Genomic DNA, 144,179 nt, shown 5'->3' on the forward strand with positions numbered 1-144,179 from the left:
TTGCCTTCTGCCTTTACAATAAAGCTTTATTTGAGATTGATCTGACTACAGGTACCCAATAATGCTTGTTTATTTTTTCCTCCCCTTTAGAAAAGACATTAAAACTAATATATTTGGGGATGCAAACCATAACAAATGGTCTAATAATTTATTTTTGTAGAATACTGTAATGATTTGTGTTATTGTACATAATCTGCATGTGTGTTGAAATGAATTAATTTATCCTTTAAAAAACACTTTTACTATGTTACTGTTTGTGACACAGGGACCCAAAGAGGACCAGGAGTCTGAGTCGGAACTAACTGTGACTCAACTGAAGGCACTGCGTAAGCAGCAGCAAGCAAAATTAGAAAAGACAATGTTGGGAGAGGACTCAGATGAGGAAGATGAAAAAGAGGAGAGAAGCGAGAAGAGTCAGAACACTGATATGAGCTGCTCATGGGGAATGGGTAAGTGATGATATATAAATCAGCTGATACACCTTGGAAGGTCTTTAAGCCAGTTTTCAGTGAACACTAGGATTGAAATTCCATTTGGATGCCAAGTGTCCCAATCCTGTGGAAGTTCTTGAGTACAAGTCAATACTTTTCCTTAAAAAAAAAAGAGTGCTGTGACAATGCAAGTTTCTATCTGGTGAGAAGTATGCTAGAGCTCATTTTAAAACCAAGAAGGTAATTTGCCTAAACCTATAAAGGACCATGAAATAGAGTTTAGGTTAATCCTATGTGTTTTGTTCCTGTCATGATGTCAACACTTTTGCCCAGGAACTGAAATTTAATTGCTTGAGACTTCTGTGCCGTATATCTGTCTTTAAATTTAAACAGGAAGTCCACATCTTAAAGCTAGATAAATTGTAAATTAATTAGCTTGTCAGTAAAAAATTTAGTTGTTTTTTTGAATGGAAATGTATAAGCACATAAACCTTTGAAAGTGCTGAAACTGCAGTGATGTTCATCTGCAAAACTGTATCTTGTGATGGAATAACTGATACCAAAAAAGAAACAGGATTGGTTTGGGATTTTTTTTTTATTAGATGCAGAAATATTATTCAAGTTAAGGGAAATTATTTTAGGATGATACAGCTGCTGCTTTTTATCTGATGAAAGTTGAAATATACTGTCATTCTCTTTCTGACATTTCACCATTTTTTTTGCACTTTTATGTCTTGTAGGGGAGGATGCTGAGGAGGATGAGGTTGAAGAAAACCCTATTGCTATTGATTTTCAGGATGTACAAGATGCCTTCTATATGAAAGATCCTAGGAAGGCCTTACAGGGCTTTTTTGACAGAGAAGGTACTTTTTTTTTTTTTTTCCTTTCTCTTTTTTTAATTAAATGTAATTTTTTCTGTTTAGCAAAGTGTGACATTTGTGCTCATGTTTTTTCCTTGGGAATTAAGGTCGGAGAGCTAACTTTTCTATTGCATTGTGGGTAAGGTTTTTTGTTTGGTCAGGTTTTGGGGGCAGCAAGGTCAGGGTTAGTGGTGGTTTGTATTTTTGTTTGGGTATTTTTTAAGTAAAACTTAGCTCACCATTGTATATCTGAGACTTAGTTACTAAGACCTAAACTGGAAATTGCAGAGAGCACCTTGTATTCCTCTGGAATGACACTCAAACCACATCCATGCTTTGAAGCTATGCTGAAAAATCCAAACCCATAAAATTCCAGACTGTTCTGTTTGGAGATAGCTCTAACTGTGAGATAGAATTTGAAAGTATTTAAAGACAAAAGGCGGTAATTAATTGGTCTAGAGTTTCAGTGGTTGCTAGCAAAACTTACAGATGACTTGCTTATTTGCTAAAGTGAAAAATAAATCTTCAAGATAAACAGTGTCTGTGAATCCAGTTTGCAAACTGTTGTTATTTCAGTGTCACTTACTTTAATACATATAGAGGCAAGATTATTTTTTCTTTGTACTATATATTCCTGAACAGGCCACTTAGATTTTTTTTTTTTTTTTTTTTTTTTTTTAAAACAACCAAATAAGCATAATATCAACTGAAAATCTCAGGGCTTAAAAAAAAAAAGGCTAATTCAGTCATTTAATATGTAACAGGGGCATTTTATCTCTTTTGGTTAACCATGACATTCTTCCCTTCTGTAAAGATTATTCCTGCTTATTTCAATTTTGGTTACCGTATCAACTTTCTTTTCCTCTCTAGGAGAAGAGTTAGAATATGAATATGATGATCGTGGGCACAACAGCTGGTTATGCAGGATCAAGTATGTATGTCTCCATTCACTTTTCTACACAGAAGCTGATTTTATTGAACTCACGAACAAAAGCTGAAGGAATTACTTGTTTTGTCACACTAGACAAGGAGGCCAGCTGGAATTGAACTGTATCACTATCAGGGCTTAGGTCCAAGGATCAGTGCTTAGCTTAGTGTCTGTCCTCCTTGCTGGTCTGGCAGCATTTGGCTTTTCTTAGAGATGAAAATCAGGAAAACAAGAGTCTAAGTTCTTTCAGTTCCCCTTGTTTTGAGAAATATATGGAATTGAGGGAAATTATTTTTCATTTCCTAATGGGAGAGGGAAAAAAAAAATAATTCTACTGTGTACCAAATTTCAGTTAATTTATGGTAGAAGACAATTTTTGATGGGTTCCTGCAAGAGGCCACTAATGTCATTCTTGTATAAGACAAGAGAAGAAGAGGTGGGAATTAAGTCAGCAGGATAGGTCTCAAATGGATAGGTACAACATTGCAGTGATTGTACTGCTTAAGTAAACCCTTGCTTCATCGTGGAAAATATTTGTAACCGGTGTTGCATAGATGCAAGATACTGGTGCTTGAAATTATTTGGGGATTGACATTTAATCTTTTAACTTGTTGTATTTCCAGTGGAATGAATATAGGAGTAATTATTGTTTGGACTAGTGAAATAAAAATTTAGTTGCATGCTTTAGGAAATTCATGCTTGTGTTTTGTTTGGTACTGTATGAAATGAAAAGTGAAAATATTTAACCTACAAAAAAAGACTAGAGTGAAATGGAAAGAACAATGCCAACGTGATAAAATATCTGAGTAGCATCCACGAAAAGCTGTGTTTGTATCTGAGCTTTTCTCTGATTCTTCAAACTGAACAGGTTGCCTGTGGATGATGCATCAGGGAAGCAGTTGGTGGCAGAGATTCTACATTCAGGAAAGAAGAAGGAAGCAATGATACAGTGCGCACTGGAAGCTTGCAGGCTACTCGATGCTCGGGGAGTACTGAGGCAAGAAGCAGGTGACTAACTAGTCAAATGTGATTGTTCTAATAGCCCTAAACTAGGGATTTGAGATTGCTATCTTGAATTTGTTTTTATTGCTCAGTGGTATGCCAACCATTTTGTTTCTTGCTTTCGCTCTTACCTTTCCCAGTATCGCGAAAAAGGAAATCAAAAAACTGGGAAGATGAGGATTTTTATGACAGTGATGATGACACCTTCCTTGACCGAACTGGTGCTGTAGAAAAGAAACGACTGAACAGAATGAAAAAGGCTGGTAAAATAGAAGAAAAACCAGAGACTTATGACTCCCTGGTAAGAAGAGTTATTATGACATGCCAGGCTTATTCTCTCATGCATGTATTATTACTAGGAAGGAAAATAAAAAATATTTCCTGATCTTTCTCTGTTAGCTTGAACTCTGATGTTATTTCAGACCTTTAGCTGTCAATTAGCCAAGTTAGCCTAAAATAGTGGGGTTTTTTATTTATTTGTGGACAATATCTATAAATATCTGAAAATACTGCTTACTTTATTCTAGGGGAAGCACACTACCTTACTTTTGCTTGTGTAGTATTGCCTTCTACTTTGTGGAACATTGCAGTGGGTGAATGACATACCAGAACACAATACTTTTAAAATACTTTTAAAGCATCAGAAAATAGTGACAGGCTTTTAAGTGCATGAGGCACATCCCAAAGAAGGATCTCGTTCTGCTGGACAGTCTGGACTAGTGGGCATATGACAACTAAAAGTCCTACACAGATAATGAGGTGGGGGGGAGCAGGCATAGGGAGGGTTGGAGTATCACAGTGGTGTTATAACATTACTGCAGAAGCATTAGACGTATTTTTGTGTTCCAGAAAGAAAATTTATTTGAACAGTATGTGAAAGGACTGATAAGTTGTTTAGGAACACTCTAGACTATAATTTTCAGCCTAGAAACCCCTGGTCAAAGATCAGAAGTAGAAAAATTGAGGTAATTTGGTAGGATATTTGAGTAACTCTTAAAAGGGATTTTAAGAAGATAAAAAGGTCTTCTAAGCATGTTGTTCCTTCATAGGTCACAAAGCTAAATGAAGCTGAAAATGAGCTTTCTGAGATAACAGAGAAGCTGAAGTCTTCAGGGAAAGGTAAGACATGAAGTTTATTTGATCGTAGTGCTTTCCATAAAGAACAATAAAGAGGTGAGAAAGTTGTCTTATGAATTTTTACCTTAAGTGCCTTTTTTTAGTGTCCACTTTTCACAAAGGAGTAGGGAGACTTGCAGGTCACTGAGTTAGCTGGAGAGGATACTTAGGCTCTTCATCTAATAGTTTATGTACTCTGTGTGTATAATCGCTTGCTAATGAATGTAACTATTTCCAAAGCAAGCAACATCTAAGTTAAGGTAAGGAGGTGAGTGTACAAGAGGGTGAGCTTTATTACTGTCTATCTGCCTGTGTTAGTGAAACTGACCCAGCTTGAGGAACAATTTTTTCCACTCCCTCCAAAACCATTTATAAAGGAAGAGCAAACGACAGAAACGACAGTATCTTTTATTTCACTTTTCTCATTCTGAATGCACCTGAAAAAGGAAAGGTGGGAAAACAGAAATGTTGAGTCAAAGCAGTTCACATTTAGCCCATATGTTCAGCGAACTTGCTAGCTTGTGAGGGTCCCACTCAGATTCTAGGATTATGCCTTTGTGTACGAAGACAGAGCCTTTCTGAAGCGGTGATTGTATCTGGTATTGAGGTAGATTTAAAAGCATACTATACAAATAGCTGCACTTTGCTTCCTCTGCTGGTGCTGTCTTGTGGAATAAAAGGAAGGCATGAAGGAAAGGTGTTTAGGATGGTTCTTCATAGAGAAACCTTTTTAAACAGAGTTGGCGTTAATCCAAGTTGCAGCATCAGTTTGTCAGAATTTACAACATCAGTTTGTCAGAATTGTTTCTCTCCAAGAAGCCTAGCAGCAATCTGGCTGGGCTATATTTTGTGCATTATGTGGGTATGTTTCCTTATAGTAATTCACCAAAACTCATTTGTATCAAGATATTTGTTGGTGATTGATTATACCCGATCACTGTTCAGAAAACAGTACTGTTCCACTGAGCGTTCTAACTGATGGGTTGGTTCAGCATGTTTGAAGGAATTGTTTTAAGCATGACTGTTCGGATAAGTAGTTAATGATTGACTAGGAAGAGAAGCTAATGCCTCATATTGTCTCAGACATGTAATTCCAAGCTTTCATATGTTATGATGCCTTTGTTTCTGCTGATACCGTTTCTTAACAAGACTGTTAAATCATATTGTAGTAGATGATGGGAGAAGGAAGAATCAGTTCATTTATAGGCTTCTACTAACACCATATAATTCTGATATGTTATCATGGTTTGGTAAATTGTAAGTAGTTACACAGCTAGTTTAGAGCATCGGAGAAACTGCAGTCTCAGTGTTTATTGCAATACAGAGTGATTCAGTATTGTATGGGAACTTTCTAGAACTAGATCAGGACAAAACATAGCAAATATTGCATCATCAGTTAGTGTGTGTGTGTGTGTGTGTTCTAGATACTTGTGTTTTCTCTTATTTGTTTGGATGCTTCAGGTTAATCACAGGTGTTGAGTACAGGTGTAAGCCATGAGCATGCATATTAAACATGAACCTCTGTCATGAGCTGTCTGGCACAGCTGCTGCATTACATACACTTATGAAACCTTAATGCACTTTTGCTTGCTCTAAATGATTTTGTAGCCTAAGGGCAAGAGTGTAGAGACCAGTAAGCGAATGACAGGCTAAATTGAACTTACCAAGCACTTGGAGAAAAAAAAAAAAAAAAAATTGTTTGTTGGAGTTATTCAGAACTAATTACTGACGGACTGACTTGGTATCTCTCATTCACTGATGCAGCTGAATGAAAATCAAATGTCTAGAGCTATTCAGTCCCATTTTTGGTTGCCTATACAGAAGAAAATCATCAATAAGTTGATGGTGCAGTAAATAGCCCTAGAGCGTTTTTCACTGGCATCTAAAGTGTAATAGCCATGACTGATTCACCTCCTAGCAATGTCAAATTTTACTTCAATAGTGTAGAAAACTGCTGCAACAGATACTGAATGCAAACAGTAACCCTGTAAGCTGAACTACCTGATCTTGGACACTGTTGGTAGAATCGGTGAGAGAATCCGCTTTGCAGGAAGGGGTGATCTGACTCGCTGAAGATTACTCACTGCCTGAAGCACATACACTGTCCTGCAGTGAAAGAAGAGAGCTTTAATTTAATTGTTCTGAATTACCTGTCTAGAGACTAAACCGTATCTTTGAAATTTAGTGTTTAAATTAAATTATCGTTCTGCTCTGCTCCTGCTTGCTAGGAGTTTCAGACTGTTTGTTAACAGTACCTTTTCATTGCCATTTTTTATCTTAGCTCATATAAATAGTTATGAGGAAAAAGAAGAGTATTTCCATCTGAATTTCTTTTATGACATGTTTTGTCATCATTTATATCTGTGTGGAGGTGAATGCTACAACTGTTTCTTATCTTTTGAAGCCTCTTAATTCTGTATATCTTGGAACAGTTACTGTTGTGGCTTTCATATATCTGCAAATTGTAAATTGTATTTTGTTCTGGAACAGAAATATACTCTTCAATTGAGTCCATTTATAAACATGAGTCTTACTAGACTTTTCTCTAAATATTTAAGTCATGTAAAACTGCTTGAATGTATACTCTTTGCAATAACATACTATTTTATTTGTACACATTTAAAATTTCAAGTGCTACTTAATTAGCTCAAGCTGAACTGAAAGTAACTCATTGGTCACATAATTATGCTTGGGCATATATGCGTAAATGCTTATAGTGCAGAAAATAAATACCGGCTTTACACTTTTCATATAATATTAAGAGGCAGAAGACTGTCTGGAAAAAGGCTTTTAAAAATTCTAGCAACAACATTATTCTTTGTTTGCCTCCAGGTTCTTGTTGAACACCATATAAAAACTTCTGAAGTATTGTTCAAGCCTAAGAAGGGAGTTTTCCTGGGTTTTTTAGTTTTGGTTATTTGAAATCCATGTGTCAGAACTCTGTATTTATTTTTCTTAGCCATTAGAGCTTCAGGTTTTTCTCCTGAGTTTTAATTAGTCAAATATGCATAGAATTATTAATAGTTGAAATCAGGTAGAGTAGAAAGACTGTTGTTACTATTTCTCAAGTACAGAGCAGTGTTTTCTTAGAAAATCCAGTCAAACATAAATTTTGTGTGATTGACCTAACAGATGAAACTATTCCTGTATGCACTCAGTCATCCAGAGGTAGTAGGCAGCATTATGTGTTGATTCATTTCAAGCTTTGCAAATGTTACTATATAAACATTCCAGGAAACCCAAAATGGGATTCCCCATGCAGTGGTGTGGGATTCTTTGTAGCTGTGTTTATTTTAGTCTGTGACTACGAAAACAACCCATAAGCCACTTTTTTTAGGGACAGCAGATCTTGAAGTGAGATGAGCAACCTAGAATAGGGACACTTATTCATAAAGAAACATACATTTTTGAGAGAGGCTTTGTTATGTATATGGATTAAAGTTTACTGTCAGGCTTTTGTTAGGAGAAATGCTTTCATCTTTCCAGGGATAACAACCTCAGTTATTTCATCATTCAACAGAAACTTGCGCAGACTATAGTTGTTCCTATATACCTTATTTCTCTAAAGGTAGGACTTAAATGAGTACAGCTCTCATCTCCCCACCAGTAACAATATGTATTTTCTCTTTATCTTGCCTAGTCCCATCCCAGCCAGCAGCTCAAGATTCCTTGGATGAATTCATGACTGAAATGAAATCAGGAAGTACTTTAGACAGTGTGGCACGAAAGAAGCTTCACTTGCGGTCCTTTGAACTGAAGAAAGAACAACAGAGACTGAAGGGGTTAATAAAGCTTGTCAAGCCTGCAGAACTGCCTGAGCTGAAGCCCCAGTAAGTCTTGGCTAAAGTGTAAAACTATTACTTCTATCACAGTTGTTATCCATGGACAGTTGTGCAAGCACAGTAAATAGACAGCTTTCCAAACACAGAAGCAGGACAGTCTTCCCCTCCAAACTGCCTGGTTCACCTCATTAAAGAGCCGCGGTGCCTTTTGGCTCTTGTAGCATCTCCACACCACTGGAGTGCATCTGTCATAAGATAAGCCCACGCTGGGAGGATGGGAGGATGTGAAGAGGAAGGGATTGGAAGCATAGTGTCAGCTTTTAAAATTTTTTTCCCCAACCTGCATCTAGAAGGAACTGAAGAATTTTACAGGTATTATGTACAACATGTAAACTGCTTTCACTCTGAGATGTACTTGGAAGTCAAGTGTAGTGGCTGTTCAACTACTGCCTAGCAGCACTACTGCAATTCAAGAGGGCGTGTGCTGGGTTCATCATTTGCTAGTGTCAGCTTGATTAGAGTTTTAATTACTTAATTAATTTACTTAAATTGACGTTTAGCCTCTGAGTGTGTTTTTATATATGTATTATATACAAATGCAAGTATGTGTGTGCAATTGAATTTGAGGAGTCTGTGTGATATACTGGGTTTTCTTTTCTTTTCTTTTTTTTTTTTTTTTTTTTTTTCTTCCTGTTACACCAAGGGTCTGAATTCTACAATATGTATGTAAGATGGAGGACTGCAGCTTCCTCCTTGGATGCTGCAAGTGAAAGAGAAATTAAAGGAATTTTATATATCCACTTCTAACTTGCAGATATTTTTTGCATTTCTAAATATAAGATTTTTTTGATACAGTATACACTGTTTTCCTTTGTATCTAATTTTTATTAGGAGTGGGAGTTACAGTCTGGAAGCAGAGAGCAAGCCTAAAAAGATTACCCTGCCTCTCTTTGGTGCAATGAAAGGGGGGAGCAAATTCAAGCTGAAAACTGGGAGCCTAGGGGTAAGTTGGACTCATAAGTGCTGCAAGTCAGAGGCTATTTCTGACACCTTCTCAAGCTGTGGAGACTGTAAGTAGTAACCATGTCTTCTCACAGGCATGGAAACAGCACGGAGGCACAAGCCTGCAGCTGTGGAGGGTGCACAGGGGAGCAAGCAGTGGCTACTGGATGTTGTTTGTTGCCAGCAGTTGCCATTCTGTGCCCCTGTACAGTCAGGCTCCTGGGGCACAGCTGTGGTCAAAAGGCAGTGGATCAAGTAGAGGCAATCTGGGGATATCAAGCTGAACCACTGCTGTACCTCAGCAGCTGGTCCTTGACTTTCTTTTGCTTTTCTTGATCTTAGAGCTAAGATCATATCCAAGATTGATTCAGTTGCCAGTGTCCCTCTTACAGAAACATAGCACTCCTTGTCTGTGAGCTGGACATATCTCTTTATCTTCCATCTCTACTAATAACTTTTCCTTAAAACCTAACTATTCTTCATCCTGAGAGTGTTTCCTTACCAGCTGTCTCTGACAGTAATGTGTGTGCTTTTTCCTGCAATGAATCTGCAACCTCTACCTACATTTACCTTGGCACTGATGCACAAGTCTTTCTCCTGCAGAAGTTGCCTGTTAAGCGTCCAGACATCCCTGAAAGCTTGTTAAAAATGAAAGATGATGGACCAGAGGAGGAGGAGGAAGAAGAAGAAGAGGAAGAAATGGAGGAGGAGCAAGTAGTAGATGCAATAAACAGCAGACCATCAAACCTGGAAATGGAAATTACAACACAGGAAGAAACAGGAAAAGAATCTAATGCTCTTGATGATTCTCCTTGCAATAACAGGAATCTGGAATACCTTCAGGATGGTAAACCATTGGTTTGGGTTTTTCCAGTAATGCAGCTGAGTCCGTTAATGCTGAATTTTTCAGAGCTATGTGAATCTCATAAGACTTGAGTCACAGGTTCTACAGCAGATTTGTTTTCCATAGATTTTTGCCATGAATCCAGAGTCTGTGTGCCAGCAGTTTTCACATGATTCCAGTTGAAACTCTCCTTGGCGATCAGTTTTTCATGCTTTTGGTGAAACAGAAAAAATCTGGACTCAAGAAAGGTCCTATTTTGATAAGCTCTTTTATAAGCTTTCATTAGATTGGGTGTCCATATGAGAACAACTACAATGTGTTGTAATGAGTAACTTAATAAGAAAACAGATTTCTGTGTAAAGCTTTAGATTGGTTTGTAAGGAGGAAAAATAATTTTAGAAGTGGTAATAGAGAGGTATCTTCCTTGTATCCATGTGGCTTATATCCAGTCCCTCCATTTCTATATCATCTTGATGCATTTGAGAAGTCAGTAATGATGTTTCTCAGTAAAGGATGTTTTTGATGACAACTGATCACAAGGGTTTTTTTTAATATTGTATTGTGATGGACTTGGTGGATGAAATAATTTGGAGGACTTCTGAGAGAAGAGTTCTTCCTGAGACAAATGTAGCAAAGAGTTCCCTTATGTACTTTGTCTCAGGGATGCTACCATTCTACTTGTCAGCATTACTGCAGAGTGCTCACTTAGCTCTTTCATTTTTCTTTTACAGGGATTCATTTTCTGCCAGAGCCAAAGGTATTGAGGAATAAATCTCAGATGGGACCCTCACAAGAGAAATCTCAAGGTAAGCAGTTCAATTCAGACTCTGTTGTACAGTGGCATGTGGGTTTAGAAACTGTCTAAAGGACTTACTGTCTTCTGGCAGTAGAAGGAAACTAAGACTAATCTAGAGCCTAAAGAATCTAGAATTGAAATGAAGGATTGTGTTTTGGTTGGGAAGTAGTAAGTGTATTGTGAAGACAGATCACTTCAACTGTATTTCAATTCTCCTTGCTTTTCATAGTCATTAAGAGATCCTTTGTTTTAAAGAAATAGCAAGCAAAGAGAAGAAAAACTATTTTAATTTAGGAGCATAAACATAATGCGCTTTTTTTCTCCCTAATCTCTTGCAGTAGCTCTTAATACTACAGAAGGAGTAGGAAAAAAAGAGCTTTCTTTTATAAAGTGACAACTACTACGTAACATTAGCTAACAATCTGTTAATGATGCAGATGACCCCTCTACTTGTACACACACACAAAAAAAAAAAAAGATTCTCAAAATGAAGACTGTTGGGTGTACTGAACATGGAGAACATATGTATTAATCTCCTATTTTTTTCATAACTCACACTTAAGAATGTTGTTCCTGTCCTCCTTGTCTCATCCATAGACTTAAGCAACAAGAGTCTCAATATTTCACAGATTGTGACAGAAAAACAAGGCATACTTCTATTTCTTCTGTATTCTTCTTTCCTATGTTACTGTAAATTTGGGGGTTTTTTTAAAAAAAGAGCAAGTTGGTCCTGCACATTTCCTACTGTTTCCTTCTAAATCAATTGCTGCGGTGATTACAGATAGAGAATATCTTCTAGAAAATAAACATTGCCATTAACTAAAGGGTGTTACAGAATCCCAAATAGATGACCTTATTAAAGTGCATTCAGGTAGGTGACTGACAGTGTATTAAATGTAAGTTAATAAATCTATGAAAAGCAAAAAGATGTTCAGCAGTCTTAAGTATGAATTTTGTTGCAGGGACCTGTCTTGGATGTCCTTTTGGATGTATCCATTTTTGTGTGAAATTCCTATAAGCTTATTTCTGACAGAATTGGGAATTTGTGATGTGTCATAAAACAAATGTTCTTTCTTCCCAGCATCTGAGGCAGTATATAAGGAACCTGAAGAGACATCTGAGAACGTTAAGAAAATCAATAGCTCAAGCAAGGTCAGTTATCAAATCATAGAACGGGTTGGGTTGGGAGAGATCTTCAAGATCATGTAGTTCCACCCCCCCTGCCATGGGCAGGGACACCTTCCACTAGCCCAGGTTGCTCAAAGCCCCGTCCAACCTGGCCTTGAACGCTGCCAGGGAGGGGGCAGCCACAACCTCTCTGGGCAACCTGTTCCAGTGCCTCATCACCCCCACAGTAAAGAATTTCTTCCTTAAATCTAATTTAAATCTGCCCTCTTTCAGTTTAAAACTGTTAACCCTTGTCCTATCACTACAGTCCCTGATAGAGTCCCTCCCCATCTCTCCTATAGCCCCCTTTAAGTACTGGAAGGCCGCTATAAGGTCTCCCTGGAGCTTTCTCTAGGCTGAAAAACCCCAACTGTCTTGGCCTGAGAGCGTTAGGACACCATGACTCCTGCAGCTTAAGAGCTTCAGGAAATCATTTAGTAGGCTCTTATTTTAGTGAAGTAGTAACAATTTGATTGAGTATGACTTGGTGCTTAGTGCTTTTCTGCTAAGACCCAAATGTAGAACTACACACTGTCATTGGACACAGATTTTGGAGTCTCCAATCAAAAGGTAAAGCACAGCATTTCAAGCATGATAAAGACTCTCTATTCAATCACTTTTTTTCCCCCCCACCTTTTCATTTGGAAGTTAGCCTCTGCTAATTGCTGTTTCTCCCATATCACACATGTTATAGAACATAGGCATTCTCTGGGCTTTGGAATGGCATTGCAAAACTTCCCTTGGAGCTGATGCAGAACACACTGTACTAAAATTGTGGCTAGTCTGTATTGCCATTATCAAACCTTATCCTTTACTGTAAGATGTGGAAATTAATGAGTCTGTGACTTTTGTCTTTTGCAACAAAATTATTACTAAATTTGAGCGGCTGTACCAGATAATGTTCTTCCCATGCATAAGACTTGTATTAAAATGTAAAGTATATGAGTTTTTCATGTTTTGGGGCAATTGTTGCCTTCCTGGAGCTGGAAGCAAACTTCTCTGACAGCACGCTCTTAGCCTAATGATTATTGTGAGGTTCTGCCCTTTAGAGTGCGTCCCGCCCTTTTGCAGACTGCCATCAAAGAAAATTACTGTACTTGGTAAGCCATGAGGTCTGACCATTATGACAATTTCTTTGTGGTGGCCATCTAATTTTAGCCCTGCACCACTTACTTAAAGAAACTTAACTCCCTGCAGCCTGTGTGTGCTAACTGCTGCCTTGTTAGTCCTGGCAAAGGACCTAAGGATTGGGTAGGCATAGCCCTTAGAGTTGTCCTTTGTTGCTGGCCTATAAAGAATGTTGATAAAGAAAGCAAGGGTAAATTTATACTTTTAAAGCTCAAGTTATACCATTTGAGTGAATATGGAAGAAGGCAGCTTCTCATGCCGAGGCAGTCAAGTCATCACCTCTCAGCAGCACAGAGCAGTCTAACACTGAGCATTCTCCAAATGCCAGATGGCTTAGCTGTATTCTCTCTCTCCCATCACAAATCACTTTTTCCACATGCTGTCTCTGCCTTTGGGCTCAGATCTTGCATGGAAAATATCAACCAGAAGTCAGCTCTTTTTTTTAATTCTCTTTTAATATTTGAGGAATAACTTTGAATCATATAAAACTAGAAAAACAATTTTGAAGTGACTCTTTGCAAGCCGTATTTAAAAACTGTTCAGCTCTGCCGTGTAATGTTTTGAAAAACATTAGTCTTCCAAAGTAACTGTTTTAGAGGTTAATTTGGTGAAGTTTGAGGGAATGAGAAATTGCTTCAACTGCATAATTTAAGGCTCTGTCATGATACTACATAGTAATACAAATCAGTGCTGAGTAACTTGGCTACATTTTGAGCTCTTAAGTCTTGCACTCTAGAGTTGTATGAATTTTTTTGGTAGCTACCTGCAGTTGTTGAAAACAAAAGTTGTTGAGAAAATTACGCTGAAGTGGTAAAACTTACCAAAAAAAAAAAAAATGGGGACAAAACCCCATAGCTGTAACAACATTTGAATTGCAAGTGAGAAGTTTTGGTTTGCTTTAAGCATCTTGGTGATGCCAGTGAGACCTGAAAAAATTGTTTTTTTTTTTTCTTTTGAAAATCTAAATTATATAACAGTTGAACTTTTATATACTCCAGTTTGAAAGTCACCTTAAATCTGAAGTTTTCAGTGGGATTGTGCATTAAAATCCTTATTGAAAATCCTACTCTAAAGCTTTTCCTTGCGTAAAGAAATTCTGTGTCAAATGACACTACCAAACATTAGGATGATAAGATTAAACTGTCTGGAAGTGGAGAGTTGGCAGTGGTTCTGTTCTGAGGGGGAGATTGGACTGGATGACCTCCAGAGTCCCATCTCACCAGCATTTATTTCTATTATTCTGTGACTTTTACTGGGAATAAACTGGATTTATCTGAGGTGTTTATATTTCTTCTTTCCTCTGTATTATTGTTTCCATCTCTGACTCTTGTAGAAATAACCCTCACCTTTCAGTATTTGTCTCTGAATTAATTAGAGATTCAGTACCTGTGACACATTGCTGGAGGGGTGCAGCACCTTAGAAATCTTTTCTCCTTTTGCAGGTCCAACAACCTTTTTTCTCCTCACAGTATCCAGATGACGACCCAGACTACTGCATATGGATTCCTCCTGCAGGTATCAACCATTTCCTTACTGGTTTTAGTCTTTATAAGTCAAGAATCTACCTAATAAGTAGTCAGGGTGTCCTTGTAACTTCTTGAGGAAGAAAGTAATTCAGGAACACTTTACCCAGAACATGATGATTTCTGACATGTTATGCCCCATATTTTTTGGTATGGTCATGCAAGTCTTGCAGTGAGATACAGACCATATCTGTAGTAGTTTCTTCTCAATGGAGACGTACACCTGAAGCTTGTTTTTCAGTTTTGTAACACCTGAGAGAGCAAACTCCATTCACACATAGTGATAGATGGTCTAGTTGAAAGACAAGCTCAGACCTTCACTAGGGATAAATTATTCACAGTTTTCATAGAACTCTGTGAAATCTGAAAATCTTTGCAGACTTTTGCAAAAATCATTGGAATACAAACTTTGGTTCATGTGTTTTGGAGAGAAGTCTTGGTAACACTTTGCTGAAGGCACTGTATAATTGATGCACGATGTGTTAAAGTTGAACTTTTTTTTTTTACTTTAGCTCCAGAGTGTTTTTAGCTAAGTGAAGTTAAACAGTGTAATGCATTTTCAGTTTCTCTAAAATGGAAAATTCATGCATTGAAGTTTTCATAGTAAGTTCAAAGGTTAGCTTTCATTTGGTAGATTCATTACAATGATTTTTATAAGGCTGTTGCAGGCTTATAATATAGATAGGCTCCAAAGTGAAAAAGAAAAATGAGAATAAATTTAACTGAAGAAAACTATAATCTGGTGAATCATCTTTCAGTGAAAAGAGCAGTTCTCTGGCATATGAATCCAGTGGAACAAAATACCCAATTGAGTAACTCTCAGAGGTCTGATCTGGGATAGCCAAGTAAGCTCTGTCCATAAGAGGGAGCATCTTTTTCCGTCTCTGCCTTCTAATAATCAGACTTACCTTCTAAACTGGCATCACAAGAACACCAGAAAAAAAACAAACAACAAAAAAAACCACCCCAGGAATATATGATGTAATCTTGACACTGTTAGCAAGGTCAAAAGGAATTATGTGGATAAATCAAAATATTATTTGAATTGTAATATCCAGTCTTGACTTTTCATCCTCTTTGTGCTTGTCTGACTGGTGACTTGGGTACATATTTATCTTGCATGGGGGGTGGGGGCGGAAATAATGCAACTCTTCCTGTTTGTCCATTAGGTCAAAGTGGTGATGGCAAGACTCATCTCAATGAAAAATACGGCTACTGAACTTCAGACACCCCAGAGTACGTTTGAAGGACTGCTCTATTTTGAAAGGAGTCTTTCACCACACATTAAGTGAGGGCCTTAACTTAAAGAGTTGATTTTTCAAACACTGTTCCAAATTCAAGGGCATCAGCAGCCACTCTGGATGTTAGCTCTCCCTTTGTGTTCTCTGTCTGTCTTCCAGATACTTTTTTTAAAAGGAAAAGCCCACACATTCTTCTGCTGCTTCTTCTACTTTTAGCCTTGTCTGTTTTATCTGGCTTGAAACTGTAAGTTCAATTTTCCTTTTGTAAATAAAAATATACAAAAAGTGTTTAAAAAAAAAAAACCCACAACCTCTGTATACTTACAGACTTGATAAAATTTATTCATGTTGGTTTTATGCAATTAAAATGAGAAACAGTACTGGTTTGCTTCTGTGACTGTTGTTTGAAAATACTGTCATGGTAAACACAGCCTAAAACTTGAGGGTGGGTTGGTTTTCTTCTTTCCTATGGAGAAGAACTATTTTGAAAAGAAAACTGTGTTCACTTCTCCCTCATGCAGTTGCTGGAATACTTGGTACAGAGCAAACTGGAAAGGGTGAGCATGCAATGTTATAGAGGTGTAAAAACACCAAAGAACTGGAAGGCTGGCACTGCTTATCTTGAATTAGAGAGTAGCAGTAGAAACGATAAAAGGATATCCTCGGAAAGCTTACAATGAAGCCTGTTCTCTTGTCAATACAAGAGCAAAGTGCCATCTTAATACAATTTAAGGTGTGCCTACTCTTAATATAGCTTTGAATATCTATATAATTAGGCTATGAACTTCTTTGCCATCAAAGGTTGTTAGAGCTACCAATAAAGTAAGGCTCAAAGAGCAAACAGGCATCTTTTTAAAGAGGTGACAGTTTGTGCTGCAAATGTTTATTGGAAGGACCTGATGTCCCCCGTGGTACATCAGTGCAGGAAGCCCCCTGCTGCTACAGCAATGGGTAGCCTTCTTATAGCACAGGATCAGTCCCCACCTGTTTTCATACTGCTCAGTGATTGGCTGCTTCCCATTTTATTTCTGAGATTGTCCTATTCGTGTGATCTTAGGACACCCCCTGATTAGCTGCCTGTTTCCTTTGGACCCGGAAGGGCTCAAGTATAACAATACAGGCTTTTCTGTCTCATATGAATATATTTATTTGTGGATCCACTTCCTCTATTTATATATGTGCCTGGTTAGTGTGTATATGCTATATATGAAAAAAATTATGATTTAAATATATATCCATAAAAAGGCAGGTATAAATTCGATAAACACTCTTTCATAAGAGCTAGTGATGTGAATAACAGAAGCTTAAATGTGAATAGAAGTAATTAAACAAAGGCAGAGGGCAGGTTCATGCCCCCTACTTTCCAAGGCTGCAGACCCGAGCCCCTTTTGGAGTGTGGGGGAAGTTAAAGAAGGCTGGGGGGTGTTATTAGGTTGGAGCGTGCACCAAGATTTGGACCCCTCCAAGGAGGCCACCAAGGGCCTGCCAGGGCCCTGGGGCACTGCTAGGCCTGCCTGTCCCTGCCCAGCCCCCCAGGCTCTTAGAGAAAAATGGATCTTTTCCTGTTTGTTGCACGTGGAGTCAAACATTTAACTTTTAAGTAGTGCTTTCCTCCAAACTGCAAGTAGTGGTAGGATTTGGGACCTGAATACCCCAACTTGGTAGCATGGTCAGCTCACCTAAATAGTCACCAACTGGGGGGATCCAGTCCCCTGGATGATTCACGGTTGTCCCAGAGCCTGTGTTGTGGTAAAAGCAAGTGTCATGCAGGACATCTGCAGGATTGTTAAGCTCTAGACACAAGCATACAGTGGCAAGAAAAGCTGTGGAAAGGGCAGTGTTGCACTCCAGGGTCACACATCCTTTGGCGTGCTTCTGCTGAACAGTGGCCACCTCATCATGGATAAATCACAGGGGGGCGTGTCAGAAGCTGAGGGGAAGGGATAACCGTCCAACTCCTCTGGTTCTTGCAATGGTAGTGGAGCTCACTCCAATTTTACCCCTCAGAGAATGCAGAACAGTTTGGCAGCTTGGCATTTTGTAGGGTTTTACTCATATGCTCAAGCTGCAAAACAGCATCTTCTTTCTGCCTGTAATCTTCAACATACTTAGGTTTTGGGTTTGTTTTTTTTTTTTGTCAGCATCTGTGCACCAGGCTGGGCAGCCTGAAGCTTCCTGCTTCTGGCAGAGGCATATCTTTATATAATGCCCGGATAGGCTGTTACCCCTCCATTAAAAATGCCAGACCTCATAGGTTTCACAGACCCCGTAGCCCTTCTCCAGAGTCTTGTTCAGGTCCAGAGTGCACCGGGCATCTGCAAGGGACTTCTGTTCATCACCGTGGGTGCAGAGGGCCAGGCAGATTTCAGACAAAGTTCAGCGCAAGGGAAACAATAGTTTGCCATTTATGCTTGTGAGAAGCACAGGGAAAAAGAACCCATGAAGTGGGTACACCCTTAATTTGACCATCCTAAAATAGGTGAGCATTGTGTCAAAATGCTCAAAAAAAAGGACTTCTGGGTTCCCAAGACGGTATTTTTAAATTTTGCTGACGAAAGGAGAGAGGCTAGCAAAATCATAGTGATATATCTTTTCATCAGGGTCTGCTTTGTAGTACAGACAAATGGTACTTGTCCTACTGCGAAAGAACACATCTCTGGGGATCAGGGACTGGACAGTTTGGTCCTGCCTAAGACCATGAGCTTCCCATCTGTTTCTTTACATAGCAGCTCACTTGTGCTCCCATACAGACCCGATGGTAAAACCCGCTCTCCAAGCAGTCCATCTTGTGTTGCATTGTGTTATATGAATACCCAAAGGTGGTCCTTGTCCGATGGTTCCAGACATTTTCATGGTAGCATTCAATACAACCGTGGAAAAAGCACCCATTATATTTGAAAGTTGTTGTCATCCCATCAATGCAGCAATGATCACTTAGCCATCCCAGAAGTGGGTTCCCACTCACAGCCATGTAACACATGACAAGTTTGAATATTTTACTTTTTGGCCAGATACATATGTCATTAGTCAAATATATCTTTTTCCTCAATGATAGCCATAAACCATTGTGGACATGCAAGTAGAGGCCACCTTATTATACAGAAAGGGACCTACACAGCAATAAACCTTCACATTTTTATCTCTCTCATTTGCTGTGTAATGGGCCATCACCATAATCTTATTTCTGTATGATCTGCAGGCCTCTCAAAATTTTTACCCCTTGCTGGCAACGGTAACTCAGTTCTCATTGCAAGTCAAAGATCTCCTGTCGGTCTGTGTACATGTCAATAATTGCTTTTTTTCCCTTAAGCACCATGCTGTGCACCTGGTCATAATCCCATCGTGGAAGAGGGACGACATAACTTTGATTTTCAGCAGCACTGAAAAAATAGGGAAGACTGCTTAGTTTCATGAGTACAAAATTTAAAGAGTCTCTGAAAACGAAAACTAGCTGCACAACAGTTTAGCACCCTGGGTGATTAATTACCCATTTTTTCTTTCAGAAGCTGTCTGACAACTGAGCAGCCATCGTGGCCTTTGGTGTTAGAGAAGCGCAGCCCTGAAACTTCGTGTCATTAAGCAGCTGACTAAAGTCCGCATCTCCCCTTAAACTCCTGTTCTCCATCAGTTTTCCTTTCCACTCCTTCTTCATACCATGGGGCATCTGGCACTAACTCCATGGCAAAAATGTAATCTGGGCTGTGTGCCCAGTTTCCTGCATGTGTCCCATCTTGTAGAGAAGAGAGCCCTGCCCTGCATCTGGGGTTTTGACCACAGGCATGGAGCACTGCCTCTGGCTTACGTTACAGGTCTGCTCATGGCACAGACCGCACTTCCAGCCTCTATGTTTGAGATGCTTTTTCACATAGATCTTGCACTTTTTCATCAAGAGCCAAACAGTCTGGGTTCCACAGACCTCTGCAGCAGTCTGAAACAGGGGCACCTTCTTATGACAGTGTTAAGTGCACAATCACATAACAAGCACAGCCAGCAATAATATTTACAGCTGTGGGTGTGATTATAGCATGTATGGCAAAGCTCACACAGGTTTCTCACCCCAGATAACCTTTCCTGACCTCCTTAACACCCTAATGTTGTTCACTGTGTCAGAGGAGAAAAGGGGTCTTGGGATATCTAGGACTGCTGCTTGGCTTAAGAATCCCCCAGCATTTTTTTCTGCTTGGGAGGACAATGACTATATCACAGTGCAGCAGCTTCTTGAACAAGGGGATCCTGCTCAGCCCAACCTTCCTGTGCACCAACCACTCTGGTTTTTGGTGGAGCGCTCTTGCTCTGCTCCACAGTTCTGCATCAGTCAGACCCCTTGCTGCTGTAAGTGCTGAGAGATCTCCAGCAAAACAAAGAAAACCATCCCTGGTGGGTTTTAGCTCAATCATACAGCACCACCTTTTGTCTGCAACATTAGAACAGAGGATGGGCTGCAGGGTCCTGCATACCCCACTCCCAACAGCTTTTACTGTAAGAGTAGCCAGGCATAAAGTCTGATCACATCTCAGCTCACTGACTTTGTATGAGTGTACTGACCCAGTCTGTAACTTTCTGAATTTGTAGTGCTTCAATTATCAGTAGAAGACTAGATGAAGTTGTGCAAGCAGACAGCTTCAGGACAGAGCCGAACAAAATCACTAGGATTGAACATCTAAGTCATCAGAAACTTGCTCTACACCCCAAACAAGCACTTTGTGAGCTTCATGCAGCAATACCTCATCCAAATTAACAAACCCATACTTTTCCGTGTACTTCCTAGCCCTGAACCTCTGGAATGGCCATTCCCACTGCTGTGTGCGCTCTGTGGAAGCCACGGGTTGGGCTGACACCTCCATGACCCCCCTTACATTTAAGGGTGGGGATAGAGACAGACTTCCAAATACACACCCTTGGGACTTGGGAGTGCCGCTGCTTCTGCCATAAGCAGTCTAACAGGGCAGTCTTGACTGTCTGATGGATTTTCTGCCTCTTCTTTGCTACATTGACCAATGGATAAAAAAGCACACAGCAAAGGCTGCATCTTGGGTGTAGCTGTAAGGTCCCACACACCATGGGCAAATGGAGCTCATCCCACCACCTGCCATTCTCCCTGTGACACCTCCACACCAGCCAACTTTACTGGTTTGCAAGGACATTTTTTTCCCGATGCCCCTGGGGCTTGGTGATTTTGACCCGTCACTGTTGCATTTTCTCTCTACTTCTTTGAAAACCACAGATCAGAGCAACCTCCAGATGGAGCTCATGATGCACAGACCTCACCGTACCTTAGGTCTTCTCAACCACAAGGAGGGAATCCCGGCTGATCTGTGGGGATGCTTCCTCTTTCTCATCTAAGGAAAACTTAAGCTACGTGTAACACTCCACTTTCTGGAATAGAAAGAAGCATTCATAAGGTCCTTCAAAGCATTCAAGGAGCATAACACCTATTTGGTTACCTACTTGTCGAACTGGGTTTACAGCACTGTAAAAAGCTACAGGATGCAAAGAGATGTCGTTAACAAGTAGACCATCCTGTAGCCAGCTCACAGGCCTTGCTCCAGCATTCAAGAAGCGATTGTTTAAAGCTGCTATTTCCTGCACAGAGCACACGATTAGCTGGTATTTTCTTTGCAACATGTGTTTACCTCATCATCATACTTACTTTCCACTGCTACAAAACTTCCAGTTCTGTATTCACCTAATAAATACTCTTAAATTTATGGGGCATCAATGCCCTAAGGCCCATGAGCACCTAATATTTGGGCAGCTGGCTGCAAGATATTTTGGTTTGCAGTTCTATACATAAAGCGATATGTATTTTGATACCTGTATAGCAACACATTCTGCTGTTCTGGGGCACAGAATTATATATACACACTCAGCATAGCTGTAGACATGATGGGGGGGTGGGGGGTTAGGTTTATTTTTTACATTCTGAAAATTAAGTGGTGTCTTAGGAGCTCGCAGTTTCATTTTCAAAGTGAATGTGAGGTAAGATGTGAAAACCGTTCTTCAAGTTAAAGGAAAGGTCTATATATCAGCCTGATTTGCTTAATTATGCTTTTAAATTGTGGAAGTGTTTTGTTGATTGTGCAGCTGTGTGGATGTATATGCAGGTGTATGCACACTTTCGACCATGAATATATTGCTTTGTTTCTCTGCTTTGACCTGTTAAAGCACTTGAAACTCAAGTTTGTGCTTTTGCTGGATGCAGTCTGCTGAAACTGCAGTCTTAGGGCATTTTGAGTGACTCGCCTGAAGCTGAGTACCTGTTTCAAATCCAGTTTCTTGTAACACCTAGAAATGAGATATGCAGGCTAAAAATAGCATATGATATGAATCCACCTGCAGGTGATTGCTCAAGGGAAGTCTAATTGAGATTAGGCTCGTGAACAGCAGATCAAATCTCACCTGTGCTGGCCCAAGCAATGCGGGCACTTGGACGCACCCTAGAAGGCTCACCAGCTCCCCCAGACTTGAGGCAAAGGCATTGAGCCTCCCTTCTCGTAGGGATCATCTTTATACCCCTGAATATACAGATATACATCTTGACCATATGGTCAGCATGCAATGCGTGCAGTACTTTGATTTAAATGCAACAAATGGACTCTTGACAAAAAAATCAGTGTTCACGTGAACTGCAAAAATCTTCATACGTAAGGAAATTTTTAAGAGCTGTATGTAATACAAGCAGAGCAGAGGCTGCTCCAAAAAGGCAGTTACAAAAGGGAAAAATTTACCCAACAGCTTCTTACACTTTCTTCTGTTTGGCAATCGATTATTTTCTTTTCATGCAGAAGCCAGGGACTAGCAGACACCTTTTGAAGTCATCCCTTGACAATAGCTTTTCCTGATTTAATGTGATCTTGTATCTTTTCTCCTATCAGACTTGGTTGGGTCTGTTTTGTTGCTGCTGGCACTCCTCTATTCTGCCACTGCTTCTCCTGTACAATGAGTCCAGTCCAAGTTTCATTGTTCCCAGTGGGGCAGAAACATGTTGTGCTGAGCTACTTCCTTTGTTCATCTTCACTCTCAAGCCCACCTTCACCTTACCCATGCCCCAAAACATCCCCTTCATACTTTTGTCCCACTCCTGAGTTGCACAAGTGGTTTCGTTGGGAGTTGAATTTAACCAGAAACCAACCTGAACCACGATTTTCTCCCTCCCCCCAAGCAGAAACTGAATCTGAATTTCAACATTTTGAGTGGGACCTCCAGTCCCAACGGAACCTAAACCAAATATTTTTTGCTGAATCCCTGTCTCCCAGCTACCCCTTTTCTTTGGGGGTCCAACCGGTGCAGAACAAAATGGGCAGTATATCTGGCTGAACCCGGAGTTGCCTGGTTTACCTCCAGCCCCAGCCTGAGTCTGTTAGGCTGTGTGCTCACCTGTGCCAGGCGTGAACCAAAGGGTTGGCTCCCATACTGACAGCTGTCCTGGGCAGGAGGTATGTTCACCATTCGAGCAGAGCTGAGCAGGCTGCTCAGTTATGAGCTGGCAGTATGAAGCAGCACAACACAAGGCAGCCAGATAGACAGAGCTCCCCCCTCTTGTCCTCCCTAATCAGAGTGGAGTCAGGGAAGGTCTGAGATTTACTCTTAGAAATTTCTTGAGGAGGGGATATGGCAGAGCTGTCAGCTTGTGATAGGGTGGGATCACATTTCTTTACAAAAAGCCACAGGAATACTGCTGTGAAATCTCATAACCTACTCATTCATCTCCTTATTTCCCAACCATAAATAACCACCCGATTCCCATTCCACTTCAAGAAACAGCAATCCAGACTGCTTCATAACAGCAAGGCAGTAACATCCTAATTGCTCTTACATGCTAGAGTAATTATAACAGGGTCTGTGGTGGAAAAATGATTTATTTCCCGGTGTTGAAAGCACAGCTGTAAGTACACAGACCTTCTCTGTGCTTCCTCTTGAAACAGCTCTCTTGGCTTCTCAGGTGTCTCACTGCAAAACAGATGAAACCATTTTCTCTCCCCAAATTAGCAGATTTGCCTGAGAACTGTCATCTGCCCTTGTGAGGCAGTCAGACAAGGAGACATGCCATGAAGTGCTCATGCTCTGCAGATTTTCGTCTGCTGCTCAAAACACATAGACAGGTATTAAACACTTTAGGCTCAGAGCCCAGCAGAATCAACTACTGAGATTGCAATCCTGACTCACTCCCAACCTCTGACTTTCCTGTGGCATTTACCTCCTGCTGCCCAATGTGCCCAGCAGTAAAATGTGGCAAATCTCACAGAAGAGCATAGGTACCCAATGACTGGAACCCTCATCTGCCTGAAATACGCTGGCGCTAGGTTGAGGACTTTTGTGAAGAGCTTTGTTAGCTGGGATTGAAAGGTGACATCAGGTGTCTCCTCCCTCTGAAGCTGGGGGTGGTGTTGGGGGTGTGAGGGAGACAGGGGAGGATGAGAGGATCTCTCTTGTGTAGGAAAAGGCAGAATTCAAGTTATGCTTGAAATGACTAGAGAAAAGCTTTCTAAATACTTGGATGGGCCGCTGAGAGATAGCAAATGGGCAGAAGGTAGATACAATTTTATTATGCTAAAAAAATTACCCTGGTTAGCTGTTGGGGCACCTGGGTAATTAAAATCCTGTCTCAGATTAGGCCCAGGTTGTTCCCCAAAGACAAATGTGAAGATGTGCTCTTTTTAGAGTACAAAGTAATGGTTGGAGATTACAGCTCTGACTGTATGATTACTTTCATCTTATAAAAAGAGAAAAGCATGAATGAAAAAAAACATCCATTACAGAGAGAATTGTCTGAGTGGTCCGCAGGTACAGATAGTTTAATCTCTCTTATTCTCTATCAGAAATAGATTCCGTGCCTGTGAGCACTGGCCATATATTTCTCTCTAATCATCCTTTCACAGGGTTGATCACACCAGCTATGGCCTGTTCAGGGACAGAATGACTATGAAATCTGGAGTGGCTTCCCCAGCTTTACAATCAAGCAGCTTCCTCATTTTTGCTGCTGTGCTGGGAGATAATTTGGGCTCATTCTTCATATGGCTGTAAGCCCAAGATATATGCAGCTGTGCCCAAGGAAGTTCTGTATCCAGCAGCATTTTACGATGGCTCTTCCCCAGTCCCGTAGAGCTGATCTGTGGTGGCTATGTACAGCAAGAGATGCGGAGTATCTAGAAACAATACTGTCATCTTGTTTAAAACCAGTACAAAATCTACAGCAAATCAGATTTCATTGCTATATCCTGCCCCCCCTCTATTTGGAATTCGCTGAAATGTGTCATGACTGTAGGGTTAACTCAAACCAGTTAAACTCTTTTAATAATGACTTGTCTTTGTCTCTACTAGCTACAAAGACTTGCTTAATGTTCTGTTGTGTTTTTTAACAAGCATCCAGTGTCAGTGGGACTTCATTAGAAGAGGTTTTTTTAACTACAGTTCTTGCTCCAATTTGTATTTTGTAATAATCGTGTTTAAAGAGGAAAGAAATGTCATGTCCCAAGCCATGAGGGGGGCGTGTGTCTAAATAGTACAAAGGAACTGGAGCTGTGCAACAGCAGGAGAAGGAACAAAGTGCCAGATCCTCTCCGCAGCTGCTTGGAGTTTACTAGAAATAGGAGTAGCTGCACTGGTCCAGACCAAGGATCTGCTTAGCTTGTTATCTCTTGGATGCACAGAGGAAGAACCATAAGGAACCGTGTGTGTGTGTATGCTTATATGCCTATATATGTGTGTATGTATGTATGTACACATACATGTATATGTCAGACTGTCATCAGAGGTACACAGTGGTAGGACAGAGGCAACAGTCACAAACTGCAGGAAAGAAAATTGCAAATATATATTAGGAAAAATTCTTCACTCCTTGGGAGGGCTCAGCATTCAACTGGACAGTGGCCTGAGAAATCTGATCTAGATTGGGCTGGTTTTCTGGGGATTAAATATGATCATCTCCAGAGGTGTTTTCCAGCCTGAATTATTCTAATTTATATATACTTATGTACATACACATGCCCATACACATATACATTTTAAAAATATATGAAGATACATATATGTATGTATGTATGTGGTACACTCCATATTCTGTATGGAAAAGGGTGACAACCTGTTGCACTGTTGGCCAGCCTTTTTAGTGAAAAGAGGAAAGACCTTTTGGACATGGTCCTTCAGACACACTTGTTCAGAAGTGTTACTCATGCAAATTTAAATTAAGAGATCATTCCTCTTTGTCATGGTGAGTAGGGTTCCTAACATGGGCCATTCTCATGAGAGAATTTGCAAAATCTGACCTTGAACTATAATTTAAAGTCAAACTAGAGAAAGCATCCTAAGAAACAGATTTCCATGACCAAGTAAAGTGTTGGATCTTTCTTTTGTGAGTCTCAGTAAGTGTTTGGCCAACAGATGAGGATGATTGTTATGGAACTGGAAGGTCAGATATTGGGGAAAATTATGCCCTTTCTTCTGTAAGGAATGGTAGTGTGAAATGAGTACTGTGCACAAGGGAGCAAACAGACTGTTGCCTCTTAAAGTCTGGTTTTAGTTCTTGCTTTGGATCCTATTACCTTTTGCACAGAAACTTAGTTTATTTCTACATCCCCTTCAGCCTAAAGCAATTTATAGCTCTTGTTCTTCCCCTTGTGAGTGGGTGGGAAGCTCTTATTTCAGAATCCTTTAAATAACCAGTCTCAATTTCACCCTCATAAATTTGATCTCCAACACACATCCCCTTACTAAATAAGCAAATATTTTTCCTAAAACCAGTTTGGCTTATTCCTAGGCTGACCTTTTGTCAACAGAACATGAAGATATTATCGTGATTGGAAACACTTCTCTCAGGCCCATAAACCAGGCAAACAAAAAGGGGACAGAGGAGGGGAGAAAGGCTGGGACTTAAAAAACCTCATTTTGGAAATGTCAACTGGGCAACCAAACAGCATGAATCATAAAAAACAGTGAAAGAGGCAGAGAAACAATGTGTGAACAGTTATTGCAGTGAAAGAGCTGGTAATTCATTGTATACATAACAAATCTGTCTGTTAAATTGGGAAGCAGTATTTCAGTTAGTCCCATGGCACAGCCAGGGGTTTTCCACGCGTCAGGCTGGGTTCAGATGGCACAGCCTCCTTGGGTGAGCTGGGGCGGAGGGAAGCTGCCAGGGTGCCTTGCAGAGGTCCTCAGCTCATGCACCACCACAAACAGCTCGTGCCAGCTTTGTCAGGAGGGACACGAGGGATGCACAGGGTCCCTCCTCCAACCCAGCTGTGGTTGCCAGCCTGGTGGATACTCTTCACATCCCACAGGTGAGGGAGCTTTTCCAAGGTACCTGTCACCTTCCTTTGCCAGTGAAATTAAAGGTAAGGGATGTATTCATTCCTCTGACAGTAATTATCCTGGCCAGGGATGCCAGTGCCTCTTCCAGAGGTCCTCCAGAGCTCTTCTGCCTCTGCTGGTCCCCAGAAGTCCAAGCACATGGGTTTGACCCATGCAGTGGCAGGATGCCCCAAAGTAACCAAGTGTAGTTGGCAGGCACAAGCTGATCTCTGTTTTTCCTCTCCCAGCCTGAGCCCAAGCAGGTGTCAAGTGAGATTAGTGTTTAAGCACAGCCTGTTCAAAGTGTTTCATAAACCTAAGAAAAGACCTTTCCAGAAGCTGGGAAACACAGTTCCCATGACTGACAGTTTTAGTGTCATTAAGAGGAAAGGCCTGGGGTAAACTCAAGAGAAATGGCTCAGTAAACTCTAAAGTGTCATAATTCCTGCTAGGGAAATCTTGTTACTCATCGTACAGGTCTTCAGTAGCAGTGGGAAGGGATGGCCTATCTCAGTGACCTCTCTTGGATGTGTTCTTTCAGAGATTATTCAAACCCCTCTCATCACAGCATCACTGCTGAGCCAAGAGGCAATGTGGATTACTAACTCTGTGGTGCTGGGGAACCAGGAAAGGCATTATCCACCACCAAAGACTGGGAGACAGTTGGACACTGATAGACCTTTTCCTCACCAACTGCCGACACACCAACCTTCCGGATCAACCAGCAGCTATTGAACCCTCCTTTTTCCTGTGATACTGACTGCGTTGAGTAAACCAAACAAGGTTTGGTAAAGAGGAGAACCCAGTCTGGGCTGTGACTTACTGGAGCAGTCTGGATGTCACATCTGTTCAGGGAACCATCTTCTCCTGACATTTGCCATGACTTGTGCCCTCCATTCGGGTGGCACATGCTTGCTCTGAAATATGCACTCATGAGGCATGATTGGCCAGAGCACAGCAAGTGAAGGAGAAGGAATGTGCTGAAGTCCATTGTTGAGTCAGGTTCGGTCTTCTCCACCAGCAGAAGTTGCTCACTTGTAGCAGATCATCACAAGGAAGAGGCAGCTGGGCAGCCACAGGGGCAGGCAGACCAGCAGCTGTTTGAGCTGAGCAGTCACGTAGCTACTCTGTCCTGCTCCCATCTTTTCGTCCTTGCCTTACACAAGCTGCATCCTGGGCTAGCCCCTGTGTACCTCCACCAGTGCTGTCATCAACTCCAAAATGTCATAAACGAGTTGGGGGACAAACCAAATGGTGAGTGTACAATGCTGCACTAGAGGATCAAGATATCACAAAAAATATACCCAGGATCAGGCACAGGGCAGATAATGCCCATTATCTGCCATGGTGAGTGGGGTGACGGGGGTCTGTCTCTGATTTGGTGTCCATATTACAGCTTGCTATGTTTTTACTGCATGTCTCCCTGCCCTCACAGAGGGTAGAGAGGAGGGGGAGATGAAAACACAGTTCTTAACAGATTTAGAGAAAGGCTGAAGCTGTAAATCAAGATCTTCAATGCATTTCATCTCCTTCCCTTTCAGTATTTAGCAAGAAAACAAATGCATACACAGGAAATAAGGAACAGATGCACAAGCACATCTTGGGACAAATAAATTAACATGCAAGTAAGCAGACAGGCAAGAGTAGCAATAAAGGGTAATTAGACCACACAGGCACCATCAACATGGGACTATATCTCCAAATATTGCCAACACCCAAGAGGGCCACAGCAAAGTGTACTCTTCCATTTTTAGCAGTGATGGTTGCAAGCCAGGACTTTGGCTATGAGTACCAGCTGCTTTGATGACTGGATGGATAGTGGTGCTCCCCAAGAATAAACATTCACTGAAGGATATGGAAGAGAACCAGAGAGACCCCCCCAGTTCCCTCCTTTTGGGGCAAATTCCCTTTCCACAGCAACTAAGCAAACCAGATGCTAGAACTTAGGGCAGGGATTGAAAAGTCATCATAGCCTGTAGCTGCTCTTGGGTTTGAATGTGGGCAGTCCCTTTCGTCTCCCACTCTGTATACAGAAAGGTATTTTTTTTCTACTAGATCTATTGAGGTTGAGACATTCTTCCCTTGCCCCCAGTGCCCCATGGATCCTTACACAGCAGTGTCCCAGGGTACCAGCCTGCAATGCAGAGCACGATCCTGCAGCACCCACAGAAATGCAGTACAGCCTTGATGAACTCCTCAGAGGCCAACAGCAGCCCTTAGGCACTGTAAAGTCTTAGATGGCAGGGCAGGGTTTGGCTCTGAGCGCCTCAGGACCACATGATTACCATGCTCCCACATTGCTCTCCTAGTTTCTGCCTTGTGTACATTAGACCAGCATTTCTGCATGTGTTTTACTCAAAGGTCTGCCCAGCCTTTTCCGAGTAAACTGAAGGCATCACATGGCACGATGTCCGAGTAAAAATTAACTCAGCTTTGAGTGTCTGTTTATTCCTTTGCATTCCCCCCAGTTTTTATTGCATGCAAGGGACTGCGAATGCAGGAAGGTTATGGTTTGCACTGTGTTTTTCAGCATTCACTAAGCACCTTTGGATGCTTTGAGAACTGCATGGACTGCAGTACTGGCAAGTACTGTGCTACATGAGAGGAAACATGAGTACCCTGCCATAAGGACACCTCAGAAGGTGCTACAGCTGTCAGAAAAAAGGGAAAAGCGGTGACACAAACACAACAGTACCTGCGTGGCACTTGTATGCCCAGTTGTTGGAAGGGCAGCTCGGCTTAACAAGTGCTGTGGAAGAGCGGTCCCTCTCACACCACGGCTCCCAAAATGTCCTCACTGCTCCACCATCGGGTCACGCCCACCCCTCCACACACAGCCCTGCTGGCAGCTCTTTTCCATCTGTGTTTGAGGACTGAGATGGCATTTCTTTATCCAGGTCCATTTGCGAAGTTTTCCCAAGGTGATGTTTGCCTGGGTCTTTCACTCAAGGCCTGGGATGTCCCTGCTTCTGCTCCCCACTGCCACCTGAGGTGCCTCTGGGGATTCAGGGAGGCCAAAGAGCAATGTCCCCTGAGCCCGGTGAGTTAGAGAACTAGCAAAAAATATTAATGTCATCCCTGTGACCAGCCCAACTTCTACTGCAGGAGGGAAGGGGGAGGTCTGTTCCTCCTGCCTCACTTGCTCCAGATAACTGAACTCTTCTTTCCAGCTAGACCAAAGCATTTGGTTAATATCTGAGTTAATTCCTATATTCCTCAGATAGGGCAAAGATCAGACACTTGGAATAAAATATCTGCACGAGGCCTCCCTCCCAAGTTACAAATGACAGAAGCATGCTCTTTCTTTCTTTTAATCCTTCCCTCCAACCATAACATATTGTTCCTCCTCTGTCTCCTTTATCTGTCATCTACCACCCCTGGACCTTGCTTTTTTTAAGTCCTGGCGGCATTGTCTTTTCTCCTTATCCTTTCTCGTCTCCTCTCTCACCATACATTGCACAGATCACTCAACCATGCACTTGACAGGAGCTGGGCTTCATTAGGTCTCTTTAGTTATCATGCTCTTTCACTAGCTGCCCAGAGACATGCCGGAAGACATTACAGGCTGTCTTTCTGTGGTCAAGAGCTTTGGTGGGGTGTTGGCATGAAGGTCTTCATGAATTAACAGGAGAAGTCCGAAAAATAAGTAGCACCAAAATCTGACCATCTTACTCACAGCTCAGTGTGCAGGGAGGAGGGAGGTAGTAATTTCTGTTGTCAGAAGAGCATTTTCCTCCATCTCTTCCAGCTTTTAGCTGGGAAAAGCATTTCTTTTCCCTCCATGTCTCCTGATCAAAAGGACTATGCCCCTTCCTGCCAAACAGACCGTCTTAATGAATATGCACATGGTCTCACAAGTCATTTCCCCACAACAAGCACCACTGAAGCTTTCTACTGCTGTATGAAGGATTCCCTGAGCAGCCTGCTCTGGTGAATCTCACTCTTTAATCACAGGACAACATGAGTGGAAGGGACCTGCTGGGCTGTATCTAGTCCTTTGCTATCACAGGCCACGAGGTCCTAAAATTCTCTGCACAGACCTATCCTTAGCTCCATGGAGCTATTGCAGGGAGTGTTTGGTGTAACAAGAGTAATATATATGTTAAGCATGAATGAGAATCAAACCTCAAGCACAGGTTTCAGTTCCGGTTTGGCATTTCCGGAGCCCAATCCCAACAGCATATGAAATCTCTAAAACTTCGGGTTTGCATTTCACACTCTATCTTACATGAGTGTGTGTCTCCAAAGAGGCTACCTTGGTATTCTGCAGTGTAGAAATAACAAGTTTGCATTTAACTGAAAGACCCTGCCCAGGACTCCCATGTAATGCCAACTGAGTGGGTCCCAAAGTGCCTGATAGGCTATGGAAAGGTTTCCAGAAACCACTTGGGGTCCTGCTGAGAAGCAGCCACCTCTGAACACATTGCAAATCTCTCTGAATACTTTCCAACAATGTGAGAGCTTCATTTGCGAGAGTCCTAAGGAAATTGCATCCAGTTGTCATTGCAAAAGAGGGAATTTAAGGCATGCACAATGTAATTATTCCCACTGGGAACTGCCAGAAACAACAAGGGTGGCACCCCATTGCTGTGAAGAAAAAAAAAAAAAAGCTGTAGAATATCTACTGCTGTGTGTGGCCAGGACTTTGATGTCCCATCTCTTCTGAGCACAGTCTTTCCCCACAGCTCATCCTTCACTAGCCTCCCAGGGCCTCCAAATGCCACAGGAAAGCACCAACCAGACTGGAGGCAGAAGCAAGCCCTGCCAAAAAGCCACAAGCTCTTTAGCTACCTGGTGTGGGAGAACAGATCTGTACTCTGTCAGAAAATGATGCCTCAGCGCTAGCCACCAGCTAAATGTTTCATGAAATCATAGAATGGTTTGTGTTGGAAGGGACCATAAAGACCATCTAGTTCCACCCCCCCTGCCATGGGCAGGGACACCTTCCACTAGCCCAGGTTGCTCAAAGCCCCGTCCAGCCTGGCCTTGAACACTTCCAGGGAGGGGGCAGCCACAGCTTCTCTGGGCAACATGCTCCAGTGCCTCACCACCCTCGCAGTGAAGAATTTCTTCCTTAAATCTAATGTAAATCTACCCTCTGTCAATCTAAAGTCATTACCCCTCATTCTATCACTATATGTCCTTGCAAAAAGTCCCTCTCCAGCTTTCCCCCTTTAACTACTGGAAGGCCACTATAAGGTCTCCCCAGAGGCTTCTCTTCTCCAGACTGAACAACCCCAACTCTCTCAGCCTGCCCTCATAAGGGAGCTGCTCCAGCCCCCTGATCATCTTTGTGACCTCCTCTAGACCTGCTCCAGCAGGTCCATGTCCTTCTTATGTTGGGGGCCCCAGAGCTGGACACAGCACTCCAGGGGGGGTCTCACAAGAGCAGAGTAGAGGGGGAGAATCCCCTTCCTCGACCTGCTGGCCACACTTCTCTTGATGTAGCCCAGGATACGGCTGGCTTTAAGGGCTGCGAGCACACATTGCTGGCTCATAGTCAGCCTTCTATCCACTACTCCTCCCAAGTCCTTCTCCGCAGGGCTGCTCTCAATCTACTCATTGCCCAGCCTGTGTTTGTGCTTGGGATCGCCCTGACCCACATGCAGGACCATGCACTTGGCCTTGTTGAACTTCATGAGGTTCACACAGGCCCACCTCTCCAGACTGTCCAGGTCCCTCTGCATGGCACATCCTTTCCCTCCAGTGTGTCAAACTCACCACACAGCTTGGTGTCACCGGCAAACTTGCTGAGGGTTCACTTTGGAAGGTCAAAATTTCATTTACAACATGTTATCAGCAAATCACTTTGATCTAGATAGGCACTGAGGTACTGAGTTCTCCTGGATTTAACTGGGAGTTTGATGTCTAAAAAATTTTGAGGCTCTGTCTGTAAAAGGAGGATAACAGCACCTCAATTTTTCACAGAGGGTTTGTGAGGAGACAGAAACTCCACCTGGTGTGGTGGGCAGCACTGGCAGACACACAAAGGTATGTCTTAGGGGCATTGCTCTTCTTCACCAGGAGCTCGAAGCCAGGACCAGAGCAGGAGGCTCAGTGCCACCACGCTGCTGCTGTCCTGCTGTCCCGAGGACTTCCCATCAATGCCCACAAGCCACACGGTTTCCTACTCAGCTAGCTCGTTGCTTTTGCAGAAATCTTGCTGCAGTTAAGCAAAGACAGCCATCACTGGGCTGGCAGGCTGGAAAGGCCAGGAAAATCATTCATATATAATGTCCCAGGCTTCCCCAGCACCTTCTGGGCTCTGAAGAATGTCTTCTGGTGTTGCCAGAGTTTGAAAAGACCTAGGAAGCAACACCTGGATCAGATCTAGGCCTCATTAATCTGCAAAATGTCCTCTTTTTTCTCTAACCGAGCTCTTCTTCTCCCAGCATACAAAGCAAAACATAGCAAATTGCTCTGGGGGAGGCTGGGCCTGGAAGAGGCTCAAAAGAACCTAATCTCATTCTGTGTATGTTTTTGCTTTGTATAGTCTTTTGTATATGCTTTTGCTCCAGATGTCAGCAGCAGAACTCAGCAGCCAAGCTGCGGGTGACAAGAGCAGCTGGAGAGGCGGTAGGGCTGTCACAAGAATGCTGGCCAGGCCAGGTGGGCATCCCACACAAAGGTGGCATCACCCTCACTCTCCCCCATGGCAGCACCTGGCATTTGCAAGGCTACTCCCAGCACTGACTCTGTCAATACAAAAGACAGCCCAGCCCCAGTTTTTAGGAGGCAATATGTCTCATCTGATCTCTCATGAGGAGGACAGCTCAAATGAAACCACTGGGTGGGTCAGACCCATGGCTGGGTGTCATGGGCATGGCATAGTCCTGCCAGCTGCCAAAACGCAGGGAGCGTCGCACTGATAGTTGTGCAGTGAAATGGCCAAAGCCCGCATTGCTTAATCTCCAGCATCAGCTCTAGATTTCAGTAGTTGTTTTGATCTGTGTGTTAAGTAATACCAGCGCCTTACTGAAAGTACATTTGCAGAGGTTTAACAGCAATTAAACTCATATGTATCCCTCACATGGGAGCTCAGCTTCAGTGAATATGATTTCAATAATCAAGTGGTATTTTGTTTACATGCCGTAATTATGACATTAAAATCTATATACAAACCTCACTGGAGACAACGATCTTTTAATATATGGCGGTCTTTGCAACTGACAGCAGGATGCAGAGGTAAAAGGTGACAAGATGGATGTGGTTTGAGCGCCCATAAGATTAACCCACACCACAAACACAGCTGAGTGGGGTCCCTGGTGTCTGGAAAGACATGCGCGGCTTCCAGCTCTTCAGCTGAAAGCTGCTAAATGGCTAGCTGAAATCCCTGAAAGATAAGCACTAGCAGGAAATCAGTTTGGGATGCTCCATCACCCAGCAGCGTCACAGCATGGAGGAAGAATTTATCCTCGTAGCTGTGGTTATAAGCTTCACACGGCTAGGGCTCACATTTAGCATGAAGATGATTCTCCCCTCAAGTAACAGGATATAGGATCCCAAACCTTAGCTATTTAAAATTGCCTAGGGCTGCCAGAAAGGGCTCAGATTTGCGCAGGGAAATTTACCTTGTGGAGCGAAGCTTTTTGTAGAACCAGAAAGAATTTCAGAGGACTGACAAAGGCAGTATGATTCATCACCAACTGTCATAAATCAAACATGAGTGGCTCAGTATCAGTTCTGGTTCAAAAGCCTCCAGCACCTCACTTTTCCTCTCTGGATTTGTATCTCCCACCTCGTGGCTGTCTTCTCCACCTGCAGTGTGAGCTTTTGGAGAAAGAAGCTCTGCTGATACTGAATGTTTGACCCAGAGATTTTGCCTGGCAAGTCATAGTCAGTGCCCCAGTGAGGACTTAGCCAGCACATTTAGCCTAGGAGATAATCAGCAAGAGGTGGTGAGGAGAATTATCTTGAGATCTTATGTCTTCCCTCAATTCTGAATGTTGACAACCCTGCTCCTTTCCAGGGCAAAGTCAGACTGCAATGGAATGAATAAACCCCTGTCTTTCCACTGGAACTGGGGGAAAGAGACCAATGCAGGAAAGTAAAAAAGTAATATTTTTGTGCTTTTCATCTCTCTATATCACAGTCCATGCTTTTCCCTGCCACCCCTATCATCATCCCAGCCACACTGCAGAAAGGAGTGACCAGAGACCGCCCGGTTAGGGTGTCCTCTTCCAGCCTCAGCCTAGGGTTTTGTTGGGGATGTCAGTGTACACAGTCTAAGTGAGGGCTGAAGCTCAGGCAAATGCCCTGCAAAACTCAGGCAGAGTGGGTGCAATGCTGTGCCTGCCCATGGGCACCATCACAGCCAGCACCTGAGGACATCCCACCAGGGACACGTCAACCTCGCCATGCCAGTCAGCTGGACACCACTGCTCAGGCTCTCTGGGCTGCATTGCATGGCCAGCTGAGCAGGATCCAAATGACTGCTCCTTATTAAAAACTGTGGCCACAACGGAGAGTTAATTTCTTTGTCATGTGCTGATTCAATGACTTTATTCCAAGTAGAGGAGCTATGGGGAGAAAAACAGTCAGGGGCTAAGATTAAACGGTACCTCCAGTAATAAAAGAAAAGCAGATTTGCCTGCAGTGAGTTTTCCTTTCTGAGAGCCATGCCTGGATAATCTCAGTTTCTACCTAAGAGATAGCAGAACTGTCAGGACATACTCCATGTGGCCACACAAGAAAACACAGACATGACCCTTTGGCTCTTAGGAAGGAACGTAAGGGGGAGGGGGGAAAAGCACTAGCAGAGGAAAAGAAAACAACAAAACCCAAATTCATACAGCAAATAAATGTGAGAGCTCCTATTCTCACTCAGTAATTTACATGCCTGGCCCTCTTCCTATTCCTTCCATTTTTAATCTACAATGAGTATCTCTGAACTGTTCTGAGATAATAAATTCAGGCCCCTTTGAAGACTTTGGGCGGCAGTGCAACAACAATACACTTTATAAACTCAACATTTTAGAGATTCATTTTCCCTTTGATCTGCAGCATGGTACCCCCACCGCATACGTATGTACACACCGACTCACATACACATCCTGCTGAACCCACCATGCTGAGGTCTATTGTTCCCCTGCCGCTGGCGATGGACATCAGAGAGGTCATCACTGGACATAATACACAATATACACCCTCGCAGAGACACACATGTGAGCAAAGCCTTTTTAGTAAAAAAACACCATAAAAGATGTGACCACTCCAAAACTGGTAAACAATAGAATTTAAGGTCACAGTGGAAGGATTAATTGTTCAGTGGTAGGGGCAGGAAGTGGTTGTAAGCAATTTTAGAGTTTGTTTATTTTTAAAGCACAGTGAGAGAAAAGGAAAGAAACTTTATTGCACGATATCTTTCTCATGCCCCCAGAGACCATCAGCAGGGTCACGTCCATGAGATCTACTATGCAGACTTCAGCCCCTGAACTAGTAGAGTAAGTGAGGGCAATAGCTATTTGTCATCCTTTGTGTAAGCCTGCTGTGGACACTGCCTGTGGGTTTCACAGACAATTGCTGACAGTGAAAAAAATAACAAGGCACCCATCACTTCATCACTCTAGTAGCTGTACATCTTAGTCCACGTGCCTCCCACAGACATCGAGCTGAAGGGATGCAGAGCATTTATGACCTGCACTTTACTCACTGGTGCATCACCCACCTACTTTCCAAATACAGTTCCAAATACAGGGCCAGTAACATGGCGGTAGATTAGCAAGCAAGCATGATCTCTAAGCACAGTAATTTGAGGCAAGAAGTAAAAAATCCACAGCTGAAAGAAAGTGAAATCTGGTGCAAGAGGAATGTGTGGCCTACTCTCATATTTCCTGGTCACAGTGGTGTGAAGTCCCTGTTTCATCAGATCTGTCTCGAGGAGTCAGTATTCATAGGGCCCTGTAGCAGTAGGCTAGGGTGATCAATTCTACTGAGCCAGAAAAGACATTGCCATGTCTGGTGACATCCTGGCCTCTCCTCTGAGGATTGTCAACCAAGAACTGACCTGGATCAAACCTCTTTGACTTACATGAACTGACAGGATCACAGTAGGAGTGAGGAGATCTGTGAGCATATCACCTAAGCTGCAAAGGGATCAGCTACAGCACTTGCTGTGTGATGTGTATGTTGGAGATCAAAGCATGGTGTTAAATCCTGGGAAACAGACAGAAGGTCATTGCCTCTCATTCTTATTCATTTTATTGATAATCCAGCCTCTTGTTATCCTGCCATGGTGTAAGCAATGATTCAAACTCCAGAATAGCAACTTCTACTGTAGGTGAAGAGTTCAGCTCTCGTGACTGTAGGAAATCACACTCCAAGTGTGAGATGAGGTTAATTAAAGCAAGTGTCCTCCTGAGTCTGAAGAGAGCCTGAAACAATGTCTCTGAGAGGTGGAAAAGCCTTTATTATACATTAAGTTCCCAATTCTGGGACAACAATTGGTTTAAGTATCGCTGTTTGTCTTACTAGCATTTTAGCAGAAATATCCAGCTTAGATGCCCATGCCAGGTCTTAAATAATCTCCCTACACTTTCCCTGATGCCATTTTGCCTTTCGTTCAATTGCTTGCTCATTGCCTTTTGCTCAGTAACAAGATCATCAGTTTCTTCTCTGCAATTTTAAATGGAGATATGGTTTGCTAGAGCATCAATCTGGTAGTGTGTCAAAGCATCAGTCCAGCCAAAAGGCTTGCAGGAGGCCAGACAGGAGAGAGAGAGGGGATGCCCAAACCTCATTCCAGATCAAGATGCTTTTTGGGCTCATTCCTGCCACCTATGTCCCAAAGGGTTGGGTTGTCAATCATCTGACACAAATTAATTTCCTGGAAAGACTGCAGAGAGCACACATGAGTGCACACATGCAGAGCCCAAACCCTGAAATCTGACCTGGCACAAGCTGCAGGGAGCAAGCCTGACACCGGGGGATCCCAAAAGCTATCCGTCCCTGTGGGAGAAGGATGCAAACAGTGCTGCCCCCTTGTTGGTTCTAGTCAGCAACTGAAGGGAAGCGCTGGTGTTTGGACAGATGCAGGTCTGTGTCACAGGCAGAAATACTGAACTAAACGCTGAGTCCCCCACTGCCCATTATGGGTCCCTCCATAATAATATTCTAGGTTCCTTTTAGCTATCTCAAAAGGGTTTGCTCTCCAGCTGCTTCTCCCGTCCCACTCACACTAGCCCTGTCCTGGTGTAACACAACAGATGTCAGCGAGGACACTCCTGGTGCCAGGGAGGACACCCACTAGATTGCCCTCTGATCCTTTAAAAAGGAGCTACAGACAGCAAAGTCTTAAAGAAATACATTTCAGGCTTTTCCATCTTTTTTTCAAGGTCCAGAGAAGTGACAGTCTTCAGGGCCCAAACACTGAATTTTGCATCCCAAGTGTACCCCAATAGCGAACGTACCCCTGAGAAACTGCAGAGAAAGTCCAGACTGTGATCTAGGTTTTTAATCATCAGTACTATCAAAGCCAAGCTTCAGGCAACTCTCCCAACCAAAATCAGAAGAACATTCCTAAAACGTGAGATTTTTTTTTTTAAAGGGTTGAGTTCCTTGTTTTGCTTTCTTGCTTTGAAGGCTTTCTTGCTTCCCTTCCCCCCAGGAGCCCTGTTATCACTGCTTTTCAGACATGAGAGATGAGAGCCCTGTGTAATCACAGTGATCCAAGAACTGGAGCTTCAAGAGTAAAGAGCAAACCCTGGAGGCTAGGAAAGGGGGGGTAAGTTTGGTTTTGGTGACTCAGGTCACATACTGGGGCTGGATGTGCCTGGGAGTGGTTGGTGGGAGTGGCCAGTACTATACCCCAAACAATTCTGCTTTCAGACAGTTGATGTGGAGAATAAGTATGGGACTAAACACTGGCTACATCCTCTGTGCAGCACAAAATTTAGGGTGATGTCACCTTTGACCCTCTCTGCTCACAGTTTGCCCCCAGATGTCACACAGCAAGGTTATAATGCCCATGAGCACAAAGCAGATGTCAAAGTATGGTGGGGCTCTGCCACTGAAAACACCTAAGGGCATTCCCAGGTCCCTGCTGTCACACTCCCTGTTGAGGATCAGAGGAGCTCAGAAATTAGGGCTGATAAAGACCTCAGAAAGTTGTTTAGTCCAACGCTGGTCCCAAGACAGTATCAGCTATTCCTACACTGCTCCTGACATGTGTTTGTCCAACCTCTTCTTTAAGACACCTCCACTAATGGATTTTCACCACTCCTTTATGTGATTCATTAGCAAGGATGACCTAGGTCATGCTTAACAGCTCGGGCAGGAAACAGAGAAAGTAAACACTGGAGCAATTTTATTTTCCAGGCTGACAGAAGTACATCAAACAGAAGTAAGGAGAAGGATGGGAAAGCTGAGAGAAGCAGCAAAAAAATCTGCAAAGGTTTTGATTTGTGTCTCCTTCAAACCTCCAAGAGCTACAAAAAGCCCTATCCTCCTCCCATCACATCTGGAGGCCCAAGAGGCTTCCAGATGGTCTACAAATGAAGAGTCAGAGCCATGTCAGCACTCCATGAGGTCACATCACCACTGGGAGGTGATGCGTGAGAGCGTGACTGTAAAACCTCAGTCTTTGTCACAACTCAGCACTGACCCCAGGAGTAAGATTGTGCTGGTGAAGATAGTCACTGGCATGTGGCATTGCTCCCTCTCATTAAAACATCCCCTTCAGGTTGTCAGATGTTGGTGGTGCCAATGCCAGGGGCTCAATGCCGCAGCAGCTCTCTAGCAGTTGGCTTGTTTCAGGCCAAGGCTTCCAAGCAGTTAGAGCTCTGACTCCTCTCAGTACACTTCGACATTACCACTACTGTTGATCTTGGCATATTATTTATCCATCTTCCCAGCCATAAATTTCCTTCCTGGACTCCGTGACTTGCTTTATAACCGCACTCTTTGCGCTGAGACTGCAAAGCCCTGAGGATGAGACCTTTGCCTCCGCACTTTCTATTTAGGACTATGCAGCTTTATGACACTAAAAGTAACTTCCCAGATGACTTTGCAGCCAGCGCAAAAGTTTTTTGAAATGCTACTTTTTGGCTACTTAGAAGGTCACCAATAAGAGCAGGGATAAATCTCTAGCCCAAGCTGCTACTACATGGGGAGGAGGAGATCCTGGTAGCTTGCTTGCAAATACAACGTACAACAAACCATAAAGTCTTTCCCCTGTTCTCCCAAACGGATCAGCATGAAAGCCCACCCCAGAGTCTCATTACTTGGCCTCTGTTTCCCAAGCTTAAAGCCTTGAAGGAGGTGAGTAGCCCCACCATATTATCACAGATCTTTGCTTTGGGAGCTCAGGCAAGGCCAGGGTTTGTGCTGCAGGCATTAACACCTGTCTCTCAGAGAGGCTCAGAGCTCGCCAGCCTTCTGGCTCACACCGATGACCTCAGAAGATATCTGATGACAGCACGGGCTTGTGCTCCAGTCCCCCTCCTGACGTCAGTCTTTCCTACCAGCCTTCTTGCTCTGGACCTCTGCGAGCAGTCTGCTGTGGGTCTCTTTTCATTGGGGTAAGTAAATTTGAACAATGCTTTCCATTCCTGCCTGCCTCGGCTCGGAGGGTTCCCTTGAGTGCACCATGAAAGGAGAGGCACATCTGGGCTGGATTACAGGGTGGTGCAGTGGCTTTTATAGCTACAGATTCCTGCATATGTTTCTGAGCAGGACATATATACTCATACATCAAAATGCAGAGAGCCCCCAGGGTTGAGAACCCTCATTTATATGAGTCGTTCTTGGTTGCCCCCTCTTTGGAGGGCTCAGCCCCGGATACTTTGGCAGGCTAGGGTTGGTGAGATGAGATGCTCTGGGATGCTGATAACCACCCCTCCCACTGGGCACAGAGAATTGCTTTCTTTTGAGAATAGAGGCCAAACGGAGGGAATCATTTACACCGTTGAAAAGTGGGTGTAACGCTGTGATTTACTGGCGTATTACAGCCACATAGGCACTGACTTCCCATGGATAAGGACAACTGTGAAGAAAACAAGGGAGGAGGCAATGAGACTCAGAGTAAATCCACAGAGATCAATAACATTGCATCAGATTTACGCCAGTTAGTAAACCAAAGGTTGCAGCCTGGTCTCCACAGTATTGGTTTATCACAGCTCCAGATTTTACACCACGGTCACTGAAACCAGGATCTGTCCCCTGAGGTTTTAGAAATAACCTCTTTCTCTCAAAAATCTCTTCTTTAGTTATCCATGGGTTGAGAAAAAGAGGCAATGATGTGTGGCCTGGAAAAGCAACAAAAAAGAACTAAATTAAAATTAAAACGCAGCAAGGCTCCAAAGAATTTACAGATGTCTCTCCTCTCCTTCCCCCCCTGCTTCTCCGTGGTCAGCTGTAAATATTTATCTGGCAGGCTGCAATGAAAGGCATGGCCCAAAACACTTAATCACAATTTCAGTGTGGCTGCCCTCCAGAGTGCCCCAAACTCGGGGGACGGTGCGTTTTTTCCTGCAGCTTTGTTAAAGGAAGGTACCTTCACCCTTATGCAGTCAAACAAGCACTTTCAAAAGCAATTCATAATTATTTCCAACATGGGCTGCTGGGTGCTTTGTTTTTCTTCTTTTTAGGATTTGTTTTCTCTCTAAACAGTCTGATTTTCTTTTTTAACCCCAAGTGAGGGAGGAGAGCAAGTCCTGCCACCCAACCACTAGCAGCCAGGGGATGATTGTCAGAAGTGGCAAAGGGGAAAACATGAAGTTGGACTGGATCAGTCAGGAGCTTTGGGAAATCTTCCCCAGAGGCAAAGGAATCATTATACTTTGATAATTTACCCCAAAGTGTTTCACATGTGTTGATGAGACATGACCCCATCTCCCCTGGCAAGGATGGCTGGCTGTATGGGGTGCTCAGCTCTGCCTGGCAGAAATTTGGGACAAATAGAAGCACTGCTAGAGACTGGCAATGGAAGGGTCTTCGGTTTTGAGGATGCCCAGCAAGGAACACCTTTGGCCATGGGTTCCTGTGCAACAATAGGCTGCCTGAAAAGTCAGGAGCAATTCCAGTGGGACCAGGGACCTGCACAACTTGCTCCCGGCTTTTAACTCCAGCGCTGAGCCTGGCCTTCTAGAACTCTGATCTCCTCGCAAGGATCTTGGGAAGATTTCCCCAACTTCAACTGCACCGTCCCTCCCTGCACATGACAAAGCATTCTTCAGACCCCTAAATGACATATATTTATATTTCTCTGTGTTGCTGCTCATGTTTGTTTCTGCCATGGCAATGGACTGCTGCAGAAATTTCCTCTCGCTGTTCTCTAGATGGATCCCGTGCTCCCCCAACCCCTCACATCCCCACAACATCACACTGCCAGTAGCCAAAGCTGAGGATTACTTTGCTTAGGGTCATGTTCAGAAACAAAGTCAAAATACTTCCAGCAAGTGCACTTAGCATGGCTCCGGCTGCCAAGAGCAGCTGCCTCCTCCTATGGTTGTGATTAAGGGGAAAAAAATGAACAGCTTCCTCTGAACCTCTCAGCAAACACTTGCGCGCTTGGACACTGAGATGCAACCCTGGAGAAGACAGGGACTGCAGGATCAGCTGGAGTCCCCTAACTTTGGACCTCCAGGGCTGGTGGTGTTTAGAGGCACCAACACAGGGCATGAATCACGGCCTTCAGCTAGCACCAACATGACATGCAGGCTGCTCCTATTTGGCCCCGTCCAAACTATTAATCCTTTTTCTCTTTTAAATTCTTCCTGCACCTTCCTCTCCATTCAATCCAGAGCAGTATCCAGGGCCCATAAATACCCAGCAAAATGCAACTCTTGAATTTCCTCAAAGAAGACATTGCGCTGAGCTTCACCCGATGGCTCACTCTCCACTTTGATATGGATGAGCTGGGAGAGGAGAAAGGACAGGACCCTAACATACAAAGCTGTGGACCCCGTGGGACTACCCTCAGGGTCTCCTTCTTGGTTTGCTCCAGTCCCACAGCAGCTCAGAGGCTGGAGCATGTGAAGAGCCAGCCAATGTTCACTTTGTGTCCTAGCTTCCAGTCTCCCCAGCGAATGTGTGTCACAGTCTTCCTCAGGAGAGAACTGAGATGTCCAACCAAGAGCTGTGTTGCTACTTGACCATAATGATTATTGCCTCAGTCTCTGGCTGAAGCACGAATGAATTTTGTTTTATAGTTCTTTGCAATTTTCTGCAGGGAGCGGCACACTTTGGCAAAGCAGAGCCATGCATGACATCATATTTTCTTATTGGCACTCATTGCACTGCAATTGCCTCACCACTTATTGCCAAGCAGTTGGTTCACCACCTGATTATTTATCAGTCTGCCTTTATGCCTTCCTGGGAAATGAGATTCATTTCATTTTTTTCCTCTTTGCCAATGCTTCCAGTGAAAATGATGCTTTGTCGGCACATCTGCAAACATGCAGCATTCCTTGAAAAGGAAAGTCCACTTGCAATGAGCTCATTTCAAGCAAGGTGATCAGTAACCACACACATAAATTAGTCTGAGGTTAATCTATTATTATCTTATCAGTGGCCCTTGCAATTTTTAACAGACTCTCAGAGACTAGAGAACTGTTAAAGCCTTCTCCCTGTAAATGTAAATATATGAGAATCTCATCTTCCTTCAAAAAATAAACAGCCCTGTCACTCCCTTTTCTGTAATCATTACTGTGAACTTGCAATTGCAATGCAAAGGGAAGCTGAAAATGTGGCCCAGCTCTACCCAAAAGTTTTAAAAACCCAAATAGAGGATAAGTAATCAGACTCCAAAGTGCAGGTTTGAATCTGTTTTTAGCCAGTGCTGTGAGATTCGAGGCCTTATTCAGGATTTTGAAATCTCTGGGGCTGGTAACACTGCAGTGGTTAACTGTGTGCACTGATACCGATTACAGTGTTATTACCTGGGGGCCATAGGATGCTCTGGGAGGAGCATCTCCTCTTACCGCAGGCTTTTCCAAAAGGCTTTGTTAGCTTTGAACAAAATGGGCTCCTGGCTTTTTCTGGCATGTAGGGCACCGTACTGTGAGTGATTTCCAGTATCCCTAGTCCTGCTGCCCTCTGAGCCCATTCCAGTGACTGCCCAGCATTGCACCCCAAAATCCCTGAAAAGAGTCAGGCCCACCTTCTCCCCTTGTAATGTAATAAATGGCGACAGGGACATGTGGGGAAAGGCTGCTTTTATGGCAGGGTGCCCAGTGCCTGGGAAAAGCCAGGGTGAAGTTGAGGGAAGGCTTTGCGTTATCACCCCACCAGTGCAATGTGGACAGCCCTGGCAGCGCCAGGCACCATCTTCAGGGAGGACAGAGCAGAGCTGGTCCTTTGTGTGCCCATGTGGCTGGGACCCCGCTTGCACCCCACAGGGTTAACATGGTGTTGAGAGTACCCAGCTGTAATTTCCATCATCTGGTCCGTTGTCATTCCCCATGTCCAGGCCAGCAGGCACTTGGGGGATCTGGCTCATCCATCAGTCCCTGGTCCATGGGGGCAGCCTTAATATCACCAAGGCAGACCATGGCAGGGGTGGGGAGGGCATGGAAGGGGGGGAGAAATATTTTTTATACTGTGACTGCTGCCGAGCTGACAGCAGCCAGCCAGAGACAAGTTTTCCCACGGTCCCTTCACCTTCCCGTCAGCAATGGGGGTGAGGTGCCAGTTTGGCCCCTGGCTGCTGGCCAGGTCTCAAGGGGTGGGGAGGTGGAAGGGGCTGCCCAGGCCCAGCTGGAGCTTCTCTGACCCAGACATCAAGTGTGATGCCATTTTGGCGATGCACTTTGTCCTCCTACTTTGCGAGCCAAGAGTTTTTAAACCCACAGGGAGAGGCGCCTCCTCTTCCTCCCAGCACTGCTGACCCTCATTTCAGCTGCAGGCGCTGCTTTGCAACAAGCCTCTGAGCTGCAAATGTGTCTCTGTCGCTCACTCTTCCCTCTTGTCTTATTAAAGGAAAAAAGGAAAGAGAAATCAAGCAGCTCTTTGGTGTTTGTTTTTTCTCTCCGGGAACTTATTACACAGTGGGAACAGCAGTTTGTTGCCCTGGCCAGTGCCATGCTCCTGCCCTCCCCTTTTTTGTCCCAGACTCAGCAATACAGCTTCTCCAGGGAAGTCCCTGAGGAGCAGGAGGTTCATGTAGGCACCACGGGGACCTGCCTGCATGGGGGCAGGGGGGGGGTCCACATGCTCTATACACCATCTTCAAGGGACATCCTGGGTTCAAGGCCACATCAGCTCAGGCACATCCCCATCTGCCTGCTGTTGGTTTCAGGGTCTTTCAGCCCTTCACAGACCCAGGGGCAAGTTTGGTGGCTGTGATAGGACTCCTGGACACAGACAGCATCAAGGAGAAGGATGGCATCTGTCCCTCTGTCCCCATCATGGGTACTGCCACATGTTCCCAACAGCCTGGACCAGCCAAGCTCATGACATGAAAGGATGACTTGAGCTACACACCATGTATTTCCATCTCTGCTTTTCCTGGCCCAAGCCCAGGAAGCCCAGATATTTACCCAGTACAGAGGGAGGCAACAGAGTGATTCAGAGATCAAGACACTTTTCCTTTTCCAGAGGGAAGAAATACTACCCCACTCTTTTGCAGTACATAAACTATTCAGCTGTGCCAGCAGCAAAACAAAATGTGTTGTTCCCTCAGGTTATGGAGGAGTGTGGAGGCCAGGCCACCAACGGGCTCTGCATAGGAGGCACAGCCATCAGCCAGAGGCAATACTGGCATCTCCAAAGCGTGATGGGGACTTCCAACCTGTACAAGTCTTAAAAAGATGGATTTCTGTGCAGCTATTGCAAAGTAAGGGTTAAACCTTTGCCAGGCAGCTGCAAGATGCCATAGGAAGGTGGGGTGAGGAGTTACCCAGTCTGTGGTACCCAGCCACAGGCAGCTATGAAGCAGGTGGCCACTGTTGAGAGGACTGAAGTCTATGGCATATGGCCAGTGCATTTCCCAGCATCCTGCAAAGAGCCCAAGAGCCTTGGTCAGCCTCACTTACACAAAGCAGCAGCATCGCTCATAGCGCAAAGGCCTGGTTGTGCAAGAAGCCCTTGGCAGCAACTCCAGCCCAGCACCAGGAGATGCCTTTGGTGCGCTACTCCAGAGTCCTGGGTCCCCTTGATTAGCCCAGATGGGAAGATTTGGATAGAGCAGGTCTTGTTCCCTGCTGGCCTATGTTCCAAGGTTTGTTCTCAGTCATGAGAGGGGATGGAGAGGTACAGAGGGACTCTCCGATCTCATCCTGTGCACCCTGGATGAGGCTGCAGTCCAGGCTCCTATAGCTCAACCCAGAGCTGGGCAAAGCCCTTCAACTGCCCCAGCTCCCTGCTCTGTAGAAGAGCAGCTATAACACATTTTGGCACGCAGACAAAGCTCCCTGAAGGAGCAGTGCAAAGTGTGAAGCCTGTCTAAATACCTTGTTCATAGCCATGCCCTCAGAAGGCACTGTCTGTGGGCAGGGTCACAGGGAGATTGGATTCCCATGACCCACAAATTACAGGATATGTTCTTCCTTTAACTGATGCTTCATATGATCCAAGTCACCTGGGATCAATCTGGGTGGTTAATCACTCTGCAGTACCTACCTCAAGCACCCCAGGTAGCGCAGACACTTCAACCACCCACTGCCCTTTTGATTTTAGCCACAGCTATAAAGCCCAAGTCAGCCTGGAGTCTCCTTGGCTTGGCCCCCTGCACCCCACATGCAGCCAGCACTGCAGCTCCTCAGGAAACATTCCTTTCAGGCATCAGGAGAAACGTGATTTCCTTTCCAGCCGTTCAAGAGCCTCGCTGCTGCACGCAGTCTGCAAGCAGCCACGGGGAGCACAGGGCAGCATCCACCTCTGAAAGAAAGTGATGCTCCTGGGGTGGGCAAGTGATGCGAGTCCTGCCCAGCACCTCCTGCCAGTGCTCTGCAGGGACCTTGTGTCAAGGTGAGCACCCGAGGTGCTCTGCAGCATGGGGAGGAGCAGTGCCACGGCATTGCCCAGGCAGGGGAGCAGCTTGGTGACAAGCAGGAGATGGCTAGGAAACGTGAGAGGGAACAGGGACTCTGGGCAAAACCCGCACAGAGTTAGACAGGGGTCGGCTGGCACGTTGCTGTGTCTGACCTGCTGGCTGAGCTGCGCCGCAGCCAAGCCTGGATGGTCAGAGCTGCCTTATGCCCAGCACGAAGGGAATCTGAGAGTTGGGAAATTTGGTAGACAATACCTTGTTTATGGACAAACAACCTTGGGAGTTAGGGAAATGCACCCTATGCCTCAGAGGGAAGATGTTCCTTGCAGTGAGACCATCAAGACAGACTCCAGAGATGCAGAGCAAAGTCTTCATGCAACCAAGGGTTTCTCTAAGGACCTAAATGATTTGCTTACTCTGCTCTGTGTTTCAGCTCCAAAAGGAGGATCTTTCCTCTGTGTGGTACCACTGCAGTTCAAAAATAGCAGGAAAATTCCATATTTTTGTGTGCACAAGAAGTAAAATCCTATTTACCTTGAACATTGTGCTGCCTTCCAGAGGCAATCGCAAGGTTACATTTCATAGAGCCCCACAATAATGAAAGCCCCAGAAATACCACTGGAGATAGAAAGGTTAGGTGATTTAATATGAACCATACATGCTGCTCAGAGTTTTCTGAGTAATACAGCTTCTGCATGTCCTTGTTGCATTACAGAAATGATGCACTATCTCCCCTTTTCTTGGCTTCATTACGGGGAATGAAATTCCCCTGAGACTCTAATTGCTTCAAATGCTCTCTGCTCTATTTATATTTGATTTTACTCAGTGGTTTCAAGCAATACTGATCCTGAATGACTGTTGATCTAGAGCTGTACCCTGGCTAACATCTGCTTTGAAGGAGCTGTGTGCAGGTCTGTTTGAATAACATTATACAGGGCAGAGAGGACTTGACTCTTCAACTAAAGGCTTTATAATGATCCAGTCAATACAGTGTTTTTCTTCACAGAGCCATGGGACCATGATGGTTTTCATAGCTGTGGATGCAATTTCAGGCTAACCTGTATCTTTCCACTATCTTTGTGTCGGGTCCTTGCCGTAGCCACTCCCTGCCTCAGTTTCCCCCTCAAATGGGCAGTAGCTCCCTTTGCTTGGGCCAGGGTGCAGCCAAAACCTTGATAAACCACTGTGCCCTACCTAAAAATGGATCTTTCCTTCCCTGCCTAGTGGAAATATCTGCAGCAGACACCACTTCTGGCAGCCCTGGCATGCAGAGGTCAGCAGAGAGGGGAGGCATCACTTGCTGTTTCTGTAAAGAGCAGCGGGAGGAACGTTTGTACCCTTCTCTGAGCACATGGAGACCTGCTTCATGGCCAGGGTGAAGCAATGCCTCCTCTCTCTGCTGTCGCAAGGACAGAGACATGGCTCGGTCTGCGCGGTGCTCCAGGGTGGGAGGCAGGAGGAACACGTAAAGCAGACAGATGGCTCCACAGTCAGCCCGGTTATTACAGGAATAAATTGGGTAAATCACAGGCTAAGCAGTTGCTCTCCCTGTGGTAGAAGAGGATCTGACACCGTGATTGAAAATTAGCAGCATCTCAGAGGCTGTCATGGCTGGGAAGCTTGCTGTGCTGGGAAGCTCCGCTCAACTGGGTGTTGCACTTGGACTATGTTATTACTGCACTTTAAACCACAAGAACAAAATGTTTGGGACATGCTAATGACACCAGGAGAAACAGAAGCATTTTGATTTGGTAGTAATTGTTGTAATTATTTGCTACCAGAGCAGACACGAACATAATATAATGGGTCTGATTATTTATCAGCATTCAACACAAGAAAGAAAACAATGCTGGTAAATATCAGAGGGTTTATTTTGGGGAACTGTTTAAAGCCAGGAAAGGACAAAACATCTCTTTTCAAAACAGAGCCTGTGGAGGCTCTGCACTGAAGATCTGACAAAGGCTTTCAGGATTCAGAAGAGCTGTATATGATCAAGATTTTGCCCTGATGTATTTGGTTTGGTCATACCGCCAAGGCCAGGCTTGCCAAGCAGCCTTTCTTTGGGCAAGACCCTTGCCAACATCTTGCCAAATGTCACCCATTGGCAATGAAATCATCCAGGATGAAACATTCTGGCTACACTTTTTGGAAAAAAATGGCAAAGATGCTTCAACTATTTCCAGGAGTGGCACATAGTTTTGTTTACTTTAAAACTTTCTTGCTGCTGAGACTGAAAGCTGAAATGAGGTGGCCAAGGCAGGAAATGAGGACAAGAAAAATTCTGAGGGAAAAGAAACTGCACAAAGACCCCAGCACCAAAGCCTCTGGGCTGGCTCACTGCACAGTCTTAGAGAAACTTGAAACCAGGAGAGGGGGTAAAGAAGCAGGGGAGGCCTGGAAAAAGGTACAGTCAGGCAGAGGAGAAATTCATGGAGGCCAAGGGGAAAGAGGATTCGGCCCAGGTGGACAAAAAGGAGAGCTGTGGGGACACAAGGACAGGTCTCACACCAGCAATACAGGGATCAAAGTCTCACCATCCCTCAGAGGGGAGAAGACACCTGTGAAACCCACAAGTATAGCATGCCAGTGTGCTCCAAGGCCACTGCACCAAGGACAGATGCTTGCTAGCCCACCTCGGGTTGTCTGCAGGACATACCAGGGTGAGGAGAGCAGAGCTCCCAGGGAACCCCTTGGCAGAAAGCAATTTTTTCCCTTTGCAGATGGTGACCACTTTCCTCGTCAAAGGGGCTTTGTTGTCTCTGCTTGTCTGCCCACTTGGCACCCTGCTCTTATGCCACTTTCAGTTCCTCCACTCATCTGACCTTGGAGCTACTGTGCTATGAATGTGTCAGATGGGAACATGGAATCAGTGCTGGCCAACCCACCAACAGACCGAGCTATTATTACAGCAGGCACTGATGTGAGCAGCCGCAAAAAAGAAAACAAATTTCTGGGCTCCTCATATGTCCAGAGCTATCTGCACATCCTGTGTCGGGTTAACTGAAAACATGTGGTCAAGTCCTGCCAGGCTGGCATGCGGCTACAGCCAGAGCTAGCTCTCAAAGCATCTACATCTCCTATTTCCTCACCCCCTTTCTTGAATAAGCCCACTAAAATCTAGCTCAGGAATTGGTGAGATAACCAACATGCTTAAATGTCCTCCTCATCACTGATGTTACTTCTGCAAAGCCTTACTGCTTCAGCTGCATCCTCTTTGGCTTGCTCGGTCCCATGTGAGGGTTACCAATCACTGCAGGACACCTGTCCTTGCTTTCCCAATGTGTTCCTACAGCCCAAAAGTATATTACATGTATAATATACATGTCATAAGCCTGAGACAGTGCTCAAACCAAACTCACTTTGTACCTGTGATACATGGGCACTGGCCTGACACCTGGTACAGGCCTGACCCACTTTGGAAACCTGAGCCTGAGCGACCAGCCTCTGCACATAGCGACCATGGACAGTTCAGGCTCAGCCTGGCTGTGGCGAGGGATGTGATGGATGGCAGGCAGCCCTGATGACCTGGGGTCCTCCTAGCAGGGCCCCAGCACCCAGACACCGAGAGCAGAGGGAATCTGTAGAATGCCCAGCTGGAGCCATGTAGATAGATCAGTGAGCGGCCCAGGTTTCAAGCTGCCCAGGTTTCAAGCTGCTCCCTGATGCCAGCAGTTCAGTGGATGCACCGGGTCACCCTCGACCTCACCATCAAAAACTTATATAAGAGCTGAGCCACCACTGAGGCCTCGTATCATGGAGGAAGTCTTGAAGGCGCAAAGGCAATGGGCACGCATGCAAGGACGTGCTGGCATGGCAGGGTGGCTGCTGCTGCATGTGCCTGTTTGGAGCCACTAACCCACCTTGAATGCTGGCAGGAGCAGACTCTGCCACAGAGAAGGGTGAAGCAAGGCTGGCATAGAGCAACCTACCCCAGAAAATCCTCCCACCTCACCACCTTCCTCAACCGGAGGTGGCATTTGTGCACGTAGTGTTTCCTGGGGAGTATTTTTTTTTCTCTTTCTTTTCAAATCTGCAGTCATGTGAATACCGAGCAGTCACAGCATCCTGTGGCTCAGGGTTCCCCAGTGCAACACCACACTCTGTGCAGATCTGCTTCCAGTTGTTTGCTTTGAACCTGCCACCTGCTACTTTTATGTGATGTCCCTAAAATTCTTGTCTAAGAATGAGCAGTGTACACAATCACTTTCTATTCTGTAATGAGGTCACTTTGTCTTGAGTCACTGTTGTCCAGGTGCCCACTTCTTTTTAATTCAATGGTAAAAGCTCCAAAGTGCCTCAAGGAGACAGATCAGGCGTTTGTAATTTTTTTCATTTTTCCTAAACATTACTGACACGATGCATTGCAAAAGTCTGCCATTTATTACCAGAAATGGCTGAGACTGCAAACAGCAAAGAAATACCACCATTGCCTAGGAACGTGTAACCTATTTGTACAACCTGCATGCATCACTATCTGCAGACACCTGCAAACACACGGCCTCATTCATGCCCCTCCACAGCACAAGCTCTTCTGCCCTCGCCCCAGATGCACGTCCACCAGCATCCATTCTGCCAGGCCCATGCCTGCTTGTGTGTGTGCCCATTGCCTTTGCTCCTCCCAAGACTTCCTTACACTTAAAATACAAATGACGTCATAAATGCCACAACCATATAAATGCCATTGTAAATGCACTCTGTGTCCATATGCCCACACTATCAGCATGTACCCCATCCAACCCTAACCTGATACACACCCTTGAATGAATTCTTCCACCCCACGCCTTGTCACGACATGCTATGCAGCTTCACAAAGAGCAAGGGAAAGCCCTATGTTGTTTGAAGGAGACGGTCTGTCCAGCTGGAAATTCTGCCTCTTAGTTGTTTCTGTGCCAAGCTGTGTTTCAGTGGCCTCCATCTAGCCTGGGGTGAGAACCCTGGACCTAGCAGAGCTGCTGATTTTGCCCATTTTCCTAGTCAATCTGGTAGTTAGAGAGATAGGTCGAAAGTCAGCACACAGCTGGAAACGGGGCAGTAGGTGTATTTTCCAAGCATCATCATGCTTTGTAGCACACAGATGGTGAGTGTGCCACAGGTGGGCTTTGAACCCTGTCAAACACAGACCCAGGTGAGCACAGGGTCCCCTGCTTGTGGGTGACTGTAGGAGTACAGAGATTTCTGCACAAATGAAACATACAGAGACATGAATATATACATCATGTGTGTGCATGTGTGTACATACATACATGTAAGACAATGTTTGGACAAGACAAGCCAACCTTGTGCGCTGGCTGCAAAGTGACTCACCGAGTCTCAGGGCACACATAGAACAACTCGCTTTGCTGCTGCTGTGAGCCTCTGTTATTTTTATAAGGCCATAGCATTAACCTAATTAATTTAATTTAATTAGAGAACAGTATTAGCCTAAACGGTCCCACTTAAATCACAGAGAAGCTGTGGCCAAGCTCTTCAAACAGCTGCCTGTCCCCATTCACCCTCCTGCAGATGGTGAATTCAGCACGCCCAGGCTGCACCTTGGCACAACAGTCCTCCTCTCTTCACAAGGTTTGTTTTCTGCTCTGAAGGGAAACACCTGCACATCTCCAAGTGAGATCAGCTCAGAGCAGAGAAAGATCTCAGCTTAGAAGTTATGGCTCCCCCACCGAGCCACGACCCAAACCTGGTGGGAAAACTAACTCTGGAGCCAGGAGCTCCAGCAAAACAGAGATCCTGAGGGACCTACACCAAGCTGACCACGCTTGCAAAGCGTTTCACTTGCGCCCCAGCCGGCGCATGTGCCTGCTCCAGTAGTGGAGGGGGAGTTTGCACAAGGTATTTTGAAAGCCCCAGAGGTGAGCTGTCCCACACTGATGTATGCCAGAGGCAGCAACAGAGTGCAGCAGCTACAGCAAGGAACAACAGCCTTCAGAAGACCACAGCTCAGCTCTCACTTCCCTGGTTTCTGCTGATGGCTTCTGCAGTGGTCTTGGGCAAATCCCTCCCCCATGCCAGGGTCTGCCATCCAAGCGAGGCCAATGTCCTTTAGCCTCTTTGACAGCTACACTGGTAACTATAGCTGAAAGGTACCCCATTAAGATTGTCGTGAATACCACTAAGCTGCTTTCTTTTCGCTTCAGAGTTGTCACCATACCAAGGTTTAGCATCATGTTTTAACACAAAAACTGCCCTGTTTTGTCATTAAGTCACAGACCCAGCCTGCAGGGAGAGAAGAGGGGTGGGCACAATTGAGCTTAACCCAAACTCATGCCAGGGACCCAGACTACAGCCCTGGGAGCAGCAGAAGCAGCCCTACACCTCAGCCAATTAGCTGACCACACAGAGAAAAGTTTTATGCCAGCCTTCTGCCATTCTGCCTGCTGTACTCTGGCTTCAGTGCAATAGGTGTCCATACCTCCAGCCCAGCCAATATAAGGTTGGCACATCCCTCTCTGTGCATTTATATACTTATAAACAAGCTTGACCTGGCAGAAGCCTACAGATGATCAGGCTTTGTGAAACCATAGCAGACACTGTGGTTTGAACAGCACGTAGTGCCCCAAAGGTGGGTGCACTGAGCAATCAGGCTGGTTTGGAAGAAATATCACAAAGAAAGGCAATTCTGTACAGGAGGTAAGAGAGTAAAGGGCTTGGGGGAGCCAGCAAGTCCACCTTACAATCCTTGTAAAATGGGCCAAGGCCAATTAACCATGAGCTGCAGCTGTCAGAGGGGAGGATTTCAAGATAAGAGAGATGGCAGGAAGCCTAGAGGAGATCAGAGCTTGGAAGGAAAAGTAGAAAAGGCCTCCTGGGAATGAGTCTATGTAGGACTGCTAAGGGAATTTAGGCTAGTATCTCTCAGGGGCCCTTGGAAAAGGGGACATAGGTAATAGCTCTGTGAGATGCTGGTTAAGATACAGAGCTAGGAGTGCAGGGGAAAGACAAGAATTAGCTCAAGGAGATAACAAGGGGTGGGGAAACACACACCACAAGTACCTGAGGTGGAGTTTTTAGAGTAAGATCCAGAGGAAGGAGTGAGCTACAGATATGCTACAGAGGAGCATGAGTGCTCTGGCTGTAAGCAAAAGGGCTGATGAGAATCTTAGGATAGAGATGTAAGACTTACAGAGGCTAAAATTATAAGAGAAAGACCAGCTGTGTGGTCCCCCACCCTCCTGTTCTGGGGGGTTAGAGACTTCCAGCCAGGTCACATTCAACACCCCCAGCAATAGGCAGGTCACTGAAAAGCCAAAGCACCTTCTTGGTGAGAGAAGCACCAATGAGGGCCAATATACCATATCAGGGCTAGTCAAAGGAAGCAGCTACCCAGGGAGCTCCTCTTACATGCAAAGAGTCCAGCATTCATTTTAGAAAAGTTCTTGCTATTTTATTTTCAAAACCATTCTCTTGCAGACATGGCCTAGGATTTGGGAGTGCCGTGTCACAGTTGGCTGTACTCCTGCCCCTTCTATATACCTGCCCATAACCACCCAGAAGATAGCAAACACAAGACCCAGTAGAGGTGTGAGTAGAGCAGCTGATACTTTATTTCACTGTTGTTGGTTTGTGGGGTTTTTGTGGTTTTTTTTGTTTGTTTTTTTAAATTCTTCCTTCTGATGGAAAAAAAAAAGACAGAAAAGTTACAAAAGTACTAAAAGGCAACAATACCGGCAGGACATTCCCGTTCCCCACTGCCACCCGGGGGAAAGGCAGCCTGCTGCACCCGTGGGCTGGCAGCAATGTGTCTCTGGGGCTAAGCACCTTGGCAGCTCTCACTGAGCAAAGCCTGGGGGCACAGGACCATGTGGGGGCTGCTGCCCCAGCCACCTGAATGGGGAATATGCCTCCTTCAGACAGGTACCAGGCTATGGCTGTCCCTTCTCCTGAGCACAGGGATTTGGTCCAAAGGGGCAATGGTTCCTGTCCTGCACTGGTCAGCTTGATCTGGCAGCAGTTAAAAAGCTGAGGTGTGCCATCAAAACAAGGTAAGTAGAGTCCCTACAGGGGCAGGAGGAAATCAGCCTCTGTTGGACGAAGGGACTTCTTGCAGGGAAACACAATGCTCTGCCAGAGGTACCTCACCAGAAAATACAAGTGACCCCTTGGAGGTGACGCAGGTGCAAGCCGTGGCCCTGCTGTGATGGTCTGGAGCCAAAGAGCAGGCAGAGCTGGGGCAGCATCAGGACAGATGTCCCCTCACCGCCTTGCCCAGCTGCTCTGCCTGCCTGAGTGAGAGGTGGTTGGGGAGGGAGGAGAGTAGGGGTGGGGGATTGAGGTCCCCAGACCTACACAGCCTCTGGGCTTTCATCCAAGGGTCTCAGTGAAGGGCTTGGAAAGCACCAGTGAAAGCTCGTTCACTGTGAGGCCTCCCCCTGGCAGCTGGACTGACCATTGGTCTTATCCAAAGAGTGGCATCAAAGACCTCCACACTGGAACAGATTTAAAAACAAGAATTATTTTATATTACTCACAGTTGCTCCTCTTGATCCAGACAAGAAGTAAACTACTCACTCCACCTTGCACTTAGTCAAATACAGGCTCAAGGTGGGGAACACCTAGACAAAGAGGTTACTCTCTCCAGCAGGTGCAGCAAGGGGAAATGCCTTGTTCCTCTGCCTCACCAAGAGGTGAGAGCTTGTTCTATTAGCTGTTGCCTTGTGACACAAAACACACACATGCTTTAAGGCCAGGTCCCAGTCAAACTTCAGTGGTCGCAAGGTTTAGCATGGTCATAACTGTCTTAGGACTATTTGTGGAGAAATGTCCCACAGTTTTACCCAAACTCCCCTCCTGTTTCTTCCACCAACAGGTGGCCAAAACTCAGAGACCTCTCATACTCCATGCTACATCTGGGAATATTGTTCCACTGGTACAAGAAGAGACCACTTGAATTTAACAGCCAGCATAACAGGAGAGTGGAAAGTTTGCTGGAGACAGATTTGACAGAGTTTGGCGATACCAGTTACCTTCAGCATCATGTTAGGGCAGCAGGTTTTGGGGACAACACTATGGAGAAGTGTTGCATATCCTAGAACACAGCCTCAGCAGAGAGGAGACCCAAGAGCACAGTCACCCTCAGGTACTTCTCTGATGATGCTGAGAGAACTGAGGGTGAGCTCTGTGCTTTCTTGGATGGCTCAAGACAGACATCCCATTCTAGATTTTTATTCTAACCACCAGTCTACACGTGGGAGGCTGATGCCTCCCATTTCAATCCCATTTTAGATGATATCACTGAGTTGCCAGCAGACCAGCTGGAACACAAATCTAGATGTGCCAGTTACCCCCTCCCACCCTCCTCTCCTAGGGTCTTCCACACAAGAGAAACTGAAGTGAATGCAATTACAACAATCTCAGAGAGGGATCTTCTTGCTTTGCAGCCAGCCCTGTATAGTCCCTGTCTCCAATCCTGAACTCAGTTCTGAGTAGGAGAAGGGTTGGGTCTATAGCAAAGCACTGTAGACCTAGGTACTCTTGGAAAAGTGACTGGACTTGGTTCACATCCTGATCACTTATCCCTGCTGCCATGTAGGCCATACCAGCCCCTGAACCCCTCAGGGATATCTTCAACTACCACCATACTTGTGTTTGACACTGCCTTGGTGGCTGCCCTTGCAGTTTGTGGACCTGACTGGTTTGTTCTGCCCTGAAAGACAAAAACTTCTCCCTTTGCCACTATTCAGATATGGCAATGGTATGAAAATGGGCACTGCTGCAAAGTAATATGCTTCCAGCTGCCAGAGAGGCTGTATTGCAAAGATGTGTCATTGTCCCATTCTCCCACCCATTCCCTTGGGTATCACCACCTCCCCTTCTCCCTGCCAGGCAGGTGGTTGGTTGATAGTTCCTGAGGTTTTTGGAGAAACTCCTTCAGTAGGCACATGACGGTTCTTCCACTGGAGCTATCGGGCTCAGTGGCTTCAAGGTGCTGAGGGAACGGAAGGCAAAGGTGGATGGATCATACACAAAGTGGGGCGGTGGGCGGCCTCCATTGATGCTCTGCAGGGGAATAAAAAGAGGGACAAAGTCAGCTCTCATACAAGCTGCAAACAGTGATGTTCTTGCTTCAAGTGCTTTGTCACATCCCTCTCTGGTAAAATTACCTCCTTGAATGGGTAGTCATGCTTATACTTGCAGCAAATAGCACTAACAAACAATGAAATGCTTTGCTCATGTCCTTGCTCCTACCCCTCAAGAAAAAAGCATGCACCGCACTGTCCTGCCCCTGCCTCCAGGACTGAAGCCCCAGGGACTCACGTGGCCAGGACCTATGGCACCTGTAGCCACTAAGTGAAGCGGGATATCCATGATACATTTAGAGTCCCAGAGTCAGAACAGCATCACTGCCATAAAGTATCACATGGAAAAGCTAAAATCAGATTCACTTGGCCTCAAAAGAGGACCTACTACACTTTTAAAGTACGGAAATAAACAAAGTCATCTCTGAAGACCCATTCTTCAGTCTTATTTTTCAACAGATCTCCAGTAAGGATTTACAAATCACCCTTTCTTAATCTATAAAGTTTCAGACACGCTGAAACTCTCCAGAGTTTTGGCTCCAGTCTCTATAGTTCAGGGAGGAATAACCAAGAGATGCTTGGAGGAAAAGATCCCACCTGAAATCCTTACAGCCTGGTTTGTACCACAGCCAAAGACCATTCTCTCCCCTTTTGCTCCCAATGTTCAGAGCATGGCCAGAGCAGATTTAGAGTTAGGAGGCCAGAAATACCCATGCACTCCCTGCACTGCGTGACAGGCCAGAAATGGTGTTCTCCACTAGGCTGTGCTGGGACCTGTGGATTCCAGATGGATTACCATGCCAAAGTGATTCCACTCTTAAACAGGAAGTGTTTTCCTTTCACTTCTTGGGAACTTTGTTGCATTTCTTTCCTTATGCAAGCATAAGCACCAGTGGGGCAGCTGCTTCACAGATACTCTTTGCCAGGAGTGGAGGTCTCACTGCTCTGTGGGCCAGCAGAGTATTTAATCGTGATCCTGCAGAGTTCATTCCCCAGGAATAGGTGTGATCTACTGAGGGTCACATGCTGGGAAGTTCAGCAGCTCAGAAACTCATGCAAATATCCCCTACCCTCATCTTACTTCCACCACTGCTGAGAAGGTCTTTTCTAACCTCCATGAAAACAATGATAAAACCCCAGTGAGAGGCAATCTGGCCTGAGCTCTGGTATTATATGCTGCTCTGCTGTCTCTTCTAGGCCTTTCCTAGCAAGACCCATGGTTTCCATTGCTCAGCCTATGCTAAGGGACTGTTCCTCAAAGAATCAGGCTTTTTAGAAACAATTACCAACTCTGCTGTCTCCTTTAAGACAGAGGTTTATTTTGGCACTTCAAAGTCAGGTCTGTCAGACAATGGCATGGCAAGGTGATGTTTTGACACTACCTACATCTGTCCCAGCTGGGTTTTAACTTGTCAAAGGACAAGCCCATGTAACTTTTCCCAGAAAGCTGCTCAAATGGTCAGGCTCACCCAAACAGTCATACCAAATTAGAGAGCACAATGGCAGTGTCCAAGCCCTGAAGCAGAATCTGAACCAAGATCCTGAAGCCTCTGCCTCCAGGATCTTGGTCCCAGCTCAGCTCCATGGGGCAGCGTTCATATCAGCAAAGGCCTCTTTAAAAGCCAGTGTGGGCAGCATGTTCCCTAGTTGGTACCTCCTCTGCAAATTAAGATGGGCACATGAGAACAGAAAATGCCAACATGGTGCTTGGCATCAGCTATGCCTGGAGTTTCAGCCAGCAATCATGCCCTGCTACATCCCCCTGACACCTTGGCCAGCAGCATAAGAAACAAGAGAGGCAGATTTAAGGGCCTTTACTCAATAGCCACCTGCTGTGGGGTTATATACGGTGTGTGCTCTGGCAAGCCTCAGAGCTGGAGGGTAACATAGCAACCCCTATTCAAAGCTAAGGGGCAGAATAAATCAGCACATTTGTCCTTCTCCAGAGCAGAGAAGGTCCCCTGCCAGTGCCAAGAGGGAATGGGAACAAAGAACCTGGCAGTCCCCTCCATTTTGAAATGCCAGACAGGATTAAGGAAGGCATCTGAATCAGTTCATTTCTGGCGTACGGCAGATGAAGAAAAGGCTGGGGAAAGACGGGTCCAGAGGACAGACAAAAGTCATCTGCAAAATTCACCAGGCTTTGGGTGGGAAAGTGCCCTGAGGTTTCTCTCTGGATCCTCTGCTGATGCCAATGTGTGGTGCACAGTGCCTTCCCAGGGCACTGTGAGGGAGATAAGCACAGAACAAGGGCTGAGGTGAAGGACAGGGACATGAAAAGGCATGAGAATGCACAGATTCACAGGTGGTCAGGCAGCTGCAAGTAAAGCTCAAAGTGCACCCAATCCTGCCTCTTCACTGTGACACCTCTTAAGTGGCCACAAGACAACGGCTAGCTTTCAACAGCACAGCCACCCTTCAGGGTGAGAAGGGCCCTGTGCCCAACTGCAGGCAGTAACAGGAGAGGCAATAATGCAACTGCCCTCATTCATGGCAACATGTTGACCGACCTGCAGTCATTTATAACCCTGAGTAGTGTGGGTCTGCCTTACACCTACCCCACAACTGACAGGGCAGCACCTCTGCTGGGGACCTTGCTGGAGGGAAGCACAAGCATCAGCATCAAATCATTCTTTTCTTACAAAAGAGCATGTTTCCTTCAGAGCTTGTATCCTGCTCTAGGGATGACCAGGCCGAATCTGGCTTAGTCCATGACACCATTTGGGATCACAGCATGTGGTGGTCTGGCTCTGATGAGTAGCACAAGGCAAAGCTCTATAGATGTATTCCCAGAAAGAGGACGGATAGGGCCAGCTGCCAGAGAAGAACATGTTCCTCCCACCCCAGCGCTTGGGCCAGCTGCCTCCCTGCAAACTGGGCAAGTGTCCTAGCCAGCCCGCTCTTCCTCTTAGGTGCCCAGCACCAGCCTGTGATGCCTGGGACATTGCTTTGACTACAGAAGGCTGTCAGAGTTGCTGCTGCAGCAGGCCTGGGGGAAGCTTGCCATAAACCTGCCTGACAGCCCCAGCTGAGCAACCCCAGGCCAGCTCCTGCAGAGGCTCCTCAGAGCACAAACACTCCACGCTTGACATTAAAGGCCAGTGCGTTCACTCTAATGGCATTCAGGCAGCTGGGTAACTAGCACAAAATGGAGCCTAATATGGGCCCTGCACTAATGGCAATCATTAACCAGAGCCCTCAATTTGTTAAGCAATGTATTTACACAGCTGGAGACCAGCCTGAGATACAAGCACTTGGCTGCCAGCAGGAGGGTGCACACACTCAGATGCACGCTTTGTCACACACACATGCTCACTTGCACACGCTCACCTGCCCTCACATGCCTCAGGTCCTTCCCAGTACCCATGCACTTCCCTGGGCACTTGTCCACATCCCTCTGTGCACACACCAGCCTCCTCCTAACTTGGAAATCACAAAGAGGTCTGTCCCCACTCATATAAATCTTGTCCGCTCACATTGTTTGAGACAAACAGCACCCGAACTCCACCAGCATCCAGGGGACAGTCTATGGGAGTACAGCTCATCACTTGCTTGTACAACTGCCTGGAGCAGAAGGTAGTTTCAGTATCTGCAGACATCCATGCTGCCTTATTGCATGCCTCATTTGAGTTAGATGAGCTCCTAAGGGAGCTAGCTTGTGTTACACATGTTTCAAGCAACTAGTAGATTGCCTCAGTCACACATGCTTGTCAGCCAGACACACACTTCTTCCCTCATATATGCATGCCTATGTATTCACTCTTGCAAACTGGGACTGTAGTCACCAATTGCATTATCACTATTAAATACAGGTGGTAAATAAGCAACCAGGCTTGAAACATACCTGAAGAACATAAAAGAAGCACACCTAAAGATGGTACAGACAGTGAGTGGATGCAAGTGTCTCAAAATGAGATTGAAATTCTGAATTTCTTGTGGTGTTTAATCATATTAGCAGCCCTTATAAAACAGAAATGGGCAACTGCTCCATAAATCCATCTGTAACATTATTATATGTTTTGGCAAGGAAAAAGTGCATAGGAAGAAGATAAACAGGTAAAGGATAAATCTGCTAATACAAACCCATATTCTTCCCAGAAACCTGTCTCTTATCCCTGTGAAGTCTGGGAAAATATTCCAAATGCAGATTGTGAAACAACTTAATTTTGGACTCATGATTCCACAGAAGTGCAGTTCTCTTCTTTGTACAAAACAAAAGCAAGCACAACTCTAAGCATGCTTTCAGCTGTGGGAATGACAATCCCTACAGGAGGGGCAAAATGAAGTTACCTAACACAACAATGTCTTATAAGGGAGTGGTGTGCTAGGGGTGATATGAAACTAAGCCTTGCTTAATACTCTTTGGTCCTCTTTCATAACAGCTCTAGCATCCTGTCGGGATTCAAAATCGGATAAACTTGTGCACTCTGCCAACCCGTCCCCTACTCAGGGCCAATCCAGCACAGGAATCCCTTCTTTCCTACCCTTGGGCCCTGGCGGTTGGGAAATGCCACTGAGCTCCATTTAAAGGATGCTGCCTTCCAGCTGTGGATGCCTCTCAGTGGTGGGTGAATGATCCCTTTGCAGTCTGTAGACTCACTTGTTAAAAGTCCTTTGGGATAAAAGGCACCATGTAATTGCAAGTTGTAAAGGCGCATCCGATTCCCACCACCACCCTGTGTGGAAAGGAATAAATCCCCAGAAGAGCCTTGGCAAGGATGGATGCCTGCCTGCAATGCTGCCTGTTTGTAAGACAGCTGCCTTGCCCAGAAGTGGACAGAGCCAGAGGTGGTAGATATTCAGGCAGGCAGAAAAAGTAAAGGCTGTCAGACTCCAGTGGAGCATTTACAGGTACACTGCTTTTAATTCCACTTTGTCCTACTTACTCTCACCTCTGCCAGGTGGCTATAAAAAAAACTGGTGACACTTCAACTTTGATGTGTGAAACCATCATCTGTGAGCAAGGGATGGGGACCCTCATGCCTGCTCCTTAGCTATATCCATAATACCAGACACAGTCACTTATCATCTGTGCCTCAGTTCTTCCCGTGCATAACACATACACCCTAGTCAGGCAGCCAAGATGAACTAATTAACATCTAGGTGTTGCGACCTTCTGATGAGAGGTGATTTCCTTTCCATTACAGTCTTGCTTCAGGCAGTTTTCAAGAAATAGTCTCTGACAAGCAGGACCAGCTCCTCCAGTGGAGCAGCAATTCACATTTAACTACGACTTCATTAACTCCAGTAGGGCCTCTGACAATTTATTCCAGTCACAGACCTGGAGCAGCTCAAAGAATAACTTTTCAAAGACACATCCCTTCCCTCCTGAAAGTCTCTCCTTCACCCCCAGGTTCATAAGCAGTTTAATTTCAGGGGATAGCTAAGAGATAGACCTTGACAGAACTTTTTAAAACTATTCTTCTCCCCTCTCTTCCAAGACAAGGAAAGGTCAACTCCAAACACTGTTCTGACAAGGAAAACAAGACTCTAGAGTTAGAACTTTTCTCCATTACCCTTCCCTAAAAGGCTGAAAAGCCTGCCTTCCCACACCAACACAAGGCTGCCTAACACCTACTTTCTTCTAAGCAACCACATTGCAAAGAGCGCTTCAATAATTTACAAACACACTACTGTTCCTCTTAAAAAGGAAAAAAAAAATTAAAAATCCATCAAACATTTGTAAATGTGTGCACAGAGTTGTCAGATGGCAACTACAAGACTACCAGAGAGGTGCCACCAGACAGACAAGACAGAACTTTTTTGGAAGGTACTTCAAAGGGCCTAGCAGATGCTTGTTGGTCACTTGCCCAAAAGCAGAAATAGGCCAGTTCCAGCTATGGGTCCTTGTTGGCACCAGCATGCTAAGCCTTTCTTCTCCTCTCTCACACATCTTTGAGATGTGTTTTTCAGAAGACTGACTGCAAGCTTTGATTTTGCCTGCCTAACAGCCTGAAGGAAGGAGGCTGCACAACAAAAAAGGACAGATGGGTCATTCAGAGGGGCAGGCTGTCAGTGCTCTCTGGCCAGCTTGGGGAACTCACTCCTCCAGGGTACCAGTGAAGATCATGCTCTGAAGGCCACACAAATCTCACAGGAACAAGTGAATGAACTCACATCCCTCTACTAGTGAGCTATGTCTTGTCCTCACTTTATCTCCTTCTGATATGAAATGGCCCGTGCTTCCCTGCACACACCTGCAGCAGTTCCTGCACACACTGCAGGCCTGTGTGTGTCTGCGCAGATGGAGGAGTGGAGACTAGAGGAGCTCCAAGCAAGCACAGGCAAGGCACAATCTGGCCCTAAATCTCTCAGCTATATCCAAGTAGAGTCCTTGGCAGTTTTGGTCTGTACACCCTGACACTACCTTGTCTTCTCCTTCCTCCCCACATTCCCCTTTCCAGTGCTCCCTGCGTGGCAGGAACATCCTCCCTCCAGGGGGATCGCAGCTAGCTGCCCTCGCCATCCTCCTCCCTTGGGGCCAGGAACCCCAGGTACCATGCCTCTCACAGAGCTGGCACGTGGTACGTTCTTGGGCCTGTGCAGCTTCCAGTTTGCATGAGCCCAGGGCAACCCGATTCCCTCTGGCCAGGCAGGCTGGCACCAAGCAGCATGCTGCTTTCAACTTAAAGGGAACCCAAATTAAAACTGCAAAGTGAGTATTAATTACCCTGGCATGAGCAGGCTGTGAACACATGCTGACACAGTGTGCTTGCCTCTGGACAAACCACCCCAGCCATGGAAGCCAAGAGCAGGAAGCGGGTGTATTATGGGAGAGGTGTGTGGGAAAAGAGGATTACAGCTCTGGGGACTGGGATTGGGAACGGGTGCCAGGTTCCCACAGCCATGCGAACAAAGGGGAGCAGGGAGCAACTGCAGTGGGCCTGAATGTGGTGGTAAAAGATGTGTCTGATCTGCCATCTTGGACTTGACACTCTGCCCAGCAAACAGTGGCAGAGCCGCTGTGATCCTCTGCCATCCCCTATCACTCCCTCTCTGCTCCATCACCCAGGTGTGACCCAGAAGTCACCAAACCTGTCCCTTTCTCTGGGAAACATGCCTTGTCACTTCCCAGCCCCCTGAACCACTGTACCACTAGCCACAGCCAACACAGGGCTGTCCCAGGAACAGCCAGTCACTGGGCTGCACCTCAGTCATAACATCCTTTCTACCCTTCCCCACATCTGCCATTCTTAAACTAGACCCACAAACCACATCGGACCACAAAGCAAGGACAGCACTGAAAACAGGTGTCAGCCTCCTGACTCATCAGCCACTCACTACTGGTGCTGTCTGGATTACTGAGTTCTTGGTTATTCCACACGGTCTACTCTGCAAGCACTTATACGATTTAACGGGTGCAAAGGCATACATGGCAGGAATTTATGAAAAGCAGGCAGCAATAAAAATTCTTTTAAGGAAGTAGAAGAGAGACATGACAGTCCCTCTTCTGGCTGCTATGGACAGGCTGAAGGCTGCTTAGTCTTTACCATGAAATCCAGTAAAAGCAATGCTAAACAAAACAATGTCTGGAGCCAGATGTTTGGGATAGTTTTTAAACAGAGGCATTCCCACCTCGGCTACACTGGATCCTTCCCCACAATGAGGAAACTCTGGACAAAGTCTTGCCAGGAATTATTCAGACCAAGGGCTGGAATTCTCCAGGCCCAGTTATCACAGCACAGAGATCTTCAGCAGGCAGTTTGGTGGCTGAGTTGGGAGGAGCTGGTTTCCCCAATAAGCAAATGGATACTTACGCTCTCACTTCGCAAAGTACTTTCTCCATTTTGCTCAGCAGAGATGTGTCTCTCAACAGGAGACAAGAGCTCGCCTAGGGAACTTGAGTGCTAAAATGTCCAAGAAGGGCCTCTGCCCAGCAAGTAACCCAAGGACGTGACTGGCCAGGCAGATGAGTCTCTCTTGTTGCTTCTAAAGGGCAGATTCAGGTTTAGACACTCAGTCATATACTAAAGACAAGCAGAAGGGTTTGGCAAACTGTTAGCAAGCTGCAGTTCAGGATCTCTGCTGCCTTAGATGTCAGAGCTGTTTAGACTGCATGATATGGTATGAATAAGGACACAGCTCAAGGAATGTGGTTTGAAAAAATCAAAGCCCAGACTTCAGTTCTCCTCACACTGTCTCTCTTCAGGCAAGTTACATTCTCTGCCAGTTTTTTAGTTTAACTCGCTCAGATACTGCGATCATGATATTTATCTGTCTCTGGGATGCTATGTTTAGCAATGCTTGCAAAGCACCTTGAGAGCCTATGATGGAAGGTGCAACATATGTGTGTCTGTGTATATTATGTATACACACACAAAGAGTCTTCTGATTTTTTTAAGAAATCCTTACTTCATGCTGTGCAGCCAGAACCAGAGGTTTGCACCAATACTGCTCTGTCACCTAGTATGCCTCACATCTGTGAATAGCTCAGACATCTGCCAAGAAGGCTCAGGCCAGCATATCTCCTGCTCAGCTCCAGGCTGAAAAGGTCCCTTGTTTTAGGAGAGGAAATGTTCCCGCAGTGGCCTTTTAGGATGCAGACGCAAGAGATAAGAGACAGGAAAGTCATTCGAGGGATCTGGCCCCTGTCCAAGCAGAGGGCGTTCTCAACATCGATAAGATCAAGGCAAGAGCACAAGAGGTTTATGTTCTGATTTAAAATTCTTATTTTATTTTTACATAGCAGAAAACATCTCTCTGATCAGCCAGGTTATCAGATTTGCCTTACTCCCTCTCTGCCTGCCCCAACATGAGTTCTTGATAACCAGGAGCTTGCCAGTTGTATCTTCTACCCACCTACTGCTGCTGAGATAAGCCCAGCTCCACCAATCCCACTCAGAGACTGCATGCAGGAGTTTGTGAATGAAGAACAAGAATAGGACTAGATGACAGACTTGCAACCCTCATTCCAAGAGGGCCTGGAGAACTGAAGATTTTTGGTATTAAAGACAAACTCTGGAAGATGGGTCTCCGCATTCAGAGCCAGCTAAAGCTGACCAAGCCTGGTCCAGGGCAGAGGCAGTTACACCCTGACAGCACATGCACATACAGTCATCCTCCTTCCAGCACTAAGGAAGTGTCTCCATTTAACACACGACTGCACCATGCAAGCATGCTTTGGATGCTAAAATACCCATGCACATGTGTGTACCCCTCACCCACACCAGTCCCTTACTTCCAGCTACAGATGTTACACTGGCTGACACTTTGGGGCTTCATTGACCAGGTATGCACATACACACACACACACACAATGCCCACCTCACTGCACAACACCCATGTAGCACCCACATCTAGCCCTCACCTTGTACAGACACATGCTATGCTACACTTATCTTATGTACAAATCTGCACTTGATACATACACTGTCACCTCCAGTTTATACCTGCTTGACTGCCCATAGGGGCTGATTCTACTGTTCCATTAACCTCTACTGGGAGGGGGACAGGACACCAGAAGAGATTTTTTTTTAAATACTATTTTCCCTTCAGTGTAGGCCCTGACCTCTCACAGCTGCTGTTCCTGAAAACATTTCAAACATGACCAAGCTGCTGCATATTTGGGAAGTTTATTAATCTCTCTAGGTTCTTAGACTGGTCACATCATTGTCCTATCATCCTGCTTAAGAACTGCTGAGCAAGCAGAAAGGCTGTAGCCTAACACCACTTGAGCTGGCCCATGGGAAGCTGAAGTACAGGGAACAAGGTGACACCTTATTGTTAAAAGGGCACACCAAGAAGCAAAACTTAGGTCATCTGCTTGAGAAAGACTCCCAAGGACTATGAACATTTCCAAGGGTTGAAACCGTGTTTCACTGCCAGAGGGCAAAGTCACTGCCGCTCCATCTCACCCTGCTTCAAACCCTGGCATAAACCATTAGGTAGCCTGCCTGCTCCTCGAATCAGTTCACTCACTGCATCTCCTTCCAGTTGTATGCTGTCTGGACGTCACTGCTCACCTCAGTTGAGAAAGACTGCATGTCCTTTACCTATGCTGAAACAGGAGCAGGTGTGCATCAGGGTTTCTCAGGGCTACAGTGACAGAAGCAAACTGGTTCACATGGTGATGTTTCCTGTCCAGACATGCAGACAGTTGCCTGGTTCCTCCTGTAACAGTTCATCAACACATGTGCTATGAGAGATCTGTCTTCATTTCTTCCACCCTCACCACAACGGCAAAGTCCAAACACTCAACCTGTGTCACAAGACCCTTAGTGACAGAGAACCAAGCCTCTCACCTTGCCTCCTGCTATCATCCTTTACAAAAGGCCTCAGAATAGCTCTCCCAAGGGAATTAAGGTTCCTAGTGTGCTCTGATTCCATTACCAAATGCTAGGCAAGAGCCAGAGACCACAGAATGGTTGAGGTTGGCAGGCACCTCTAGAGATAGTAGAGTTCACCCTCCCCTCTTCTGTCCAGGGTCAGCAAGAAGACATTGCCTAAGACCATGTCCTGGCATGCTTTGACTATCTCCATGGACAGACACTCCGCAATTCTCCGGGCAACCTGAATTTCCTGCATTTCAACTTGTGCCCATTACCTCTTGTCCTGCTGCTGGGCAACACTGAGAAGGAACCCTGTGTCAAGCATGTCTCACTAACTGGATTGATATTTCCCTTTATATGATGAGAGCACAGCACCATCCTTCCAGGAGGTATGGACCTCTCTCAGCTGCTTCCACAGCTGAGGTACCTCAGCATGGTATTTTTTCAAGGACCTGCTGCCTCCTTTCTAAGCTGGGTACACAAAAGTGGACACTTGCAATCACTTGAAAAACAGAAGCAAAAATGCTCCTTTATGTAACAGTTCTGCCACCATAACAGACCAACAAGAGACTGTGAAGTATCATATGCTATTGTCATGGAAACCACATGAGCACCTCAGGTAGAGATGCACTATCCCAGCTTGGCAAGGCTGGCCAGAGAAGCATGGATTCTGTGCCATCTGTCAGAACAGTGTGCTCTCAGTTTCTGCTGTTTATTTTAGTGCAAGCTGACATGGGCTCATTAGGGAGCAAGGGAACAATTCTGCCTCTCAGATTCTCCAGAGGCACAGGAGTAAGCAATATTAAGGTCAAGATATCAGAGGAAACCACCCCACCAAAGCACCGTTGAAACCACAGGGACTGGGAGACTACCACCAAGCAGCACTAGAAATAGCCACAGTCCAGGGACACTCAGAAAAAAACAACAAAAGCACAAGGGGCAGGCATAAAGAAAGCTGATAAACAAGTTGTGCTAAAACACTGCAGCAGGATTAGGCTGTCGGTAGGTCTGAAGGACAGACAGTCTGGGGAAAGCTCACAGGGGCACAGGAGGAGACAGCTCTACTGAAAACAACCCAGGCAGGAGCACAAGAGAACACAGATCAGGATTAACTGTGCGATCAGAAGTACTGGATCATTGTGGAGCTGCTGGAAGACTGGACTGAAGTGCCCTGGCAGAAGGCATATGAGCAGTTGGGAGAAATACCATCCAGCTCTGCACAAGGTTCTAGCCAGCCCTACCTGCTCCTCTTCCTCTCGAACACAAAATTCAGCCACAAAGCAGCGATGGGCAAGGGCATCCAACAGCATGTCCATAAACAGTGGCACTTCTGGGTACACAAAGGCATCAGTCTGATTTCCTGCTGGGCAAGGTGTAAATCCTGCAGGATCCTGGTCTGTCATTCATACCTCTTGCAAGACTATAATTACTGCAGTGAAAGCAGCAGTTTTATCACAAAAGATATCTGTTTTCTTCACCCTGACTTGGTTTTGCCTGTGTTATCACAAACATGTGGAGGATCATATGGGGCTCAGTGGACTGAGGCGCTTGTTTTGGCTGCAATGTGCAAGGTCATACACACGTCTCCCACAGCATCATACAGCACTGACCAAAAGAAAGCCAAGTACCCACAAAGGAGACAGGGGTTGGCTGAAGAGTCAGGGGATGGAGTACTGAAGACAAAAACTCTGAGTGCAGGCAGCCCAAACTACTAGCAGGGAAGTTGAGCAAACCTAGCCCTGCTAGGTGTGTGCATGCTCAAAAACAGGAGATGCTGACACTGCAGTGTCATCCCAGCTACAAAGCCATCAAATTAATACAGTTCTCCCATCTGCCATCATTCAGTCCCACATCCCATACAGTTCTTCAGGCACCTGTGCCCCATGCAGCCCTAGTCCCTTTTCCACAGCTATCTACCACCAGAGCTCATCCCTACCAAACACCACTTGTTACCTCAGATCAACGCTTCCCTTGGTCAAGAAGGATCCAAATGACACTCTACAGGACAGCTATGTGTAACTGTTTGAGCTCACAGCAGGGAATATGGAATTTCACTCCAAGGAAGCTTTGAACCCCTAGTCTCCAAAATGGAAAAGCCAATGTATTATTAGTCTCATCAGCACCTAACCTAAATTACTACTAGAGTCTATATTCTAGGCTAGCAACTTTTGTTAAGCTGGTGATCAAGCCACAGGAAACCTCCAGAAATAAACTTCTAGGCATAGATGTTCAAAGAGAATCACCACATTTAGATATATGTGGAAAGATGAAGGAACTGCACCAGAAAAGGGCAACTTACACGAATTTTAATAACTCTAGTCTTCACTCCACAATTCCTCTTGAGCAGCATCTTCTGAAAGAGAAGTAGAATCCAGGGGTTAGTAGCAATAGCACGAGGGAATAGAAGAGGTGGTTGTAGAGAGTCTCTTTTCATCAAAATTTAATTAGCAAACAAGATGGATGGATGGCTAAGTGAGATATGAAAGCAGAGGTGGCCTTCAAGTAATCAACCCAATCTGAGACTGTCTCATCCAACTTGCACAGAGTCCTTTGGCAGTGGCTGATACCCTGGGTTTCAAAAGAACATACAAGAAATTCCACGGAAAAAGAGATGGAACAACTGCCTAAAAGGAAGTTTCTTCCTAATTTCTGTCAATTAGTGGTTAGACTTTGCCCTGAAGCGTGAATTTATCTTCCTTTTATGAAGAAATAAGTCTATTTAATGTAAATGTGGATGTACCCATTATTTAACAGTTATTTTCATTATGCTTATTTAGAATTAAAAAACAAGGTAAAAAGTACCTGCCCACAGTCCTAAATCCCTTTGCCATATAGTATAAGAGCTGTTATAGTTGTCATAACATATGAACCACACAACTCAGCAAACAGGATGTACTTAAAACAGCAATTACTCTGTGTAAGTACAGAAACAAACAGGTAAGATGCAGCTCTATCCCAGTTCTGAGGCAATGCTCTGAAAGTTGGCAAGTGAATAAAAACCATTCTTTCCCCTCAAAAAATTTCCAAAAGGCAACTGAAAGTAGAAAAAGAAGGCTTCAGGAGAGAACAGTTTTTCTGTAAAAAATACTTCAACTATATTTTTCATAGTGAAAAACTTGGTGATGGAGGCATGTCAGGAAGAAGCTTCACCATCAGCTTTTGAAAGAAATAGATTTTTCCTAGCTTCTGACTGTTTTCTACCCTTTTCCAGGGGGAAAGCTGTGTGAAGTGTGGGAAAGCATGCCACCACTACCACTTCAACAGAGCAACCGAAGTGTTTTTCAGATTAAGTTCTTAATACAGAAGACCTGTGGAAAGACATCCCACCATTTTACCAGTGTGGATGGTAAATAGTGAGATGTTTCTACTTCCTCTCTCGTTCATTGTCTTCCTGTTTTTTCCAGTAGAAGACAAAAGCAACACGTTAAAGGGAACCTTGGAAACTCAAAAAACTTACAAACACAAACATGAACAACTACCCCCAAAAAACAGAAGGAAAAAAAAAAAAACTTACAAAACTGAAGATAGTGCTCAGGTGAAAGTATATATTATTTTTCCAGTAGAAAGTACTGCTGGGTGGTGGGGAGAGAACTCCCAGTCCTCCACCACCTTCTGTCATTCTACACCCCATTAGCACATCTTTGCAGTTCAAATCCACACAGCTGCCCAAAACTTGGGAGGGAGTTGGAGACCCCCCCTACCATTTCTACACACACCAGCTTCTTGGATCAAAGATCAGCCCTCAGCACACTCACAGCCTGCTTACATGCCTGGAAAAAAAGAGATGAGCACTACAGCAAGTCCTGAAACTCATACACGGGTAGTTCAGGGCCTGAGGAAAGTGCATTACACTGTCCAAGCATGCATGGGGGAAAAGGGAGCACTGCAAGAATGTTGTGCTTTTTCTCAGTCCTTTAGCAGGTGAATCCCAATGCTGTCTTTGTTATTCAAAGGGCTCAGCAGCAGCCATGCCTGATGCCTCTGCCCTCAGGTCTGACCTGGCAGCGCAGGCTGCAGGGTCAGCACAGCACCAAGGTTTCTGACCTAAAAGGACCCAACAGGTCTTTGCACAAACCAGGCAGAAGGACACAAAAGGAACTGAAGTGACCTGAGCCTGTGCTCTGACTAAGCAAGTAATTATCTGGGAATTCCTCTAAAACACCATAGGGCTCTATTCCCATCCAGGCTGCAAAGACATTTTAAGGCTGGTATTTACTGTAAGGTTACTGCCTTTAAGACCCCCCACAACCACAAAGTGAAAAAGGCTGAGAAGGGGAACTTGGTGGGGCTAACAAACCCTAGGGGGTGCAGGAAAGGGCAAAGTGAGGAGTTGTGAGGTCCTGCAAAGTTTTGGTCTCTCTATAAGCTTTTCTTCTAAACTGCTGGGAAATATTGGCTGGTGGGGATGAGGAAAGGTAAACCTGATTACTTAAGCCACAAGCTCACTGGTGGGATAGAATGTGCAAGGCAAGGTAGGGTCAAGCAATGAAAGTGAGAATCAGGACTCTGGATTTGAAGCCCCATCCTTTAGGTGAAGAGCACTGTTACAGTAGGATGTATGCTGCCACATCCCATTTGACTACAAGCTGAGTGACTTTGGGCAAGACTCTCAGCTTCTCTAGGCTGCTGTAAAGCTGAGCTTTGCAGTAGTACTAGGCTGAACCCCCAAGGATGGACAGAGGCTGAGACACCAAATTCCACAGTGCATCAGTAGCACCACAGGATCCTCTGCTTAAAAGGGAAAAGTATCTTTAAGCACAACTCTGTCAGCCAGGGAGCAAGTACACCACCTTCCAGTACAGTCCAGTGGGGTCCAATATGTAGTGAAGTAGTGCCCACAGATCCCCCAATGACTCCATCAGGGTGCAACAAGAGACATTATTTCCCAACTACAAATTAGTAGAGGCAGAAAGACCTTAAATTTACTCATCCTGGCCTTCTATTAAAATGCATAGGAAGGAACAACAGAGACAGCAATTACAAGACAACAAAGACTGTCTGAAAAGTTTGAATTAGCTTGTGGGTGGATGGACAACCAGCCAGACTCTACCAAGAGGAATTCAAGTGCTCAGCTGTATCTTAAGTCCTACGCTACTGGCAGAAAACAGAGGTGCTCTTTTAGCAATACTGTTGTGATGAGCTTTAATCATATGAGGAAGGTTGCATTGTGCAGCAAGAGCAGGATGCCTTACGTAACAGTTTTTGTTAGTTAATAACGATCTCTAGTGTGCTTCTCTTGATGGAGTTCGTAGTACAATGAAAACATGACAACCCCTCATCCACAGGCTGTAAAACTGGAGCATAAACCTCAGAGGATTCTCTTGAAGTTCTGGGTTTTCCTATTTCCACTTAGACTAGAAGTAGAGCAAGATTGCTTGTGCTGCACTCTTCCAGCTTCCCTGCAATGGTCCAAGATCATCAAGAGAGACAAAACAGAGGGAGGGAGAAAAAGAGCACAAGCCAGCCACATGATCCTGCATCTGAGAATGAATAAACAGAAGACCAGTTATCAAATGTTATTCTATTTAATCAAATTGTTTCCACCTCACTTGCAGCCACACTCCCTGCACCCAGCACAGTAAACCCATGCTTTACATAAAGTCAGTCAAGCATCTTTGTATGGTTTTCCATCTCTCAGTTCTCCCTTTCCTTGCCAAACCTGAGCAGACTTTCAGACAGGGAAGGTAAAAAGCAGTGCTGCCTAGCAACAGCCAGGGACTTTCCATGGCAGCCTCTCCTCATCCTCCCTCTGGAGACCTCCACGTCACAAGCCAGCCATGAGATGCAGGAACTCATTAACTCCTATTTACACAGATACAAGCAGAGCCGAAATAACATTTATTTGGCTATATGAATTGCAGTAGCCTAAAGCCAGAGAGAATGGCCCACAAGAAAGGTGACACGTTCATCTTAGTAACACCAGGATTATTCCTAACTACAAAGCCAATCTGGAAGTGCAGTTTTATTTCCTTGAGTTATTTTGGGGGAGTTATGACAGGAAGAAGAGCAGAGATTTGCTGAATGTCATGGAGAATGTTAGTAGGAAAGCTGAGAATAAACTGTAGGATTTGGTCTTTCTTCACCTGCAGAAAAGGAAATGGAAGAAAAGAGGCAGCGTCTGTGCTCAGCCTCCCTATTTCAATTAAAAAGTCCCTTCTGTTGGTCTCCAACAGAATTGCTGGCACTGGAGCTAAAACCTACAGCTTGGGAGCACTTACTTGGATGAAGGAAAGTTTATTTTATGATCTGCTGTGGCTTCTACTTGAAAGGAGGAAATGACATGACTAAGGAAATGTGGAGTCTTTTTGAGGGCACAAGAGTTATGCCTCACTGTAAAATAAGACTGAATTGGAACATTTTAGGGTTAAACTCCCAGAAAACAGCAGAATCAGTTCAGTGTAAGAACCCTCCCACCAATTTCACCTCCTGTTACACAAATACTCCCTACTCATAAGCCAGGGACTCTGTCCTGGATTCAAAAGAAAGTTGCAGGGACTGGAAATGATCACTTAGAGATTACATATTTACTGAGCAATATGTGGTAATGAACCCCTGAACTTGCACATGTGGCTTTGCTGCACTTCACTGCCATATCAAAATATCACATTAATAGCAGAGACAAACCACTACCCTTGCTTCTCTCAGAGCACAGCTCTGTAGTCCAGCCTTGCTTCAGGAGACATCTCCAACTAAGCAGTAGTGCTTTGAGCGCTCTAACACCAACTCGAGTAGTTCTGAACTAACTCAGACAGTAAGTGGTACATGCATGTACTTGCTTAGACACACAAGCTACTGTATCCAGAATTACTGTATACAAGCTGCATCATCCAAATGATTGTAATAATATATTAACAAACAAAATATAGGTATTCTTAATGCAAGGTCATTTTATGAATAGTAAAATTCTCAAGAAAGATGAATTTATGTCAGACTATTGAAGTTGAAAAAGTATTTAAAACTCTGGCAATAAGCAGTTTGAGGGTGGGCATCAGAGCTTAGCCTGTAAATATTTAAGAGTTTGAACAATGTCTTAAAACAGAGTACAATGCAAAATATCAGCTTGTATATTAATAAACACCTTTCATGTTACATCTTTTTAGATACACATTTTTATTTTTAGAATAGTTTCATTTTCACTACCTCCATAGGACAAAGCGACAACTCTTGTCTACTGGTAGGGGTTTTTTTTAATTAATATTTACTTAATTTTATTTTCTGGTTGTAATTTTAAACCTAATAGCCTGTCTAGAGTTGGATGTAGTTGTTTAACTACCATATTTTTTTCAAAGTCTATCTCATGCAAGACAGCACAGGAACTCTCACTTCAACTTAACTCATCATTTAATTTACAATAAATCAGCACACTTAATCAAATGCTACATACCGATATACAATCAGCTTGCTACGACTTGAGAATTCTGCGGGGATTTTTACTTGCTTAATGAAAAAGAATTCAAAATTTTAAAAAAGTCTATTCAGTAAACTGTGATGTAACTTGACTTAAAAGACCAGACTTCTAGAACATCAAGCAGGCCAGAAGTCTGCCTTTTATTGGTTTTGCTGATGACCCTCAACAGAAGGGCTGGGGTGCCTTGACTGAAGGTATGGATGTGCCTGTCACTTGTTGGCATCCTAAAGCTCTTCACAGGATACAAAGTTTTAAGCAGACTTAAGTTTTAAGAATAAGTCTCCTCAGCTCCATAACTCTTATTTTACTTCCATGCTGTTAACCCTACCAGCCAGTTTCCCAGTTGTTCAGAGTCTTCCAGGGACAACAAGGCAGACCAAGCCTGACTGTTCATCACAGAAAACAAACAGATTGATAACGTTGTTTGCTTTGTTCAGAAAAAGAACTGAAAAACAAAATATCACAATGTGAGAAGCTGCACTTTAAGTCATAGCAGAAGGCTGACACGAAGGGAGAAAACATGCCCAGTGATCAATGTCCATGAAAAGAAAATGTGACAGCAAGGCACTGAAGCATCTCCATGGCCCAGTAAGCAAAGAGCTGAAGGGGCCTCAACAAGAGGCTTCTTGTGATGTTTCTGCACTGGCATCCACTTCACTTCCACAATGTTGATATGTAAGCTCCAGCCCAACACCAGTCCCCGAGCACACACTGATCTCGCCAGGGGAATACAGTCCCATGGCCCTTCTCTCCTGGGAAGGTGTTTGAGAGCAAGGAGCCTGCCTGACCTCCCTCTCTACCAGCCCCCAGAGCCCGGTTTGGTCCAGGAACAGCAGCCTTCCTCACCAGCCAGCTGCCAAACAAAGTCTGTCCCATCTCACCACTGCTCAGGCGTGGAGAGCATGCAGAGGATTAAGGCACAGGGCAGGGGTGCAGCTGCAGTGAAGTGGGAAGATGAGGTCAGGGCACTGCACAAAGTGGCTATTATGCAGCAAGATGTGGCTGCAGCCTTCAGCTTGACCAAGTCCCACCTCCATCCTACCACGTGGCAGAGGGCAGATGGCCAGGGGACTGCAGGGGCAGGAGGTCCACAGCTGCTAGCCACTAGAGTGGGTACACACACAAGCAGGTGAAACAGCAGCAGCCTCACGCTACCAACAAAGCGGGGGATTTCAGCAGGTCTCTTTTTACAGCACAGGCTGAATTAAAGGAAGGGGATCAGCTACCCCCAAAGGCAGCGTTCCCACAAGCCCAGTGTGAAAACCCACAGGGCCCAAGCCAGAGCTCAGCAGCAAGGCTGAAGCTTTCAGTGTCTCCCTGACCTGAGAGCTCCAGGCACTTAAGGGCTAAAGCAGCACAGCCCAGTGCCCTCTGCTTCTGAGACCTCTCCCACCCAGGCGAGCAGTGCCCCATGCCCCTGTGGAAGGGAGCAAGGGAGCCAGGCCATGGCTCCTGTCCTTTCACCAACATGGTGATTGCGTACTCTACAAGGGGCAAAGCCAGGTCTGCCCTCCCAATCAGTTTAGGAGCATAACAAGCAAAAAACCCCTTTAAAGCTACTTTGTATGTTGATTTTGGACTGGGTTTTTTAATTCCTTGGCACTGAGCCATGATGCTAGGACATGGGCATCATCTCTTACCTTTGCAGTACAAAACCTGTAAGAAAGAATAGGTTAGTCTCCTCCTTACTGCTGTAAAGATGAAGCAACACCAGCTGACTTTACCCTCAGGCACACATGACAATCTGCAGAGAAACAAGGGGGCCAGGCCTTCCTAGCTGTCACCTGAGGGTACTCCGCATTTGCATCATTCCCTGTGCCAAGGAAGCACCCACTGTCAGGGCCCAAGGGTATGAGGCCACTACCAAGCACATCCATATGCTAAACGCAGACATGAGCTCCTAGCCCCTGCAGCAGCACAGCACCATAAGGGCTGTATTTCAGCCACAGCCTTAAATCATAATTATCATACATCATAGTCTGCAGACGGCTCCACCAGCCTCACAGCACTTTAAAATAAAAGTCTAATTCAAGTGGTTTGGCCAACAGTTCCCTCCTACATGACCAAGCCCCAGTAAGCTGTGGTGACACTGTGGAATATCCTGAAAAGACTCTGAACTCTTTAGAAAGTTATTTCTATTTCATATTCAGTTTAATTAGTCATTAACATGCTTTTTTTTGCCCCATTTATCCTCAATCTGTCTGAAACCCCTTCAAAACATCAACATATTAACATATATAATGACTTTATGTCCAAGTAAAGAGTGGTGACAAGTGGGATTCCTGAGGGGGATGGTGCTGGGACCGGCACTGTTTAACATCTTTGTTAGTGACATGGACAGTGGGATTGAGTGCACTCGCAGCAAGTTCACTGACAACACCAAGCTGTGTGGTGTGGTCAACAGGCTGGAGGGAAGGGATGGCATCCAGAGGGACCTGGACAGGCTGGAGAGGTGGGCCCGTGCAAACCTCTCTGTTTGAAGTGAAAAAGTTCAACAAGGCCAAGTGCAAGGTCCCACACGTGGGTCAGGGCAGTTCCAAGCATACAGGCTGGGTAATGAGTGGATTGAGACCAACCCTGCAGAGAAGGACTTGAGAGTAGTAGTGGATGGAAAATTGACTATGAACCAGCAGTGTGCACTCACAGCCCTGAAAGCAAACTGTATCCTGGGCTCTGTCAAGAGAAGTGTGGCCAGCAGGTCAAAGGAGGTGATTCTCCACCCCTCTGCTCTTGTGAGACCCCACCTGGAGTACTCTGTCCAGCTGTGGGGCCTCCAACATAAGGAGGACATGGACCTGCTCAAGCCAGGCCATGAAAATGATCAGGGACTGACCTGCCTTATGAGGATAGGCTGAGAGTTGGGGTTTTTCAGCCAAGAGAAGAGAAGGCTCCAAGGAGATTTTATAGCAGCCTTCCAATACTTAAGGGGGCTACAGGAAAGATGGGGAAGGACTCTATCAGGGAGTATAGTAACAGAACAAGGGGTAACAGCTTTAAACTGAAAGCAGGTAGATTCAGATTAGATATAAGCAAAAAATTCTTCACTGTGAGGGTGGTGAGGCACTAGAACAGGTTGCCCAGAGAAATTGTGGCTGCCCCCTCCCTGGCAGTGTTGAAGGCCAGGTTGGATGGGGCTTTGAGCAACCTGGTCTAATGGAAGGTGTCTCTGCCCATGGCAGGGGAGTTGGAACTAAGATGATCATTGAAGTCACTTCCAAACCAAACCGTTCTATAATTCTAAGATATCTGTCCCTCATTACTGTCATAAAGGGCCCCTCATCTCTATCAGACAGGAGAGCCCCAGTTTTCCAGGCAGGACCTCTGCCATCAAAGTGCCACAAATCCATGGCCTCCATACAGTACAAACACTGACTGCTTAGTGCCTCTGGACAGAGCAGCACATGAAATGCTGATCATGGAGAACAAATTCAAATTATTAAAAAAAAATACAGAAAAGGTCTTAAAAAGTGTACTTCAGGGATTGTCTCAGATCACACACTCAGCAAATGGTGGACCATGAAAACCACAACAAAATAACTTCTGCAGTCACCAAAATCCTCCTCAACAGTGTCATTAGTCACCTCATTGTGCACTACTGGGATGGGCTCAGCTGTCACTGCTGAAGAGAAACAGCCGAGAGCCTACAGCAAATACAAAATGCCTTGAACCACAGGTGAGTCAAGTGGCAGAACAGCAAGTCAATCCCACAAGTGGTTGCTTTCTAAATAAGCACAAGCCAGTTGCATCTCAATCCAGAAAGATGCACAGGTGATCACCACAGAGTGGCACCAGGCTGTTGGGCCCAGTCAATACCCACTACAGAAGAGTGTGAGCTGAAGCCTGGCCAGCAAGGTCTGCCACCTGGCAGAGCATCTGAATTCCCACTGCTCCCAAGGCCCAGAGAACACATAAAATTATTCAAAATACAGGCTGCTTTTTGAATTTCTCCCCAAATACATTAGAGCCACAGCTAATGCAAACACAGCTTCCTACTTACACAGTTACGGTCTAAGCAAACGGACTCTGTGCCTATCTGCAGATAGTCTGGTTTTCTACTGCTCCTGTCACCTTTGTGGCATACGGTCTCCAAATATGTTCTGGATCTGTACAGAAACCCTGTCCCCCTAGGCATAGATAAAACAGGCCAGATTTGCCCTGGCACTTTTACCACTAGCCCTTTGATTTGAATTTGGAGATGGAGAAACTCTGTATGGAGCATCTCTGGCTCAGCAGCTGCTTCCCCTGCTGGTCTGGCAGAGTCTGAGTCTGCTGATCTGCAGGGTACATCAGATGGCCCATCTATTCACTCCTCGCCAATCCTAAATCCCTCGCTGAGTTTTCTTTGAGGCCTGGAAAAAGTGCAAAGCTCCATTTGTGCAGGAAACAGACCTGACTGAAAACTCCAGCACCTGTGGAGTTACAAAAACATAAAGAAGGGGCAGAATTCATTAATTCTGTATCACTCATCTGCACATGCCAAAGTTACCAAAGTTCAAATGCTGAGCTTGCCCCTCCTGCTCACTAGAGCTTGGGAAGGGAGGAGGAGTGCGAAGGGACAGGGGAGTCTAGTTTCACAGCTGGCAGGCATGGTAGCAGCTTCTGAGAAAAAAAGCTTACAAGGCTTTTAATTCAGGGTTGCCAACGTGACTGTTTCCTCCCTTCATTCCTGGCCTTGGCTCCAAAGCTGTCCACAGGGAATGTCCAGTCTAGTCTAACGTATCATCTGATGTCTCTATAGTTTGTCTCGCTTCTGCAGTCCCAGCTTGCGACTGTGAAGTGACTTGGCTCAGACGTGGCTTCAAAGCTCTCCCTCCCCACAGACTTCTGCAGTAGGCAGAGCCAGGGCACGAAGCACACTGCCTCCTGTGACTTTATCCCATTCCCCTCAGCTCTGCTGCTGCAGCACACAGGTGACAGCAGCACTGGGGGCTTGAAACAAGTAGTCCCAGATGCTTCCAGCATTTGCTGTTTAAATGCTGTCCCTGAGTGCACCAAGAAGGGGTTAAGACATTAGCACAAGTCAGACAATAAACAGTTTCCTCTAAGCAGGAAGACACAGAGAGAGCTCTGAAAGTCATACAGCTTTATACCCTGGGAAAGAAGAAAAAAATTAAAATCAGTGAAAGGTACAGACTCTTGTCAGCTGTGACATTACAGGGACACAAAGAGAAAGAGAATCCACAGATGGCTGCTCCAAATCCAAAGGACACAGGTACTACCGGAGTATGTGCCAGATTACCTTTACACTATCCTCAGCTATCTGAAAGCTGAAAGTGAACAACTAGAAGACACTCCAAAGGCTCTGCACAAGCCACAGCGACTTGTGCATATCAGCCAGAAAGTGAACAGCCTCAAAATCCAGGACAGCAGATTTCCAGAAGAGACTGCATGCTTGCAGAGGTCCACCTGGCAGAGGAAAGGATAGCTGTACACATGGAAGGCAAAAGAAAAAAGCTCAAAGTTGTTTCAAGTCTAGATTTAAGCCAAATTCTTCATGTTTTTGAACCAATCTGAATGTTTTAGATGTTATCAAGTATTTATGTTTAAAACTATAAAGTCTTGGCCCTGATTTCCTGTTTGTCAGCCCAAAAACCTGCCCTAAAGGGTATAGTTAGCACAAGGGACTTTTCAGGAGGTACAAAACCCACACTGTATTTATCTAATCCATCACAGAAAATGTCCAATAGAGATCAATGAGTTTGTCTTGGGAGAGCCTGGAATATGCACCTTTTCAGCACATTCTTAGCCAGACAGTTGGTCTTAGAGAAATTTATCAAAAATTTGGCAACATGGGGTATACTCATTGCACTAAATGAGGAAAGGATTTTTCAGTGGCATGGAAGACAGGCATGGACTATTTTTCACAACAGAAACCCCAAAAGGTGACTCTGGATCACCTCCCACCCTCTCTCCAGCTGAGTGCAAAGAACATTACACTGAGGGAACCCTTGCCTTGGGTCCAGCTGGTGCTGCTGGGAGCACTCACAAAAGCAACTTTAAGCAGAAAACACTAAGGTCACATCTTCAGATAAGAAGCTGGGATTTGCAGGTAGTGGAGAAACTTTGAAAAAGCCAAATGCAGGCTGACTGCATAAACAGCTCTAAGAAATCAAAACAAGACCGTCTCAAACAAACAAGCAAGCAAACACCCCAAAACATGGGGCTTGCTTGGGCTCCACGGGGTCTGAATGCAGGGTACAAGAGTCCCGCTCCTCCTCCTCCCAAGACACACACACACTTACATGTCATGTCTGCACAGCCCCACAGTGTATTTCAGCTTCTCCTTTCACATGACTATGCCTATTTGTGAGATCCCATTTGTTTACAAGAGCACATGAAAATAATTTAACATTAAAAAGTTTATTAGAAATTACAGGCCAAAAGATGATTAACAAACCAGAGACCACTTTTTGCCCTCAAATAGACATCCATGAAGTGGAAATAGTAGAACATTAATAATCACAGAGAGAACTGATGATGTAACCCAACTGTTCCCACATTCCCCATCTACTTGTCCCCCTATTCCCCTGCCCTGCTGAACCTCACATACACCTTTAATGACAAGGGAACATGCTGAAGTGCCTAGTCAGCTAATAGGATAAAGGCCTCTTACTGCAAGGAGCTAATCCATTTATGCAGCACATAACTAACTACCGCACTTGGAGAATGTTCTCCCATACCTGCATGAAGCAGTGCCTGCCCACACCTGCCTCACAGCACAACGCTACACAGCACACAGGACCTGGGGCAGCATTTGTGGCTTGAAGCTCAGTGCTTGAGATGGGTTTGACCTACCAACTTTGAAAGGGCTGGCCTAGGCCAGTACCCTATGAACAGTTTGCAAGGATTTCAAAAGAGCCAGTATCCTCCTCCTGGTGCTCTGTCCTTCCTCTTAAGTAGGTATATGGTTACCTTCAGCACTGGTGATCACCACTTGTGGATTCCAATACCATGTTGCATACTCTTTGTTCACATCCTCATGACTGCACATGGCTCAGGGTGGCACAGAAGCTGGTCCAGAGAAGCCTCCCCAATGTAAGAAGCAATACAACCAATCTGGCAAACATCTTTTCCCTGGACACCCCAATGCACTGAGCTTCAGCATCTCCACTTGTTTATGGGTGCCAGCACAGGTTACACATTGCTCCTGCCAACCTTTTGAACTTCCCATATGCAAGAGCAGCGATCTGCCAGCTCAGAGCCAGCAGCAGGCCACTACCCTTCTAAACAGGTGTTAGCAGAGCACAGCAACCCTTACAGCCGTGCCCGAATCTACACAAAGAACTAGCTAGAGAACTGCTGACCTCATGCATGCCACTCCATTGTCTGTATCAAGATCTACTTTCCAAATAGTTGGAAATAAACCTTCAACTCAATAGCCTGTAAGATCCATATCAGAGGCTGTGTAACACATGCCAGTGCTCATAGCAGATGCATCAATTTTAACCCAAAAATCATTTCAGCATTTCTTTTTTTCAGTTCAGGATTTTGGCCCATCTCACACTTACGAAATGTCCATGTCCTAGTACCAAGAGGGCTCATTCACACACCACACTGGAGAAGGGCAGAAGTTCACCTCATCTCATTAAAAGAAGAAAGAGCAGAGTACAAAGGCAGGCCTGAATGTCTCAAGGCCAAGTTCATTAAGGTCCTCTGTGCAGAGAACAGTTGATAATAAACCAAAAAATTTATACCACATTTATATGAATAGTTTTGAGGGCAAGTGATTGCATCTGGAAAGCAAATGAACCAGTGTCTCAACTCAGTACAGAGTTTTATAGAGTGGACCAAGCAACATATGCAAGTCTCACAGTTGCAGCACTAGTTACTTTATACTTCTAAGCCATACCAGAAGCCATACCATGAGATAGCAATCAGGTATTTTTTTTAGCTTCTTGTGGTTTACTGTTTCACTACTCTCTAGGGTCTTTCCATAGGCTGTTTAGCATAACTGCCCATAGTAGAAGAGGTCTGCAAAATGCAGACAGGAAGAATTAGCACAAAAATGCCTTTCACACTTCTTATAGCAGTCAGACTTGAAAAAGAACATTAGGTGTATGATTAAAGAACAGATACAAGAATACTAAAAAGATGTCACACTAGAAGTCTCTCTGCTCAAAAGAACATTTTCCAAGAGCACCACTTCCACTGCTCATAATTACACTCATTCCTCTAACAACACTTAGAAACTAAAAGAGCTGGCCATGTTATTCAGAGGATGACAGGAAATTATACTAAGTTGAAAACAAGTTAAGAGCTTGATTTGATAGCACATCTAATTCAGAACTACAATGAAAATACACATATCATGAACTCACTGTGCTGTTTTAATCAGAGCTCTAAACAAAGCACTACAGCTTAGGTTTCAAGACTTACATTAAGGTATGCTCAATATACAGTCTTATCTAGCCAGGTACACCATGTTCTTGTGAGGTTTGTCTATCTTTCCTGCACATACAGCAAACAATAGCAGTAACAGACTTTCCTGAACAAACTCAGGGCATTCCCTGACCTATGGCAGTTTCCCCAGCTGCAAACCACATCGCTTTTAATGTAACAAGTAACAGGTTTACAGCAGTGAGAACTCCAGACATTTCACTAGCTCCATTTTAAGGGTATCTGTACTTATACTGGACACTGCACAGAACTGCTAGCTTTACAACTTGGAAAATCTGTTAAACTGTTGCTTGTTTCTTAATCATATTATGCCCACATACCATCATGCTAGAATTGATAGGAGTGTCTGATGAGCCTCTGAAGCAATATGCAAGACAGGGAGTTCCTGAAGTCTCCACAGGTAGGCAAAAGACTTGTCTATACTGTCAAAAATGAGCATGCTTACAATAAGATTGCAAAGTAACTTGCAAAGCAATTCAGGGTTTAATCCATTGTATAACTGCTCAACCTATTTTTTTCATAATCAGATGCAAGAAGGTGAAATTATAGCTTGCAAGGATATGCCAGCATTTTAATACAAGCACATTTAGAATTAAAAATATAGTTTGCCCTAGCATAGACATCACCAGAGACTTCTCATTTACATTAAGTTCTTAACACTTTAGAGGATCCTTAGTTTTGCAAGTTCATTTCTATGGAAATTGCTTTGCATAAGCAAACCAAATCCAACCAGAGATTGCAAAGATTGCCAATGAGGAAAACAAGCAAACTTAATAGTATTTCTCTTAAGTTTTGTTTGTTTTTTTTTTTAATTTGCCTATGGCCCCCAGGATACCTATCCTGTTGAGACACTGATTTTTAGAAAAAAAACATAATTATGTTTTTGGCTTGGAGAGGGAAGATTCATCTCTGACTTCTTGGGGAAATGATGACCAATTGCAACTCAGCAAGAAGTGTACATCTGGAAACACAGCTCTAGTGAAGGGTAGGAAGTTCTAGAAGTGAATCTGCTCCGGTTTAGCTCTGTCTCCATCTACATGAGAAGTAATGCCTCTATTGAGTGCCTCCTCCTGTGAGATGAGATTTGGACCATTGCCCAAAACTCCCATTGACATCAACAAGCTGAAAGAAAGCTAGAGCAGAGCCCAGCAGTGCAGTTCTCATGTGAGCCAACAATGGAGAGACTCTTCAGAGCTAAGGCAGAAAATCAGAGCTAAACCCCAGCCCACGCCAAGGACAGCTGTGCTGTTGACAGCCAGGCTGGCTATTCTACCACACCAAAGCTTGTCTCAAAAACAGTATTTCCTAGAGTGTTTACTCTAGTCATGGGCTTGGCCTTAAAAGCTCATCCAGCTTTTGCCTACTGAACAGTAACGGCTGCTGCATTTTCAAACCTCAGACATACTATGGGACAAGCTGCTTGCTTTCAGTCTCTGGTGGCAAAACCAGAGCACAAAAGCCCAGCATTAACAGTTAATCTGCTCCATCACATGACCACCCTGTTTCTGCCGTTTCTAAATCTGCACTACCACCTCCCTGCTTCCTTCTCACTCCCAGGCAGTGCCCTGTGGGGAGAATGCAGGGTACAAAGCACACCTGTGCCACCAGTCAAACACCAGTAGCAAGCTGTGCTGGACAAGGAAGGTGTCCTGCTTCAGAGATACGGGGCTAAGCAGTGCCGGTGGAAAGATAAGGGAAAAACAAGCTCTTGCTTTCCACTCCTTACTACCATCACTTCTGTGTAATGCTTTGAACAAGTCTCTTACTATCTGATTTTTAAGCAGTAGCCCCTGTATCTTGTGAGTGCTGACTTCTAAGACTGGTCACTGGTGTAAGTGCTTAAGCTGGCATTCAACACTTAGTGGTGGTGGTAGGGTAGGAACAAAAGAAAAAGCCCCTCTTCTGCTCATTTCAGCTTCTTAATCTATATAATAGGGAAAAAAAAGCAGAAAACTCCCACCATCATCAGACCCTCTCTGGACTACAAGGAGTAACCAGCTTGGTTCTAAGTAGCCATTTACGCTTTCCAGTCTCCTCAAGCTCACCTCACCTCCGAAAAAGTAAACTGTAAGGCTTTCTCCTTTTCAGAGGTTGCTACCATAAGCAAGAGATGTAACTTATCACGCCTGAAGAGAGATCCATTCATCCGTAGACCAAATACAACATGGGCAGTGACAACATATGGTGAAGCTGTCTGCAAACTCCTAGTTCTCCCCAGGCAACGATGAGATATTTGTATCACAATGAGCCACATGCTGAGGGAGGAGTGGGAAGGGAGAGGTATCTGGCCAACTCAACAGCCACATTGGGACCCAACCCAGGCAGTCCTAGTCCAGACACACCAAGGCTGGGGGAGGTGAGGACAGTTCAGCCCTATTCCAGAGTAGAGACTGTAGCAAAGGCCCTGACCTTCACTTCCAAGCAACATCTACTAACTGGTCTTGCTGGAAAGTATAAACAGGTTGCAGCAAAACTTCTTAATCTGCCAGGCCCTCGAGGCTACTTGGGCTGAATTCAGAGAGTGGGAAAGAACGTGCCAGCATTATCCTCCTGCACTGTACTTCAAAACAAGAAACAAAACATCTTTTGGAAAACCTTCTTCAAAAAGGACCTGCAACATCCAACACACAGAGACAGAACAGGGATATCCTGCACGATGGCCACCCTTGGGTATTCAACCCAGCACCCACTCCATGACTGCCATTCACCCCATCTCAAATCAGTTTTTAACCAGATGTGTTGTTGCTGCAGTTTGGATCTCTAGGATTTGCCAAGTGATTTTTTTTGTGGCTTGCTGGCAGTCGTACCATAAACCACTGCCAGTAGATATGGGAGACTGGGCTTTTCCCTCTACTAGTTCAGTAGGAATTATTCTCCATGGTGCTTTCAGAGAAAAATTAGAGGTCAAGACCCCAACTTCATCCATTCACATGCAAATATTCTGGCAATCACTTTCAGGTGGGGACACTTAACACCCCCCCAGCCCCTGCAAATTCTCTCCCTCTGGTCCTACCTACCCCTAACAGGCCTACCTACCTACCTAGACCTCAAGCTTCACACAGTTTCACCAGCATCACTCAGGACTTCTTAAGTCACATCCCAGGGACACATGCCAGTGGTGCCCATATGCCCATTTGATCTCCTCTCTCTGCTCTGCAGCCAAAGAATCAGCTTTAGTCTAATACCTTCTTACCAGGCTTTAGAGCTTAGAGAGAAAAAAAAAGAAAGACAGCAGGGTTGGGAAGGTAGCCAGCAAGCCTGCCAATCTAAATGATAAGCCATTGGCTTTAACCCGAGGCTCATAATTCACTGCCACTGGTGCCAGGTGCTATTATTGTCCCCTTGAGAACCTTAATACAAGAAAATTACTCTCTAGCTGCCTCCACCCATTCTTACCCTCCTCTCCCCTTTCCTATCCCACAGATCTCTTGTCTTCAACACATACTCTCTCAAACTTCAGCCACATCTAATTTCCTTCCTTTATCTTCCTTTTCCCCAACCAAGCCCTCTGGTGCATTCTAAATCATCCTGACCAACCTAATCCTGACTCTCTTTCATGATGCAAAGCAGCACCTCAAGGAACCAGGTTTCAGATGTTTCAGCATATGTTCTAGATACTGGCTTATGCTTGGAGGCAGCCCAGATGATAATTAGGTCCCATTGCAGTCCAAATAGCTATTCACCAACATGCAAACTCCCAGGAAAAGAAGGTAAAGTTACATGGCCAGGTACCCAGGAAAAAAGATAATTAAATATTTCCAGAAGCACTCATAGTGGCTCACTTGTCCATCTCCCCATCAAACTGTTGCCCCTTTGTATGAGTTAAAGCAAGATTAAAAAATGCACTCAGGCAAAACAAGGAAGAAAGGGATTAAAGGGGGAACAGCAGAAGTGTCATTAATGAGATGATGGGGTAGATGTCAGCACGTTTGCTGACACAAATCTGGGAAGAGCAGTTGATAAAACAGAGCATTGTGCTGCCATCCAGAGACCTTGACAGGCTGGAGAAATGGGCTGACAGGAACCACGTGAAGTTCAACAAGGGACATGCAAAGTCCTGCACCTGGGAGGAACAATCCCAAGCACAAGTATATGCTGGGGGTCACTCATCTGGAAAGCAGCTTTGCAGAGAAGGGTCTGGAGGTTCTGGTGGACACCAGATTGAACATAAGCCAGCAACACACCCTTGCTGTGAAGAAAGTTAATAGTATCCTTGGCTGTATTAGGAGGGGTGTTGCCAGCTGGCTGAGGAAGGTGATCCTTCCCCTTTACTCTGCACTTGTGAGGCCACACCTGGAGTACTGTGTCCAGTTCTGGGGTCCCAGTACAAGAGCAACATGGAGGTACTGGAGGGAGTCCAAAAGAGGGCCACAAAGATGATTAAGGGACTAAAGCATCTCTCCTGTGAGGAGAGACTGAGAGAGCTGGGACTGTTCAGCCTGGACAAGAGAAGGCTATGGGGGGAATCTTACTGCATACAGGTATGTGAAGGGAGGATGGAGCCTGGTGCTTTTCAGTGGTGCCCAATGCCAGGACCAGGGGCAATGGGCAGAGACTTAAAACACAAAAGGATGTTCCCTTTGAACACCAAGAAACACTTCTACTGTGAGGGTGACTGAGCACTGGCACAAACTGCCCAGGGATGTTGTAGAGTCTTCATCCCTGGGAGACATTCAAAAGCTGTCTGGACACAATTCTAGGCAACGGGCTCCAGGTGACCCTGCTTGACCAGAGGGGTTGGACAAGATGACCTCCAGAGGTCCTTTACAACCTCAACTATTCTATAAGAATGCTCCAACCTCTGTCATACGACTGATGCTGAAAGCCTCCCTGGAAGTGTTCAAGGCCAGGTTGGACGGGGCTTTGAGCAACCTGGTCTAGTGGAAGGTGTCCCTGCCCATGGCAGGGGGGGGTGGAACTAGATGATCTTTAAAGTCCCTCCCAACCCAAACCATTCTGTGATTCTGTGATTATTCTACATGCCTTGCCTTTGGCATTTACAAACTGGCACCACAGCTGCAGGTGAACCTTACTGTCAGTGAAGACAGTGAGACATGATGAAAGAAACAGGTATCTGCTGTCTGGAAGAATCACAATCGCCTCCTAGGGGCAGGGTAGGGTTCCTCATGCCTTCCCTTGCTACTGACTCTACCTCCCAGACAGCACTCTACCTTCCCATCCTCTCTCCACCACTGTCAGACTACAAATGCCTTAATCAGCAAACCAGACATCAGCTAGGTGGCACTGAGCCAGAGTCTTTATAACAAACATCAAAACAGAAGAGAACATTCTCCTCAGCTCCTCCAAAGGCACAAATAAGACTTCTGCCATGCCCCACCACCCCCTCATGAGGTACACATGTCCAGTCACAGAGCCTCCTGCTGCAGAGCTACATCCTTGCAGGCAAGCAGACTGGACAATCTAATCAATCATTTTCAGCCCCAAACTTTTTCATGCTAGGATTGCCTCACAGCAGCCAGGCATAGCATTTGTTTTGTTGGCTACTTTAGTGCCAAATGCTGGCAAGGATGAGATAGACAGGGGCTCCTGCACTGGAGGAACAGCTGCTGTAGAGTATTTCTGGGGGTGAAAAATAAAAGAAAAATTGCAGGTTACCAGAAGCAGGATTTCTCATTCTATAATGGCGCAATCAGTTTCTGCAACAGTTTCCTTGTTATATTGCTTCAACAAGCACTCTACTGCACCCAGGGACAAAGAACTGCTATGGCCCAACTTTTCACACCTGGAAGAGACAAGTTCTGGCACTGGGCCCCGCAGGAAATGGTGTAAGCCATTACGCTCAGCACAGGCCCCTGAACTCCATCCACTCAGTCACCCTGGAGAGCAAGGCCCAGGGCAGAAACAGTGATGAAACCAGCACCAGCAGCAGGTTTTCCAGCACCCCCTCAGCACAGAGGCAAGCTCAGATGGGCAAACAGATGATAACAATTTGCAGGAACTGACAAGGTCTGGATTCAAATGGGAGGCCGAGAGGTGAAAAGGACTTACAAGCTCACACATTCTCTATCTGGAAGCTATTTGTCAAGTCTTGGAGAGACAGGCAAGGGCAAAACCCAGCTGCTCTAAGGATATCGAAATCTCACCCTGGAGCCATTAGCAGCCCAAAGCTCAGACCCCAGCATACCAGAGGTCACACATTGGTCCTTGGTCACATGTGGTAAGTCCATCCTGCAGCCTCTGTGCAACCAGTATCGGCCCAAAGAAAGCTTTCAGTGCCAATCGCCCTACCAGGCCCAGTCCAACCAAAATGCCAGTATTGAAATATTGAAGATAAGGACTGTTGGGCTTGATATTACACAGCTAAACCCAGACTAGGGCTCACACTCTACCCAGGCCACTTTCAGCATCAAGCCAAGACCAAGTTCCACCTACCTGTCATGCACTGAAACTACTTGCCCACCAAAGAGGTACAGTGTCTGCCATGAAAAATACAAATGCTAGCACAGGATCTGTTTTTCTCTTCTATACTGACCTTTTTCATCTAAGCATCTCAAAACATTTTAAATAATGCATTAAGCCTCCATAAGACAACAATATTGATAATATCTACTCATACATGCAAGCAAACCATAACAGAACAGTTTCACAACTTGCTCAGAACTACCTAGTGACTTTATAGCATAACTGGAAATACACCCATGTACCCAAACTCTCTGCCTTTTACTTTAAAATGATGCTTTCCTTACCAGCCACCTACCCACATGTAAATGAGGACAATTTGGATTGCTCATCACACCAGCACAAAGCTACTCTCCTCCAAGACAGATCTCTCATGATCTCTCCCTGCAAATGCTACACTGACTTCTCAAGCTGCTGAATGTAGATTTCAAAGGACTCCAGGCAGTCACACTAAACAGCACAGGAGGATGGAACCTTTACTTCCTATCTATCAGTTTACACAATGTGCCAAGACAAGTTAGTCTCATCCCCTGGGAATGAGCTCAACAGCTCCAAGGAGTCTTTGTGACACCCCAGACTTCCTTACACCTCAGCTGATGCTTGCATCCCCTGGCGCCTTCACCTCGAGCCAAAGGATGTCCCTGCTCTCTATGACCTCATGCTCTCAGCACTGCCAAAAAAAGCCAGATCTGCTGAAGTTAACAAGGTGGCAGCAGACAGTCTTTCTAGGACATGCATAGCCCTCATTAAATAGCAACTGGCTGGCAGCAGGGCCTGCATGTAATAACACTGTCCAAGGACCATCACAGAATAATCTAGGTTGGAAAAGACCTTGAAGATCATCTAATCCAACCATTAGCCTAACACTGACAGTTCCCAACTACACCATATCCCTCAGCGCTATGTCAGCCCAACTCTTAAACACCTCCAGGGATGAGGACTCCACCACCTCCCTGGGTAGCCCATTCCAACACCTAACAGCCTGTCCCATGAAGAAATACTTCCTAATATCCAGTCTAAACCTTCCCTGGAGGAACTTGAGGCCATTCCCCTCCTGCCCTATCGCTTATTACTTGGTTAAAGAGACTCATCCCCAGATCTCTGCAACCTCCTTTCAGGTAGCTGTAGAGAGCAATGAGGTCTCCCCTCAGTCTCCTCTTCTTCAGACTCAACACCCCCAGTTCCCTCAGCTGCTCCTCATACGACCTGTGCCTCAGACCCTTCACCAGCTTCGTTGCCCTTCTTTGGACACGCTCGAGTGATTCAATGTCCTTTTTGTAGTGAGGAGCCCAAAACTGAACACAGTAATCAAGGGGTTAAGGGGTGGCTGGGAGAGGGCATTCACTGCAGCAACGCAGGTATCTGCATGAGCCAAGGTATTTCTGCCCAATTAGATGAAAGAAAGGAAGAAAAGTGTTCTGTGCTAATTTTCTAGCCCTTTGGAGGAGTGAAAATAAGCGTGCATTGAATTGCCCTCACTCAGCCTCAATAGTGAAGAGGCTGGGTGGCCAGCTCGCCAGACAGCCAGAGGGGCAAATATACTTGCCAACTATCCAAACTCATGGCTGGGGCACAAATGAGCAGAATCATAGTGCCCCATGAAGCTGCAAAGGCATGGCCTGCAACCTAACCGGAAGGGACTTTTTAAACCTTCTCTTATGCAGACTTTCCTGCTAAGGGAGGCTGAACTGAAAGGCCCAGATAATAGAAGTTTCCATTTATCCACAGGCCATGGAGGTAGAAGCACAGCAATTCCCTAACCCCTTGACAGCACTCAGATTGCTCCCAACCCACTTGTGTCTACAAAATTTGCTCCCCTTCTTTACCAAAAGGGCATCCAAACACTGGAACACATTTGGATACCACATACCACTGTTGCAAGGCCTTCCTACAAAAGCTGCCTTGTCTGTTCAGTGCAAGGAATAGCTTAGGCATCCCAACACAGCACCACTCCACACCACAACTCTTTGGACCAATGTTTGATCACCATCTAACATGAACAGGATTTGATGCAAAGACAAAGCACTCCAAATCTCTTCATCCACCACTGAGCATCCCATAACACATCATGCACCCAAAAAGTGTCGTCTCAGAACACATTTGCTTCTGGCACAAATTAATCTTGTCTGATACTTTGTCATCTATCAGTTCCACAGAGCTGCAGGAATGGAAAGTAAGGCTCAGGGACAAGAGTGAAAGCCACATCTGCTGCTCAAAAAACTTTCAATATGATCAAGCTTTCAGATGCGTTCTCATGCGCAAGCACATGATAGTAAGGCTAAGAATTGCAAAGCAAGAATAGCTTGATGTTCAGAGCCCAGATGAAGCCTTAGAGTAGCCACTTTAATATTATCATTCCTTATTTGCATTGCTTATCTTGACTAAAACACACATGATGCCAAGTGCTACCCAGGTGGTTAATATAAGAGGTATTTTTGTTAGCGAATCAGGTGGGGGAATGGAGGTACTGAATGACACTTGCCCAACTTCATACAAGGATTTTGTGGCAGAACTCAAAACAACTCAGATTTCAGATAAATGAGATCACTGATTTTAGCTAAGCTGATGAGAATCCAAGTGTCACCAGAAGACTGAATCTGCAACACTACTGTTATTTCTATCATGATTTTTGTAGCAGCAACAAGTAGCAAGTAAGAAGTCATCATAAAGCTGCAAGATGTTACTGGTTGAAAATTAACCAACTATAAAAATAATACAAATGACCAAACAGTGTTACAGTATTCAGACTTCACATCACTTCTCATGTTCCCCACCTCCCCCCAAAAAGTACACTTTTAAATTAAAACCACTAGCTAAATATCCTTTCTTTATAACATGGATTCCACAACCTGGAAGTGTTAATGACATCTACAGTAAAACATTATTTAAAAACACACGCCCATCATCACTCCAGATCTCAACTTTTTGCAAAAATTTTTGCCACAATTAATCTAGAAGTGTAAAGAGCAAACAGACCAGGAAACAAATCATTCTCACAAGGTTTCCCAGAAAAGCCACAACAGTTTGGAAAGCTTATTTAAATTAGTCCCTAACCTTCACCAACACACTCCCAAACACTGCTGAAAGGAACTTAAGGCAGAGCAGGTGGATGCTGTGCCTGGGATCCAAGTCAGAGAAAGCACCTGGGCCAAAAGGAACATTTCTCTATTTACTCACATGAACTCTGAAAAGGGGGCTGGGCACAGGCTTACCAGCTTTCTCTTCTCATTAGGATGTGGCACTAATTAAAGTCTGTCAGCATCAGTAGAAGATTTGGGTGATGTGAAATGCAAGACTGGGTCTTTTGAATGTTCTGTGAGCAGAAACTTGGCGAGAAGGGTGAAGAGGGGGTGAGTAAAACTGTACTGAAACCAGAAGTCTCTGCATTATGTATTCATGGGATGTATGCTGCCAGCAGGACTGAGAACAAGGAACAATGTAATGGGGAAACAGAGGGGGTCTCACTTTCATAAATCTTGGAAAATAAAATACATAGTCTTTTCTTTTAGAGGGTCCACCTTGTAGGCTTAAAGAGGGTAGTGGTAGTGAGATTAAAACTAGTACATCCAACCAGAGGCAGTGAAATTCTTCCCTAATGAGAGGAAATTCAGAACTGAAAACAAATGTCTTTTAAGTTAATGCAATTTACCAGGGTCAGCAGATGTCTGCAGATACTCTTTCAAACTGACACTACACCAGTGCAAGAAGAAAAACAAATAATGAAGAGAAAGCTGAAATACTAACTCTACAGCAACACCTTCTGAAAGAGAGGCACCAGATGGGCACTGCGCAGGGCAGCCCACCCCACCAGTACCAGGCATGCCCCATTTCCCAGCCTCTGCAGAGATGAGACAAACTCCTAGCATGTACACATCTCAATCCCCAGCACCTACGGAAGTCCTGCAAAATCAAGACTAAATGGATCTAGAGCAAACTGTAAAGACCTTAACACTTTACAAACACAAGAAGGCAGAAAGCACTGTTTTACATTCCTGGAAAACTCCAAGGAGGCATAAAGAGACTCTTGGGCTCAAGGAGGTCAACAAGTGTGGAGATATCTATCATCAAGTCTACAACCACTTTTATCACAATTTCTTTATACACCCCTAAGCAATTAATTTATTTTGGAGTAAATGGTATGGGTCAGATCACAGCAGCAGGGGTAACCTGACAAAAGTGAAATCCAGTGACTTTGTTCCTGTGTCATGCAATGAACTGGACAGTACAGATGCTGCTTTCCTAATGGGGGTAGCAATAGAACAGCCCAACTGTAGCAAAAGCCACTCAAGTAGCAGTGGCTTTACCTCAAGAGAGGTATCTACACTTAGGCCTAGTTTAGTCTAGACAGCAGAAGTACCAGTTATGTCCCTGAAGATATGATCACAAAAAGCAACCCTATTAATTTTCTGAACCCTTCCTCAATAACCCTTTTCTGTCTCTGCCTACACCACCTTCTCTCAAGTGATGCTGCTTTCCCCTCATATGAAGTTCTGCCTTACCTGCTGCATTTTTTCCAGGTCAAGGCTGGGCCTGCTGACCTTATCCCCATATCCTTGTCGATGTCTCTTACAAGGCATGACTTGCTCAAGGCCCGCCCCAACACTTTTTAAGATTAAAGGTCTGGAGGCTGGGCTCCGCACTAGGGGCTGGAGTCTCTTGGGAGGGGAGGCACTGAACAGCACAGGGCTTGGGCTGGCATGCAGGCCATCAGCGTGCTCTGCCACAGGCCGGAAGGACATTGCACACAAGTTCTTCACTTCTTCGTCACTGGAGGAGGTGTAGTTGCTGTCACTGCAGCAGGCAAGCCTGCTGACCTGGGACCACTTCCGCTTCTCAGCGGCGAACTCTCGGTTGATGCGCTCCAGCTCCTCTTCTGAGCTGTGGCGGTCAAGGCTGGCATGGAAGAGGGCCCGAACCTTGCAGCATTGGTTCTCCTGGTTCTGGAGCTGGTTGGTGGCCAGAGGGGTCAAGGTACAATTCCGTCTTCTCTCTGGTGGGAGGAGGAGATAGAGGAGTGGCAGAGCAGATCTGTGTCCCATGCCCTAATAACCAGGCATGCTTTCTCCTGACCTGTGGGTTTTTTTTTTTTAATCTCCTCCAAAGTAAACTTCGAGCTGTTCTCCCATCTTTTCCTCCCAAGAAGAAACACCACCCAGCTGAATGCTTCCCTTTGGAAGTTTCCATACCTTTGTTTAGACCAGAATGCTAGACATCCCCCCGCAAACTACCACCTGAAAGTCTAGTTGCAGAGCAAGAACATGGACCTGCCACCAACCTCAATCCCTGAGCATGGAGAAAACATGATCTTACAAATGTGTTGTTAGGCACCTGCTTCCAGCTAAAAACATTAAGTTCTAGTGACCAGTTTTCAGGGCAGAGGAAGCAAGCAAGTTGCTTTATTCTAAGCAGTATGTCTGTGGCTCAAATTAAGAGAGATCTTGTTTCTGGAAGTAAAAGTCGTCTTTCTATTACATTGCTTGTCATAAAAGAGAGCCTTGCCTTCAGCCATAAGCTGTGCATGCTCTACCTGTTCTGCTGAGCTACTATGTTAAGCACATAGAACAGGGATTTGAATTTTGACACGACATGACCTATGGGTCAGCAATATAACAACTTCAGCCTTTGCATAATAATCCACCTGAATTTGGCTAAACAACAATAAAACACAGGGCATGCACAAATGGCAAAGGCAGCATAGCTCAACAGTTGCATTTACTACAGGTTTCACCAGCAGCTCTAAGCTGCTTCATACCAGGTCCAAAACAATAGCAGAGCATCTGTCTCTCCTCTAACAAAGACTCTCATCTAGATTCAAGAATAGGGCTGCCCAATACCAACAGTACAGGAGGAAAAGAACAAGCTAATCAATGAGTCCAGGGGAATTAAGGAAGTGAAGATTAAAACCCAAAATAGCAAGGAAGCAGAAACCTAGAACAAAGGTGACACAGGTACACAAGCATGGAATAGAAGATAAATTTTTAGTCCCAGCTCTGCTGCTGGCCCAATTTTAGACTTTCTCTACCCCATGTATGTAGCACTGGGGCCTTATGTGGTTAACATCCATCCCTGGTAAGAAAAGTGCACCTGCAGCATCTGATAACACCAGCTTCTCCCTGTGAGGTCTCAAAGCCTTCAAGGTGACTGATGTAATGCATCTGGTTGTGGTACATTGGGGATGGAGAAGGCACATCCAAGAGCACAAATGAAAAGCAAAATGGATTTCAGCTGTAGCATCCCGGGACCCTTGTATCTCATCCCTTTACCTCTGTCGATCTGAGCAAGTTCCTGGTTCTCTCCCTCAGAGTCGTCACTGTCCTCATCACTTGGGGGGTAGGAGATCTAGGGGATAAGGAGAAAGAAAAGGCTTCATGAACACTGAACATCGCATGCTGCTGCCCAAGCCACTTCCCCGACACCCCCCCTCTCATATCCTGCAGGCATCCACCCCACCTAACCGCACACATGTGGCTGTAGCACCTCCCTGCATACACATCCTCATCTCCCAACCTCAAACTCTTGTCATATCTCTTACTTGCAGCAACACAAAACACACAGCCTACCACTATTTCCACCTTACTGCACCGCCAACTCTTTCCCCAAGCACAACAAACATACCCTGCCCTCAGCCTCCTAAACACAAAGCTTATAACCATCATGGCCTACCACATCCACATGTGGACAACTGACTCTCCAAAACCCACCACCAAAATAAAGTCACATCCTGTAAACAGCACCATCATCTTGCAAGGCACCCACAAATGGAAGTGGCACGTTAACTTTAGCCATCCTATGTATGCATCCACACTTCCCCCTTGAAGGCACACACACATAAGCCAAAGAATAAACTCAGCTTGCTGAAGAATGTAATAGAAAGAAACAAGATTTAACAGAAATGCAAACAACTGTCCCCACCAGCACAAAATCTTACAGTACCACTGAACACCCTTAAGTGTGCCAAGACTAACCACAATTCACATACTTTGTCTACCAGGAATTTTCAGGAACATCTGCTCTGGATCAGCCAATGGACTTCAAACCACTTACTGTATACCCCAATACCCACCTACTCAAAACACATTCTAACACTGAACAAACTTGGTAGTTGCCCCTTGAGAGAGGTTGAGATCTGTAACCAAGTTTTTCTGAGTCAGATAGATCCCATTGCTGCTGAGTTTCCTACATAGAGGAAGCCCTACCTACCCAGTTCCTAGAGTGACTTTTCTGCTGCACAGAGCATACCTGAAAGTTTTAAGATCAAATCTCTGAGCTATGCAGCTTAGTATGTGTCTCTGGCAAGGGATAAAACCAGTAAGTCAAATGAAAATGCAATACTTCGAAAGAAGCTTTTGTAAGACAGTTCTGGAATAACACAATCACGGGCAAGATGAGCTTTATTATTCCTTATACCTTTTTATTTAGAACAACAAACATTAACATCATTCTTAGATGAGTCTCAAGCTACTTGCCCACAAAAAGAATCCAGTGTCAATGTGTTTCAAAAGGTTACATGGAGTGTTTCCATTTTAAAAGTGTCTGATGTGCTGTATTTGACTTTTATAGATGAGGCAACATGCAATCATTACACTGATACTGACCCATTTTACCTCCACCACTGTTCCTAGGAAAATGTCCTTGAAGTGTTTCAGCCTCCCAGAGACCCAGAACAGCAACTGCACTTAACTAGGTGCCTATGAAAGACACATACAGCTGATGCAGAGAAACAGAAATAGTGGAAAAATTCTGATTGATACTGAATTTGATAACTCCTAAGGAAACAGACCTCTTTTGTGACCATCCTCCAGGATTTTGTTTGAGGGTTTGGTTCCCCCAAAAGCCTGTTGACACCTTTTTTCTCCTCCTTTTTTTAAAGCTACCTTTTGCCTTTCTGTATTTACATTGCCCTTTAAGAAAACAGAAAATATTTTCCTTCCTTAATAGTTTTTAAATTACTTTCCCAACTGTCAAATGACAAATGAGAAAAGTGGCACAGATTTACCCCCATTGCTGATATTCTTGGAAATGCAGGGGGTTGTTTTTCCCACCACAACTACAATTTTCTTGTACGCACTCACACACATGCATCATTTAATAAAGGCAGCTGGCACTGAGGAACACTGCCAAATTAACAGACTTCTAGCTGTCCCCAGAACAGGTATAATACCTTGTTTGTGCCATGGTAGTTCATAGAGGGGACAGCTGACACTGAGGTGCCATTGTGCTAGCTGCTGTACAGACAGACAGTGGTCCTGTCTTCATTACAAAAGCTAAGGCTCCAATTCTAACTCAAGAGGTACTGACTTTAGTCTGTGGCTCATTCCCACACAAAAACCTTTCATTTGGATGTGGCAGGGTTTACAGTGAGGTTTAACAGCTCTGCGTGGGAAACGTATCTGCTTCAGTTTTTGTACTATGTAAATGTCAATACATTGCATGGCACTACTTCTAAACAAGAGGCAATGACATCTAGCACATGCAGGTCAAAGAGATACTGTACAATGTCACTGGCTTTAGATGCTTAAGATAGGAGTTGGATTTCAGTCAATGATTGACATTTTGAAGGTCTTCATGCCTAACATTCTGGAGCTTCCAAAATATTCACTCCTTGTACCATTTTTTTTAGGCCCTAGTCTCATATTGATAACTCTCCTCTGTTAAGCCCTCCCCAGCCCCACAAGCAGCTCAAGACTAATCCCCCATGAGTTGCCTCAAACACTTCTCTAGAGGCTTTGTTCAAAGCACCTGCAAGAGAAATCCCTTTCAAACAAAAAGATACCAAGTCTGTGGATTTGATCACATACTATATACTAGAGAATTTAAAGTGGTAGGACAAGACAAAAGGCTTTATGGTAAAAAAGGGCTCCTACACTCTTGTTAATCATCCTCCTGATGCTAGCCATGGAAAAGTAAGCACCCACTCTTTAACCAACTATGACTTTTACAAGCAACATACCAAATGTTTTTCAGGATCAAGACAAATTACAGACATCTACTGGACCACTCTTCCTGACACCCATCTTTTCTTTTGGAAGAACACACCAGCTCAACATTCAGACTTGGTTTCTCCCATTATTCCCACTGATGGTGTCTTACCCCTGTTCTAGACAATATTCTCAGAAATTGGAGTATTTTCATAATATAGATCAAAGGCTAACCATAGAAGAAGCCTTAAAATCCAGCAACTCTTCATTTTGTGCATGAATGAAATAAGCAGATAAGACCCAGAAGTCTCACTGCCTCTAATGTCCCATGACCTGCACTGTCTTTCAAAAGTCCTCTCATCTCTGATCTTGTGCTAGTTACATTCAAGCAAATATCCTCCTGTTCAGTCTTCAGAGGCATCATTTTCCTCACATTTGTCATTTAGCATGGTCGTCTATTTTAGTAATGTTACATTCTCTTTTTATTAGTAAATCCTTCCACAAATTATATCCATGTTGTGGGAACTGAAGTCTCCCAAGCTCCTTTGTATGAGACCCTAGCTCGCATGCTCCCTAACAGAGAATCATCATTCATAGCAGACTAATCCTTTATCTTACAGAGTTGAAATTTTACATGTGAAACTCCTTTCTATACTATACCACACAGGCAAAGATTAATGGAAGATAAAAAAAGGATTGTCTGTCTGTATGGATAATAAGAATTTCCAGAAACTATAAAGATATAGGGAATCAAAGACTAGTGCTCTGACTAGCTGGGAGATAAATGCCTTCTCCCTTGACTTTTCCCAGGCTTTAACAGCAACACTTTTCTCTCTTCAAAAGCATTCCACTAAACACAGTGGTCTCAGGTGTCCAGCCTTCCTTGCACAGTCCCTGTCTTATATTAGCCATAGATTTACTTTTGTCTGAGGCAGTACAGCCTCGTTTTCCTCACAAACTCAGAACTGTGGCATTGCTATAGCAGAAAGCTTGACCTCCACGTCAAAGATCCCACTAGATCATGGCTTCAACTACAGCATACAAATCACAGAACTGTTTAGATTGGAAGACACTTCTTGGTCTAGTCTAAGCCCCTGCTCAAGGTGGGTCAATTAGAACAGGTTACACAGGACTGTGCCCCATACGCTCGGTACCCTAATGTGCAAAATTAAAGAGAAGTAAAACTCAAATTCACATAGATGTTTAGAAGCCACGGCACAAATCAAGCCAGAAAAAGGATAGGCGCCCATCCACCCTCTAGTCTTTCCTCAGGAAATGCACCAGATCTGAAATTCAAAGACAGCAGCCTCCTGTTGATGAGGATCTCAGTCTTACACCTCAGTCCTTCAGCTCCAGCACCAGACATGCCTTCTGTCAGGCTAAGGACTCCTACCATGCCAGATGGAAACATGGACAAAACTTCCCCATGCATTTGATTTTGCATCAATATCCAGTAAGGAAAGATGAGTTGTGTAGAATAACCAGATGGTATTTAAGAAGAACTGAGTGTAAAGCTTACACCTTCAAGGAAGTTTTAACATGAAAGACAAACCAGCAGATATTAAAAAAACAGAGACAAAAAAATAAATCTGTCTTTCTCACACTACTGCTTATTAATTGAGTAATGATAACTAGCTGCAGCCAGCATTGCTCAGGTCCTTAAGGGTTCCATCACCCTTAGCATCTAAAGTCCTGAAATACACCAGACAATATAAAACCCCCACCCTATTAAAAGTGGAGTTCCTCTCAGTTTTGCTTACAGAAGAGAATTAGCCTGCTATCATATGATCAAAAGTAGTTACATTAAGAGTCATCTAGGAGCTTACAAAAGAAGGGAATACCACTCCTAAGGCAGAAAAAAAAATATCTCCCAACAGGCTTCACTTAATGGCTGCATTGTCCTAAAAAAAAACGGAAACACCAACAGGGTGGTTTGGTGCAGTGGAGGGTGTGTGCATGAGAAGCAGGCAAGAAAAGATACAAGTGACCTCAGGCAACCCCTTCATTCCCAGCTTGAACTAAGAATGGACTCAGGCTGCAGAGCATCATACCCAATCGCCCTCTGGGAGGGAGTGAGTTTACCTCCAGGGAGGTGGCTTCCTGGCAGAGGCCAGTGCTACCTGTGCTGCCACATATAAGGCTGTTTGCAACACAGGCTCATTCACTTAGAGCCCTGGCACCCAAGGGAATCTCAGCAACTAAGTAAAGCCCCTTGCAAATGCTTTAAAAAGACTTTGCCTGAGTTGGTCTCACTCACTGGTTCCTGGCACAAAAGCGAAAAGCATGATGAGCTCACCAATGACTACTGTTTTCTCTGCTATGGGGAATCAATTTCTTCAGACTTCAGATTGGAGAAATGAAACCAGTTCTCACTTACCTTCTCCCTGCCACACTGCCTACAGAGCTGCTGCTGAAGACATGGGCGTCTTACAGCATAGGGCTCTGCTGCCAGCTCTTCTTGGTCCCAACTGCTTGGCTTCAGTAAATAAATTTCCCCAGTGTTATTTTTCCAGTTCAACAATGGCTGCAGTTGCCATGGGACACTGCTGGATCTTGAATGAGGGAGTGTCATCCTCCCAGTTATAAGACACTCCGAATTAGAAGGAGTGGGAAAACAAGGGAGATTATGAGACATTGAAAGGTACTTTTGAGCAATGGAACAACATGAGGAAAAAGGAAGGAATGAGTCAAACAGACCTTCAAATTAGCATCTAATGCCTTTCCCATTTTTTTTTCAGACATATTCAGCATTAGAAGGACAATTTATGCTAGTAAAACAGGCTGTAATACTTGCTCTCTCCTCCAGAAAAGCAGCAGAATTATAGACTAAGTTCAGTTTAGTCTTCAAATATTCGAAAGTGAGATATGACTGCCCAGACTAGATCTGGGTTTTACAGTTGGGGTCCTTCAACAACTAAACTTCCAGCCAGAACTGTCCTAGTTTGGAAAAGCTTGCTAAAATATTTTTTCTCCTGATATTATCATCATTTTCCATTTTAATAACAGCTCTGCCTTCAAACTCCTTTCTCCATTTCCTTGCAAATAGCTACAGTTCAAACCCAAGGTTCATAACCCTTGAACATTATCCTGCTTGACAGAGCAGCTGTCTGGCAGAGTCAGTGAAAGCAGTGATGGGCTGGTGGGACACAGCACTACCTGAAGTCCTTATTTTCTGGGCCTGCCCCATGCTGAAAACAGAAAAATTCCTGGTATTGTAGGAATACCGCAAATTTAGTCAGACATGTCATCTTCTGCAGGGGCACAGAGTCTACTTAACTGTCTGTGGTTTCATGGATTTAAGGGAAACAGAGAATCATTCTAGGTAGCCGAATCTGCAATGTTTTAACAATGCAGATGTCATTTGTGTTAATGTTTACCTTACACAAGCACAAGCAAACATGGTGACTGGCAACTGCCAGGGTGCAAGTGGTGGGAGTCATTAACCAGAAAACATAGACACTGAGCTTCTGTTATGAGGAACAATGACTGAACTTGATTTCCAGAAGCATGGAGCTTAAGCTGGGTTACACAGAACAGTAAGGACACAAGTGGTGGGTGGGTTGGGAAGAGGTGCATGTGTGGTCTTCTTACTGTTTCAAATCTTCTCCCTCGTGCTTCTGTAATTCCATAAACAAATTAATACACTTGTTTTAAACATACTGTTTGCATGGCAAAATTATGCTTATCTACTGTCTACAACTCCTGGAAAGTTCAAATGTGGCCAAATGTGACTAGAATTACAGAGATGACAGGGCACTGCCCTAGGCCTGGGGATCCTCTTTCACAAGTGAAGTGATCAGAGGACTATATGCAGAGAAAAGTACAGTGAGGCTGGCTTCAGCACTGGGAAGGGGCACAAAGAGGCTGATCAAAATATCATTCAGGTCAAACCCACATAGCACAGCTGGACTCTGTACTCTCTCATCTGCCCCACATCAGCTCTCTTGGCTGCAGTCTGCATCAAACCTTCTTTTCTAAATGTCCCCCTGCTCTTCCCAAGGCCAAGCTGAGATGATTTTGCAGGGGAAGACTAAAGACAAAAACACTGGGGGCTTATAATAATAAATAAAAAGAACCAGCAAGTCCTGATGCTTCACCACTGCTCTAGGGAAGTCTGGTATACACCAATGAGCCTATGGTACATAAACACACAGACTCCACAGTCACCAGAAACAGCAGCCATCTGATGTTCTCCAATTGCAGGGAACTGAATGTAGCTGATGCCTACAATTCAGACTTCTATCCACTACAGGTCTGTTCTCAAAAGCCCTGGGCAAATATTGTTAGAAGAGCAAAACCAAGATCATCCTTTTAAAAATCCATTCAAGATAAACCTCCAAAAGGCAGTACTTGCAAAGAGACTAGAACAGACTCTGTTCTACCCAGCAGAGACCAATGGTATAGGCACCCACATATATGCATCCATTCTCCCCACCAGCCAAACTTTTGTGACAACAGAAGACACAAAAGAAACACTACCAGCTTAAAAAAAAAAAAAACAAACAAAAACCAACACACCAAAAAAAGAGAGACTTTAAAAAGCCTCCTAGGCACAAAACACCAAGACTCTGGTCCTTAGTACCCAAAATACTCCAAATTTGAGAACTCCATTCAGTTGATTTATCCTCAAAGCCACTATGAGAACCAGAATCTCTCTGTATAAACATAGCCAAAGTCATGCTTGGGGCCACAATTTCACAGGGTGTGATGTTAGAAATCACAGATAGAACAAAGTCACTACAGCCCTCACTCAGCAGGTGGCTGGGGGCTGGTAACAAAGGTGTTACTACTGAAGTAGAGCCTTTAATCCTCCAATTTCCTCCTTGCCTTCTCAGACCACTATGTTACAAAATACTGCTTCTGCAGTATGGGAGCCAGAGGAATGTTGCGGCTCCATGCTGTGATATATATAATCCTTTCTAGTAGCAAGAATTTTTACACAATTCTCAAGTTATCCCTATGTTGTTAGCTTAAGAGGCTGATTAAGATTTATAGCTCTTACTATAGCGACCGAAACCATACACTCCTCCAACTCTACTTTACCTACAAGTGAAGTTTCAGGATGTGCCACTTCCTAGTAAGTCTCCAGCAAATCTTACTCTCCTTCCACCACTCAGCTTCTGCTCCCTACAAATACCCAGCACAGCCTGGACTCAGCTGGCAGTCACCTGCAGTTGTGTGGGTCCATCACAGAGTTTCTCATCAGCTCTATTATTCTACTCATGGCTTTGCTGATGTGATAACAAGTTATGGCTAACTCACATCCAAGTTTCAAGGATTCTCTTGGAAAACTAGTGTTCACCTGTTAACTTTCTCATCCTATGCAGGGAGATAGCATTTTATATACATAGTTCAGAAGGGAATTAGCAAAGAAAAAGTCGTTGAAGTACCAGGAAGCACCCATCAGAAAGAAGCAATCTACAAAGCAGTTGTGCTGTGAAGAGATCCCTTCGCAAAGAATGTCAGCTCCTCTGACAACTCACAGCATGGAGCCCTGGCATTCCCCTGGCTTGTAGCCTGCAGAAGTGTTATTCAGCAGTACTGACACCACAAAGCACAGCAGTCCAGAAAGACAAGGGAAGCCTGAAGGATTAAAGACCTTCATTATGGGGCCTCGTCCACCCTGCACTAAGATACAGTGACTTCACTCCATCTGTAATTTAGAGCCCATTTGCTGCAGAACCTCAGCTCCAAACAAAGTTAGATTAAAAGCAGCACTGTTTATCACAGCCTGACAACCCTCTCAGACAGAAGGGGAATACAAGAGACACCTAGAACTGGAGAGGCACCTATAGCATAGCTAATCTTATCTGTAATGCATGTACTGGGAGAGAGTAGGATGGGAGATGGCTCCACCATCATCAGCATCAACCATTCCTGCTTTGGCCGCAAGGATTTAAATACACCCCTCCTCATTCACATCCCACCTCCACTGGCCTAGCTCAGTTATTACATTGCCGTGATGAGAAGAGGTCCCTTTACACTGGCCAGCTTCTCTGATGGTTTACAGCAACTCCCCAGCATTGCATGGGTCCCCTCCACCAGGGAAGTACAGCTGACAGCAGCTGACATAACACATCTGGTAACAGTTTTTCCATTCCCTCCTCAAAAGACCCAAAGAGAACAACTGCCATTGCCCTGAGATACTTCATCAGCAAAGGAGAAGCTGCCTGTGTTGGGAGACCTCACTCGACACTCACCTCTGCTCAGCCATAAAGAACTACACTAGCCAGATTTGCAACACAGAGAACAATGCCTTACAGTCAGGCTGGAAAATGCATTTGGAGCACATGAGACATTTCAGGCTTCTCCTCCTCTAAAAATCCCACATTAACCCTTTCAAGTGCAAACAAACAGAAGCTGTTTCATCTCTATGGATTTATACCAATCTTCTTGTGTTTTGTAACAAAAGCAAGCCAATAATATAGGACAATCCTTCAAGGCCAGATATTTGATCTATCTGGTCAGGCATCTTTAGAGGACCGTGTAAAGACTTGCAATGGCTCTCACTGCACCAGATCCTTTCCTGGTAGGCATTGTGTGATTGGGAGAATCTGGCCAAAGGGCTGGTCTCTTCACCCTACACATGGAGGGACGGGCTAGAGATAAGTGGCATAGAGACAGAATTTGAGTATTTACTCTCTACTCCAATACATGAGACAAAGTACAGAATTAAATTTGTAAGAGGCAGGTTCTAAGCAAACAACAGATGACCCTTCAGCAACTTGTAGCTAAGGTGTGAAACTTTTTGCCACAGGATGTTCTGGACATAACAGACCTAACAGATGTGGTGGGTGGTGGAAGTGGATGAGTTTAGGTGAAAGAAGTCCATTAGGCTACTAATGCACAGACAGCAGCTCTGTCTCAAGAAGTTCAAGACCAAAGTATGTGTCATTCTTAGTCTCCCCTAGGTGCCCACCTCTGGTGACTACAGGAGAGAGGATACTGGGGGAAACAGACTGTAGGTCTAACAGAATGGGTGCTCTTAAGCTCCATTCATGGAAGCAAGCCCCACAGCACATGCATTTACTTGCAATGTCACAACACAAGGGGATGCACAGAACAAAACCCAACAGTGTTCTTGCAGATCCAACTCACCTCACTACTGAGCTACTGAGACAAAGCACCACATACTAAATTTGCACCCCCACATACTATTTCAGGTGCAAGACGGGAAAAGTTTCATTGCACTGCAGTCTTCTGCAAAGTACCACTGAGAGGTTTCCCAAGACTTGTTCTGTCCAAGCCAGAATAAAGGGTTTTCTATGAACAAGAATGTATACATGAAGCTGATGATTTTTTAAGTCTTTAAATTATTTCACTTCATATGCTCCACACCAAATACCACTGGTCTCTTCTGTTAATTAGTCTTTGGCCAAAGAACTTTTATTGCTTTAGAATAACCAACTCCTAGGAATAAAGAAAAAATTTCAAAAACTAAACCCACACACAAAAACAGCCTGACTGCAGACAACTGTCTGGAACAACCACTTGGCTTTCTGTGTAATAACTGGGTGACAGGATATGGAAGGATTATTTTATGTTTTCCCAGCTTACATCCAGACACACTCTCAGCAAACTGGGAGATCTAGCTGCCTATCTGGCACCTTTCCTCAAGATGGGAAACTCCCCATTCAACCAAAGGAAATTTTCTTCTCATCTTATGCCCATTTAGATCTTGGCAGATTATAGCCTCTGATGCCAAGAACATCAGTTAAATAAAAAATAGCCTGCAACATGGAAACAATGTGACCCCATTAGGAAGGGGTAAAATGAGAGAGATTTCTGAACAAAATGAGTGTGAGGGGACAGGATCTTTATGCCATCAGCAACTTGAATTCTGCGATCTCCTTGAAATCAGTGACGCAAAACCAGGCTTGTAGCCCAGTCAAATCAATTAGCTACCCAAGGCCAATCAACAGTTTGTTTCCTAGAAGTGTCAGAAACCAAGATCTGCCTACTCTCATTGTGGACATTAATGAACATTGAAGTATCTGGGAGTACTTTATCCAGGTATCTCCTGTCCTTTCATAAATCTAAACTCAGATAAGGACCGTCTACCTTGCAGTCTGGCAATGAGCCTCAGGATCTACGAAATGGGAGGCAACTAATAAAATCCTCCTCAGGACACTTAGGCTCAGGCATTGATTTCCTCTTTTCCTCAGAAGATGTTTCTAGCCCTGAACTCTTAGGTCTTCTCATATGGGCTAATGCTGGAACAAGGGTTGGGAGGGGATCCCAGTCAAAGCTGTGAAGGGCTTCTCAGGTGTGTTTGCTGGGTACAACGACCAACCATCCCAGTCATGCCAGTCCTACATGATGGCAGCTCACTTGAGGAAGGCAATCCATAGCCTCACAGTCTACCATGCCTGAAGGGCACCTCCCCACCATGTCTCCTCCCTGCCAACTCTCATTTAGAAGATGCATGCCAGTGAGGCACAGGCATTGATCTCTGTTCCCAGCACCACAGCTCAAGTCTTGGCAAGCTGAAGGAGCTCTGCAGCAGGACTTTATTTCTACAGTGAGCCTGGATGGTAGTCTGTCTGGCCAAGAGTGCTGGAAACAGACTGTCCCACACCAGCTGCTTGCAAAGCTGATGGTCACTCACAAACTTCTTTGAGCTTTTAGCTCCTGCCACCCCCAGATGACATTCTGCCATGTTAATCTAGGACAACTAGGAAGACCCAAGATTTGGATTACTAAACACGCAGCTACGTGGCAGGCTGGTGCAAATCTTCCAAGCAAGATAGTTTTACATCCAGGTCCACCAGGAAGTTTTCATAAATATCCACAGTACATCACCCTCTATGAAGCCATCTGTTGCAGCATTCCCATTCTGCTAGGGCTGTCTCAAAGAGAACAGCAGAAGTTCACCTGGTCAAGCACTTGGTGTGCTGCAGTAATTACAGAGGAGGAAGAAAGACTACTCACCATGTAAGATCCACTCCCTCTGCCTCAGTCAGCTCCCGAGATGCCCCAGCGTCAAAATGCCTGTCCTATGACTGAACAATGCAGTATGATTTATATACAGAGATACATATGGAGTCCAGGTCAATGTCCAAACAGACCAGCCCACAGCAGGGAGGAGGTTATAATGGGTCTGAAAAGCAAGAAGGACATTGCAAGAGAGGGAAGAAATGCCCAGCAGCACCCTGAGCTGTCTACCCCCAAGGAGTGACCAAGCTAGTCCAGAAGAAGCCTTCTTTGAACCATGCTTCACCTGTGTACCATGTCCCCACAGCTGGGGCAGGACTGTGCCCAGACTGGCACAGAGACAGTTTTGCAAAGGGTACACCGGGCTGTATGTCCTTCACATCCACTTTTAGGCCTGGGTCCCAGCAGAGATCATACTGCACAGAGAATGCTTTCTGTGCAGATAAAGGTCACAACTAATTGGCTTTTCTCTAAATCTTTGCCTGGGTGTTCATGCTGAGTAGTTGTGGGTGGTGCTGCTGCAAGAACAGCTTAGCTGGCTGACTCTGCTGGTCAACAGTGGCAACAGGACAAACAGACTCTGCCCACAGCCACGTACAACAGTTACTGCAGCAGAAAACAGCCCTGAGTGCACACATACCTGGGATGCTGGTTGCTGGGAAGAGTTGGGTCACCTAACAACCCGAATCCCACTGAACCAGGAAAGAGGGGCTACAAATAAATGCATGGGGATGGATAGGTGGTGTTGGTGCTACCTACACTGCAGGTGGAAGTGCATTTCCCACTGAAAAGAGAATACAGTTCTTGGTTCTCATAAAAAGGCATTCCAACAACACTTCTGTGACCCCAAGCATGCCCCAAGAACAGCCAGAGAAGCTGGACAGACTCTACAGCAGAGTGGTGCCCTGCCCAGCCACCACTCCACAGATGTCCTGAGTGGATGAAAGCCTTCCTTTTTGCTTTAAAAAAAAAAATAAATGGTGAATGCACTGTATTGCAAGAGCCATAATTAAAATAAATTATGACCTGGGTCTCCTTTCTATTTTCACTTCAAATATAAGCCATTTTCCTGCTTAGAAAAACTTTCAGCATCCCAAACGCTGCAACATAAATTCAAGAGCTGTAAGATGGTGAATGACAGCAGGAAATGAAGTAGAACTGCACTGTCCACCAAAGCAAAATGGATTAATCTTTTTTCACTGAAATGCAAAAGTTAAATACATAGTATTACATTTTCAAACTTCAATTTTTCATTCAAGTAAAATAAACAATTGGGAAATACAAGGAAAAGTAAGATTTCTTCATTACACTGGAGGGGGGGGTAATATTTTTTTTTCCTAATCTAGCCCATATTTTCCCATCAGTCATAAAGAAGGCCAGTTGAAAAGATGTTTTGCTGAACTATCGCACTGTCTTCATGCTGTATTTGTAATATCTGTAATTTGTCTGAAGTCCCACTCTCTGGAATTAAGTCTTTACAAGAGATTATGAGTGCTGGATATCTACACAGGAAAGATGACAATCCTTCAAGATTCAGACCTGAGAAGCCAAGTAGAAAGAATTGCAAAGCTATTATTTTACAGTGCCTCAGGCAGAAGTCTCAAAAACTTCAGGCTCCTGAGTGGCTGGGATTGCCTGTTCTATTCTTTGCCTTGGCCAAATATCTATCACAGCATTTCTAACCCACTAAACTTACTCCAAATTATCACAAGCCTTACTTCAGGCATATTCATAGATAGTCCAATAGCCAAAATTGTGCTTACACACTTGCAGATGCTTCTGCCCCCCCCAAAGTTAGATTAAAACAAACCAGAAGCATCTATTAATGTTGTTAATAGGAGGAAAAGCAAAGCTTCAATGTAAAAACCCAACTGTATTCCAGAAAGCCAACTGTAACCTGGGCTTCATCAAAAGAAGCATGGCCAACAGGTCAAGGGACATGATTCTTCCCCTCTACTCCCCTCTTGTGAGACCACACCCAGAGTAAGAACTGTGTCTATCTCTGGGGCTCCCAACATAGAAAGGACACGGACCCGTTGGAACAAGGCCTCCAGAGGAGGCCACAACAATGATCAGGGGGCTGACGCACTTCCCTCATGAGGACAGGCTGAGATAGTTGAGGTTGTTCAGCCTGGAGAAGAGAAGGCTCTGGGGAGACCTTATAGCAGCCTTCCTGTACCTAAAGGGGGCTACAGGAAAGATGGGGAGGGACTCTCTCAGGATGTATAGTGATAGGACAAGGGGTAATGGCTTTAAACTGAAGGAGAGTGGATTTAGATTAGATGTAAAAGGAGAGTAGTGAGACACTGGAACAGGTTACTCAGAGGTTGTGGCTGCCCCCTCCCTGGCAGTGTTCACGGCCAGGTTGGACGGGGCTTTGAGCAACCTGGTCTAGTGGAAGGTGTCCATGCCCATGGCAAGGGGGTTGGAACTAAAAAATCTTTAAGATCCCTTCCAAATCAAACCAGTCTATGACTCTCTGAAAACAGAGTCCTCCAGTCCTAGAGGAATGAACCTGTTTGGTGGGATGTGCCAAAAAAAACCCATGGAGAGAAAACCTTCATATACCACAGGAGACTGACAAAGATAAATTTTCACTGTGTGTGAAGCTGTCTTCAGCCAGCCTGGAGACCAGTGGCTGGCTGAGCATGTGACAAGAAGTCAACCCAAAGAAAGAAGGAAAGGAATCTGTCATCATTCATACAAAGCATGAGCCCTTACATAGATCTTTGAAAGCACACCCACTGTGCATCAGTAATAACAATGCTACTTCACTCTTTATTGGTTGGAGGAGGAAAAAAAAAAAATAAATAACACACTCCTGGCTCTGCACAATAACTAGCTACTACTGGGACAGTGACTCAGAAGTCACTTCCTGCAAAGCCCGAAGTTCACCTTGCACAGCCTACTGCATCCCCTTCATATAGGAAGAACCAGGATGATTCCTGGTTGCTCGTCAGGGCCGGCCAGCCAGACTGGAGTCTCATAGCTGATTCCAGATGCAGATGCCAGTAGAACAACTGACATGACTTGCTGGTCCCCAGGGCTATGTATGCACATGTACAACCTGTAAGGGTACACGAAGAGAGGTGACACGGTGGCTTTGTTAGTGCCTAGTCCACAGTTCCCTTATAAGCAAGCATTAGGCTAAAATTACATAGCAGAGAAATGCAGTTCTCTATCACCAGAACAGACACACATATGACTTCATTTTGTTGATCGACATTAAGGAAATTACAAACACGTCTTAATTATCTCTGCCCAGGACAAAAAGGAATATGCCAAATACGTAAGTAATTTAACAACTTTTGTGGATTACAACATCAATTGTATTGCCTCCAAAGCTGTTTGTGTCAACACCAAAGTAGGAATGGAATTGCCACCCTTAAAGCCCTCAGTTTTCTTCAGCTACATGTTCCAGCCAGTTAATTTTTTTAACACACCACAATCCAACTGTTACATTCTGATAACACCTAGGGCCACTAATTAAGGGCTTAGTTTGACTGGCAAGGTACAGACTTGTTCCAACCAGATGCTCCCTGCCCCAAGGAGCCTGCTCGCAAGCAAAGCTTAGAAAATAGACACCTACACTTTAGCCACTACACAAATATGCAAGGGCACAAGAGTTGAAGAGGGATTTGGAAGAAATGCATTTGTGTGAGAAACCTCTGCCCCAGGTTGCAGAGATGAACAAGACATTTCATTTGTAGAAAGCTCACTGCATTGGTTGGAGAGTACTTCTAAAGGCTCAGTATCTGTACTCCATCACATAAACCCACATGCAATCCCAGGATATGCATTTTAAAAGATCCTTGAACAATTTGACTTACAGTTCAGGAAGAGCTTCTCAGGGCTAGCAGTCCAAAACTATGAAAGAAAATAATAAAAAACTGTACTAGACTAATACTGGACAACCAAGAAATTCAGGCCTCTCTCACTTTCCTTATCTGAAGCATTTCAATGCAGTATGGGACAACCCCCTGTTCTCACTCTTCTGTCCCACAAAGTCTGCTCTGGAACAGACCCAGTTGCCAGCTGTTATCAAAGATGAGCCCTAACCTGTAAAGTCAGATCTGCTTTTGGCTCTCAATTTCTAACAGCCAGCCAAACACTGGAGGTTCCTGAATTGGACCTAATCTCTAGCAAATAAGAGCAGTCCACTGAAGCAAGAGGTGGAACAGGCTGAGACACAAGGCTCCAATTCACAACCCCTTCTTGGATTTAGCTGCAGCGGCTCAAGGACTCTAAGCCAATGCACTGGACTATGAACCACAACAGCTAAGGAGCAGACATGCTGCCACAAAGCTACCCTCGCTACAGGAGCACGAGTGTTCAGTGGGGAGACAGTGAGGTCAGCAGGACCAGTTTTCCAGAGCTAAGGGTTCAAATTTGAACCCTAACTACCACATTTTGCAGCCCAGCCACCCTTACTAGAAATTGCTGGCAGCACACACTAACCCAACAGCGGGTGAAATGGCCATCAGTCAATCCCTCCCTCCTCATTATGATGATTTCTGGTGAAAGGGCAATAAAGGGACAACCAACTTCCTCAACAACACCAGCACAGACCAGCAAGCCTCTTGAGTCAAAGCCCTCTGAGCAGCCTTAGCTGTCAGCTGCCTGAAGACCAATTTTAGTAAAGAAAAAGTCCATTACATCAACTCCCAAAGCTTGCATATCTCCTGGTTTCACTTACAGGAGGCAGTGGCAGCCTCTCAGCTTCCCCAGGTCGGGGAAGACCTATCACAGCCACACTAAACCAATTCAGAACACATGGTACCAAGATGAGATCTTTACAGTGGGCAGAAATTTAATGCTGAAAAGATTCCCAAAACTTGGATGACAATCCAAGGTTGGTCAAACCTCCCAAGTTTACAAAAATGAGTTGACAATTTACCCAAAGACAGTCTCCTGGGACTTGGTCTAATGATAATACTGTTGCAAGCTAGAAATGTAACAGCAACTTGCTGTCCCTTGAATTTGGGAACTTACAACAAAGGCAATAAAGTGCAAAAGAAAGTGGGTAATGAAGGAAAAGAGCAGCTAAGCACACCATTTAAAACTCAGAAAGCTCTTGGTTTGGGCAACAGATGCAGACAGTTCTTCTATCAAAATCAGTTGCTCATTCTCCACTTACACTACTACAGACCTGATTTTATGCTCACACCTATCTTTTCACCAGGTTTCAGTGACAGCAGACTGGATCTTTTAAATAATGCACGTACCATACATGCCAGAATAGGTACAGACCTGCACAGACGCAGACCAATGTAAGGAAGTTGAGAACACAGAAGTCCGGTCCACGCCTGGCAGCCCCACATCATCTGAGGGCAGTAGAGGGAGATGGTACAGGACACTTGGCTTCGTCACAGGATCCATGCACAGTGAAGCCATGGGAAGATCCCACACCACTCAGCACTTGGGACACCTATCCCATGTCCACACCTGGAGGAACTCTGGCACAACACCTAAGACAGAGCACTGCATGCTCAGTTAAGCAATTAGTATGCTGGTACAAGGCTCAATCAAGACCAGGCAGCTGCACTTAGTCCCCAAAGGCCTACAAAATATATATAAACCCAGAATTTGAAAGTCTGGCTTTCTGCCCATACACATGTATAACCAGTCATCGTACCACTCCCCACAGTAGGCTGCAGCAATACCTCTGTCTAAGCATTAGCCTTGCAAGAAACAGTGCAAGCTTAAGTCTCTCTTCTATGTTGAGCCTGCAAAAATGCAGACCACCTGTTTGCAGCATGAAACCTTGGCACTAATATGAACAAAATGGCTGCAGATACCCACTCTTGCAGGTTTTCCTGCATGCCCCCAAGCATCCTGAAGGCTGTATACACCCCCAAGAGCTCTCTCCAAAGATTCTCTCCATTTCACAACAAAAAGCTCCAAGAGCCACACAATAAAGCTAAAAGGAGGCAATCACAGCCACAAGGCCCCAAAACAGTGTTCAAAAGAAATCCCTCACTGCCTCTGCAGAGAGATTCTGTACTTAAACAGTCCACTACAACCCAAAGCACTGTCCTTATTTTATTTCCAAAAAATAAAATCTAAGACTACCTGCCTCAAAAACCACAGAATGTGCAATCCCCGCAGAAAGAAGTACACAGACACTGCAAACTCTGAGGAAATATCAGCACCGCTTCTTAACAAAGTTGCCATCTGCCTGTCCAGAGTGACTGCACGGAAGTGCAGCCACACGGCAATCCGCCTCTGTGTAACACATACAAAAGACTCCGCTAGAGTCTGGTACACGGATCCCCAGCCCCCAGCTCGGGCAATGAGGGCTGCTACTTTTCCCAGATCCCTTCTTTGATTTTGGGCCAGGCACTACACTTCCAGCAGTACTGACGCCAATCCAGAGTAACTCTGCTGATTTCAGGGGGTATCCCTTGGTTCACAACACTTTCACCAAATCAGGATCTGGTAGTTTTTTGTAACTCACTCATCACAACTCCATTTTTATCCCATTGCATATGGCTCAAAAATTCTTTCTTGCATTTGGCAAGAAAGGCTTAGATATTCCTTATCCTGAATTGGTGATCCTCATTTTTCTAAGAAAGGATGTAAGCTGTGTCTGGAAATCAATAGTGATACGACAGAGTGCAAACTTCAGCTCAGATCTCGGCCTTTAGGACCAGAAGGGAGAGAAATGAAAATAAGCTGAAAGGCATTTTAGGCAAATCACATTTGTACAGTGCCTAGCACAGTGGGGTTCTAGCCTGGCAAGGGCTGGGAGACTACAGATTGGACACATCCAAAGGTAACTACACAGACAGGCAAATGCCTACGTATTTAAATGGGAACCCCGTTAAAAGCAAACATTTCTAAATAACAGACAGCTATATCTGCCTTTATCCACCTCTCCATATTATCTGTTGGGTTGTGCAGAGTAACTCCGAGAGCAAAGGAACAGGACTTCAGTAACAAGAATACTGCCTAGGCCAGTTCCTACTGAGCACACTGGCTGAGAGGAAACTGGTCCAGCATAATGAACAAGTTACTAGCTTCCCAAGACCCCGTTATTAGCCACCTAAAGGGTGTAAAAAAACAAACGAGACAAGACCAGGGCTTCTTACCTTTAGCTGGAAAGGTTGAATTTCGTTCAAACTCTGGTTCCTGAGCTTTTTGGTGAGGATTTTCAGCATGGTACAAATCCGAGGAGCCAAGAAAGGGTTAAGCATACACACACGCACGCATCTACATCTGCCGAGCCGCCGCTACGCTTGGAGGAGCTCCGCAGCGCTTGCATGCAGCACCCCCAGGTACGCCGCGGCGGGGGGCGGGGGGGAGGCTCCGGACAGCCCGCCTCCAGCTGTGCCCCTCTCTCCTCCGCACTCCGTGCTACAGCCCTCCGCGGAGAGAGGGAGAGGGAATCCCCTTCCAAAGCCTAAAGGAAAAAAATAAATGCCAAACTTCCTTTGCTTTCCACCCCCTCCCCGGTTACGCTTCAGAAAGGAGGGAGGTACCAGCTGGCAGCGTGCTGCGAGGGACAGGAGACGTTCGGCGCAGAGTATGTATTAAGGGACGGCAGAGCCCCCAGGCTCCGCTCATGGCAACGCTCCCGCTGCCCCCATCAGCCCCAGGCGGGCATCGCGCCCCGAGCCCCTGCTCCGCTCCGCCCCGCTCGCACCGGGGCCCCGCACCGCCCCGCGCCCCGGCCTTCACCTATTTTTCCCCCAGTTCACATCAAATTGAAATCACTATCCAGTCTTATGACTCCAAGTTACCATACGTTGTTATAGGTACTTCTGGTTCCTGTACTGTATGAATACAGAAAACCAGGGAGTAATGCACATTAGCAGATCGCTAGTCTAGCATCCTGCCTGCAGCAGGGAAGAGTCAAATACCAGATGAAAGCAGAAATCCTCCATATAGATACACAATAATATAATGTTAGCTAAGAATTACTCTTGATTCCTAACTGATAATCAAGGTATATTCCAAAGCCTGACAACTGAGAATCTCTTATTATTTTCTTACCATAATGAATGCCACTTAAAAAGAGTTGGTGGGTTTTTTATATAGAGCCAAATTCCCCAGACCTTTATTCATTCCTCACTCTGGCACTGGCCTGCCTCGTAATGGTCTGTAAGATATGATCCATAAGCCACAGTCAGCTTAAACAAATGGGCATGATTGCTTTCCCATATTTGAACTCTCCAGGTTCAAGGGCTCAGCTGTGTGTATTGGGACAGATGTAGCTGAAAAGGCTCCCTGAATCAAAGAAGAGCAGCACTTGAAACACCTCACAGCCTCTCCCTGGACTCGCACTGCCCCACCAAGGCACAGAACAGCAGTGGTGGCCACAGCCTGGTGGTGGGTTTCTGCCAGGCTGCCAAACCTGTGCCGGGGCCAGTGCCGCTCACAACAAGTGGCAAAAGCAAGTGCTGATGAGGCTTTGTCATGGCACTTGGGATGTGAGAGAAACTAATCCTGTAATTCCTTGTATTAACTCTGCTTCTGCAGTCTTTGCCTACATGTGTTTCAGCAGACACCTGCAGAGCAGCTGTTTATTTCTTTCTTTGTATTTCATACAACTAGAATAGCCAGGAACACCAACTTCGGTTGCACCCAGGTCTTTTTGGGGTCACGTTAAACACACCTGCTCCCAGTGTTTTCTCAGACTGCATAGCCATGAGCATCTCTGTCCCAGGAGGCTCAGGAGAAACTCACACTCTCAAGTTCCCCTCCAGCTAACCTTGCTCCTCGCACAAGTGAAGCACCATGGCCTCCTTCTCGCTCACAGCTGCCATGCCAGGAGCAACTGACAGCTCACAGGCTCCACTGATCCCCACCATCCAGCATCTCCTCTGAATGAGGCACAGCGACACACTGCTGCAACCAGTGACAAGCAATTTAGCAGGCTCCCAGAGGAAAAGAAGCCCTTGCAGAAAGCAGAGCTGCAACTTACTGCTGCAACTGTTGTCTTATGCAATCCCTGCCCTGAGGATGAGGCTTGACGTGCTAGATGGGTTCTCAGTAGAGGATAAGTCACGCTGATGCATTGTATACTGAAGAGAAAGCTCCCTGAGAGGTCTGGAGGTGTTGCGCCTCCACACACATACAGGTTGCAGAACACTACCAAGTAACTTCTATCCAAGGACAGCAAAGTATTTTCCAGAGGTAAGTAATAGTATTATTCCCAAGGGAGAAAACTAAGACAGAGGAAGGTTACTTGACTTTCTGAAGGTCACTGAGGAAAGCTGGGGAAGATCCAAGAATAGAAGTGGTATCTCCTGGCCCCTAGCTGTATGCTTCCAGACTGTAATCTAGCCTGTTACTAGATCGCACTGCTGGAGCTATGCAAAATTCAGTGGTTTCACTTCCCAAGCATCTCATGTGATCACTTTGCTTTGGTTTTGGTTCCTGTGGGTTTCTCGCCCTTGGAGTTTTCATCTGCCTACTGGCTTCAAACCAAATCTCAAACCTAGTCCAAGTTTCCTCTCTTCACATGATAAAAACATGAAAAATGCATTGCATAACATGTAGGGTAAGCCCACATGCCTGCTTCAGCATTGCTTGAAGATGTCTTTAAATTCCTCCTGGCCAGACCAGGAGCAGAAGGGAGGCAAGTGGCAAATTTCCCCTGCAAGAGCACATGGCATTGTGGTGACAGGGAGAGGGCAGGGGGGCATGAGCTGAGCCAGAATCCCAGTTCACTTCCACAATACCCACATGTTCCTGCCTGCTGCTGCCATGGGGAAGGCATCCGTGGAGAACTGCCTTGGCTCCTGGTGTGCCACATCTTAACTTCTCTTGGAGACATTCCTCTGTGGGAATCCCAGCCAAAGTGAATAGGGGAGACAGGCAGAAGGAGTGAAGACAATGCAGTGAGTGTTAGTTTAATCCACAGATTACCTCTGAGCTGTTTCCCGTTGTGCTCGGAGGACAGTCTAATACCTTCTGCAGTTTTTCCTGCCCAGAGTGTACCACTGACTCTGCGAGATGCAAGAACAGGAATGTGCGTGGGTGCAGTAGGCCCCATTAGGCAGGCCTGGCCAAGCCTTCTCAGAAGGAAAGAGATTATATTTTCACCCCTTGAGGTCACCTGGGGATTTGCTCGGCCGATCTTGCACACTGAACTGCTCTTCAGCCGCCCTGTGCCATGTCAGGATCAAGCTACATCTGTGCCGATGCTGTATTAACATCTCGATGTTGAAGGCAAAAAAACCCACCAAAACAGCCAGGGAAGAGGTTCAAGTGCCATCTGTTGGGGATCTCTCCTCATTACACCAAGGGAGATGGATGAGCTGGAAAAAAACCATCCACCCGCTCTCACTTACGACCATGACTGGGTGATGCCCGAGACGGACACTAGAACTACAGCCAGCACCAGGCACAGAAGGAACATCTGTCTGCCAAGGGCAATGCTAAAAGAGAATATCAAGGCAGAAGGACGATGAAAGCTGAGCCTAGAACTTGCTTGGAGGGAGATGTGGGCCCAAAGCCAGGCACATTTTTGAATGTTGCCACAGAGCAGGGCTATCCACCTTCTGTCTCAGCCACAGGCCACTGTATGTAGATAAAAGCAGGGGAGAAGGACAGTACACAAAAATAATGAGAATTGGTCCCAGAACAGTATGACTGACAAAACAGGCAAAGGGCACTGAGCTCTATCCCCAAGCCAGCCACCAATCACTTATGGCAGGTACCACAGGCATTTTTCCTCCCAGTGTATTAGTTGATGAGCCTGCAGGCTCCTCCTGAAAGGATCATCTCTGACTTTGCCTCTGTGCAATGTTTGCCCTAACACAGGCCAACCTAAGCCAAGTCCCCACCATACAAACCATAAACATCCCATGACACAGCTGCAGGGGTGAAGTTACAAGGCACACAGGCTCTCCAAGCTCTGGCCATGTGGGCCTTTATAGCAGGAGTGTGGGGCAGGCAGTTGGGAAACATCGCACATGAGATCATGAAGGAGCCCTTCACTAAGGCTATAGGCACCCAAAGGTGAGAACTGGCTACTGTTACCTAAAGGGCTACAGAACAGAGCAGCTACCAGAACTGAGGGAGCTGCTGTCATGCAAGACTTTGGACATTCAAGGAGCATGAGGAAGGGCTGGTCAGAGATGCCTGAGACTGAGAGCTATCTGTTCTCTTTTAGATATGTCTCTTTTAGGCACATCTAAGTGATGAACTACCTAGGGTCTATGTTTTTGCAGATGCAATTTTTGACTGCCACAAAAAGAGTAAAAGAAGCAGAAAAGAAATTGAAGAGAAAGGTGTTCAGAAACTACTGATCCCTGCTATTTGATAGAGAAACAATGACCATGCCAGCATAGGCCACATGACAGCAGTAAGGAAAAGAGATGATCCTCTTAACAGCACTGCTGGGCAGCTCCATCTCTATTATAACTCCCTTGCTGCCCATTCTCTCCCTGAAAATTGCTGGGGCCAGCTGGAAAGTCAGCATGTGGCTGATAGACTGAGAACCAGGAAGAGCAGGATAAACATGGCCATTCACAGTTCTTCTTTAGCTGGTACTGCAGACATTTGTTCCTCTGCAAACGGGCCTGGAAGGGGCCCCACAACACCCACTTGGTAATGGGCTGTTTGGACAGGACACACAGGGCCAACAGTTCAGCTGGGCCAGCCAGAAGCTCCGGGGTAGCAGGGCAGCCTGGCCCCTCAGAAACAAGCAAGAGAAGTGATAATTTCTGCTTTAGAGGGCTTCTTCCCTCTAACCCCTGGAGAATAAGTATCATCTCATCTGGCTAAAGGATCTCTGACCTTTTTCCCTTCAAATACAGTGACTGTAAGTCACTCACGTCTCTTCTGTGTCAAACGCTTTCATGAGAACAGTCCTCAGCTGGGGTCACACAGTGGTTGTGAGCCCTGCCATGTAGCTAGCCAGGAGCGGCCAGTCCAAAGATGAAAGAAACATCCAGTCTATACATCCTAACCCCCTCAGAGAGGACTAACCAACTCATCAGCTGCCTCAGACTTCAGGTCTTCAGGTCAAAGACAAGAAACCTCAAACTACAATGCTGAGAAGAGCAGCATCAGAGAGAAAGGTCCCAGGTTCCTGCAAAAGTGGGAAACTTCTTAAGGAAATGAGTACAGTCAGTCTGTGCTGAGGAAGGGAGAAAATATTATTGTGGTTGTTAGTTTGATGGGGGAAATTCCTTTCTGGAACTTCCTGGCTGCCCAGACAGCCTCTGGGCTTATCCCAAGTGTATAAATAAAATACAGCTTTCAACATCAAAGAGGTTTCCCAGTTCCTCTAGCTCGGCACCCCATCTACATCTGTATTTGTGAGCAGTTTCAGTGCTTCTAAGAAAAGTAAAAAAAAGAGACAGCTTAGTATCACCAGGGAAAGAAATCCCTGGAAGAATTTCCAGGAGGTGCAAGTTTGAACTTGCTGCCTTGCAGCTCATCCCTACCGTGGGCACGGTACATAGATGAAGAGAGCAACAGCCAGACTGCACCCACGCTGTACCCTGGTTGGGCCAGCCTGGGGGACTCCTGGCCACAGGGCCTCACTGTGAGCCTGGCCAAACCTCTCAGTTTGCCATCAGATGATCAGAAAACACCAGTCAGGCACTGGTATTGTTTCACAGAAGTGCTAGGACTACCTTCAGCCTACCTGCATTCCATCTCCAGCTGCTGCCAGGCTCCAGTTCATCAGTGGGGAGAGAAGACAGTTCTGAGTCTGCTGAAGTCAGTGTGTAAACCTGTACTACTGAGCTGCCCTACAGCAGGGAAGGCTGGGGAGAGGAGCACAAGTACTGTCTGAGGCCTCTGCACGAGTGACAGCACAGCAGAATCCTCAGAGAAAGGCTTGGAAGTAAAATACACAGCTCTTAAAATAACTGTAGAAGTGAAAAGGACTGAGAATTTGTGGCCACAAACCAGCTGGAAACCAAGCGAAGGGGTCCAAGCACCCAGTAAAACTGCACTTTGAGGAACAGAACAAGATGATCTGTCTTCACAAGCCCCTGCCTCAAAAGCCCAGATTGCAAGACTGGCCAAGGAAGGAGCAACCTAAGATTTTGTAATGAGAATAAATCAGAAGCATGTAATTTACTTCTTGCTTTCTGAACTCTGTGAATGCACGTTGCATCTGTACATCCTCTTCCAGGTCTTCTAGAGTCCAGGGCCAAATGCCATTTCTCACAACTAAGGACAGTTATTTGCAAGCTATCCACCAGAAATCCCAGTTGGAACAGCTCTCTAGGCAGCATGGCTGTGTAAACAAGGATGAAAATGGCCTTGGGAGGGAGGAAATGACTTTGACATCAGAAACGTTGAGCTCTGCATGCAGGCATGCTAGCACTAAAAATGGTCAAAAGAGAGGGCAAGAGAAGTTGGGATAAAGACAAAGAGCAGATAAAGGATGGGGATGAGATATTTTCATGGAAATCTTATCATACATCACTCCCTCATGTTTCTTTGTTTCCAGGGTAAAACCTTTCATCTAAGAGGTGCTGTCAGAACAGAAGCAGGATCTGGCAGATCGATGAAGAAACGACAGCCGTGTGCCTACTCCTGTTCTACAAACCTCCTCTGGGAGGTGCTGGCGAAAAGAAACCTTGTGAAAAGCCCTTAATTGTATCTGACACTTTCCATTGCCTGTATTATATACCAGCGGTCTCCAGAGGGCACAAGAGACCACCACTTTGTCTCTGCACCGGCTCTCCCTTTCCAACCGAGAGGTTCTCGGTTTCTCCCAGTTCTGCCTCTGTGTTCTTCCACGTGGGCTCAGGGCAGAGCCGGGATTACCACGTAGCAGCAAGGAGCTGCTTTATGCTGACGAGCACACGCACAAGCAGGAAGTTGCTCTTTATCAGCCAAAGGTCTGGGTGTCTCACGCGCGGCCAACGGGGTTGCTGATCCCAGGCTCTGCACGCTCCTTTGTCAGTGCAAGCGCAAAAGGCCACAGTGAAAGGATCAGGCCAGCCTCCGAATCCCACCCTAGGATGACCTCTCCTTGTCCGAGTGCACGAGAGGTGGGCACTAGAGCCTGATGCAAGTTACACCCCACCACCAGTCTCCTAGCCCTCAAAGGAGAACAAAAGTATAGCCCACACAACCTGACTGCATTCAGAGGAGGCAATGCAGAAAGAAATTCTCTCAGTCAGTTTCCACACCACAGCCAGCATTCCTAGAGGTATTAATGAGTAATTTTCTGGAGCCTGTTTTAAAAAAACTTCTCCCCTTTCTCTGCCAGATTTACTCAGCTGTATTCTGGCTCCTCTCTAGATAGGTAATGGGCCCAGATACGTATCATCAAATCCCCCAAATTAACCTGTTCACGCATCACAAAGAAGCACATATAGCAGGTGCGTGGGATGCCACCTCTGCAAGACCTGTGAAGCTATGTAGCAAATTGCAAGAAAAATAGGACAGGCAGATTCAGTCTAAAGGATCAGGATGTTAATCTCATCACTCCTCAGCCCTCCCCTTTTCTCTCTTGTAATCCCAGAGGACAACTTCTGAAGATCCAACCAAATTTGCTATGGCAGAAACTCATCATATCCCCAGACAAATGGGCTTTCAATATACCTCTATCCAGTTCCTTGCTGCTATCATCATCACACTGTATCATCATCACAGTATCAGAGCTATCTCACCACCTGTTTGCACATCGTGCAGGCTGTGGTTGGGATGGTTGGATACTCTAGTCACACATTGCACAGTGGAGTGGCCGTCCCACCAGATCGACCAGACTCACACAGATGAGACGCTCGTTACGTCAATGTTCATCTCAGCCCTGGCCTACGTGTTCTGATGGTAATGTTGTGGCTGCTTTGACAGAAATGAAGTTCCAGTCATGGTAAGAGTCAGGCTAAGAGAATAACAGCCAGAAAGAGTTAGGAGAAAGAGCTATGATTAGACCAGACAGATGGGTCAGGAAAAGTATGCGACTTGGAGCACTGTAATTAGCATCCTGACCAAAGAAGTTTTGTTCTTTCATATCAGTGCAGGTTTGCTGCTATCAGTCAGACACTTGTCTGTACCGTTCTTCAGAGGACATAGAAAAGCTCAAAGTTCAAGTACATTCATGTAGCGGAAACTCGATAGCACCATTCCCAAGAGATATTATACTGCAAGGATCAGTATAACTGAATACACTTGCAGGAGTATTCCCTTGCAAAACCCAATCAGTTCCTCCATAGTTTCCTAGAGCAAAATTAGTGTAATATTAAAATATCCAAGTCTTACCTGAAGGCAAAGGAAGCTATTTTCCACAAACTCTGACGAAAATTAGCCATGCTTTGGAAAATTAACATTTTGTATGTTGCTTTATTTTCCTCTTACGCTTTACTTGACTTTCTTCCTGAAACTATAAAAACTGTTAATTAAACAGAGTTCACTGTCATTATATGCCACTGTCATGAGGGCAGCAATAATAAAACTGTGTAATTACAACCCACTTTACCTTCCACCACGTGTCTGCTATATAGGGAAAACACTGAAGAGTCATTAACACCAGAAGGCAAGCTAAGGTGATAGAAGATTTAAAGGATCAAGGCCCATGTCCACAAAAACTCAAGGTCCCATAAAATGGATCTTGGGAGAAATCAAGTTTCTAAGTCCAGGCATGCAACCCTTAAAACCCTGCCTAATCCCTTGGGCTCCTAGACTATGTCTATACCAGTAAATTAAACATGCCCAGGACTGTTCTCTGGCACTAAGGGCCCTGGCACAGGATGGCTTGCACCCATAACATTAAACTCTTTCATGCTTCAAGCAAGGCATTTGGATCCAACTGGTTGTTGGTAACGGCCCCTGGCCTACACTAACTCCCTCAGTCATGCCTGGGAATTGTTTGGAAGAGTGTTAACTGGCACAGGCCAAACCATGGCAAGAATAAATTAACAGGAATCAACTATTAATTTCATAGACAATGGAGTTGTAGTGCCCCAGAACATTTGCTGATACAGACGTAACCCTAAAATCCTATCGTGCACATATATTATCTATATATTCATATATGTATACTATCTATATACATACATTTACCGTACACTTACAAGTATCAAGCTTGATCTGCATGGGAAAGATTTCTTTGCAAAAGTGTGGTGGATAGGTGTTAATGTTGCTGGTTGACTAGCCATCAGTAGTCCTTACTTTCAAGTGTCTTCATTCCTTCCAGGTTAGCCTTGAATTCCTACCTCCTCAGACACTGCAATTTTATTCTGAATAATTTGAATAGTTGGGGGTAATTTTCACATTCATTTTCACAACCAGAGTTTGTATTCATCCATGTGTAGAGGTGTTTGTCTGGCAATTGCCTTCGCATTTGAGATTTGCTATAAATCTCTAACACTGTCTCATGTCTATGCTGTTCGGGATCTGGCAGATCCCAGGAACAGTGTAAAGCCCAGGACTCTCCTGTGTCTAAGCACCTTGTGTCCACCTTGCTGGAAATGAGCCTGAACCAGCAGCTCTACCTGCTCCTCATGGTAAACAACACTGCAGCTCTTTGGAGCTGGAAGCCATTGCTCTGTCCTGTCTGCCTGACCTCAGTCACACAACGTCATTTTGCAGAGGCAAACAGGACACTCGGGGAGGAAAGGATTGGCACAGCAATTGTGGGCCCATTCCTGTGGCACACATAGGACCTTTGAGTGTGTCCCAAGTTACAAAGTACATTTTGACTTCCCCTGGTGGTAATAGCTGGTTTTCCCTAAAACTACTCCAGGAAAAGCATATGGAGACATATTTATTTACAGGGTTAGCTTTCAGACGACTCCTGTTTATCCATGGATAGGATAGCATCCTCTGTCCATCTAGTCATCTTGCCTCAGCAATGGAACATAAGCAGTAGCTGGTCTTGACGTTTACAGGAAAGAGCCTAAGCTACAAAGTCAAAATCCCATGCTGTAGAAAACTTTCATTCATATAATCTTCTCCATATAAATTGTATCATATACTTTGTCATATAAAACACTATACTGTGCACATTCTAGGTGTGGGAGACAGCCTCTAGAGAGTCTGGACAATATCTGGCTTTAAGCTATGTTTCACTGTACCAGAGGCATCTGAATCGGCATGAGCTAAAACTTGCTCTTGAGCCCTGACTCCGCATGGTGCATAATGTTGGGACACTCACAGAAGCCTGTCGCTCAGCGCAGTGGATCTTCCACGCTAGCAGGGCAGTCTGAGCTCGGAAAGCCTGTTTGGTGGGACCCTGAAGCTGACTTGCCTGGCCCACGAGCCATGCTGACACCTTTAAATCAGAAGGGGATGTATAACGGCCACCGAGAAGACTGGGGAATAACACCCTGCCAGCCGCAGTTCGTGCCTGATGGGTGCTGAGGAGCCCGCAAAACAGAAGCCCAAGGCTTGTCACCAAGCTGGCCATAGCCCGTGTGTGAGCAGGAGAGTATGTCTTCACAGCTGAAAACCTGAGCCAAAAGCCAGAGCAATATACTCTGTGATTGATGCCGGTGAGTCAAAAGGAAATGACCCACTCCTCGATTGCGCTGCAGGAACTGCTGCAGGGATGGAGTCATACACACGCACGGTCAGGCAAGGCGCCCCGTAACTGAAAGCATCTGCAGACCTGCTCCGCGGCGGGGCCCCGGCCAAGCCATGTCCCGCCAGGGCAGCGCGGAGGGCTTGGAGAACCAAGGCGTCAGGCAGCAAGGCGGGCGCAGCCTGCCCTGGCAGCGGCTCTCTGCCGACACCCGCGAGCGAAGCCTTGCTCACCCCTTAACGCAGGCAGGGAGACACATCCCCCCGCCCAAAGAAAAGCCCTCCCGGGGCCTCTGCCGCGCTCCCCTGCCCCTTCTTCCTTACTGAAAAGGGGATGATAACCTATTTCGACATCATAAGCTACTAGAGAGGGGAGAAAGAGAGAGAGAGAGAAGCAGGGTGAGAGAGAGAGGGAGAGAGAGAGAACAAAAGAGAGAAACAGAAAGAGGGAAAGAGAGAAAGAAAGTGAGAGAGAAAGAAAGCGAGAAAGCCAGCAAGAAAACAAGAAAGAAAGCAAGAAAGAAAGAGAGGAAAAAGTTAGGTGAAAATGTCCAAGCTCCAAGACACAGCCAAGCTGGCCACCCTGGGCCATATAAAACACACTCCAGTTGCCAACTCTGTCACTCTACGGTGATCAGCCAGCAGGTGTGCAGACTGCCTAGAGGGTGTCTCCTCCTCCCCCCAAACCTGAGGAAATTGGGAGGGCAGACACAACACCAACCAAAAAACACCCCAAAACCCTAGGGAAACAATATTGTCTAAGACTCAGAACAAGTCCGTAAGAATCAAAATTTCTGTATTACAAGGTGAGCTTTCATTCTCCAGATCCTTGGTCACATTTCTTAATCTCTCTGAGCCTTGTAATTTTCAATATAGCAGCATCCTACCCAACTGTGCAGTGGCTGGAGCACTCTGATGAAGGTCACTATGTAGGCAGGCACTTTAATTATATGTGTTTATAGTGACAGTTGGATCTTTTTATGATTGTGACCTGAAGGAAAATCAGACTGCCAATTAACCAGAGGTGGAGAACACTCCATTAACGAAGGCAACGAAGGAATATAAGGTTCTCTTAAAGCCAGATTATTGTGTAGTTCTGCAAAATCCAATTTGCTTTTAAATTCCTTGGCTCCTCAAACTGCAAAATGTAGGAAAATGCCTATTACACAGGAGCAATGTGAGATTTATTTATATAAATAACACTGGCAAGGTTCTTGGAAGTTGCCAGATAAAGCATGTCACATAAGAACAAAGTAAATATGGCCAATAGCTTTATCATGAAGGAAGTAGCAAATATCTTTGGTTTTATGACGCTGAGAAATATAATGAATGAACAGCCTCTTTTTACATTGTACCTTGCATTTGCTTGCTGAACATTCCCTGCTAGATACCTAATTTGCTGCTGAGTAGAACTCAGAAAGTCTCACGTGTTACTGTCTCAGCACACCAGAGACAACCCTACAGATAGTGAAATACAATTAGAGAAACAACCAGAAGCTTTCTTGTACCATCAGAGATGTAGGAAAAGGACCAAGGAAAGGTGGCAAACCACAAAGTTTGCCCAACAGAGAGGCCAAAACAAGGAAGAGAAGCATCAAAAGCAGCCACAGGCATCTGAGAGGAAAGCACAAGTGAGTGGGAGGAAGACAATGCAGTAATACCGAAATAAAGCCCCTGGCCTATTTGGGCACATTCAGATTAAAGGGCAGGGTCCATCCAGACTGACAACTATCTTGGAGCTCTTCCCCAGGCAGCAAGGCATTGGGTGCTTTTTGTACATAATAAAAAAGCTTTAGGCACTTCATGCCAGCTCCCTTTATTACTTGCTCCTCAGTGAACTACAGTCCTCCCCCCATGACGGCTTTCCCCAGCAGCCTTACCTGAACCCTTAAGGCAAGTTCTGCCACCTTCTGCCCACAACAGCAGCGGAAGACAACATCCACCACACACATGAATACACCCCCACCCCCCACCCCATTGCCTGCCTCACCAGACCTACCAAGCTGGAGCAACTTGCTAAAGACTTCATTGTTTTGGCCATTCCATGAACAAGTCACAGGGTTTTAGTCACATCTCAGGTGCTTTCTTTACCCAGCAGACCCCCACTGATCTAATGCATAAGAACTATTAAGTGATGGTGGCCAGCTGCACTATATCTTCACAACCATAAGAGTACACAGCGTACCAGCTCAGTACCGTACCGAGGTAGTGCAAACTGGAAAGGTAGCTAGGAAATCTCCCTTCTCTCCATAGCTCCAGTGATGATATACACATGGGAATACCCTGACGTGATTTTTAATGGCTTTTAAAACATTCAGTTCTTGCCCCACAGTTCAGAGCCCTCTGTGTCCCAGTAACATAGCGCATCGTAACACAGCCCAGCAAAACCTGGAGGCAATGTAGACTCAAAGTCCCTACTCCTGTCTGAAACTTTTCTACAAGAAGTCATCCTCACAGCCCCACTTATTACCCCTAAGTAAATTCTGCTCCAGTTTCAGCATCCTCCCTGCATTGCTGGAACCTCAGGACTTTTCCTTGTCTGATAAGACCTCACAGTGTACAATCAGGGCCTGCAGTTACCCTGTTCTCCACCGTATTTGTGAGCTATAACTGGGCTGGTGGGAGCCCCTGGACACCACACTGATGGCTGGGAGAAGTACAGCAACCCAGGAAACATGAGAAAAGCTGATAGCACTTCAGGCTTTTTGTTGCCTCCGGGTAGTTAGGGTGTGATCCAGCCCCATCCTACTTGAAGAATCTCCAGCCAAGCTGCCTGCTGTTCTTTAACGAGATGCACGAGGCAGAAAGGACGCAGCCTGGTTTCCCCCACAAGCTGGCTCACCAGGTTGATGGCAGAATGCTTTTGGTGTAAAATGACAGGAAGAGCCTGAGTATCAGAGCTTCTGTTTCTCATGGCTCAGAGATTCACTAGTGAAACCTGGTCCTTTTGCTTTCCTAGATCTGAGGAGCTTGGCTTGACCCCAGAGAGATTAAAGGTGCTGAACTGGGAGGGAGGAGAGGATCCTGCCATTAATAAAGGACTGGTTGCAAGTTTGAGGAAGGAGTCTATTCCTTTATTAAGCTATCTTCCTTCCCTTTGGGAAGCCTTTGACCTGGAGTAAGGGTCTGAGCTCAGTGTCATTCTTCAGGCAGGTAATTAAGCAGGAGGCTGTGGAAGAAGCAATCTCTTCAATCTCTCCTTGCTTCTGTCTCCATAGACTTCTTGCACCATGAAGCAGAATTCCTTACCTATACACAACTCTTACCTATCGCCAAGTGTTGGGAGAGCTGTGACTTCAGGAACTATGAAAAGGTCACTGAACTGCTAAAATCTGATGGCATCTCCATTATATGTAAACTCTGGCAGCCAGTTTGCTCTCTGCACTTCCTTCCACAGCTACACTAAAAAGTGGGCAGCCCAGCAGTTAATGCTTGCAACTCAAAGTAATCGAAATTGCACAGGGTCCAATTCCAACCCTGCTATTGTGCAAGTCTGGGAAAGGCACCAATTCTCCCTGTGCTCTCCCCCAAGCCCCCTGAGTAAAACAAAACACCCATCAAGCAGTAGGCTGTCTTGTCTGAATGAATTAATAGATGTAAACCAACCTGACTTCCACACAGGTTTGTCAAAGCCATTATCAGGAGTCTGACACTATCACCACCCCCTCCCTTCAGAAACAAAGGGCAAAAAGGGGCCACACTGGGCAACTGCAGAATGACCCAGCCTCAGAGATTTGACATCATGCAGATACCGAACAGTAACATTTATCCATCAGGACTGACATAGGCTAGACTTGAACCAGGCAATCTGGAGTTTCGTAGCCACCCTCTCAGCTCCTAAGGCTCAGAGCCTTAAAAGATTTAAGCATCTAAATAACATTAGCTGCCTGAAACCTAAATACCTTTGAAGAGCAGGGCCCCAGGATTAGCCTGCTAACCAGAAGAGCCTAACTTCATGCCACTGGAAACACCAGCCCTGATGTCTCACCTGATACATGCAAAGAGGCAATTGAGGATTGAGAACCCACCTAGTTAATTAAAGTAGCTAGCATCTTGCTTCTTAATAGGGAGATATAATCAATGTTAATCTTTTGGGCGTGCTACTAAATATCCAAAGGGGATGTTTGTTTTGCAATTTCCCTCTTCCTTAATGGCAGCTTTTCCCTACTCTGCACTATCAGCCACCCTGCAATTCACAGCTATAAATATTTTGGCTTGCTTGATAGCTGTAGCATTTCAGTGACTTTCACCTCATCCATTATCCACTGCTCCTTTATGCAAGAATTTCGGAGCCTATCTCCTCCTGTTAAGCTACACAGGTTGTGAGCTCTGTGTCGACTTTTCCTCAATCTCTGGACACAAAGCTGATCCATACCAGGTACCTGCAGGAGTAATATCAGAGAAGAGCAAACTCCTGCCTTGGGCAACTCAGAGAAGATGCAAGCTGTTTGACTGAACCACCAGAGACAGAAAAGCTGTCCACCTCTGAAGATGATGGATTAAACTGGGAGGCAGGGTAGATTCAGAAGGGGAATAAAGAACAAAGTGAACAGGATGGGTAGTCAGGAGAAGGGCATGGGGAAGCGTAAGGCAGGGGAAAGCTGAAGCAACAGAGGCAGTGGGGGAGACACAGGATGTCTTGGGGGAAAACGGGTTTGAAATAAAGGAGTGGGTGACCGGCAGAGTGGGGATGGCCTAGAGTCAGAGATTAATTTTATCTGAGGAGCCATGTATGTGCAAGAGTAAAGATCACATGGAAGAAGGAAGTTGTGGGCATGGATGAAAAAAACTAGTTATGGATATACTTAGATTCCTACCTGCCAAGTCCTAGCTATGGAAGCAGTTTTGGAGTTTCTATACAGTGGCCTTAGCAAGGGCCAAAAAAAAATCAGCAGCTTTTTACAATGGGGTTTGAGAAATCTCTGACATGTCTGGAGAGGACATGTCTAACATGTGACTAGAGAGTATGAAACTTTGTAACCTGGAGACTCTTCCTAGGCACAAAGTTTGGGAGGCTTGGAGATAGTTGGCGAGTAAACAGCAGCAGGAGGTGGCATTAGTATTTCTGGCAGAAGAAGAGCAGAAAGGGTGTTCAGAGAACACTGAAGGAAAGCAATGCTGGTACCGTTGTTCCTAGCCTCTTAGGCAACCATATACAAGTGCCCTAGATGAATCTGTCTTTGCTGCAGGCTTTACAGCTAATGCCATTTTAATTTCTGACATGTCACTAATGGAGAAATATTTACCATGTATTTATTCAATGTCACTAAAAATGTTCCAGCAGTTGCAGGGGAAGAAGGAAAGGGCTGATCAATGGGGGAGGGTGGGGAAGGACCTGCACTTTTGTAAGGACTAAAATGCGATGCTTGCAAGCGGGATTTGGAAAGGTTCTCTCCCAGTAACTGCTGAGTATCTTCTGCCATGAAAACCTGCTGTCAAATGTCATGTCAAATCAGGGAGACTGTGGGCAGAGGCTGAGAGAGACCCTTCTCAGTGTAGCCTGATGGAGAGAAGGTAATTGCACTGCCATGGCATTGCCTCAATCTGGCAGGGTCTCACTAGAAACAAATACCATTTCCCTGGTAGTGAATGAGAGGTTTAATCTGATTTCACTCCAGGTGAGTATGTTCAGTACAGCAAGTCCCTTTGCCACTGTTAACACTTACTGTGTTAGCAGTGAGTGGTCATCTGGCAGGTTTTAATCTATTTCACAAAGTCTGCAGAAAGTGTGGAGCAGTAGGTCAGCTGAGAGGAGAGCTGGATGCATCGTTTTCTTCCCTCTTCTGCATGGTGCAAAGCTAAGTCACTGGCTTCTATCATGTGCTTCTCCCTTGCCTCTGCACGGGAAGGCTTGGGTCTGCAGCTGGGGGTGGCAGCGGGCCTTCTCTTCTTGCCCCGGAGCTGGATGCAGCCTTGATGCATGGACTGTGCAGGCTGTACAGAACTGCCCCTACTTCCACACTGTGAGACCTGGAAGGTAGGCAACACACGGGCCAGGGGCCCACGGCTCCCTGCACTCCCTTGGTAAACATGCCCTGCTTCCTCTGAATAATGGAAAGACAATTTAATGATTCCTGGGCCAGGAGTGAGCATCATGTCCTGACTCCTCCAACCCAACTGGGCTTTTGGTCAGTAAATCGTAAAGCAATAGGAGGCTTCTCTGCTCACAGTATGCATCTCTGTCCCTATGCTTGCTAATTAGAGACGGGCTCACATAAAATGCTAAGATTCCAACCTCTCTGAGCACCAAGAGAACTCGGATCCAGATTAGACAGTGCTTGGATGCTTTGGTGATTGGCACCTTAGAAATTACATAGATAGCGCACAGTGGAAATAGATGGGACTTTGCAGCTTTGGCTCTTCTCTGCTAGTTATAATTATTTAAGATGATGTTTCACATCACATTCAAGCCCCTGTGCAGATAGCAGCGGCAGAGAACAAGAGATCTCAGCCACCTAGGAGAGGATTATGTGCATATGAGAATGTTCAAACCCACTGGGCTCTGCCACGCTGCATTATTTAAGCCCAGTAACCAAATTTAGTAACCAGCCCCTGAGGCGCTCAGAGAAAAACACAGCTTCCAGAGCTCCTTCCCTGCAGTCCTGTCAGCTTCCTCCCTTAAAGGAGCCACCGGCTTTTCTCTTCCTCTGTCTCGGCCCCACCAGCCAGGCCTGACCTCCCGCAGGAGCAGTGAAGTCCTTTGCACAGGTGTAACGTGTGACCCAGGTACAAGCCATCACACACAAGTATGGAGCTGTGGGAGTCCAGTGCAGAATTACCCCATATGGGGAAAACAAGAGCCATCCCAGCTCCAGGCCTTCAGGATGCAAGGCATAGAGGTTACATCTGTGCAGTGAGGCGTGCGCTAGGGTATAGACAGGCCGACCCTACAGCCAACACACAGCCTGTCTGGACTACTGCTGCTTCCCAGCTGTAGCCCGGTACTAGATATCCATGTGTGCTCAGTCTGCTCATGCTGCCTGCTCTGCCTGGACCCAGCTCTCACCTCTCTGGGAGCTTTGCTGCTCCAGCCAGATCAATGCATGAATGTGCCTGCAGATAAAGCGTGTGGACAGAAGCAATTCTGGACATACCGACAGGCTCAACCTTGTGCTTGGGTGAAGGTCTCTCCCTGCTTCACTTGCCCACCAAGCACTGCAGCTGGTGGGAAGAGGTGAGCCTGGCTCTGTGTTCCAGCAGCTCACAGCAGGCCCTTGTCTCCCCAGTAGGACAGGATTGCCCGAGTCCATACGCATGGCCAAGCTCTCTGGAGCTATCTGTGGGAAGGGGAGATTGAACAGAGTGAATATTTAACCAGCACTGTGTCACATGCAAACACATGTCCACTGTGGTGTTTGTCATCACAGGGCACTGATCTTGTACATATTTACATTTGAGGCAATGCAGCTTAACTCCCCACTGATTCTGGCAGAGCTGTCTTGAGAGCCCCAGAATTTACCTTGGCATGTGAAGAGGTCACTTCAGTAAAAACCAAGCTCAGCCTGAGGGAGCCATGAAATAGTGCTGAGACCTGCTGGTACTGTAGGTGACTCCTGCCACCATGGCTATTAACTGCAAGGCGTGTCCTCTCCATGGCGGCGATCGGACGCCACAGCCTCTTAAAACTGTCTGCTGTCTCTTAGATCCCTCCCTGGCTTCCACCCAGAGCCCCGGAGGCAGTGAGTCGGAGACTGGTGTTTACAAACACAGCCTTTTAAACCGTGTGTGGAATGAGAAAAAGGAGCAAGCACAGCTGAAGGACCCTGGGAGGAGCAGATCGCATCAGGGAACATCTTCCTGAGCTGCCTCGCTTGACCTAGATGAGCTATGGCTGAGCTGCCGGGACAAGGAGCAATGGCAGACCAGCAGCAAGGGGGCTCTCCAGGCAGTCAGGGCTCCTAACAGATCTGCCTCGCGCGAGCTGGGCCTCTCTAGTTGCTGCCATGCCAGGGAGCATACAACAAGACTGATCATAAAGGCCAGCTCTGCAAGGAAAGAAAGACCTCAGGGTTGCATGAACAGTATCAGCTAGTCCCCAGGCCATGAAATCTCTGCCATTTTGTGCCATTCCCACATGTCAAACTGTGGGTATTTGGGATTGGTTGGGCTTTTAACTTCTTTGTTGTTGCTGTTTTTGTTGTTGTTTTTGCAATACTCAGCCTGACCAAACTCGAAAATGGGTTATTTATCACATACCTCAAATGCCACGACACGTACAGCCTATTGCACCAGTGCCCCTACACTACCCCTACCCCACAGACATTTTATCTGTAAACCGCAATCTCCTTCCCAGTACTCCTATTGTTCCAGTGACCACCAGGCCTCTGGTGGATGGTCCCGGCAAGCAGGCAACACTCAGCATAAACTGAATTCTTCTCCTCCCTGAGTCCCTCTGCCCAGTCAGCTCTTCCCTCCACTGCACAGACCCCCACCAAGGTGCTGCAAGTCTGTGCCAGCGAGAATGGCAATAGTGGCTGTCATATGGATATCGGTCCTTGGAGAGCTGTCCTTATCCAACACATTTCCCCCAGGACACCAAAACGCTTGTTAGCTGCTAGCTGGCTCCTGCTGTGTGGTGCTGGGTGTGACACCCAAGAGCAGGGTGATTTTCTGTGAATTCAGTTTATTCAAGTCCTTTCTGAGGTCTTGTCTCGGGGGAAATTCTCCAGTGTTGCTGTTGTGGGAGAAGTTATTCTGCAATAACTTTTAAAATAGCTGCCCATGGGGACACAGTATGTTGGAAAAACAGTCATTTCATTCTGGTGTGATCACTCCAGTTCGTGAGTCTGGCCCTTTCCCCTCCCTCCCATCCACTGGAACTTAGCTTGCTTGATTCAGCTGCAAGTTCTTTGCAGGCAAGGATCTGAGGCCGTGGTTTGGCCTGAGATAGGACAGACGCCTAGCTCTATGGGCTGGTGTGCTCTCCTTGCTGTTTCAAAACAAACAGCAAAGTGCGCAAACGTGCAAAGCAAATGTGTAGCCCACTCTTGGGAAGGGATGTGACTCTTCAGCCTTCTCTGGGGACCCGCATGGAAACTGAGCTGTGAAAATAAAGTAACGGTCCTGGTGAAAGCACAGCAAAGACTTCCAGCAGCTGTGACTAACATTAAACCACTTGGCAAAGGGCTTCTTGCTCTCTCTGCTTCTCCTACTCTCCGGGAACCTCAGAAAGGGCATAACTGGAATCCCTCTCTGGGGAAGGAGAGGATGAAGAACACGTAGACGCCCAGCCTGGGATTTCCTACAGCTATTGCTCGTACCAGGCAGACAAGAGCCACGTGCAGCAGCTCCGAAAGCAACTCACAGGAAGGGAAAGGCGTGAGACTGTTTGTGTGAAATATATACACCAGAGCTGGCTGAGGGCAGCCCAGACCTCTGTTTCCTTGGATGTAGAAGCAAGGCCCGGGGTTTTGCCAGCAGCCTGCTGCCACACAGCCTGCTCTCCTCTCTTATGCTAGCAGGGATGCATCTGCAGCAGCAAACATCCAGGTGGAGGAGATCTTCAGGATGGGCTGCTTGGCAGGGAGGGAAGAGGCGAGTGGGTGTGGAAGAGGATAAACCTGTAACATCCCTCAATTGTGGTGCAGAAGCAGGCCTCAGGCCCGGGGCTCAGCCACGTATTCACACAGGAAAAGAGCCACCACTGCCTGGTGCACTGGACCTTTCCTGGGACTGCAGGCTTCAGTCTTCTGCCCTAGACTGACACAGTTAGAGCCTTCCTGAGGGCTGACCTAGTTGCAGCCGAAAGCCACAGGAGACATGTGGATGGAGCAGAACCAGACAGACATAAGCTGCTCTCTGGCACAGGCAGGAGGAGGCAGCTGCTTGTGAGGGAAACTACTTGTGGGCTAGAAATCTGCTGATTGCCTTTACACAGAAGCAGGCTCAGGAGAGAGACCCCTTGTAGAGTAGTTGAGCTCCAGTCTGTTCTGTCTCCCCTGTGCCACAAAGCACGCGCTGCTGCTGTAACACCCTTCTCACCAGATGAATACACCGGCCGTGACCCATCATTAACTGCTGAGCAGCAGCCCTCCTTCCTAGCCAGGCCATCCTCTCCACAGCGTTAATCTCCCTGACGGGGGAGCACAGGAATAGCACTTTTAAAACAGTCTGCCCTACAAACCATGGCCCCAATATTGTTCGCACTGAAGACCAAAAGCAGGAAGAAGATCAGCGCTTTTGCTTTTTTTTCCAGGCAGTCAATAACTAACCTCTGGGACCCGGCTGCTTACGAGACACGGAGAGAAAATTTCTAAAAGACAGCAATAAAGAGGACGTGGGTGCAGGGGGAGGAGGAAGGCGGGAAGGGGGAGAGGAGGGATACGTATGTCACAGCTTACCTCAGAGCCAGAATTAGAAGCTGGGTAAAAAAAAATAAAATCACAGCAGGAAATAATGTATGGCTTAAAATAGCAACATCAAATGGGAGCGAGAATGGGGAGTGGGTGGCATTTGAGGTTGCTGCTCTGTTCCTCCCTCAATGGCAGGGTGATTAATATGTCTACGCTACTTGTGTTTATGTAACAAAGGGCACTAAAGGCCAAAGCTGCATTTTCACTAACACTGCAGGGGAGTCTGTGAATCTTTTCTTCCCCCCATAGCATTAAGTGGGAGGATCTGCACTTGTGCTTCCTGCCCCAGAAACAAAACCCCAAAAAATTTTTTCAAAAATCCATGCTTCAGCACTGCACATGCAGTTACATTTCCATGGCCTGGCAGGGCGGCACAGAGACCCTTAAGGGTTTGAAGGCATTCTCTGTCTTTCATGGCTCCTCACAGAAGAAGCCTGTTCCCAGAGCACACCTGTAAACATGGTTGCGTTGTCTGGCTGGAGGCTGCGCTGTAATAGCAGGCAAGGTACCACTGCATGTTACTACACATTTTTGTGCTCGTTCTCCGTATTTGCAGTGAATCATAGATGTAAGACAGGTCATGCAGTCCATTTCCTTGCCAGCACAGGATTGTTCCCAGCCATATATTTAATCCCTCACGTTTCTCTTGGGAGACAATGATTCAGACTGATCAGTCTTTTCTCTACACACCTTGTATCCTGAGAACTGCATTAAAGACTGGCAAGCATTCATGTGTTTTGGAAAGGAAAGATTATTTCTCTTGGGTGCATCAAGCAATACTCAGCCCACCGCATCACTGTTCACTGATGATGCTGAAGTTACCTAGCAAAGCAGCCAAGGGAGGTATGGCACTTGTTTTTGACCTTGCTATGATCTTCTCTGGAATAATGAGCAGAACAGGCCTGCTCTGGACTTGTGAGAGAAAGGTGGGAAAGCATCCCAAGCCAGCCCCAAGGGGTGTTGGAAGCTCGCATCTCCATTGGTCACACTCAGTACCTCCCACTCACCTGAAAGGCAATGCGCTGCTACAGCTCACCCCTCTCAATGTTTGGTCTCCTCAGAGAGCAAAGGAAGACCTTCCTTCACCTGCACATACAGCATAAGCCTTCACACCCTCACAGTCACTCCTCCTATCAAGAATACCTGTTTGCAAATATCCATCCATACAAATAGCATAAGACCAAGTATGTGGTGTGATAAAAACCTGCTGTGCGGGCCTGATTCTGATACTCTCTGACATCCGCAAATAATCTTTGACATAAATCAGGCCATGCTGCTGCCAGAGGAAGAAGAATCTGGCCCAAATCTGATGCAAATCTTCCCACAGGCAGACAGGGCAGCACGATTTGTTTAAACACGGCATGCTGGTGGCTGCAGACAGAGATCACTCCCAGCGACTCCATCAACATGTATAATATCCTGCTAGTTAAATCCAGCCGAGGTAAATATCTCCACCATGTTATCCCTCTAAGCAAATATAGTACCTGTATGGAAGAAATTCCTCAGAACGTTTCCTGTCTGGAGCTGAAGCTTGCCAGGGACTGAATTTCCTGTGAGGCTACAGTTGGGAATGCAAAGCAAAGAAGCTAACAAGAAAATAAGATGATACATATTTGAACCTGCTCTACACAGATCCTCCTCAGCAAGCACATTTCCCTCCCTGTTTAAATAAAAATGAAGCACTTGGATTTTCAAATATCGGCTGAGTTATTTTTCATCAGTAATTCTTATTTTTATCCCACTGCCTCCCTTTTTGCCTATTTTTTTCCAGCTGCAATTCTGTGACTTACACATCCTGAAAATGAAAGAGGTTGTTTTTGCCAATAGCAAAGTGCTATGCATCCTTTCAACCATCTGGAAATGGATTTTTTATTCTTCCTCTCTCCCAACCACACACGCACGTGCACACACACAACCGAGTCTTTGTCTCTTGGAATCATTTCCCGCACCAAAGCTGATGGCCATGAAAAAAATTCAATAAAAAAGTTCCACAGGCATTAAGAGGCTGAAACAGAATAAACAGGGTGACTTCCTGGGCACTCGTTCTCATCCAAACTGCCACCTCGCGAGGAAGTGATGAATGAAATGGAGCATATGGTTCAGTGGTTAGAGATTAAGAGAGGTAGTTGAGGCTCCTGTGTTTTTGTCCTGGCTCTGCTACAAATCTCCTTTGTCACTAAAAGCAAGTTGCCTACCTGCTTAAGTGCCTCAGCCCCCCCAGCTATAAATAGGGATACAAATACTACTTAACCATGTGTGATGATACATGTTTGTGTTGGTAATATGAGCTGATCTCCAGAGATGAAAGAAGTAAATCTAAAGTGAAAAGTGAAAATTGCCAGGATAGCCCTTTGCTGAGACTAATAGAGTCAAGCAGGTAGTCTGGGAGCCAGAGACTAGATTTGATCATCTCTTGCCCAGAGGCAAATGTTAATCGAGCTGTGTCACCATGCTACCCAGATGACTGCAGGTCTGCAAGAGGAGACAAAGAAGAGCCAGAGCCCCACTGACTGTTACAAACACGCTTACGGTGTCCAGCTGAGAATGAGTAACAGCTGCTTGCTCATCATCATTCTGATTTCTGTCACTACTAGTATTTCTGAATGCTGAAGTGTCCCAATGCTGTGACTCAGGGCTGTGAGTCATGGGCTGTATGTCTCTACCGCATGGAATCACTCACTTGCTCTCTCCGATGAGATTGCAGAAATCACAGATCATCTTGGGTCTCCTGCAGTGGTAAGTCTTAAAAATATAGACAGATATTTACAAACACATCCAGAACAAAGTAATTCAGTCTCCAATGACTGTCTACTGAAGATCTGTATTAGAGATCAATTTCACATACACAACCCCACCCAATAAATCTAGAAAAAATAGAGTCTTTTTTTTTCTTCTGTGGACATTTAATTCCTATATCCCCAAAACTCTAGTAAATCTGGACTAAACAGGATGCAGTGCAAGTAGCATTCATCCTTTTGCCTCCCCCGCTTTTGCCAGTCACATATTTAGACCTAAAATGCTGACAGCAGGGTGACATGATGCTTTTTGGCACTGGATCTGCCTCATCCTTGTCCAGGTTCTCCAGCCTTCCTGGCAAGGAAGCTTTGATCTAGTAGCATTCTCCTAACCTCAGTGCTAGGCTGCAATTAGTTGCACGCAGGGCTACAGCAGGATTCCTCTCTGAGCTGGCTGGCAAGACCTCTGAGAAGACACCAGATACTCCCAAGGTATCATCAAAACCTCTGTTGACCACAGCACAGCAGACAATTTTCCCATCTACAGACTGTGACAGCAACCAACTGCTCATTCAGAAGCTCACCTCCAGTTTATATAAATTCTCTGTTGATACAGGTGCAGCGGAAATGGCCGCGGCTTCCTCTTGAGGTGAGGGAGCAGGGGCTCACCTCAGCACTGAGGTGCAAAGCCCTGAGTGATCTCACCGGCTGGGAACCTCCTGTGCTGCCTGCCCATACAGCACCTAATCAGTGAAGCGGAGGCCCCATGCTGACAAGAGTGGGATTGCCGATACTCCTCTAGTGGCAGCGTGGTTTGCGTTGGCAAAAGACTGTTTCTGTTGGCATATGCCTCTTCCCTGAATTGATTAAGTCATGCCTGTTTTTGCAAATATCTCCACAGCAAGGTGTTTTGCTGGTGTAAAGATGTGCTAAATAACCACTCTCCCTGCTCACAGCCAGTCCAAAACCCTCCCCCAAAAGCAGATAAAGACTACGATGGCAATCTCTCTGAGTGAGCTTTCTGTGTGCCAAGACTGGGTGAGTGCACTTATACATCTGAACTAACGCAGACAACCACTGAGACCCATACTAGGAAAGCAAACACAATGCTCTGAGCACAGGGACTCCCAAGTGATAGGAAGTGACTTCAGCACACCAATTCCTCTATTCCCGTAACTCTCTGTGGGTTTGCCAATAATCCTTATCGTCCTTGCTGAGAAAGGAGTGCCTCTGCTAACTGATTACATCCTCCTTTCCCTACTGTGGTCAGCCAGTTGCTGCATGCCAGAAACAGCTGGTGTGATTGATAGATAAGCACACATCTCAATGTATTTTCCACTGTCTGCTGTAACCACATCCATCCCTGCAGCCACTAGAAAGGCAGTTCTAGAAACGAGTGAAACAACACAGAGCAGTTTTGTTACCAGTTTTGTTTTGTTTTCTAGAAACATTAATCCAGGGAATCTCAACTTTCCCTGTATGTCTGTACAAAATACTGCAAGTCTCCATGAAGGAAGGTAGGATGGTCCCAACCACCTCTCAACAAAAGCATATCTGACAGCCCAACAACCCCTGCAGATGAGGCGATTCATCTGCTGGACCAAGAAGATGCAGGGCTCGAGACGCCAAGGTATCAGGACCCTGAGACACCATCTCTCAGCTAGCATCCGTGCCCTGCACTGAGGCAGGGTTGGGTCTAACTACACAGCCTGAGACTAATCAAGAAATGTGCAAGACCAGGCTCCTTGAGGACAAGCATGAATGCATTTGGAAATTTACCCCATTTTGACTGAAGCCCTGTGCAGCACTTTTGGATAGCCTGAAGGCATCCTTCGAATGCAACAGCACAGTTAAGTAATAAAATGCTTCAGGATCACCTCTGCTCCAAGCACATCACTCTCTTTTAAGCAGCACAACATGACAAAAGGCATTTGGGGCCAAATTTCTCTCCAATTTGAGTCACAGAAATGACATCACAGATGGAGTTAGCCCAGCTTGTTAAGTGACTAGAAGGTGGCCAATTTTATTTTGGTGTTTGGTTTTGTTGTTTTGTTTTTTGTTTTGTTTTGTGTTTTTTTTTTCTGTACTAGTTCCTGGAATCTGGTTTGTAAAAGCGGCCCTTCCCTTGCTGTGAGCTCACACCATGAGGTGGGCAGGGACGTTCAAATAAGCATCTTCTTTGACCTTTCTGGTACTGAGATGATTGTTGTTGCTTTTTTGGAGGCTTCTTAGAAGCTCCCACAAGCCTCTGTTTCCCCATCTCCTGAACTGCATCTGCAGCATCCAACCACAGTCCCCCCGGAGGGCAGCGTGGCTCTCACAGTGACGACACCACACTCTTAATTTGTTCCAGCCTGTTTCACACTGACATTTTAGCACTGACGTCATTAGCTGCTGAAATTTCATTGCTGCTGCTAAGAATAACAGCCCTTCTCATCCCCCACCTTACACCAAATAATTATTTATTAATACAGTAGGGATCTAGCCTTATCTTTTCTGACATAAATCAGGATCTGGTGGTTAAAAGAAGTAAGAACAAAGCAGTGAAGAGGCTTACATGTTTTGTCAGCCTGGGACACACACACACACACACACACACACACACACACACACCCAAAAAAAAAAATAAAATTCAGGAGTGTATTGTTAAGTGGTAAGAGTGCTATAAAAATGAAAATGAACAGGAAAAGTTCAGGCTGATTTGTTCTAAGGCTTCCTTGCTGGACAGTCTTAATGACTGTGAATTGCTTAAATAGCCTATGTTACAGCCTGCCCCAGAAATCCCTTCCAAAGCCCCTTCCCAATTCTCCAAGGCTTTGTTCCTTGAATATTTGCTTACACTGGTGCAGTGTGGACCTAAAATACTGCAAAATCAAAATTCCCCATTGGCTTTGGGGCCTGAACCAAGTCCCATCGATTCCTGTGGGAGGATTTCTATTAACTTGAATGGGCATTGAATCAAACCTAAATTGGCAGTGCTCTGCACCCATTTGGCATAGTGTAGTTCTCTGCATAAGGTGGAGAATCAGGTCCAAAGACACTGAGAAATGCTTTAATTAAGAGCCTTACTGAGGGAAGCTAGCTTTTCCATCATTAAGCTGATAAACTGAATTTGTTCTTTAATTTTAATGACAAAGGGTCAGATTTTCAAAGATACTTGGTCTAAAGATGAAACTGAGTGCTTATAGGGCTTCCAAGAAATGTTTAAAGGCACATCAGGTGCTGGTGCACATTCCAAATCAACAGGTCTGTTCACTTATTTACACGTTTTTGAAAATCCTAGGAGGTACCTATTTGCATGCTGGTAGCCTTATAAATCTAATCATAAGATGACTGTTACCTGCAGCTGACAGCCAGCTCTGCCCACTGATTCCTGATCAGTGCTTGGGCCTTCATAAGCACATTGAGCAGCAGCTGAGAGAAACTGGCACCAGGAGCAGTAACTGCACAAAGTATTGCCTATAGCCCCTCCACACGAAAGGAGACCAGCACCTCTGTTAGGTGCAGCAACTCATCTACAGTCCCTCCTGGTCAGGGGTGACAAAGGCCTTTAAAAACCATACACACAGAGGTCCTGGAAATGTTATTTTCCACCACTGCTGGGGAAGTCAGCACAGCTTCCGCTCCAGAAGCAGACCTGAACCTAGACAGACTAGCATCCGGTCAAGGAGAAAATTCTCAAAACTCCTTTGTTACTGCTTCCCCATCAACTCTGAGGTCCAGCCCCATTTCCTATGTTGCTGCTGACCCTCTCGGGTGCCTTCCTCCACTGCTTGATCTTTAGAAACCGCCACATTCATTATCTCTGCATGTCGTTTTGCTGCAGAATAAGGGAAGTTTTAGGAGCTGGCCCTTCTGATGGATCTTTCGGTTACTTGGCTGGAGTATTTTGACTGGCTGTTATTTTTCATTTGGACTTGAGTGCTTGGCAGTCTTTTTCTGGAAAGCACAGGGAGATTGATCATGAGACATGAAAGACAAGACATCTCTGCTTAAAAATCCTGGAGGCCACAAGAGAGAGAAGATGAGAGCAGCATTGCCACACTAAGATGCCTTTCCCTGAAGTGCGGCAGGGGAGGAGATCCAGAAAAGGTAGATGTTAGAGAGGAAAGCAAAGAGAAAGTGAAAGTGTTGTTAAAGCCGAGACTTGAAAATGAAGAACAGGAGCTATGAATGTCTCCCGTGACCCCTGGCAGCCATTCTTGTTCAGCCTGAACCGGTCAGCAAGGTCACATGCTGCTGGGCCGACAGAAGCATATCTCTGAGCTGACGTGCTTCTCCCAGCAGACGTCAGGACTGGCTCGGCTGGAAGCCGGAGGGATTGCTGTGGCCACCTGATTTCCTCAAACCCCCGCACTAACCTCTTCCTCCCCATGACTAATTTCCCTGCACCTCCTCCCACACACGCCCCCAGTTCCTCACCCTGTGCATTTTTATGCACAAAAGAAACTTGTTAGATTATGCCACCTGCTACTGGGATAAGTACCAGGTAAAGAGATTGGAATGTACCAGGGGACAAGACTCCTACAAACCGAGGAAGGGAAGGAAAATTCCTGTCTAGCATTGGCAGGCACAGGAGCAGCTCTCCAACCAGCTCCTTCTGATAAAACCCCTGCTCCTGGGTTGGAGTTGAAAAGGTGCTCTAAAAACACTTAAGTTGCTAAAAAAAAAGCTGTTTGCTACAAACAATAAGGCCTCAGATACACTCATGCCCGTGTCGGGGAGTCAGCGGGCCAGATACCAGAGCTGGCTCAGCTCCAACAGGGTAAGTCATGACTTGGAGCCACGCACTGAAAGCAAAGCTGTGCCCAGCCGCGTTCCCAGCCGTGAGCAGGAACAGCGCTGCCCCACCGTGTATTTTTCACTTTCTTTTGCTGACGCGTGCAAAACTGCTCCCAGCTTTGGGATGTGGCCCCGGTTCTGTTCTGTACCAGTTTTACCCTGGTGCTGCTCCACTGCGGATCAGCTTTGAGCCTCGTCTTCCCCAGGGTGAGAAGGGGAACAGGCCTATGGTTTTATTTGTTGCTTACACCAAAAAGAATCATCTAATTAAAAATCACTGGAAACCACATGCATTTGCAGAAATGGCTCCACTTCAGAGGAATCTCTCGAGGCAAATGAGTAATTTTTCAAGGGTTTAGACATTTATGAAAATAGCCTCTATAGTTACACTCGCTAGGATAAAATTACAAGTGTTTTCAATCCTCATACTTCGGGGCATAAGTTGATCCTCAGCTGGGGGCCAGGGAGGAATTTCCTCCCAGAGGATATTATTGTTCTGCAAGGTATCTCATGGGAGATTCACGTCTTCCTCCCTGTCTCTTATACACATCTGAGTGTATCTGAGGCCTTATTGTTTGTAGCAAACAGCTTTTTTTTTAGCAACTTAAGTGTTTTTAGAGCACCTTTTCAACTCCAACCCAGGAGCAGGGGTTTTATCAGAAGGAGCTGGTTGGAGAGCTGCTCCTGTGCCTGCCAATGCTAGACAGGAATTTTCCTTCCCTTCCTCGGTTTGTAGGAGTCTTGTCCCCTGGTACATTCCAATCTCTTTACCTGGTACTTATCCCAGTAGCAGGTGGCATAATCTAACAAGTTTCTTTTGTGCATAAAAATGCACAGGGTGAGGAACTGGGGGCGTGTGTGGGAGGAGGTGCAGGGAAATTAGTCATGGGGAGGAAGAGGTTAGTGCGGGGGTTTGAGGAAATCAGGTGGCCACAGCAATCCCTCCGGCTTCCAGCCGAGCCAGTCCTGACGTCTGCTGGGAGAAGCACGTCAGCTCAGAGATATGCTTCTGTCGGCCCAGCAGCATGTGACCTTGCTGACCGGTTCAGGCTGAACAAGAATGGCTGCCAGGGGTCACGGGAGACATTCATAGCTCCTGTTCTTCATTTTCAAGTCTCGGCTTTAACAACACTTTCACTTTCTCTTTGCTTTCCTCTCTAACATCTACCTTTTCTGGATCTCCTCCCCTGCCGCACTTCAGGGAAAGGCATCTTAGTGTGGCAATGCTGCTCTCATCTTCTCTCTCTTGTGGCCTCCAGGATTTTTAAGCAGAGATGTCTTGTCTTTCATGTCTCATGATCAATCTCCCTGTGCTTTCCAGAAAAAGACTGCCAAGCACTCAAGTCCAAATGAAAAATAACAGCCAGTCAAAATACTCCAGCCAAGTAACCGAAAGATCCATCAGAAGGGCCAGCTCCTAAAACTTCCCTTATTCTGCAGCAAAACGACATGCAGAGATAATGAATGTGGCGGT

The 144,179-nt window shown here is 45.5% G+C and overlaps 2 protein-coding genes across 4 annotated transcripts in view; one reads left to right on the top strand and one right to left on the bottom strand.

Moving 5' to 3' along the window:
* SLC4A1AP (solute carrier family 4 member 1 adaptor protein) overlaps positions 1–16,197 on the top strand; it is a gene marked incomplete at its 5' end in the record, with an annotated part of 16,874 nt that extends 677 nt beyond the window's left edge. The window contains 13 exons of the mRNA XM_026844614.1: positions 266–449; positions 1,172–1,294; positions 2,162–2,222; positions 3,088–3,227; positions 3,362–3,522; positions 4,271–4,340; positions 7,978–8,167; positions 9,011–9,122; positions 9,725–9,968; positions 10,697–10,771; positions 11,843–11,913; positions 14,499–14,571; positions 15,749–16,197. Coding sequence (XP_026700415.1) covers positions 266–449; positions 1,172–1,294; positions 2,162–2,222; positions 3,088–3,227; positions 3,362–3,522; positions 4,271–4,340; positions 7,978–8,167; positions 9,011–9,122; positions 9,725–9,968; positions 10,697–10,771; positions 11,843–11,913; positions 14,499–14,571; positions 15,749–15,798 — 1,554 coding nt within the window. The remainder of the gene's footprint in view (positions 1–265; positions 450–1,171; positions 1,295–2,161; positions 2,223–3,087; positions 3,228–3,361; positions 3,523–4,270; positions 4,341–7,977; positions 8,168–9,010; positions 9,123–9,724; positions 9,969–10,696; positions 10,772–11,842; positions 11,914–14,498; positions 14,572–15,748) is intronic.
* Positions 16,198–54,632: 38,435 nt separating this feature from the next.
* On the bottom strand, positions 54,633–115,015 carry LOC113478625. Of its 3 annotated transcripts, none has more exons than XM_026845941.1 (5): positions 114,486–115,015; positions 95,806–95,881; positions 94,042–94,532; positions 69,617–69,667; positions 54,633–57,029 (listed from the first exon to the last, which is right to left on the bottom strand). In XM_026845941.1, the coding sequence occupies exons 1-5, from the start codon at positions 114,588–114,590 to the stop codon at positions 56,901–56,903; spliced, it is 852 nt and encodes a 283-aa protein (XP_026701742.1). In that variant the 5' UTR covers positions 114,591–115,015; the 3' UTR covers positions 54,633–56,900. The 3 variants fall into 3 exon arrangements, with proteins under 3 accessions (XP_026701742.1, XP_026701741.1, XP_026701743.1); XM_026845940.1 differs by having other exon boundaries at positions 69,617–69,670; XM_026845942.1 differs by lacking the exon at positions 69,617–69,667.
* Positions 115,016–144,179: the final 29,164 nt, after the last annotated feature.

The sequence above is a fragment of the Athene cunicularia genome (assembly GCF_003259725.1).
Source record: "Athene cunicularia isolate RWA chromosome 3 unlocalized genomic scaffold, athCun1 chr3_part1, whole genome shotgun sequence".
Taxonomy (NCBI): domain Eukaryota; kingdom Metazoa; phylum Chordata; class Aves; order Strigiformes; family Strigidae; genus Athene; species Athene cunicularia.

Coding starts and splice junctions, on each gene's coding strand:
- LOC113478625 (XM_026845940.1), bottom strand. CDS start 114,590: ATGCTTAACCCTTTCTTGGCTCCTCGGATTTGTACCATGCTGAAAATC. Junction 69,671..94,041: donor ACCTGGAAAAAATGCAGCAG/GTAAGGCAGAAC, acceptor CTTCTCTTTCAG/AAGATGCTGCTCAAGAGGAA. Junction 57,030..69,616: donor CTAGAGTTATTAAAATTCGT/GTAAGTTGCCCT, acceptor ATTCCCCTGCAG/AGCATCAATGGAGGCCGCCC.